Source organism: Falco biarmicus, chromosome 2 (assembly GCF_023638135.1).
Source record: "Falco biarmicus isolate bFalBia1 chromosome 2, bFalBia1.pri, whole genome shotgun sequence".
Classification (NCBI taxonomy): Eukaryota; Metazoa; Chordata; class Aves; order Falconiformes; family Falconidae; genus Falco; species Falco biarmicus.
The window spans coordinates 99,522,635-99,666,813 of record NC_079289.1 but is presented as its reverse complement, the minus strand read 5'-3'; the positions used below and the strand labels follow the sequence as shown (position 1 = coordinate 99,666,813).

The following is a 144,179-nucleotide window of genomic DNA, read 5'->3' as shown; positions in this document are numbered from 1 at the left end:
AACGTGCTTTCCCAAGTCTCTCCATCTGTCTTAAAATGACATTTTTTAGAGGTGTAAGAGGGCCTTGCTATGGTTCCTGTAGGCACATTGTCACCAAATCCCTCTGCTCCTGAATTTGATTTTCACAAAATTTGACAGGCATACAAAGTTACTGCATTTGTATATATCAGAGTTATACATGAGATAAAGATATACATGAGAAAAAGAAAGTGAGAGGAAGAACCCTGTATAACTGCAGTCCTATGACAAGAGGTTGTTCTATGGTGTAATCATAGTGTTAGGAACAGTAAAAACTAAGTTACTGAATTACACTCTTCTCATGGGTTCACTGAAAGCTCTGTGGTTTATCAGAACCATTTGTATAACTCTGATACAAATAGAAAGGGAAACACTACAGGTCATAGCTTGTGGATCAAAAAATCATTTGCCTGAAGCAAACATTCACACCATGTGAAAAAGGTGTTTAGCCTTGGTGTTGGCCAGGGGACATCAAGAGCATGTGAGTAGAAAGAACAGAACTCTGGTGCAAACACATGTTCCTCAGCAATGTAAACAGTGGATGAAAAAACTCAGAACAGACACATGCAACACCTGAAAGGTAGTTGACCCAGGACTTAAATCAGGCAATTACAGTACAGTAGAAAAATTAAATATTTTAATACACAAACTGTATGGGTAGCAGACAGGAGTTGAACCCTGTTCACTGCACACTGTCTATGACTCTCTAGTAACAAAATGTGAGAAAACAAAGTAGTATCTTAGATTTGGGCTCAGTTTGGAATAAAACAGGGAAGAAATTGATAAATGGGTTTTACTGACTGGTATGGTCACTAGAAGGGGAAAAAAATTCTAACTTGCAGCAAGTAAGATAAATGCAGAGCAGAAGTAAAAACATAAATAGTACCCCATCTTGCTTAAAATGCTGTCATTTGGATTATTAACAAACTATTAGAAACAAAAGAGTTAGAGAAACTGCTACATATTTTCTCAGTTCGGGATGGAGTTTTAAGCTATCACTGACTACCACCAACAGAGAGGAGAAAATGTGAGTTCAGGATAATAAACTAAAAAACATTTGCTCTCTTCAGAAGCAAGAAGCCCAGTTCCTAAAGGGAAGTGGTGGTACTGCATGAGGAATAGACATGAAAGCCCATCAAAAATCAAAGGATAGATGGATCAAAAATCAAAGGATAGGATGGATAAAAAATCAAGGAAGGATATCAACTAGCAAAGGGTGCAGCCATGCCAGGAGCTGAACCACTTGCTACAGTAATTACTCAAATTATTGGAAGAACAATCACTTTTCCAACTTGAGACTTAGAAATAAAGCAGATACTACAAAATAAATTATGTCAGATCAAATGTAAGATCATAAAAAATGATACAGAAATGATAAGGGAAATCAAAATTGGCTGCAGTAGAAGCAAAAGCAGGTGTTATTTCATCCAGTCTGTGCACAAACAAGGATTTCAAGGGTGAAAAAGTTTTAAAGGGATTCTGAATTAGAAGAGTGCTGAAAGAAGTTTAGAGATAGATAAAGATCAGATACTCAGAAGAAATTCTTTACTGTGAGGGTGGTGAGGCACTGGCAAGGTTGCCCAGAGAAGCTGTGGGTGCCCCATCCCTGGCAGTGCTCAAGGCCAGGCTGGATGGGGCTTTGAGCAGCCTGGTCTAGTGGCAGGTGTCCCTGCCCATGGCAGGGGGGTTGGGACTAGATGATCTTTAAGGTCTCTTCCAACTCAAACCATTCAGTGATTCTGTGATGTTCTCTCCAGAGTTTAAGATAACCTACGGAAATAGTTTAAGATACCCAACAGAAATGGTTCATAGATTTGTTAAGAGTGATCACAGAGGAGCACAGGCCAGCTAGTTATAACAATCCACTGGGACAACTGAAGGATATGGCAGTTCAGAATACATTTGTTCAGATCTAAATTCCTATTTTACAGGTCCATTAATCAAAGATGTCTGAAATTTTAGGTGTTAAAAAAAATGCTGTATGGTTGGTCAAGTACATAGCTCCAAGGAAGCAGGAAGATTTAATAAAATGTTACATTAAGCTTAGAGAAATAGAGTCAGGAAAAGATCGGGATAAAGAATTCCTAGTCATCCTAATATTTGTTTCTGCAACATGTGGATTTTATACTCATACGGCAAAAACTAGCTGAAAAACTAGAGTCTTAGCAAAGGGGGAGTGGTAGAAAATTGTTAGATAAACAGCAGATGGAAATAGAAATAGATATCCAGCTAAACCCCTAGCTGGATTAAAACAAATGAACAAACAAACAAACAAACCAGAAAGAAAAAAAGACACACAAACACACAGAGGATATTTGGAAACTATGTAAACCATAACACAAAGGAATTAAAGCTATATACAAACATTACAGCGAAACCTTCTGTGGACTTTCTAGGAAATGGCAAGGTACCATTATATCTCTAGAAAAAAAGCCAGTTCTACAGTGTGTCAGATAGAAAAAAAAACAAAAAAACAAAAACAAAAAAAAAACAAAAAAACAAAGAACAAACCAGACTTGAAAGACCCAGTTGCATGTAAGGATCTCGAAAAGTGCATATGGATTTTAGCAGGGCTTTTCACATGGTGTCATAACTGATCTTTATAAGCAACAGGACATTTACAGATTCAGCTAGGCGGATTGGAGCACATGACATAGCAGAGAGCTGGGAGAACTGAATTTATTCAGCCTGAAACATGAGCTGAGGGGAGATATACTTGTTTTCTTTGACTATGTAATGGGTGCTCATAGAGAACACGGAGACAAAATTTTATCGGAGATGCACAGCAGAAGACTTGGAGGCCAAAAATAAAATAAAATAAATGCAGCAAGGTAAGTTCTGTTTGACTATAAAGAAAGGAATCCATCATGATGCTGGCCAAATACTGGAATGGGTTGCCCACATGGGATGTGGAATCTTCACCCTCAGATACTGAAAACTCAGCAGGACAAGGCACTGAGCAACCTTATCTGTCTCTGTAGCTGGACTTAACTTTGAAGTTGTCACTGCCTTGGCTTCCCAAGATCCCTCCCAAATTAAATTTGTCTGTGTTTCTTTGGAATGAATAATAAAAAAAAATAACCAGAAACACAGGGAAAAAATGGTGAAGATTCAAAGAGATTATGAAGAGTAAGAACTCACACACACTGAAACAAATAAGAGTAAGAAATTAGCACAACTGAGAAAAGCTTCCTAGCTGTAAAGAAAATATAAAGTCTTCCATGTCTATGCATTTCAGTGTACCTTTTAAAGGAAGCACTCAACCACTTACATGGTATATTTTTATATTAAGGTAGGCCGTTAAATTTTATTTTAATGGAGCTCAGGCAACATTAGTATTCTATACCCACAGTTCCAAATCTTTAAGGCAAGACTGTTGAGGAGTCAGGAGTACTTTGGAAATATTAATAACTACATCTGTAAGACATCTCTGTAAAGAAAGTGATGTTAACCTTTGTAAGGCAAAGGACCTCCTTCCATGTGCAGTTCTGTAGCCTGTCTCTTCTAACACTGCAGCATGCCTTTCACTTCCATTTGGTAAACTCACACCCTCCCTCTCTTTGCTTATTGTGGCAATGTTTTCCCTCTGTATCTAATGTGCTTATGTCCTCATGTCCCTGAACTTACATAAAGCTTGGCAGATAACAGGAATAATGACTAATAATTTAAATAGCCAATACAATTACATAGCCAATAAGCATTGTTCATATAAAATTTATGTGCAAAGCTTACTAGCCAGTTAGAGTATGCGACATCTGCACCCACTCAAAGCATTTTCCAGTCAGTGCCATTAATGTAAGGAGCAAAAGCAGCCAGTAGGGAGAATGATAAAATTAACAAAAAAAGGGTGCCCAGAAGACGATATTCACCGGTGGGGATCACAGCACGTGTTCCTAGCTGGACACTGCGGAGCATTTTCCTTTTCCTCTTCTATCTCTTTTCTTTGAGTTAGTGTTTTTTTGGTTTGGCTTCCCCCCCGCCCCCCCCAGCTTCTTGTTTTGGGCTTTGGAGGGGGTGGGTATAGGGAAGGAGGTGGGGCTGTGGCAGGGGCACGGAGGTAGTCCCCCAAAATTATCTAGGCTGTTTAGGTTCAATGTCTGCGATCAGCTATAGATATTCTTAGTCCTCTACATGTCTCCATCCTTTCCGTAACAGTAAGAAATAACTCCATGTTGTATTAGCTGGATAATTAGTGAACTATGTTTCAGATTTTATAATTGCTGTATGACAGAGACTAAATAAGATCAGGACAAACAGACGAGTTTAATGTCCTTTCCAAAGATTGCTAGCCTATCTTGAGCAATTATAAACTTTCTAGAAGCTTGTTCCATAGCTTGATTTTCCTTAGAGCTGTGCATGTAATATTTAACAGAAATCTAATATTTTCCTGCTTCTTTTCTGCTCTTTAGCCTGACCTCTTTCCAGCTAAATTTCAGTAGTAAAAAGCAGAATTTTTACTTCAAACAGCTTATGCCCTTAATGAGTACTTTAGAGTTTAAAAGAGTGAAAAGCTCCATTGTCACCTTTACAGTTAAAAAAGAGATTCACTTAACCAGCATGGGGATAATAAAGGTTATATGAGCATAATTAAATACTAGATTGTATCTTGTGAGCATCAGACACCCCAAATGAATTGCAGATGAAAGAAATGTGTGAAAATGTGGTTCTTTTCTTGTATGGAAACCAACAGCCAAGAGTTCCAAAAATCCAAAAGGATTTTTATTTTTTTTAAATGATGAAAGGGACATATTTTTATAGATGGCCTATAAAACTTCAAGGGAAACTGACTCCACAATTTCAGGAAATGTCGTAGTTAAGACTAATTATCCTTATTGACCAGCCAACTATTTATGTTTCATCTTGCATGTTTCATAGAGAAACATTTGCCTCATTTTTTTATGAGGTATTGTTTTCCACTTTCCCTTCGGTAAGCTGGACAATTTTCTTCTGAAAGCCACAAAAATTATTGCTATTGAATCCTTAAGTTAATAACCTAGATGGGTATTGTTTGGGTTTTTTTAAGACTTTAAGATTTATATTAGGAATACCTCATACTCATAACTGAAGCATTCCCAATTCTTTTTGTACAGCAGAAATGAAGGTTACTTGGGAAACATGTTAACTAGGATGGCATGGCTAGTCATAGGCTGTTTCCAGACTCCTGAATTTTTGGAAATGTCAACATCTCAATAACAAGGGGTGGGGGGGGTGGGGGGGGCAGGTTGGGGTGAGGGGGGAAGGGGTTGCAGGGGGGGAGGTCGGGAATCATCAGTACAAAACATATTTCCTTTGGAAAGAGTTTTCCAAATTTTCACATGGAAAAAAAAAAATTCGCTGGACTTTTTAAAACAGATTTGTTGGGACACTTGTAGGTATGGCAAGTGACATCTGCTTCCTAGTACACACCTTATTGCATATCTTGGTAGCTCAGAGAAATCCTGGTGCCCAAGACCTTCAGGTACTCTTCTTAGCTGTAAGAACTTAAAGAAAACTCAGGAATCCTGCAGCAGTCTGAAGCCATTGCAGCTCCTGGGTGTTGGACTGATAAGTGAGAGAAAACTTGAAAAAGTTACATGATTTCTGTGGAAATTTTTGCAAAATAAATATTTCTTCACTGAATGTTTTCATTTGAAAATGGCCAAAAGTTTTTTTACACCAAGATGTAGCTGGTAAATATTTGACAAACACTTTTTTTTTTTTAAATTGTCAAAAATTAGAAAATAAAAATCACTTTTTCCCACAACTATTGCAACTTCAAATACTCAATTTCAAATTCCTTTTCAGGAAATGTATTCCTTCATTTTTGCCCTTGACTTTCAAAATAGGCTCAGTGTCTTATCTGGAAACCTGATTTTCTTGGGTCAAAAATATGCCCAGTGGGAGTAACTGAGAATTCACGTGAGAAAGTGGCATTTTTAGTACAATAAAACTGTGAGAAATATGAAACACCCTTCTAAAACACCTTATAACTTGTCTTTACCATTATGTCTTCTCAAAAATGGATACATATGGTGTTCATCCAGTATAAATATATATGTTTGTACAGCATATTGATTTATATTTAATAAGGAAAAATATTTAATGTCCATATATGACAGTTCTTTTTCTATCAAATGATATCTTTTGCATACAGGTAAACTAAACACAATAGAAAAACAGCTTTTTAAATTTACCCATCTGCTCAACTTCGAGTGATACCACTCTGATAACTCTAACTTCTAAAACATGTCTATTCTTGAAAGGTGCTGTGGGTTTTCTACACCTGTATGAAACAATCTGAAAGAACTGCTGTATGACTTTTACAGGATATTGTTCAGTGATCATACCTCTGCTAAAAATGCTATTCAGGACATCAGGTTAGGAAAGGTTATATGTTCTTAACTTTACTTTTCCTACCATTGGCATAACTCAGCTCAACTTCTCTGCTGTGGTGCTGGATAAGGGCTAAGTGTCCCCTTTCCCTTCATTTGTCCTCACAGATGCTTGTGCATTAGAGTAAGCACCCTCCAGATGAGCCTGGACTCTGTGATTCATTAAAATCTAAAACCTCAGCATGAGCCACACATGAGGGACATCTGCTGAATAATCATGTTTTGAGCTCAACTATGTGAACTTGCCTTGGGCAATTGCAAAGCATGACACTTGATTATGATAAGTGGGAATAGAACAAGTTTTCAAGATGATACCACTGCAGTTGAGGTACACAACTACACTCATAGATTTATTAGTGTAGACAGTCAATAGGACAGCAGAGAAAAGAGTGCCAGAAACAGAACTGTTATTTCAGCCTGGCAATTCAGCCTACATCATTTTGCTTTTAGAAATCTCATTCACACATTCCAACAAACTTGCTCCCAGATTGGATTTATTAACACAGGTCAAAATGTCATAGAGCATGAAACAAAACACTGTGTATTTCCAAGGCAGTTTAGCATATGATCAGCCAAGCTAACCAGCAACAGCTCATATGAGCCCTATTGGCTCATACTCTGGTCACGGATTCAATCCCCTGTTGACTGTTTAAGTGACTTTTCCTCCAAAAGTACACTCCTAAATTGTATAATCCATGAATTCAGGCCACTTTGGAAACTGGCTGTATGGCTGTAAAACCAGTTATCATACAGATGTTGAAATGGCAGAATGAACATTTGAAAAGAAACAGTGCTGGCTAGAACCTGGGAAAATCAATAGAAATGGTACAAAATAGAACATTCTTCAAATATTAATGTCTCCATATGTTTTGTAAAAAATAGCAATGCAGTAATTTAAGTATTTAAATTTACATTTGCTTTAACATTTTATGTGTAAAAAAATGTTATTGAATTTAGAAATGTTTTATTTTTAAATTATGTTACAATATCTGCTGCACTCTGCACTCTTTCTGAGACATCATTTGTATTCTTGTTCTATTGAGAAGAGTTAACAAATCTAATTTAGCCTGATGCAATTGTTTCACTGTTCCAGTTCAGTGAGAAGTTTTAGGTTTGGAGACTAAATTAGATTTTGGGAAATATAAAGTCCAAAACCTAAACATAACAGATGACCAGCTTTCTGTAATGCACAGCTATCTGGAAAGAAGAGCCCTGACAAAGATATTCTAAAAGTTTCTCCATATTAAAAAATAAAAGAAAAATGCCCAGGTCTGATCACCATCACTGACTCTGTCTGTATCAAACCCATCAGCAATATAACTTCTGAATAATTTACCAAAGCCATTTATTAATCATGGTAAGTAAGAGATTACCACTACATGTATACTGTTTGCATAGGTTAGTTGTTTCTTTTCATAGGTTGAATTTTGGCAGAGATCTCAAAAACTTTTGGTAGAACAGTACTTTCTAGAAAGGTTGCAAGGAAACATCTCTATGCAAATTGCACTGTCAGTCTAAACTGCTTTACAAATATCAGCCTGTCTTCATCAGAATGCAGATTAGCTCCTTTCACCTGTCACTATTTATGTATGAAACATATTGGTAAAATTCTACAGACAGATCTTTTTTTATTTTTTTTTAATCACTGGCTCATAGCATAATTTTCTAAGTCAATTGAACCAGAAACTTTCAGATACATTCTGAATTTTTTTTAACTTTGATAACAAAAAGCAATAATTTAAGAATTAATATCGCTTCTTACTACAGTTCCCAATACAGGGTTCTTGCAAGACCTAAGGAAAAGGACTTTTATGTTCATGTGTAAAGGACCTTTATGTTCATGTTCAGAAAAATATCATCTGGTCTAAAAGCTTACGACAAATACCACTTACAATGTGAGGAAAAGAAATCTTTTCCACAGGAAAATTCCTTGGCATGAGTAACTCCAGAATAAAGTATAAGAAGAGGATATATATTAATGACTATAGTTCTAAATAAGTCTTGACTTGAAATAGTGGTTTTTTAATATTGATTCAGATGTTCCATTGATGAAGCAATTTGTTCATTAGTTCTTTGTACTGAAGTTCACTAAAACTTAATCCTACCATTTCAGTTGGTTTAGAATTATTAAACCCAGAGAAGTGCATTCATGTTGAAAGTGGAATTCTAGAAGGTAATAACTTATAAGTGGTTTTAAGATTAAGAACTATATTTGCATAAATCAGTATTTATATGAGTTAGAAAAAATGATATGTAAAAATTTAAGGGACTTCCTCTTTTTTTGCTGTGGAATTGTCAAGTGTGTACAGTAGTATGCCAAAGCATTGAAAATCTCACTGTAATTAATGATTTATTGTAATAATAATTTACTCTAAAAGCTTCAACAACTTTCTCTCTGCTAGAAAGGAGCAGGATACCGGAAGTATTGCATACAGTGATTTCATTAATTCATCATATTTGAAAAGTCATGGCAGTCAGGAAAAGTCCCCAGTAACCAGAGAAAAGGGAATATCACACTTATTTTTAAAAAGGGTAATAAGGATGACTATGGGAACTACTGACCATGGAACAAGAACATGAAACAAATTCTGCTGGAAGATACATCGAAACGTATGGAAGACAGGGAGGTGATTAGAGACAGCCAGTATGGCTTCAGTAAGGGCAAATTGTGCTCCAGTGGCCTTCTATATAGGGTGACTGCATTAGCAGACAATGGAAGGGGGACTGTTGTTATCTACCTGGACTTCTATAAGGCCTTTTACACAGTCCCCTACAATATTTGTGCTGCTAAATTGGCGAGACATGGGTTTGATGAGTGGACTGTTGAATAAGGAAGTGGTTAGACATCAACATCCGAAGTGTTGCAGTCAACATCTTAATGACAAAGTGGATACTAGCAATGAGTAGTGTCCCTCAAAGGTCCATACTAGGAACAATACTACTTAATACCTTAATTAATGACACAGTCAGATTGAGCAAGTTTACAGATGACATTAAGCTGAATGGTGCACTTAGTGCATGAGAAGGGAGGGATGCCATCCAGAGGGACATTTGACAAACTTGAGTGGGCTTGTGCAAACCTCATGAAATTCAACAAGGCCAGGTGCAAGGTTCTGCACCTGGGTTATGGCAATCCCCAATATCAGTACAGACTGGGGAATGAATGAATTGGAAACAGGCATGTGGGGAAGGACTTAGGGGTACTGGTTGATGAAAAATTGGACATGAGATGGCAACATCTCATTTCTTGCAGTCCAGAAGGCCAATGGTATCCTCAGCTGCATTTAAAGAAGTGAGGACAGCAGCTTGAGGGAGCTGGTACTTCCACTTTACTCCACTTTTGTGAAACCTCACATGGCCTGTTGTGTCCAGCTCTGGCATCCACAGTACAAGAAAGACCTGTTAGGGTGGGTCCAGTGGAAGGCCACAGAAATGATCAGAGTGTTGGAACACCTTTTCTATAAAGAAATGCTGAGAGAGTTGGGGTTGTTCAGCATGAAAAAGAGAAGGCTCTGGGGAGACCTGGTTATGGGCTTTCAATAGTTAAAGGGGGTTTATAAGGAAGACAGAGACTTTTTACCAAGGCCCACAATAGTACAAGGAGCAACTGAAAAAAGATAGATTTATCTTGGATATAAGGAAGAAATATTTTACAAAGAGGGTGATGGGACACTGGAACAGGTTGCATAGAGAAGTTGTGGATGCCCCGTTCCTGGAAATGTTCGAGGTCAAGTTGGATGGCGCTTTAAGCAACCTGATCTAGCGAAAGATGTCCCTGTGCATTGCAGTGGGATTGGATTAGATGATCTTCAAAGGGACCTTCCAACCCAAACCATTCTATGAATCTATGAAATAACAGGCATGGAAAAATTTATAGTCTGATTCCCCCTGCTCCCACCATTTCCAATTTTAAGTGTGGAAAACAATGGTTTAATCTTTTAAGAGTCAGGTAATTAATTTTATTTCTTTTTCAAGCCATGACATTTTACTCATCTCATTATCTTTTTTTATATAATATCTGAAAATTTTGAACCAATTTTTGAAGGAATATTGCTTCCAAAAATATCTGTGGGCATGTCTAAACTCAGAGTATTTTCCAGGTTTTGTATGCAAGTACTTATCCTAATTGACTCCTATCTGTTTCAGGATGGACATTTTTTCTAATAAGCAAAAAAACCTTGCATGGAAGAGGACAAAATGATATATCCAATAGGTGCCTTGAACTAGACTGGTAGGGAACCAAAGCTTGGGATACAAAATTATGTACACATGCTGCACAATTAGGACAGTGCCTTAAAAGTTACTGTCAGACTTATGACAGTAATTAGCATCATAGCTTCAAAATTCTTAGCCTTTAATTTTTTTGTTTCAGAGAAATAAAAAAACCCCAAACAAACCAACTTGTTTTTTGTTAAGGATTTTAAAGACAATGTCTGAACTTTTCAGTTGGAACTCAGGAAATAGTATAGTTCCACTGGAAATAAATTTGGCTTATTGTGCTCTTCCCTGGCTTAAAAGCCAGAATACTAAAAGCCAATAGATCTATTTTTGATCAGAATTGGGCTGTGAATCTAATACCTTTCTGTTAACTTCAGTGGGTTTACTGTATTGTTGTACAATGGAGATCAGATTTTGCCTTGTGATCTGAATGTAATTTAAAAGAATTATGTAGGATAAAAAAGGGAAGTAAAGCTGCTGTCAAAAGATTACAAAGTCAATAGGCAGAGTAGAAAATAAAGTAGCAAAAAGGGTAGTAAAAACCCCAAAAGTTAAAATTAATTTTGAAATGAGAGAGAGGAATTCTGCTGAGAAAATGTAGTTTATGGCACAAGCAACCTCATAGCTGCTGTAAGAACATGATGCACAGTCACATAATGTAGACCTATGTCACAGTCTAACCTCAGCTGGTAATTAAGTACTATGCAGCCTCTCGCTCACTCGTCCCCCACCCCAAGGGATGGGGAGGAGTGTTGGAAAGGAATGTAAAACTCAAGTGTTGAGATAAGAACAATTTAATAATTACAATATAATAAAAATGAAAGAAAAATAATAACAATAAGAACAGTTATAATAAAAAAGAGGAGGGAAACAATAATATCAAGAGGGAAAGGAAGACATGGTGCACAATGCAGCTTTTCACTGAGCAATCCCCAGGTAGTCCCCGAGCAACAACTCACCAGCCCCGGCCAACTCCCCGGGTAGATATACCAGGCATGGTGTCCCATGGCATGGAATACCTCTTTGGCTAATTTGGGTCAGCTGTCCTGGCTGTGTCCCCTCCCAACTCCCTGTACCCCTCCAGCGTTCTCACTAACAAGGCCTGAGGAACTGAAAAGTCTCACATCAGAGCTAAAACACAGCTCCGCACCAGCTCCTAAGAAGATAATTGACTCCATCACAGCTGAAACCAGGACAACCTGATTTGCACCCTTGGAGTAAGTCCAACCCTTCTGAGTTAATTAACTCTATTTTGACATGTGAAAGTGCTGAAAAGAGGCTCCCTTTCCACTAAAACACATCTCATGTTTTCTTTGCTGTTTCTTAAACTAACCATGAATTTGGCAGTCAATCCTTTTCCTTAGATGAAGTCATTCTTTATTTATTTTCCTATTTGTTGACATCTGTTGAGGTAAGTAATTTTTCTTTCAGTTAAAAGTGTTTATGTAGTATGTGGGAAGTTCTAGTACAAAATCATTTCCTCAAACTATGTTACAATATGTTACTTTATAAAAAACATTGTTGAATGATTTTCCAAAACAGCTGTTACGATCTTAAAGTTTAGAATTTTTTTACATCTTTTCTTACATACTTTGTGAAAGTGTGTGTTATTTTAGATAAGATCTTCTCTAGTATTTTCACATGCATGGGAAAAAAGTATCAGATCTTAAATGCAATCGATGCATTAAAAATACTATTATAACAGTAATTTCCTTTGGTAAAAAAATGCATGCAATCTTGATTTTTAATTATAATTCCACTTGTCCGGACTGGCCCTGATAAATACTGTTTTTCTTTTATTTCTGTAAGATTATTCACTATAATCACCATATGAATGATTTTTTGTATGAGGTTCAGGTTTTATATGAAGTTTGAACTTTATCTCACTTTTATCTGAGACTGCCTCTTTTAAAGTCTAGTAACTGGCAGCAGATTCTAGTACTTAGGGCAATGTGTTTGATTTGTTATTGCCCTTTTTTATTTGAAAAAGAGCAGAACCCTTCTTAATCTCTGATAGCTCTAGAACTCAACAGGATTAGTTGTGGCTGTTGTAGAATCTGTTATATAGAAGCCCTGAATAATCTTTCCTTCAGATAAATTATACCATCTAATGGAAGGCCTCTACATACAAGGACTCCACATCATCAGAACAGGTCATAAATTCCCATCCTAGAACCTTCAGGAACTCTTGAAATTAAGAAATCTCTATAAAATCCATTGCTAGTGGAAAGGATTATCCTCTGAAATATATAAATTCTTTTTTTTTTTTTTTGATGTCTATTAGAATAATTTTCAAACATCTATTAGAATAATTGTCAAACAGCATAGGACTGTGTGACAAGTACCCTTTAGGGTCAGCAGCCAGCAAATTTGTCTGGAACCACTGAACTAAATATAGTAGTAGAACACCTGGTCTGCAGGTAGAAGGAAGAACTGTATGACATGTCATTAAAATGATGTGAATGCATATGTCAACAGGACAATGAATTCAGCTGTCATCTTAAGTGTTTATCTAACTTTTAGGGCTTTTTTGCTTTTTTTCTTCCCCACCCCACCCACCCTACCCCCTCCCCAAAGTAAAAATTGTGGCTAGTATTTTCCACTAATTAAATTAGAAGTATGTTTATGGTTTACCTCACATAGCTGTCATGTACCTTTACATTTTTGAGTGGCTTGTATTGAACTCGGTCTCCATGAATTTTGTTGAGAAAAAATAGTCTGGCCTAATTGCTGACTGCACATGTTATCAATGTGTTCAAAGATGGCTCTCTTGTTACTTCTAAACATATTCTGAACACAGAGCAGAAGGTCAAATTTCACTTTATCTGAAGTAGTTGGCAGAAATGTCACTTTAGTCTTGTGAAAACATTGTTTGAAATTTCAGAATGAAAAGGTCATAACATGTTATCAGACACTTCGCAGAGGGAACCAAAACAAATTAAATCCTAGTTTTAAAAAAATGCTCAATTGAATAGTAATATTACCATATCCAAGGAAATGCAGATTCATGATACTGACTTTAAGCAGCAATCTTAATTCAAAGTCATTATACAGGCTGTTATGTCTTTTTCACTCCAATCATAAAAATCTTACTGATGTAAAATAAGAAAGAAACCAGAGAATATGAATAATAGAGTCACAGAATACCAGGTTGCAAGGGACCTCAAGGATCACCTGGTCCAACCTTTCCTTGGCAAAAGTATGGTCTAGATGAGATGACGCAGCATCCTGTCCAGCCAAACCTTACAAGTGTCTTATGTTGGGGAAGTGTCCAGTGATGGGGAAGATGAACTAATGTCTGCATCTAAATATATTTTATCTGACAAGAAGAAAACTGCATAGATCCCGCAGCTGTATTCTTAAAGACAACCCCCAAAACCTGACTTGTAACCACTGATTTTAAAGGTGTTCACTCATTGGATTTAATTCAGGGACCTACATGATTACAAAGAGTTGCATGTTTATATATAATACTTCCACATTAAATAAACTCATTCTACTTTTATCACCCCAAAATAAAAGAAAAACTAAGGTATATATGCTATTGTTTTGCCTGCCTTCAACCAGATGCTGAGGTTAAGGTTTAAAAAGAAATGTTTCTTATAGTCATAGGTTGACACTGCTGTGAAGAATGCAAGATATCCACAAAGATAACACATGCTAGTGGCATCACAGTTTCTTTAATGACATTAATAAACGTCTGCTATGCCATCTGGGTATATCTTATGTTCATACACCAGTTTTAACTGGTATATAACAGGCAGGCATATAACTGGCATTTAACTATTGTATATACCAGTTTTAAATACCTGTTCTTTTTCAGTTTTACACTATTTTTATTGGAAATAATAATAATAAAAAAACATCCCATCAACATTGATTGTACAATACAGAGATCTGATGTTGGAGTTCAAACCCACACTGGTCAGCTGAAGTTTTTACTTATATCAGCAGTCCCTGAGGTCAATCAACAGACCTAGTAATAGTTACATCAGCCCAGAGTTGATGAAGATAAATTGAAGTATTTGCTTTTTCTTTTTTTCTTCCTTTGCACACGGTATGGTATTAAACTAAAGTGGAGTAGATGTACTGGTGAACACTAGAGAGTCTTCAAGTACCATAAATACCTTCTGCTCTGACTGCTACAGCTCAGTCCAGTGTCTGCAGTTATAAGAATACAGATCCACACTCTCTTTCCTCTTTTCTTTGCAAATTGCATCAAAGTCCCTTTAACTGGTCTATATCTTACTACACCAATTGCCTTTCTAATACATCTTCAAACACATATACATTAAGAAAAAATAATAAAAATGTTTTCCAGAATTGAAAATCTGACCAGATTTTTCCCTTTAGGTGTAGATAAGGCTCTCTGGTATCAGAGCAGAGCTAGGTCTGAATTCACTCTTGACCCTCTCACACTTTCTTCCTCTTTATCAACATAACATTCTTTATATTTGTGGAGATCAAACGGCATTGATTATATCTGGTTTAGGAAGAGGTCAGGAGCTTGAAAAGTACTCCTGAAAATGCAAAAGAAAAAAAATTAGCTTTGCAGATCCAAGGTTTCTGAAAAATCCTCTCTTCCTTTCATGAGTGATAGCAGAGGGATAGAATCCATTTCAAAACAGTACAGGCAGCGATGTTTAAGTTTAGAGAAACCAGTGACACTTTTCCACTCAAATGCCAGCAAGCAAATAACGAAGCAAATGAAACATAGTAAAAAAATATCCACATAGCAAATGAAAATTTGGAAAGTGCTCAACATTTAGATAAAAAACAAACAAACAAACAAAAAACCCCAAAAAACACCTAAAAAATCTCAACTACATTGCTTTCTCAAAATTTATTTTTACAGTTTTATTGTTTATATGCAGTCTAATTTTTTAAACCTTTTGTTTAAAATTATTCTATAAACTGCAAATCTCAGCACCTATACAAGCATGCATGAAATAACTTACATGGCTTTGTATGTCATCAAAACATTATGATAAAATGATCAATGCCACTTGTTTAATTGAAATGACTCCTTAAGAAGCTGATTAATGTATTCAGATTTATTGAAGGTATAGCATCATATGGTGTAAAAGAGACTGATTTTCCAGATGTTACTGCTATTTGTACATCGGGTCTTGCCAGTGCTTCTTTGAGTCCTGCTTCTGTCTCCAGCATGGAATGCCTTTTAAAATTTACCTGAACAGAAGGACAACAATAATCTCATCACTACATATTACAATTTTTTAATTAGTATTCCTCTAATGAGAGCTAAGACTGTGCTTACCTGCAGAACATAATTCAATTTTATAACTATGGAACTAGTTTCTATTAACTACAGAAATTTCTTGGCCAGAAATGGCCAATCTGAACTGGAAGATGAGCAAGACCTAATATTTTCTGCAGACTTTGTTACAGAGCTACACCTAGAGAACTGATATTTAGTGGGCATTGTGGAGAGCTGTGCTCTGAGAGGCAGAAATTTATGGTCAACTGGTATTCTGTGTAGTCACCCTTCTTTCTTTCTTTCTTTCTAGCTATTACAGGTATTTTAAATATGTTCCCAGTATTCAAAAGCATAAACTGCATAGCTATGGCTTCTGTTTTCCTCCTGTGGTTTTCAAAGACACACTGTTCTGCACTGGGTGAGTGGTTGGGTGGGTGTTGGTGAGGTGAGAGTAAGCCAGTGCAGGACTCTTTCTGGATCTCAGTTAGAAATGCCTGACAAAAAATGGCTTAATTAAATAACTGCTTTAATAAGATGGAATAAGAGGAGAAATACAGGTGGTGAATAAACGACATGTCCCTATGGGTACCTGTGTTCATGCAGCATTGGACAGAGTCCATTTAGATTTTCCCCTGGCACATTGTGCCGAGCAGAGCAGATCCTGACCATGGAAAGAAACTTTCCCTTACAGTCCTTTGAGCTACTATCTAAATCCTCCACTAGAAAACAACTTTAATCACCTGTACTGAGCAGGAGTTGCCTGCAGGCTCCTCTGTTGTGGTGAGCTGGCTGTGCTTACCCTGCAGCAGAGGGATGCAGGTCGCACAGCATGAACCATGTGTGTGCTCAGGTTAATTGCTATGTGGATCACTGACTCTTAAATGTGCAATGGTCTTTATATCAGGATCACTACATTCCACACCCTGACCCACATACAGTTTACCTTTCCCAAAGATATAAGTTACAGACTACATTAATAACATGCAGGCTTTTCAAGCCCTTAAACGCAAGCACCAATAGAGTAGACATGACCTGTTCAAGATCACTGACTCCTCGAATATTGCATCTTCTACAGTGCTCACAGTCCACTACCAAACATCAAGACATTTTTCTGCTTGACTAGAATATGAATATAGCTATTATCAATTATTGAATTTTCACAAAGCATAGTACATAGTAATTACTGATTTTATAAATTAAGCATGTAGTCCTACTCCATAATTAGAAAATGAAGCTTGTAAAATACATCTACTGAGTAAAGGAAGTGTTCATAATAAATTGCATTTTTCTTTCCTTTTGGAGTTCCTCATTCAACTGCTCTCTAAAGCGGTGCTTGTATCCATTGTACTGGGGAAATGTGTTCTGGTTTAAATATGAAGCTAGATAAAGGTTTGCTGGAAAGGAAGGGTGAGGCAGCCTTCAGTATGCCACACAATGCAAGGTTCATCCTTATATACTGTGACAGGGCTGACGTGATTGCACAGACTCTATTCCTCCTTGCCTTCCCATTCAGGCCAGAACTTCTTCCACCTCCCAAAAGGGAGAGGTGTGCTGTTGGGGAAGTTTTCTGAAACTCTCTACAAGGGCAAAGAGGTAATTTAGTCAGCTTGCAAATTACATTCTACTAAAACGTTGTCTCTGCTTTCATCCAGTTAAGATGACCTTCACTTTCTACCCTAAAATGCTGTTAAATTTTCTCTGCTGTGCTGCAATGGAGCAGTAAAAGTAAAAACTTGAAATGTCTGTGTTCTAATAGAGTGGTCAATCACATTAAAAAGGAATTTCAGCACAGTAAACTGATCTGTCCTGAAATTTATGAGATTATGAGAAAAGCTATATAAACTGTGGGCAAAATACAAGAAACATTTGTGTGTTATACATATACTTGTCAAGCATTTTAAGTCCAAGTCTTCTGAGCACAAATACTCACAAAGACATATACAAATGAACACATATATGTATATTTATCATGTAACTTCCTAAATGTTTTCATACAAAAATTTGGATGCATTATTATTTAGATAGTATTAGAAGGCCCACAAAACTGTATACCCATAATAAGATTAGAAGTGTTGAATGAATGAGCAGCTGATCTTGTAACAAAGAATGTGTTACATATCTGGATTGTAAATAAAAGAGCAAGCTCCATTCAGAAATTTTGGAAAATCCCTCGTAAGTAGAAAAGGAAGAGAAATGAGGGTTGACAATCCAAAATGGAACTAATGACACCACCCCACCCCACCCCCACCCCCGCCCCGAGTTAAGAGAAAAATTAGTTTTTCTTATCACTTAGGAAAACAAAGACTTGTCCTAATTTCATCAAGAAATAGCAACAGGACCCAAGGAACACCACCAGAATCCCTACAGAAATATGTAAAATCTGATAAAATTTCCGTCATTCATAGCTTTGCTTATCTGTAGTAGAACAGAATCCTGTATCCTGCAGTTACTGATAATAAAGTCAGACCTTCTATGACATAGTATAATTCACTTGTGTGGACTTTGAAAGTGTGGTGTAGGCCATAACACCTATTTCTTTGCAGTGTAGGGATTCTTGCCTACTTTCTTTATGAATCAATGGGTAAACAGACCAAAAATATGTTTTCAGTTTGTTGGCCCAACTGAGCTAACAGTGGTCTTCATCTAGTGTGCTGGAGAAAATGGAACCCCAAGAAACCATTGGCACCTTTTTATATAATTATTTTCCAGAATGTACTGGGTTAAGCTGCACTTATCAGTTGTCCACTTAAATATGTGGAACATTACATACAATTCTTATACTAGACAGAAAGGCAGTTTTGTTATAAACAAGCAAATAATCACATAAAAATATGTCTGTGCAAAATTTGGCCAGTCTTTTCTGAAGTACTGAAATTTCAGATTTTTATTTTCCTTACATCTTGGCCTTATAAAACTTCATAATTTTATAATATCTGCAACAAGGAGAATCCAGCTGAATGGAAGTATAAGATCTAAGAATTAAAGCTGTGAAGAATCAGTATAGGTGATGCATGGCCATGCACACACATGATAAATTTTTGTTGGAAAAAGATGTAATAAATAATAAATGTGCAGTGTAGATTTCTACAAGTTGTTTTAAAGAACTGATATCATAAGGACAAAGTTATTTACACAGTAGTAATGAATACAGGGCCACACTGCTAACAAAGGTTACTTTACATCGCCTTTCTTTGGTTATATTACAGAAAATAAAATTGTTGTTGTAAAAAACAGATTATACTTCATGTCCTTATTTTACAAATATGAATCAGAATTCCAGAAAGAAACATGACAAAATCCAAGACACTCACATACAAAAATACAGTATGAGTCCTTCATCTGAATACATCTTCAAGGACGACATGGTACAATTACCCAGTGCTCTACCATTATTCAGTATTGTCCTTACTACTTCTACTATTACTATTATCACTATACAAGTAAAGATTCAGTTCTATCCTTAGTTCTTACCATGAATTCCTTTGTGAATCTGGTTGAGGTACCTGTCTTTATTTCTCCTTTTTTTAAGACAAGAAATGAAGATGAATAATGCCTTTGTTTGGAAGGTAGTATAACCTCCGCAGGTGAGACACCTTCATGGTTTCATCTAAAGCCCAGCAAAATCAGTAAGAAGCTTCTTACTGACTTCAGTGCATTCTGTGTCAGACCACTTATGTAAGAATGAATAATACTAAGCAACCAACATTTTTTATGTGAATGCATTATATTTTGGGCAATGTTACCAAATTAATCGTTGAAAGTTAAACCAAAATAGTGTTTTGCCCTGTATCTCTTCGAATTATAACATTCCACGTTTTAAATTCTGAATTAAATGCCAGATATAACTGGCCACAGTAGAGGAAACAGGAAAGTTGATATATGTCTATCCTAAAAGGATATTTGAAATATCAGCTGTATTTAAATGTCCCAAGCTGATACTGTTCCTAAAAATATAATATGAAAAAATTAACTTTTTTAAAAATTATTATTATTATTGGAGCAAAATCAATTTCAAAATGGAAAGAATGGAACATTTTGCAGTGTTGCATTTCAGCACACACCAACAAGCTAACTTTTCTGACGTGCAGAACACATTGGTCTCAAATGAAGAATTCTGTACTAGATCTGGAAGTGGTAAGAGCTGTGGTACTTTCCTGGTTTTCCTGAATCTTTGAGATCTGAATTATCACAATAGCCTTCTCTGAATTATAATATTCTAACTGAAAGCTTGACATGGGAAAATGTAGAAAGAGAGCTGGTTCACTATCCACATTACTACAAAACTTGACACCCAGCTCTGCTGGGCTGACCCTGGCTGGAGGCCAGGTACCCACCAAATACACACTATCACTTCCCCTCCTCAGCTGGAGAGAAATATAATGAAAGGAAATAAGAACAGGGAGAGATCATTCACTAATTATCATCACGGGCAAAACAGACTCAACTTGGGAAATTAGTTTAATTTATTACCAATCAAATCAAAGTAAGGTAATGAGAAATAAAATCTTAAAACACTTTCCCCCCACCCCTCCTTTCTTCCTGAGCTCAACTTCACTACCCATTTTCTCTACATCCTTCCCCCCAGCAGTGCAGGGGGACAGGGATGGGGCTGCAGTCAGTCCATCACATGCTGTCTCTGCCGCTCCTTCCTCAGGGGAGGGCTGCTCACACTCTGCCCTGCTCCAGCCTGGGGTCCCTCCCATGGGAGACAGTTCACAATCTTCTCCAATGTGAATCCTTCCCATGGGCTGCAGTTCTTCACAAACTGCTCCAGTGTGGGTCTTTTCCATGGGGTGCTGATGTATCCCTCAGGAACAGACTGCTCCAGCGTGGGTCCCCTGTGGGACCATAGACCCGGCCAGGAAACCTGCTCCAGCCTGGGCTCCTCTCTCCACACACGCACAGGCCCTTCCAGGAGCCTGCTCCAGCATGGGCTTCCCGTGGGGTCACAGTGTCCTTCAGGTGCATCCACCTGCGCCAGCGTGGGATCATCCACGGGCTGCAGGTCGGTATCTGCTCCACCATTAACCTCCACGGGCTGAGGGCACAGCCTGCCTCACTATGGGCTTCACCACGAGCTGCCGGGGAATCTCTGCTCCAGCACCTGAAGCCCCTCCTGCCCCTTCTGCACTGACCTGGGGGCTGCAGGGCTGTTCCTCTCACATATTCTCACTCCTTTCTCCAGCTGTGGTTGCCGTTGTGCAGTTTTAACTCACCTTGTTAAACACACCATCCCAGAGGCGCTACCACCACCACTGATGGGCTGGGCCTTGGCCAGCAGCGGGTCCATCTTGGAGCCAGTTGGCATTGGCTCCATTGGACATGGGGGAACCTTCCGGCAGCTTCTCACAGAAGCCACCCCTGTAGCCCCCCCTGCCACTAAACCTTGCCACACAAACCCAATGCAAGAAAAAACAAACAAAAAATCAAAATAGAAAGTTGACACTTGTGCTATTTTCTCCTTTAACTGACATCTTCACTGACTGAAAGTTTAAAACAGAGTGTACATAAGCAAATTTCTAAAAAGTGATAGAGCTGCCTTTTAAAGAAACAAGGAAAAGGATATGAAATGGGCTGTATTTAAATGGTGAAAGTTCAGTTTCCAGAGCAATGAAACAGGAAAACCAAACCCAGAACCTAAAAAACCCTAGAAAGATCTGGCACGTCTAAAAAAATCCAGTTAATTTATTTCTTGACCTTGTGAATAATGTCTTTTGATGGGTAATCCAGGCAATGGATTTTAATTCCTAATATTCAGAAATGTTTTAAAACAACAATATTTATATTTTTAGAAACAGATTTACTGAATAAACATGGTATAGAACAATTTTTTGAAAATTTACTTTCTGAAGATAACCTGAATTTGCTTCTGTTTCTCTCCATTAACAAGGGCAACTAGACTTCTGGCACAGGAGATCAAATGGAATATGAATTTACCCTTTCCATCTTCAAAACAGTGATGGAGTTCTAATTCACTTTTATTTTAAATAGCCAGTTATACTTTGTGTGAATTTTCAGTTGATATCAGCAACTGACATAAGCAATCACAGTTTTAGCATCTGTAAAAGAAACTGCATGAGACACTATATAAAATATTTGAACTATATCAATGAAGCATTCTGTTCTGTAAGGGCAAAGTATTATTTAAAATCTGTACCTGTTCCAAGTACATTTTAATAAATTTAAAAGAGGTCACTGATTGTGGAAATTAACATTTGATAGCAATCCCCTTGAATAAAAGCAACAGAAAGAACCTAGGGAAAGGTGTGTGGTGTCTGTGGTTGAGCTCTGCGTTGATTCCAAATTGCAGTTTCCAGACTTCCAAAAGCATTCCTGTGTGTGTTCAAACAGCTAGAGGCATCACTCGCATGTTTAAAAAGCTTATCTGATTATCTGACAACTGAACAAATGCAGAAGAACGCACTGGGCATAATATCACGCTCAATAGAGCTAAGTGGTAAAGGAACAAAACTTTTTACCTCCTGGAGTGTCTTCACATTAAGAGCATGCGATTCTAAGACACAGAGGCATAGGTATGCCAGTGATTTTAAGACAACAATAAAATAAATGAATAATGTACTGGGATAAGTTGAATAAGAATTATGCCATGGCCTAGTGCTGGAGGTATCTCAGACCCATAAGTTAGAATTCCCAAGGGAAAGTAAAGGTAAATTTTCATGCTGGTACAGTTACTAATAGAACCCATGTTTTATAGTAGACATATTTTATAAAGCATATTAGGTTTTTCCACTATATTTATATAACAACAAAACCAGTGAAAATAACAAACATGTTTTATTAGGGTAAGGGAGAAGCTAAAAAAAAACCAACTCCTTAGTATGTCTGGATCATTTCCACAGTACTGTCATATGGCAGATTCAGCTAGTGTGCAACACAGCTGCAGTAATTTGTGATTGTTTTAGGCAGATCTGGAAACCGTTTACTAAAGATAACAGCTACTAACCCTTCAGTGAACCCAGTACTGTACTCTCAGCATGCACCATCTTCAAATGGTGCCAAGTGTCACAAGGGTGGAGAGTAGGTCAAGTGGATTGCAATGATCATAGTTACTTTTTTCCAAATGGTCATGGCCAAAGAATGACTGGAGCTTCCTTTCTGCTTCCTTTTATACCAAGAAAGGGAGGTAAATGCTGTGTAAGTGTAACCCTGCATACACAACAGAGGAAAGAAGAGGTCTCTACATTGCCAAATGTGATGAAATCACCAAAATGGCTGCAGGGTCTATAAATGTGCAATTGTACCTTAAGAAATGCTAGTATAAGCATAAATAAACAGCTATAAGTCATCAATGGTTTTGCATAATGAAGCAACTCTGAAGTACTTAGGACTACTCATATAAAAGATTCATCCTGACACATGCTACCTAATTGTTTTATCAGACTGTAGTTCTGCCACAGGTCAAGCCTAAATCTACACTGTCCTGGTGCTAGAACTAACACTCAGCTGACCCAGCAAGTGAGGTAATTTATAGAAGCAAAATGCTAAGAAAACTGATCCAGGACAAAAAAAGAGTGAAACACTTTCTGAAAATGGTGATAGTGTTAGTGCAAGGAAAGTAAGCAAAATCGTGATATGAACCTATAATTAGGAATTGCTTGTTTTCTGGGGATTATAAATACCAAAATCCTTCTAGTGCATTTCTGCGTCAATCTTCCTAAAATGGTGTAAGACAAACAAGGTTCTAGATGTGAAGGGGTAGCAGGGGCCAGTTGCAAAAAAAATGATATTTTTTCCATATTCAAACTTTCATGTCGGACACAGAAAAAGCAACATTTTAGATAATTTTTATGTTTTGTTTACCCTCATAACCTTCATGTGAATAAAAACTTCTAATTTTCAACGTTATGTTTCATCATCATATAACGCTGTTAAGAAGACTGCTCCTACTATTAGTTTAGTGCCTATCAGCACAATATTAAGGGATAGAGTTAGGATGCCTAGTAAGTGGGCTTCCAGTCTGAAAATGTTATAGTATACATTAGCTACAACTCAGTGTAGTTCAGCATCCCATATGTAAGAAGTCTGATGCATACGGCGTAAAGCTGTCCTGCACACAGTCTGTTCACGCACTGCTTCCCAGTCTTGCAGACTATGAATCAAAGTCATTGAACAGAATACCATTTTGCTAGATCAATGGTTTTCAACCTTTTCCTATTTGCAGACTCATAAAATATTTCCACTAGAGAAGCTGACCTCTGAATAGCAAATTTTAAGTCAGTTAACAATAAGCTTATTTTTCTTAGTTGCCTTTCACATTTCTCTTGGCTTTAGCTGATTAACGCTCAGTCCAGAAAGTAAATACTTAAAACCACTGTGGTTGATGTTGTAAAGAAGCTGAAGAAAAATCTATACCTAAAAAAGATATTGTAAACTCTGCATTACATTGAGCAAGATGATGAAGACATGTGGAGAGCAGAGAATCAGAAAGTCACAAGGCAATAACAGAGCTCTGCCTATGGATCAGTGCATTTAGCTTCAGGACAGTAGCAGTTCTAAAGATCCTGTTTTCTTGTCAAAGAATGACTTTCAAAAGGGATTTCAAGCAGATCAATGGTATGGTTTTGCAGATATTTATGGGAAATCCTCGCAGCCAGAGGAAGTAACGGGAATATGTTACAATTTCTTTACTTTGTGTTTCCAATATAAATGCACTGTATTAAAACGTATTTGCTTCAGCAGTGTATCTTCTAGTAACAGTAATGGTTCTAGCACTTTTTATTGAATGTTTGGCATTTAAACACTAATTCAATTGCCTTTGCAAATATTTGCTTTTAGCTGTTACCGAGAAGCTCAGTACAGTATACCTTTTGAATTGAATCAGGCAATCCCCATCATTTCACTCTGTGCTTTCCACAGGATTACTTAAATTATCTGATAGAAGTCTATAAATTCTATGCACATTTAAGTAGTTTTAACAAACAATAGAGGCCATGAAAAATTTTGTTTTGTGCTCTGGGATTTGTCAAACTAAGAAACTAACAAATATCTTCTCTGGTATGTCTGAAGATTCATATTATCTTCAGTATTTGCTTGTCATCATAGGAAGAAAAGCCTTGGATTTTTATTTTCTTGTGAACTTGCTAGAAAGTATTCAGACAAGTCAGGCAAGCCCATGAATACATTTACAAGAGTTAACTGGCACAGTGGAGAAAATCACCTAGTTTAATTCAGAATTCAGTGCTAATTCATGATGCCTTCATTGCTCTGTGTTTGGGACAATTAATCAAACTCAGCTTAAGTTGTTGGAATGAACTTCCTAAATAGGATTTACACTGATTATAAATTTTACAATAGAACCTCATTACCTGCGTGGATCTTGCCAGAATGTTTATGTATGTGTTTAAATTGCTAATATATAATTAAAGAAAAGAAATAATACAAAGCATTAGAACATTATGTGCTCTGAGTATTATTTATTACTACTTGAGTAGCCTTGCTGATATAGTTAATGTAATGATTATTTTCCATTAATAATGGAAGAAAAATCAGAATCTCAGTATCACATTTACATCATCTCTGTTCATGAATCTACAGCACATATCAAGCTACTTTGAAGAAAATTAGTAATGCATTGGTAAGATGGAAAAGACATGGAAAGAATACAAATAGCAAAGAAATTTCATCCATTATGCTATAAGGCCTACGTTTTTTTGGTAATGCATTTGGAAATAATAATTGCACAAGCATATGTCTGATAAGGGTCTCTCAGAATTATATGACTTTTTAACTACGCACACATACCCCCCAACAGAAACAGACACAGAGAGATTGTGAAAGTTGGGATGGGAATATCACCCTCTTGTGTCATGTGAAGCGGTGGATCTAATCAAATCCAGTTTGGTAAGTGTAGGTTTTTAAGCTGTGACGTGCATAGAGAATGTGGCAGAATCCTGAACTAAAATAGTTTCAGATGAAGCTAATTTGGAAGACTTATCCCATCAGCACAAATAGCTGCCGCTCAGTCCATGGTGCAAGAACAGCAGTTCATGGAGAAAATTCAAAAGAAGGCCCTTCCTGAAACATCTGGATGCCAAGGTCATTAGCTGTCTTGCTTTACAGATGGACAGTCCTTGCCAATATAGACACAACCATTCTTGTTCTGGTCAGCCAACAGACTTCACCCACACACAAACATGCAACTTGCTTTTATGCCAGCAGCCAGGTTTTGCAGTGCATAGAGAGAACAACTGATGGCCATGACTGTATTGGTAAAGCAGAACACAATTTTTTCTATATTAATAAATTGTAAGAAGAATTCCTGGTATAGTTCCCTTTCAGGCCAAAGGATACTTCCCAAGAGTTTGTGGTCATGTTTCAGGATTTAGCTCAGAAACTCCTAATACATAGTTTGGAGATGGCAGGCTGGTTTAGAGGGCAAAGGCAAAGAGACAAGTGCATTCAATAATACAACACATTTACATTTCAAAAACAAAAAACCTCCCCCCTCAAAGGTTAAATAAAGACCAAGTGCTAGGAGAACTAGTGTTCTTTCTCATGTTTTAAAGGCATTAACGTTGTACATTTAAATTATGCACTCCATCAACCAGTTTAAACTAGAGTTCTTCCTTGTGGAAAAAATTTAAATGTTTTATTGCTGTTGGATGCTCTACTAAAAAGACAGCCCATAATATTATCTTGGGAAGCCTGACTCTGATGATAAATTTGATATAAACTCCTAAATAGAAACACAATGATGGCAATATCTGATATAGTCGACCAGTCCCGCACCACAAAAAAATACTATATTTATACATTGAGCTAAATCCACCTTCACTTGGAACTTACTTAATTAAAATAATCCTCTTGCACCCCAAGATTTTAATATCTAAATCACTTATGGTTTATCTATTGAGAGGATGAAGGGATTAACTTATTGGTTAATACTTCTGCTCATTCGCATTTTGCCATGCTGCTTCTTTTTGGTTTTGTTTTCCCCCTCCTCCACAAGTTAAACTATAGAAACATTCAATAAATATCTGTATGTGAACTGGTGTTTACATTTCAGTTTTGCAGAGAAAGACTTCATATAGTTATATTCTTTTGTCTTTGGCAAATAACACCAACAAGATAGAAAACTCTATAGATAATGTACATTCTAAATATACTTGGCCTATGCATATAGAACAGTGCCCTCAAAAAGATTTTTTGTGCCTGAACACTGCTTTTAATTTCAATCTAAAATCTCTATTAGAAAATTTAACCTTATAGAATCATAGATCATTGTGACTGTGATTTTAGAAACTTATTTCCAATTAATAATTATAAGTCAATATGTAAATGCTAATACTAAGGAATGTATTGCCGGCAGATTACATGGAAGCAATAGAAGTCCAAAGGTCTCCAAACAAAAAGGAAAAAGAATTAAAGTCAGTAAGCTTTTTTTGTTTTGTTTGTACTTCTTTTTTAATAATAATCATAATCATAAATTAAAATTATGTTCATTTATTCAAGGGTTCCTGTGTTTCACCCATTCTTAATTTGCTCTGAGATACAATGACGAAGTGATCTGATTATGCAAGAAGCATTTTAGGTCTGTAATAGTACTGGTTTTCTATTTCAAGTAAACTTTTCATTTCTAATGAATTCTTGCTTTTCCTTATCAATTTACATGACACAGAAGGATAATTTGCTGATGTTACATTGACAACAAATAATATATTTGGGCATCATTATTTTCATCAGTACTACAGTAAAACATGAATGACACAGTGATGAAAGCAAGTAAAACTAAGAAATAATGACCAGGGGAAAAAAAAAAAAAAAAGAAAAGAAAACAGATTCTCAAGTACACAGTGTTAAATAACTTTCTTCTAGTATTTAATGAGAACTGTCATTGACCTTATTCAAGTCACTTCTCACATTTAAGCATTTAAGGTACTTTCTCTTTTAACAAGTAAGGTCAATTCACAAGATTTAATATTGACTAAGAAGTCTGTTCTTATTGGCAAATGAAAGAGCTCTTCACTGCTAAAGCTGACAATAGAACTGTTTTTATTCCTCCAATTTCAGCTTTAGGACCCTTCAGTTACCATTTTCCACTACATTTATTAGACTGAATTGTTGTGCCTTCATATGATCAATATATCTTCTTTTTTTTTTCCTAGTGTGACAAAAATCCAAAGCAGGTTAGCACTGAGGCACTATTTCCTGACTTGAATTCTGGAAAGATGAATTAAAAACTTATATAAGAATAAAAATTTATATCCCTTTCCTACATTTTCCAGTCATCTACCACAACCATTGGTCAAACAAGGAGAAATCTATTTGGAGACAAAGGCAAATGCATAGATGTCCACCCTGTCTGTAGTCCCAAAGTCTTGCAGTCCAATGTTTTTAACATTTGCATAGTAGTATCCAGGATGAATAAACTTATCAGTTGAGTAATACAGCATTGTGTGGATTGTTTTCTTTAAAAAAAAAAACAACACAAAAACCAAAAGATTGTTCAAAAGATAGAGTAAGAGATACTCTCAGTGCAATCCAGTATTTTCCAGAAAGCATCACTGAATAATTTTTCTGTGCTTTATGAAAAGTTATAATTGTTGTGAATCTTTCTTAGTGTGGATGTTAATGCCATAGTGAGTGAGAATGGGAAAATGGGTCAAATTTTATGCCTGACTATAAACATAAATGTTAAGCACATCTTGACAGAAAATTCAGGGTGTAAGTTGTTCACCTACTGGCTGCTCTTAGCATCTAACTTAAAAGAAATTCTGAGCTGAAGTTAGAAGCTAATGTTCCTCATGTGGTCAATAGAAAAAAAAAATGTGTCTAGACAATGAACGTAAAAATAAAGGCAGGTGCTTAAACGTAGATGGTAAAGTCTCCCTGCCATTTTGCAACATTTTTTATTTTATTTTTTTCTGTCTAGTCATCTGTATAGCTAGAAAACCAAACTGCTGGCAGTTTAACAAACCATACATAATCTGAAGTATATCTTCAAAATATCTTATTCTTAAGGGAGAAAGGTTATTTCAGAAACCTTTGGCTTAACTCTTCTGTCACTAGTTTTGTTAACCTGTTTTGCACAATTACTGTAATGTTATTTGTTCTAGTACTTCAGAACATATATGTTTTGTGTTAACAATTACATGGTAATATAATCCACCTTCAGCTGCAGTAATAAGAAATGCAAGACCAGATGCATGTTCTGTTTATTTGTTACACCAACTATCGTTACTGCTCCCTTATTTTCATAGGTATTTTGCTGTTTCAGCATAGACACTACGAATATTTTCTATCACACAGAACATGGTGTCATTTCCTTTTAGAACAACTGAGGAAGGAAATATGCCAGAGACTAGAAGGTCTGAAGTAATTAGATCTTTACTTTAGGAATCTGGTATGTTGGACAGTACTATGTAGTAAAATGGCCTGATGCTATTAAATCTGAAGTTCCATTGGGCTGAGATTATAATATTGTATACTTACAAATGAGAAAAAGCTGAAGTATCTTCAATGAACAAAAAAAAAATCTCTGGAAGTTTGTAATATTTGAACCAAAATTTCCTTTACAGATTATTATGAAAATGTATTGAAAAGGAAATTGGTGTGCTGAGCATTTTAGGATCTGCTTTTATTTTAATTCCAGTGTTAAGGGAAACAGACATTTGAGAAAAAATGTGCTATTATTGCATAACTTGTTTAGAAACATAATGAAAACTTTTTTATTAGACTGAAGTTAATACTGATTCACTGCTACTATTTCTGTGGGTATAAATATTTTATATAAATAAGTTTGAAAGACTAATCTGATTCTCGATATAGAGATATATAATGTAAAGTTAGTGTATTACTGTTTTACAACTATCGGATGATAGTTTTTTGTAAGCAGTTTATCCAGCTGGAGCATAAACCAATGGCTGAGATATACCCTTAAACTGCACCTGTATGGTGAAGCACTTCACTGTCCTGCTCAGCCTCCTGGCAGCCTGTCTAAGTTGGGCTTTAGTATTCACCACTCCACCATGTAATCTTGTGGGTGGTTTTTGATTCAAACTACAGGTACAGAGTCTAGGATAGGAAATGGGGGCTCCTCTCTTATTCTAGATGAATGGGAGACAAGGAGTGGAGAGGGCACCTGCCTCATAAAGTTGCTGTAAACCAGCTCTCTTTCAAGAAGATTATTCTGAGCATCATTAAACAAATTACAGTTTACTTTTATGTAGAAACAGGACAGATGTTGTGACTTGGAGGTTGGTTCTCTGCTCTTTTTGTAGCCCAGTGAATACGGTTTTGTCATTACTACTGGAAGGCCACAGGCTTTCCATCAGCCTAACAACGCAGGACTTGGCTCAGAACTTGCCTGAAGAGGTCTTGGCCTGAACTGATTTTAGGTTGTTTTAGCCCTGACACTAATTTGGTCAGGTGACAACAGTCTAAACTTGTTTTAGCTTTAGTTCAGCTTTGCGCTACTTCATGGTTGTACTTCCCTGTTCTAAGTAATAGATCACAAAAAAGACACAATTATTCTGCGCGGAGTTTATGATCTATGACACTTGAATAGAAGTGTGGTGTAAAGAGTACAGACACATGACAATAGCAGAGGACCCAAGCTGTAGACCATGACTCAGAAAGATCAAGTACTGATTTTAAAGATAATAGAACTGAAAACTTATTATAATGTGGAATTTGGAATCAGTGAAGAAAGCACATCCAATCAGGGCATTAGAATAACCCAAGCAACCCTAAGATCAAGGAGGAAGAAACTCCCACCATCAACCTCATATGCCTCCGGGCAAAGAGCACAGGATGCCAGTGACCAGGGGCAAGCTGTCAGCCACCCCATGCACTGCTTGAGGAGAACTGTTCCCACCCAGCTTGCTACCCAGATGGGCACTGGGAGTGTGAGGTTAACACCAGAGAAAAAGGCAGGCACTAGAGAACTTGTAACAATTTTAGTGGTATTACTACTGAGACTTTTCAGTTTCAATTAGGCAAGTTGGAGTATGAGAGTTAGTATCTTTGTAATTTGATAGATAATACTAACAGCCTATTGTGTTTTTGTAGAAACATATTCTTATCTTTTTGCTTAGAACACATTCATATTTTGACCATTGAAAGACTTTGAATGTAACGTTATGTTGCACCCATACAGCCTCATTCTGTGTTTAAAAAAACCTGTACGTGACTGTGCAGGCTCATAAAAGTCAAACCAGCTCTGAGTCTCTCTGGATCTGCCTAGGATCACTCTACCTAGCTCTCTTAAAGATAAACTTACTGTAAAAACAACTTTTCCTAAGCAATGTGGACACGAACTAATCAGTGCAACAGAACTGAAATCAGTGCAACACATACATATAGTATGTGTGCATCTCAAGACATTTGCTACAAGCCTGTTACCTCTGCCTTTCCTATAGACCTTTAAAAGTTAAGTCAGTTTTATCTAGCCATTTTCACTATTTTGAGAAGCCTAAGATAAAGATTTAGATTCTAGCTAGCACCACTAGGTAAGTTAGAATTATATAAACATGCAAACTGGCAGACAAAAAATCCCAACCAAATTAATTTGTGGTGTATTTTGCTTTGGTAACAATAAAAACAATCATGATTGTTGAAGATTTTGTGGGTTTTGCTTTCTGAGAATACTACTGGCTGAAAAAAATCCCTTTTTAATTGCTTTAGCAAACTGGAGATTGCCATATGGTAACAAGCTTGTGAGATCAAATTGTTAATCAAGTACCTTACTTGGAAGTCTGATCTCTGTGCAAGAATGTAGAAATTTAAGTATAACTTTTTCAGAAAATTAAAAATGTATTTGAGCTGTCTTTTGTTCAACCCATTATTGTTTGGACAAAATAATAGGAGGAATTCTACCTAATACCTCATTGAAGATGACAGAAATGGAAAGTTCAGAAGAGTAAACACAAAAACTGTAGCCTTTTCCCCTCATCTCTTTTTTTCAAAAGATAATGCTGAATAGAAGAGGAGAAAAACCAAATGGATAATATAAAATACAAAAACCAAAATGTGGTTTTATTAATTTTGAATAATATAAATAAGCTTTATGGAGTTTTTCCTGTTTAAGAAGCTTATTTAGGTTAATGTCTTACCTTCACCTTCTAGGGAGTAGCAACTTTCGGTAGTGTCAGTTTTCCCTGATGCTAATAGCACATTTCTAAGGAATCACTCTTAGTTTTTACTGAGTTTGTAGCCATGACTTTTTTTCAGTATAATCTTACTTGGTCTGCTACTAGAGAGGAAGGGGAAAAACAAGAAAGGATTCTGTTGTGCTCTGATGACTGGGCTGTACTTTTAGGAGGTTAGAAATAGTAATTGCATACTTGTTTCTTTTTCTTGCAATTATAACTGCTACATTATGGAATAATAATTCCCCCCATCCACCCCCACGTTCCACAAAAACCAAAACCAACACCCAAATAAAAATAAAAAAAAAAGTAAAAATCAAAAACAACAACAACCAAACAAAAAAGGAAAAGAAAAAATAAAGGCTAAAGGTTGTTAATTTCTTTATGCAGAGTAACATTTGCACAGTCATGATATCCAGCTGTCCACATGGAACTTTCAACAGAGACAGCATTTGACAAATCTGCTAGCTCTGATCCACTTCAGACTACTGTATTTATGTCTTTATCTGAAATCTTGATGCAAGGAAAAAGAAGGAAAACAACAGAAGTTGTTCCAGACATCTCTGATTTTGTTATCACTTACTAGATTTTTTCTTTTCTATTTCTGAACTTAAATTTATTTTGCTTTTTAAGAATTCTTCTTAAGACACCAATTAAATTTAAAATTATGAACTTCCAGGGCACTAAGCTTCCATTTAAAACGATCCATATACAGATCTCTTGCAGCATAAGTAGGCTTAAAATCTGAATTCTTTGGAGAAAAGAAGAGTGAATAATAAACAGATTTCCAGTATTGCTCAGTTTGCTTTAGTTCAGTATTGATTTCAGCCTATTAAACTGTTCCTCAGCACTAAGCCTACTTTATTTATAAAGCATGCTGGTAATGATAGACAAGTTTATCCTGCATTAGTGTTTTACCTTACAGATATTAACATCTTCTGAGGTGTTTTTGTTGCCTGCTTCATCAAGCAGAACTAGAACGGATATGGAACTCCAGAAGAACCAGAAGAAATGATGTAGAAGTTGCAACCTGATGCACCACATTTAGAATCTCAGGATATAGTAGCTCATTTCCATCATTAACTAAAATTCCATCTAAAGTCTTGCAAATACTTCAGCTAAACTAAGAGATGGAAGTCTTCGCACCATCTCCTTGGCTAGTGAGTATTTCACAGTGTAGGGATACAAAATGCTATCAAACACATAACATTTTTCTCTTAATCAATGCTTTTTGTGATTTTTGCTTATTATGACAGAAAATTTGCAACATTTTTCCATTGATATTCCCTACTTACAGCATGAATGGATCAAAAAAAAGTCAAAAATGTTTCTCGCAAATAGGAAAAAAGAGTGATCAAGCATCTGAGAAATTTCTGGTAAGATATACTTAGCATACAAACTACAGTTTGGGGGTTTTTTCCTGCTATCAATGATGCGAACTATGCGGGGGTTAGGGGGTGGGAGAGTGTTCTTTTTTTTTCTACCTTCATTTCCTCTAGATGTGAATCACTCAGAAGGAAAAGCAAAAAAGCCTTTGACAGTCTTAGGGAGATACATGCATAAGGAAAAGAGTCATATGCTTCCCGATTCATTTGGTCAAACATCCTTTGGTTAATTCAAAACAACTCTTTAAATAATGTTAAATTTTGTAGTTCAAGTTGTCCATTTTGTATCACATTATTTAAATGTTTTTTTTGTTTCTGTGATGAGTTGACCTTGGCTGGATGCCAGGTGCCCATCATGCCACTCTATCACTCCCCTCCTCAGCAGAACACAGGGGGAGAAAATAAGATGAAAAAAACATTTGCGGATCAAGATAAAAGCAGTTTAATGAAGGGAGAGTCACATGCATGGAAGTGAAGGAAAACAAAAGATGTTATTTTCTACATCCCATCAGCAGTCGATGTCCAGCCACTTCCTGGGAAGCAAGGCTTCATTATGTGTAGTGATGGCTCTGGAAGACAAATATCGTAAATAACGAACGCCTCACACTCCTCCCTCCACCCACCCCCCCACCCCCTTCCTCCTCCTTTCTTTTAGCTTTTTCTATCTGAGCAGGTATCATATGGTATGGAATATCCTGTTGGTCAGTTTGGGTCAGCTGTCCTGGATATGTCCCCTCCCAAGGTCTTGCTCACCCCCAGCCTACTGGTGAGACAGCCTTGATGCTGTGCGAGCGCTGCTCAGCAGTAGTCAAAACACTGGTGTGGTACCACCACCTTTCTAGCTACCAATGCAAAGCACAGCACTGTAAGGGCTGCTATGGGGACTAGCCAGATCCAATACAATTTATTTGAATGAAAATCTTAAATTTTTCTTAAGATTTTCTTCATCAGTAAGAGAGAATTAATACTCAGTTTATTATTTAAAAGTTCAATCTGATTTTTATCTCAGTAATTTTTTTCTGAGTCAGAGATCTAGGCAAGGGGTTCTGACAATGCTAATTCCTTCCTTTGTTAATCATGCCACAGTTCTTTTTTATATAAAATAGGAAAAATACAAAATTACAGCTACCTGTTAGAAATATTCCATTAAGAACTCCATTGGAAGGGGATGGGTGGGTGGGGTTGGGGGGTAAAAGAGGTGTGGTTTGATCCTATGAGTAAAATTTAGACTTACCTGACCTATTTATGTCTCTGTGAAACAGGATTTTGAAGAACCTAGAGGATACTCACATGATTCTTTAGAAACTGAAATACTGATATTCTTCTTCCTGGTATCTTGAAAGTGGAGAGAAGAAGAAAACAATAACCAGAATAGAAAATTAAAATTCAAAATGGTGATTTTGGATAACAGATAATGATTTCAGAAAGAGAGATGTTGTTCAGTTTCCTTTAGAATCATAGTCATGCACTTCAACATAATGAAAGCACAGATACTTGGTGAAGATGTGTTAGTTGTAAATACTGGTAAACGGCTAATTTAAATGTGAAATAAGGATCATATACAAATAAAACTTATTGAATATCATTTTGATAGCAAGACTTTTTCCAGTAAAAAGGGGGTGGTGAAAAAGTTAGAAGAAATTATAAAAAAAAAAAACCACAACGGGGAAGGGAAAATCGAAAAAAAAACAAAGGAGAGAAGGAGGAGATGGGAGAGGGAAAGAGGGGAAAAGACATGAGGGGAGGAAAAAAATATCTTTATAAGTCATGTCAGAAAAAAACAGATACATTCAAATCTGGTGAAGACATAGCTAAACACCATGAATGTTCCTGCACTGAATAATTATTGTGAACTTGATATCTTTTTTGCAGCTTCTATGAATGGTTCCCGTGAACAGATTCAGAAAAAGCAGTATTACATTTTTCCTCCTGCTGCTGTAGACCCTTACAGCCTGGCTGTACAGTGCCAGCTGCCTGAGGAGAGTGGTGGGCAGTGCTCCCTGCTGGGCCAACAAGTGCTCCACAGAAAATAATTGTGTGCCTCCCTGCACTAGTCTTCACTACATGATGAAAAATTATGGCAACAATAATAGAGTTCTGAAAAATATTTTCTTTAAAAAGACATGTATAAGCTCCAGACAGAGGCAAACAACCTTTCCCAACATTAATATCAGGATGACACTATCATTGTCAATTGTCACTGCTTGGTAATGGTAAGCTATTGCAGGTAAATATCAATCTGGTTTATGCAGGAAAAGGAATCAGGGATTTGCTTTGATTACCTAGGCCCCATTTGACAAATTCAAAAGGAAACCAGCAGTTCCCAACTGCATGCCTTCCTGACATAGTCAAATTGATGAATCATTCAAGGGTAGTGCTGAAAAAGTCACTATCTTTACTGACATACATGATTTTGATATAAATTAGGATATTCTCAACAAACTATTCAGCACTTACAGAAGGTGCTCAGGAAGCTGTATGAGATAAAGGCAGTGTACTGTAAATGAAACAATCCCTACAATTGTGTACTCCTAGTAGAGCTTGCCTGTGTCATAAGCACTGTTTCTATCTCATGGCTTGTTACTTGAGTAAATGGGACAATAACCATGGAAAGCTATGGAATTACTATTACATGCTAGTGAAGATCCAGACCAGCACCATGTATTTAATAGTAACATCCAAGGAGTGGCATGAAGCATTAATTATTAACAATAATTTAGAAATATATATTTTTTCAATTACATGTAATAAGTAACTTGTAGAAATCTTGTAGTCTTTTGCTCACTCCTCAGTTAAGATCATTGTGTCTGACAAGGTAGGAACAGCTGATAACACTTGCATGTACTGCTGAGTAAGGCCAATATTGTCAGGATACCATAGAAGAAACAAAACTGCACAGGAATTTAAGTGGCAACTGCATCTTAACCATTAAAATATCATGCTGCTTGAGTAAAAGGGAAGGTAAAATTACCTTTTTTATTGCTTTTAAGAAAGCCTCCACAGTCCAGAGATATAATCGACCTTATTTGAAAGACAGTGTCTGCTTCAGTAGATTTTCCCCTTTTAACTGGCTGTAGTCCTGTTTTGGTCTCCCTTGTTAATACAAATGAAAGACCTGAAAGTCTTAATCATTGAAGGTAACATTGATAATTCCAGATGTACAGAATATTGGTCCATTAAATTACATTCTTTATAGTTAATGAAGCTAGTGGATAAGAGGATGTTAATAAAGACGCCTATCTTATTAGATGTCTATTCCTCAAATCACAGTATTGTTGGATCTAATATTCAAAAAGACAGGAGATCTTGTATCTTGAAGAGAAAAAAAAGCTACAAAAAACCTTGCTGATTTTCAGCCTTCCTTTTTTCCCAGATTACCAAGAAAAACAAAACCATGAGTGTTGTTCAAACTGATGTTCATATTGCCAACTGTTCATAGTAAAGTAGTCACAACTATCAGAAAAAACCAAACAAAAATAATAATAAACCCAAACCAAAAAGGAAATGGCAAAAGAACAAAGATGAGAAGATGAAAGAAACATCAATGTAACTGCTTTGGTGCTGTGTAGAGATCATACTGTAACGCCTGATCCCATAATTTGCTGACAACTTGCTAGGACCCAGGCTGTGACCAGCTGTCATGAAACCGAAGCATATCAATAGATTAACAAGAGGGAAAATCCAGCACTAGTCTAGGCATAGGATCAATGTCTGTGAAACCTGGCAGAAAAATACAACATAGAATTCAGGTTAATTTCATGCTGAATGACTGTGTCGGTGTGCTCCTCCACCCCCTCTACCTTCCCCCGGCCCCATCCCCCCCCGACCCCACCCCCACCCCCACCCCCATCCTGACTTTTGTTTCTATGACAAAGTGATAGCCATCTGTGGTGGTGGTGATGATGGCTGTATCAAGAAGTGATGGCTACTTTATCGATTCAAAGTGAATTCGAAGAGAGATAATGACAGATAATAGCCCTTGGCTATTGTGAACAATTTGCTCACCTAACAGTGCTGGTAAAGTCTGACTCAAGGTAAGTGTGAAAGAAACTAACTTCTGTAGTCGGTATGCAAATATGACTATGAGTCAATTATCTTACTCCATAAATAGTGGACAGCCCAGGGCCCATTGAGCTCTCTTCCACAACAGTGGGCTGCATGCCAGCATCTCCCCTTGAGTAGGGACATCTCTCACAAGTTTCTCCTCCAGGCTGAGAGATTCCTTGCCACAAGAGTTTCTTGTAAGTGATTAATAGCATGCTAAACTGAAGTCTTAACTAAGTGGTATAAAGGATTGCTTGTGCATATATAACCTTTAGATATAAGCTGTTAACCAAGTCTGAGACTAAGTCTGCATCCAGCTGCACCCAAACTCCCCTCTGAAAAGGAGTTTAGAAGGCAAGGGTGTCCTTTCTGAATCTCATGACTCAATGGGAGAGTGTCCCTGACAGTTTTGCCTGACCCAGTCCTCTGTGCCATAAACAATCAAATGTACCTTGCCATCTAATCTTGTTAAATGCATTTATTATCAAACTTTTCTAATTCCCTCTTTTGTACCAACAAGCATACTGTTATGTCTCTCACGACTGAAGTGTGTCACTCCATCTATAACAATGATTTGGTCTGAGGTTGTGATATGGAGAAATAGTGTGAAACGGGGACAATGGACATCGGTTGTGATTGTATATGTCTGCTCAAGGAATGTGGGTATGGTGACTGGTCATGGGTGTGGTGTCTGGTCACATAGGCACACAGCTTTGAGGAGAGGCCTACCCTTCTTCCTCTAACAAAGGGGCTATTTATAAAAAGGATTGGAAAAGGATGAGAGACATTCCAATGTTATCTAGAGGGAGGGAGTGCTAAGTCTTCTTGCTGGAGAAGATCAGATGGTCACAAGGACATGAATCACCTACAAACCTGCAAGACCACCACATTCCAGGCAAAGGACTGATAAGCTAATTAACATACGAAGCTGGTTTAGGTAACGAATATATATAGGCATTAATTGAATATTCATTTGTTTTATTGTATAAATGTGAGATGGATCATCACTTCGGGTATGCACGTTAGGCGGAAGGATCCCCCGTGCATCCAGAGCTGCCAATAAAGGATACTTAGTCACTAAGAAAGTTTGACTTTGTTCTTTAAATCAGGTTGTAGTAACAGAAAAGACAATATACATCTTACAATTCGGTAGAACAAGGTATTTTTTTAAAACGCCTTTGAATTACACAAACATCACACCACTTCTTAGAATTTCTGGGCCAGCAAGAGGATTCTGAATTCACCTCTTCGGTTCTAACAGCAAATTTATACTTTTGGTGAAAATTGGCAACAGCTAAAAAGTTTTCTTGCCCTTCAATGCACCTGTTATAGGTGAATTTAAAGAAATAGAGTCCAAAATGGATTCACTAAATATTTATTAAGGTAGGAATGCAAAAGCAGCGCTGGGCGGCCAGGGAGTCGCAACTCCACCAAGGGCTCACCAATTCAAGCAAGCTGAGCAGCTCTTTTTTATCTTCACTGCAGTCGCTTCTGACATCTTCGGTACACCCCTCTGCTTCTTCCATTATCGTGGTTTCTTGTCAAGCAGGACGTTCCCATGTTTGGTGTAGCAAGATAACATTTTGGACATGTCTCAGTAAGTTCTCAAGACCTCCACAATGGGTTCGTTCCTCTTGCTTAACTTGTTTGATCAGCAAATTACCCTTAGTTACTTATTACACCCTCCAAACCCCTTCTGAAATCCTCTGGATTGTAATGTACTGCTCAGCCTTGTCAAAACAATTGCATATTAATTTTACTTTATAGAATCTGATTTGAAGAATCAGTCACCAATATTCGAGTGAGCGGAGGTTATCTTTATTCGGCAGTGCTGGGTGCATGGGGGATCACTCCACCAAAGTCATGCACACCTTTCAGGGAACCTTTCAGCCCCCTCTTTATACAAGTCACTCATGTCTATTCATTAACTTTCTGGGAACTCATTAAAATATCTTACACCTGGACAATTACCACATTCCATTCAAGGACCTAGTATATCTTCAAGTTAACAACATTAACATATCTTGTGCCTGGACAATGTCCTTGAGGAGTTGTCTCTATGCAGACTTTATTCCTTAGTGGTCATGTTTAAAGCCTCCATCTTCGCCACATTGCGTGTACAACAGGAATCTAAGACAAAATGTCCCTTTTAAAGATAACCAACCCAAGGACTTAGCAGTCTGTGCATCCCTCACGTTGCAATACAGGTCCTTGGACATCTCCTGACTTTAAACATAGGTGCGTCATCCTTTAGATAAGTGGTACAGCATTCACTATTCAAATCATAGAAATGTTTGAGGTAGAAAAAGACCTTTAAGATCATCAAGTCCCACTGCTAACCTAATATTGCCACCATGAAACTATGTCCTTAAGCACCACATCTACATGTCTTTTTAAAACACCCTGAGGGATGGTGATTCCCCGACATGCCTGGGCAGCCTGTTCCAATGCTTGTGAAGACTCCCAATTTCAGTGAAGCAATTTTTTCCTAATATCCAATCTAAACCTCCCCCAGTACAACTTGAGGCCCTTTCCTCTTGCCCTACTGCTGGTTAGTTGGGAGAAGAGACCAACACCCACCTCAATGCAGTCTCCTTTCAGGTAGTTGCAGAGAGCAATAAGGTCTCCCCTGAGCCTCCTTTTCTCCAGGCTAAACAACCCCAATTCCCTCAGCTGCTCCTCATAACACTCGTGCTTTAAAGCCTACACCAGCTTTGTTGCCCTTCTCTGGACACACTCTAGCACCTCAATGTCTTTCTTGCAGTGAGGGGCCCAACACTGAACACAGCATTTGAGGTGCAGCCTCACCAGTGCCGAGTACATGGGAACAATCACTTCCCTAGTCCTGCTGGCCACATTGTTTTGGGTACAAGCCAGGATGCTATTGGCATTCTTGGCCACCTGGGCATACTGCTGGCTCATGTTCAGCTAGCTGTCAACCAACACCTCCAGGTCCTTTTCTGCCAGGCAGCTTTCCAGCTGCTCTACCCCGACCCTGCAGTGATGCATGGGGTTGTGACAAGATGCAGGACCCAGCACTTCTCCTTGTTGAACCTCGTACAATTGGCCTTGGCCCATCAGTTCAGCCTGTCCAGATCCCTCTGCAAAGCCTCCCTACCCCCAAGCAGATCAACACTCCCACCCAAGTTGGTGTCATCTGCAAACTTACTGAGGGTGCACTTGATCCCCTCATCCAGATCATTGATAAAGATATTAAACAGAGCTGGCCCCAGTACTGAGCCCTGGGCAACACCACTTGTGACTAGCTGCCAGCTGGGTGTAAGTCACCACTCTTTGGGCTTGGACATCCAGCCAGCTTTTTATCCAGTGAAGAGTATGCTCTTCCAAGCCCTGAGCATCCAGCTTCTCTAGGGGAATGCTGTGGGAAATAGTGTCAAAGGCTTTACTAAAGTGCAGGCAGACAACATCTATGCATTTCCATCATCCACTAAGCAGGTCACCTTGTCATAGAAAGGGATCAGGTTCATCAAGCAAGACCTGCATTTCATAAACTCACGCTGACCGTGTCTGATCCCCTGGTTGTCCTCCATGTCCCACATGATGGCACTCAGGATGATCTGCTCCATAACCTTTCTTGACACTGAAGTCAGGCTGACAGGCCTGTGGTTCCCCAAATCCTCCTTCTGGCCCTTATTGTAGATGAGTGCAATGTTTGCTAACCTGCAGTCAACTGGCCATTCCCAGTGAGCCAGGACCCCTGATAAATGATTGAAAGTGGCTTACTGAGCACTTCCACCATCTCCCTCAGTATCCTCGGGTGAATCCTATCCAGCCCCATAGACTTGTGTGGTCTAAGTGGTGCAGCAGGTCACTGACCATTTCCCCTTGGATTATGGAGGCTTCATTCTCCTCCCCATCCCTGTCTTCCAGCTCAGGGGGCTGGGCACCCAGAGAACAACTGGTCTTACAATTAAAGACTGAGGCAAAGAAGGCATGAAATACCTCAGCCTTTTCCTCAGTCTTTGTCACTATTTTTCTCTGATATGGAGAAATAATGTGAAATGGGGATAATGGACATGGATTGTGATTGTATGTGTCTGCTTAAGGAATGTGGGTATGGTGACTAGTCATGGGTGCAACCACAGTTTCGAGGAGACGCCTGCCCCTCTTCCTCTAACAAAGGGGAGACGGGGAGACGCCTGCCCCTCTTCCTCTAACAAAGGGGAGACGCCTGCCCTTCTTCCTCTAACAAAGGGGCTATTTAAAAGAGAATAAGAAAAGATGAGAGACATTCAAATGCTATCTAGAGGGAGGGAGTGCTAAGTCTCCTTGCTGGAAAAGATTGGGTGGTCACAATCACCTGAAGAAGATCGGATGGTCACAAGAACATGAATCACCTGAAGAAGATCGGATGGTCACAAGAACATGAATCACCTACAAACCTGCAGGACCACCACATTCCAGGAAATGGACTGATAAGCTAATTAACATACGAAGCGGGGTTTAGGTAACAAATATGTATAGGCGTTAATTGAATATTCATTTGTTCATTGTATAAATGTGAGATGGTTCGTCACTTCGGGTATGCACGCTTGTGGAGGAGCGATCCCCCGTGCATCTGCGCGCAATAAACATACCTACTTTATAACTTTCGAGTTATAGAGTCTAATTCCGCACGTCAGTTTGGCGAGCCAGGCAGGAGGATTTCTGCTCGGCTGAGGGACCAGCTGCGGAGCGGACGCTCCTAGGCGCGCCCCGGGAGATTTCCTCGGAGGAGCCTCCTCTTCTCAGCTGTTCACCCGGGAGCAGAAGAGAAACCCCTGGATCCACGGATAAAACGGTATGTTTAGTAACGGGGCGGCTGGTGAGACGCACGGAGACGTCCGGCGCGCAGCGTAGTCCCCAGGAGGAAAGGTACCTTGGGAGGGGGTTTGCTGACCAAGGGGTGGCCGCTAGCGATCTTGAGGGCAGATCGAGCAAACCCGAGGTTACTGCCATTCCTAAAAGCCCGGAGGCCTCGTGACGGAAAGCGGGGGGCGGGACGGAATAAGGCGGAATCTCACAGGAACAAGAGGGACCTCACAGCAAAAGTAAAAGGGAAACTTTTGCGTAGGAAAAAGAGGAAGCTAAAAACTTCCTTTAGGTTGTCTTAAGAATTGGGGAATTCCTGGAATGTAACAACTGAAATAGCGCTCTGTGTCTCGTTTGTTCTATGTGTTGTCTTGTTATATGTTCAAAACTCGGAGTTATGAAATGTATGTTGAAAAAATATTAACATTCTGGTAAATTGTGGCAAATAGCGGAAAACTTAACACTCTGCTTAAGACCAGGAAAAATTGGTTTTTGTTTGTTGTTTGTTTTTTGGCAATTGTTCATTGAAATGCATACTTTGTGAACTGTTAGTGCTCCTAAAAGTTGTACATAAGTGCACGATACCGTATAACATACTGCTTGTGTGACTGCGGGCTGCCCGGAGAGTGTGAATGGTGTGATTGAGATGCGCATTTTGATTTTTCGTGTATAGCTTAATTATTTTGACTAAGTGTGAGTGCAAGAGTGCTTGAGACAGGCGTTTGAGTGCAAAACGAGTAAAAAGCTATCCGCATTTCCAACCTTGGGTGGCTAAGGCGGCCGGAGAAAAACAAAGTAATTAAAATTGCAGAATGGGAAATGGAAGGAGTAAGCCCTGTGAAAAATCGCCTTTGGGTTGTATATTAAAACATTGGAGTGATATTGTAGGACAGGGTGGTACCGAAAATAGAAGGAAATTGGTTAAATATTGTAATCAGTGGTGGCCTTTGTATAAATTGGAGAGCGATGCGAAATGGCCTCAGGAGGGAGGAACGTTAGATTATAACACTCTCCTGCAATTAATGTTGTTTCTGAGGAGAGAGGGAAAATGGGATGAAGTATCATATGCAGACATGTTCTTTGTCCTCCGGGACAAACCTGAGTGGCAAAAGGACTGCGGCTTAGTACCCCCTCGGGATCCTATGGTACTAGCACTAGAAAGAGAGGACAGGACGGAGCGTAAAGGAAAGTTAAAAAGATGTTGCTCAGCATGTAGTATTGGACAAAGGTGTATCAAATTAAACGGAGAACAAGAGCCCGAATTAAATGATTTATTTAATCCACCTTATAGAGTGGAGAGACAAGGTTCGGCCGGGGCTCCCAGTCCACCCCCAGGCGAACAAGAGGAAGAAATTCCACAAGTTATTTATAAAGAAAACCAAACACCCGGTGCCACACAAGGAAACACAAAAACTGCCATTACGACTCCAAATAGTCCGGTGTCTTCACGCACCAGACAGAAGTCTATTTTACAGGCACCCCTCCGAGAAGCTGTAAATCCGGACGGAGGAACAATGAAAATAAAAGTTCCGTTCACGGGCGCTGATCTGAGAGAATGGAAAGAGGCTGCCCGTGAATACCGTAATGATCCGATAAAGACGGCACAGAATTTTAAATTTCTAATAAAACAGCACAATCCTGACTGGAGTGATATACAATTATTATTAGATTGTTTGACTGAAACTGAAAAACAATTAGTCATAAAAACAGCGGGGGATCTCGCAAAGGAACATTATAATATAAAGGGAGATAATTATAGAGAATGGTTTCCTTTGTTGGACCCGGAATGGGACCCAAACCGAGCCGCTGAAATGGGAAGATTACAAGCATACCAGGAATGGATATTCAGAGGAATGGAGAAAGCAATTCCTAGAACAATAAATTGGGCAGCGTTATATGAGGTCAGACAGGGTCCTTCTGAAACACCTTCAGAATTCTTAGACAGAATAAGAGATGCAATGCGCCGGCACACGTCTCTGGACCCAAATTCGGAGGTAGGCGCACAGCAACTAATATCCCTCTTTTTAGGACAATCACAGGGGGATATTAGGCGCAAGTTGCAAAAATTGAGACCTCCTGAAAATAGAGACTTGGAAAAATTAGTAGAGGAAGCATGGAGAATATTTAGTAATCGAGAAGAAGGATACAAGCAGGACCAAAAGAAAATATTAGCAGTAGTAAGAGAAAATGAGAATCAAAAATCTAAAGTTAAATCAAGGCGTGGGCTGACACCCCTGGGTAGGAATCAGTGTGCAATATGCAAAAGGACAGGACACTGGAAAAATGAATGCCCTGAACGCAGACATCAAGAAAACACTAAATGGCGCAATAATCAAGGGAAAACAATAGCTCACATGGAAGAAGAAAATTGACTAGCCGACCCATTAATAAAATTAAAATTAGGAGAAGAACAGGAGGAGGTGGAATTTTTAATAGACACAGGAGCCACCTATTCGGTTTTGAACCAGGCTTTAATGCCTTTGGGAAATGATTATGTTTCAGTAAAAGGTGCAACTGGCCAAACTGAAAAGGCTTATTTTTGTAAACCTTTAAAATATAAGTTGGGAAAACAGATGGGGATCCATAAATTCCTATTTATGCCAAATTCCCCAAAGGCCCTTCTTGGTAGAGACTTATTAGAACAATTGGAGGCAACAATCAAATTTAAAAAAGGGGAAGTTACTCTGGAGGTAAATAATCATCAATACATACAGGTTATGAGCCTATCTCTGGCCAATACTCCTATAAAAAGGGAAATTGATACCAGGATTATTGATCAGGTATATCCCGGAGTATGGGCAATTGACATACCGGGACGTGCCAAGAATGCATCACCTGTAATAGTAAAATTGAAGGACGGACAGAGTGCGGTAAGAATTAAACAATACCCACTGAAAAGGGAAGATAGGGAAGGAATTCGTCCAAACATAGAGCGATTCATAGAACTAAAACTACTAAAAGAATGTGAGTCAGAATTTAACACACCTATCCTCCCAGTTAAAAAACCTGATGGGTCTTATAGGATAGTTCAAGATTTAAGGGCCATTAACAAAATAACAGAGGATCTGTATCCTGTAGTAGCTAACCCCTATACCTTACTTACCACCCTGACACCTGACCTAGCTTGGTTCACAGTTTTAGACTTAAAAGATGCCTTCTTTTGCCTCCCTCTCCATGAAGCCAGCCAAAGAATTTTTGCTTTTGAATGGGAAAATCCCAGAAGCGGTCGAAAGACCCAGCTCACATGGACGGTGTTGCCACAGGGGTTTAAAAATAGCCCCACAATTTTTGGAAACCAATTAGCAAAGGATTTGGAGTTATGGGAACCACCGTCAGAAGAAGGGAAAGTGTTACAATATGTAGACGATCTCCTTATTGCAACCAGAACCAAAGAATCTTGTATTATTTGGACTGTGAGTCTGCTGAACTTTCTGGGACTACAGGGATATCGAGTTTCTAAGAAGAAGGCACAGGTGGTGTTACAACAGGTCACATACCTGGGGTACGAGATCAGTGCCGGACAACGGGTCCTGGGGAAGGCCCGAAAAGAAGCCATATGCCAAGCCCCCCGACCACGAACTGTAAAGGAACTGCAGACATTTCTGGGAATGACAGGATGGTGCCGGCTTTGGATATGCAATTATGGCTTGCTTGTTAAACCATTATATTCCCTGATAGCAGCTAACCAGAAGGATCTTCAGTGGGATGCTGAATCAGACAGAGCTTTCCATGAACTGAAGAAAGCCTTGATGTCGGCACCAGCACTAGGACTTCCTGATGTGAGTAAGCCATTTTTCCTATTTTCCCATGAGAAACAGGGAATGGCATTAGGAATACTGGCACAAGATTTGGGACCATACAGACGGGCAGTGGCATACTTCTCTAAACAGCTGGATGCCACTGCAAAAGGGTGGCCTGGTTGCCTGAGAGCAGTAGCAGCCGTCATCCTAAACATCCAAGAGGCCCGGAAGTTTACCCTGGGCCAGAAAATGACTGTCTTAGTATCCCACACAGTGTCTGCAGTCCTTGAAACAAAAGGGGGGCATTGGCTCTCCCCACAGAGATTCCTAAAATACCAGGCCATAATGGTGGAACAAGATGATGTTGAGATCGTGACTACAAACATCGTCAATCCAGCCTCATTTCTTAATGGGAATATTGGAGAATCAGTCGATCATGACTGTCTAGAAACAATCGAAGCCACTTATTCTAGTCGGACAGATCTCAAGGATGTTCCTATTAATGGAGCTGAACATTGGTTCACGGATGGAAGCAGCTATATGCTGAATGGAAAGCGACATTCCGGATATGCTGTTACAACCTCTGAAGAAGTGATAGAATCGGGGCCGCTACCAGCTGACACTTCGGCACAGAAGGCTGAAATCATAGCCCTTACTCGAGCTCTGGAAAGAGCTCGGGGAAAACCTATAAATATTTGGACTGATTCTAAATATGCCTTTGGAGTGGTACATGCTCATGGAGCAATATGGAAAGAAAGGGGACTGTTAAACTCCCAAGGAAAAATCATCAAACATGCGGAAGAAATTTTGAAACTCCTAAATGCGGTCCAGCTTCCTGAAAGGGTGGCAATTATGCACATTAAGGCACACCAGAAAGTGAGCACAGAATTGGAAAGAGGAAATGAACTGGCAGACAGGGAAGCAAAACAGGCAGCCAGAAAAGCAATCAAGGTAGAGGGTGCGCTAATACCCGATGGACAAATATCTCTAGAAGGTAAACCAGACTATACGAAAGAAGATCGCAAACTAATTTCTGACCTAAAGGGATCATATAATGAGGAAGGGTGGGCTATAATCTCACATGGGAGAATAGTGATTCCTTCCTACATGGTATGGTCAGTAGTCAGGGAAGAACATAGAAAAAGGCACTGGGGGGCAGAAGCTCTATATAAGGATCTCACTAAAAACATAATAGCACGAAATTTGTATACTACTATTAGACAAGTAACCCAACAATGTGATCTTTGCCTCCAGACTAATCCTAAGATTACCAAGGGGCCAAAGTTGGGAAAAATTGGGAGAGGAAATGTTCCTGGGCAACACTGGCAGATCGATTTCTCGGAACTTCCTAGAAAAGGGGGGTATCGATATTTATTGGTACTAACAGATACCTTTTCAGGTTGGCCAGAAGCCTTCCCGTGCAGAACTGCTAAAGCCCGGGAAGTGACCAAAATACTACTCCAAGAGATAATACCTAGATTTGGAGTCCCAGCGGTAATGTCCTCGGATAGAGGACCACATTTTGTGTCCAGAATAGTGCAACAGATTAGCCACCATCTAGGAATAGATTGGCAATTACATACCCCATACCGACCACAATCGAGTGGCCAGGTGGAAAAGATGAATCATCTAATCAAACAACAGATTGTCAAGTTAGGCCAAGAAACAAATCTAACTTGGCCCCAGTCTTTGCCATTAGCTCTTACACGAATTCGAACTAGACCGAGAGCAAAAGAGGGGCTTAGCCCATTCGAAATTTTATATGGACGACCCTATGGGGTACAAAAGGGGATGTCTTCACAGATTGGTGAAGAAACAATGACTTCCTATATGGTGGCACTAAACAAACAATTAATAAGAATTGAGAAGCATGTGATGGGAACACGCAGTAGGGGTCTGGATGGACCTGTTCACGATATACAACCAGGAGACTATGTATACGTTAAGTGTTTTGCAGATAAAACCCTGGAACCACAGTGGACCGGACCTTTTCAAGTCCTACTCACCACCTACACTGCAATCAAGGTTGAGGGACAGAATTCTTGGATTCACCATACCCGGATTAAGAAAGCCCCTGCAACTTCTTGGAAAGTAACCCCAGACAAAAAAGAACTGAAACTCAAATTTACTCGGACAAATGGGAACAATGTGGGTGGCAAGTAAGTGAACCTGAGCGGTTGCGGATCCACCATATGGGAAGGGCACTACAACAAACAATATAGAACAAGAGTCGGGGACTGAGCCAGTGGCCAGGCTCGCCCAACTTGTTATTAGTAAGCCCCAACTCAAACAAAGATATTTTTGATCAAAACAGATTTTAACGTTTAGATTCTTAAAATGATCAATAGTGGGTTTAAACCATTTGTGTTTTTTTGTACCCTCTCTCTTGCCTACAACCAAGAGCCTGATAATTGGCCTTGGAATCATGCTCAGAAAAAACACACTGGAATAATGGGAAAGGTGGACTCAAAGACGAAACTAGCTATGGTGGTTTTTTCTGAAAATGAGGTGTACCAAAGGAATCAATGGGATCGAGAGGATGTACACAAAGTCGACCGATTATGGGGAAAATTAGGAGATAAGATAAAAGTAGGATGTCAAACATATAATGAAAAGGATAACACCAAGATTTCGGGAGACACCCAGATTAATGTCAGAAAGGTAGATAAGGAATTTACCCTTCTAAATACAACCGTGTGCTTTAATTCACGGGAATGTTGGCACAATTTTACCTTAACCGAGCCCATCTTTATAATATGCCTAGGAAAGGAATCCCCAAGAACAGCTCTGACTTATAAGATCAAAATAACAATCATGCTAACCACTGTTCCTACCACCACCACAGTTACAACAACCCCATTAACACTTGATCTTAAATTAACTAAACCAGATCCAAAGATTTATACAATTGGACCATATGTAATCAGAAATACAGGTCAGCAACAAATGTTGTTTAACCCAGAATGGTCTCTCAAAAGAATAGAGTTAAAAATACAAGTCAATGTTTCTGATGTTAAGCCATCCTGTTCCCCCTTCTTACGAACCTCTTATGAGGGATGGACAACTTGGTTAAGAAAAAGGGGAAGTATTTATCGAAACAGAATAGTGAGAGATGTAACTGGAATGTTGGGAACAGGACTCGGAGTATTAAATTCCATAGACTCAGAGGTGATAATGAATAAACTAGCCGCCACCACGGCCGATCTATCAAAACTACAACAACCACTAAAATCTTCATTATTGGCATTAGGGGCACATCAATGGTTGATATCGAAGGTACTCCCCAGGTGGGAACAAATAAACATGGAAGATCATCAACTCATCACTAAGGCATTAGGTGGTTTACAGGATGACGTCGCCCTGGCTCTAAGTTGCATCCAAGCCCAAATGTGGATGCAATCAATAGCTGCATCCATAATAAGAGAAGGAGAGGAAGGCATATTTCCTACAGAAATTCGAAAGATGGTTTGGGACAGTGCTACGGAGGTAGAAAAAAAACTCCAGTCATGGTGGAATATGGTGAACTTTACCTATGACCCCAACACACACACCATCACAGCTTTTGTGTTGACCATACATAATGCAGTAATAATTACCATACACCCCATTGTAGCCCTTGGAATTAACCATAATGGGGTGCTCCTATACCCTTTTGAACATAGAACATGGGCCAGAAAGATAGGCGACAAGTGGCAAACAGTAGATTTAGAATCTTGTATTATGCGAGAACAGCAGGGCTTCCTCTGTGAAAGCAATACTATAATGGCTCAGGATACTTGTTTAGATACAGATCAGAAAATATGTCATTTCGAGGCCCGACCAAATGCAAACTTGAAAACAGTAATTATATATGCAGGGAAGGGATGTGCGTGTTTGAGAACTAAGTGTAACACAATAACCATAGATGGGGAGGTAAAAGAGACTGCACAGTATTCAAATTATTGTATTTGTAATTTTACTACTATCACAGGATGCGATTTTAGTTACTCAGCCCCAGTAGTGTCTCATCAATTCTTAAAATCCAATTTTACCCTATCACAGATAATAATTCCTACCCCCATAGGACTAAATATAAGCAGTATAAAAGAACTATTAAAACATGCAGATTTACAACGTATACTGGAAGAAACCAAAGAAAAGGGACATCAAACTCTTCTTATGATCCATCATGATGTAGAGGGGATCAAGAAAGTTTTAAAAAAGGTAGAACAGGATGGAAACCATAATTGGTGGGATACTCTCTTTGGCTGGTCACCCTCTGCAACAGGAATTCTTAACACTATGGTACACCCCATTGTGATCTTATTGATCAGTTTAGGAATTTCCTTAATACTAACCATTATGTTATATTTGTGGGTTTGGAGAATGTTTAAAAGAGTAACACTTATGTATGATGCTTTATATCATTCGGGAAGGCTGCTTAAGTAAAAGAATTTACTTAATTTAATAGAAAAGGGGGGATTGATATGGAGAAATAATGTGAAATGGGGATAATGGACATGGATTGTGATTGTATGTGTCTGCTTAAGGAATGTGGGTATGGTGACTAGTCATGGGTGCAACCACAGTTTCGAGGAGACGCCTGCCCCTCTTCCTCTAACAAAGGGGAGACGGGGAGACGCCTGCCCCTCTTCCTCTAACAAAGGGGAGACGCCTGCCCTTCTTCCTCTAACAAAGGGGCTATTTAAAAGAGAATAAGAAAAGATGAGAGACATTCAAATGCTATCTAGAGGGAGGGAGTGCTAAGTCTCCTTGCTGGAAAAGATTGGGTGGTCACAATCACCTGAAGAAGATCGGATGGTCACAAGAACATGAATCACCTGAAGAAGATCGGATGGTCACAAGAACATGAATCACCTACAAACCTGCAGGACCACCACATTCCAGGAAATGGACTGATAAGCTAATTAACATACGAAGCGGGGTTTAGGTAACAAATATGTATAGGCGTTAATTGAATATTCATTTGTTCATTGTATAAATGTGAGATGGTTCGTCACTTCGGGTATGCACGCTTGTGGAGGAGCGATCCCCCGTGCATCTGCGCGCAATAAACATACCTACTTTATAACTTTCGAGTTATAGAGTCTAATTCCGCACGTCATCTCCCCCCACCATCCAATAAAGGAAGAGTCTCCCTAGCCCTCCTTATTTTTGCTAATGTATTTATAGAAACATTTTTTGTTCTTTTACGGCAGTAGCCAGATTAAGTTCCAGTTGGGCTTTCACCCTTCTAATGTTCTCCCTGCATAACCTGACGATATCTTTGTAGTCCTCCTGAATGGTCTGCCTCTTCTTCCTAAGGTATTAAACTTTTTTTCCCTGAATCACAGCCAAAGCTCTCTGTTCAGTCAGGTTGGTCTTATTCCCTGCCAGCTCATCTCTCAGCACATGGGGACAGCCTGCTCCTGTGCCTTTAATATTTCCTTCCTGAAGAATGTCCAGTCTTCCTGGACCTCTTTGCCCTTCAGGACTGCCTCCCAAGGGACTCTGTCAACCAGGCTCCTAAACAGGCTAAAGTCAGCCCTCCAGAAGTCCAAGGTGGCAGCTCTGCTGACCCCCCTCCTTACTTCTCTGAGAATCAAAAACTATCATTTTGTGATCACTATGCCCAAGACAGAGTCCAACCATCACATCAATCACGAGTCCTTTTCTGTTCACAAGCAACAGGTCCAGCGGGCACCTTCCCTAGTTTGCTCACTGACCAGCTGTGTCAGGGAATTATCTGCCACACACTCCAGGAACCTCTGAGGCTGTTCCCTCTCTGCTGTGTTGTATTTCCAGCAGGCATCTGTTAAGTTGAAGTCCCCCACAAGAACAAGAACTAGTCATTCTGAGACTTTTCCCAGCTGCTTATAGAATATTTTATCTGCCTCATCATCCTGGTTGGGTGGTCTATAACAGACTCCCACCATGATATCTGCTTTGTTGGCCTTCCCCTGATTCTTACCCATAAACAACCAACCCTATCATCACAATCATTAAGTTCTAGACAATCAAAACACTCCCCAACATACAGGGCTACCCCACCACCACTTCCTTGTCTATTTCTTCTGAAGTGTTTATAGTCACCCATTGCAGCAATTCAGCTGTGCAAGTCATCCACTGTGTTTCCATGATGGCAACTATGTCATAGTTTTCCTGCTGCACAACAGCTTCCAGCTCCTCCTGTTTGTTGCCTCTGCTGCCTGCATTGTCGTAGACACATTTCAGTTGGGCTGTTGATCTTGCCACCTTTTTGTGGGGAGAAGCCCAAAGTTCTATGTGACCATTCTCAGGTGCTTCTGTGGTTTCTGAAACATCAATAACTCTTGCATCTTTGCTGCCACATAGATCTCCATCCCCTACTTCCACCGAGACAGCAGACCAAAGGACCTCACTAGCACAAAATGGATGAACAACCAAGAAGTGGGAGATCCCCATGTAGTAACACCTTGAACCACAATGTTGGTTTTATTTTTTTTTCTTTGTTTGCATGGTATTTTAGAGCGGTAGACGAGTGGAAATCATGTTCATTGTTTAAGCATGCTTGAATTCCTTTGAATGTTTCTTTTAAATTCTCCTGGTTTGACTGATTTGCCAATTATGCAGTAGTTCTGTTGGCCATAAATACCTGCTAGTGAAAAGGCCAAGTTTTACACCCCACCCGACGTCCTTATTTTTATTTACCCAGAAATTTAGCTGAAAAAGATCTGCACACAAGTTCAGTTAAACATACTCTGGTGTGAAAAGTCCTCTATTTTCATAAACAAAACACCTAGTAAACCAAATAAGGAAAAAAGCTTTTTTATTTTTTTTTTTCCATTTCAGAGGGTGATTTTAGATTATATCCTTTTTCTTTTGTTTACTGAAAGTACAACTGAAAACAAAAGCTTCAAGCAAGCACAGTAACAGTTTGCTTTTTTATGGAATATCTTGTATGTGTTAGATTTGCTAACAGATATTTTTTTTCTCCCTCTTTAGTTCAGTGCTCGCACAAGAGAGAAAATAAAGTTAGGGAAGTGCCATGTTGAAATGCCGTGATCCACAGTCTCTAAGTTACTAATATGTGTAGCTTTATTAAGTAGCAGCACAAGTACCTCAAAAACCAGCAAACTGAAATGCTTACTGACACTATCAAAATTTTTGTACATTAATCTTTGGATGGAACACAAAACTTTTCCTTAATGGCAAAGATAACAACAGAGAAATAAGAGAGAGACTGAAGAAATCAACACACACACACATTTACATATATATATATATGTTCATCCAGTGGAATAGTTTTCTGCTGTGTAGTGAATACTATTTCTGATTGCCAATGGATTAAGTCAGTCTGGGTGCGTTCATGTGTAAACTAGTTTCTCATTTGGTTTTCAGTGTTTAAAAATCACTTTTCCCAGCCAATGAAGTATTCCTAACAACATACACATGTCAACAAGTTGTTATGATTGGTCTAATGATTTCATTTAGAATTGATCTTTATTTGATACACTCAATGGTTCAAGTCACTGATATTTACATACAGCACTGACTTTCTTCAATGGATCATACAAGTATATATAAACATAAATTTAATTTACTTCACTTCTTTTATTGCTTTAAATCTAAAACTATAAAAGAAAATAAACTTTGTCTTTTATAGAAATGACTGGATTTATAAATAACTCGCTACTTTCTTTAGAGTTATAACAGACCAAATTACCTGTGAGTGGGAGTAGGCATTTTAACTTAGTATTTGCTCTAAGTTTTTAGGAAGTCGAATAGAAACTTTTCTGAAAAACACAATGTTATTAACCCACATGTGAAATCCACTTGTGTCTTTCAGTACATCACAGTCTGGTTGTGTTGCAACACATGGGTAGATGGAAAAATATTGTTTGAAAGAGAGAAGCTCACTAGGTACTATTTAAATACCTAGAGTACATGAGTACAGGTGGAGAATTAATTTCAACAGACTCTTTTCCACAGCAGACAATTAAAACATTGATATTAATTGGTTTTTTCTTTATTAAAACTACCCTCAGTTATGAATTTCTGTTCTTCATGGCCTGCCTTTTTTCATTTCATTTACTTCCAGTTCAGGCTTTGAGGTATCAATGGGGAGTAATTTGGAAACTACAAGAACTGGACAAAGCAAACATGGACATGTTGTGGGGATGAATAGACATGTAATGTGACTATATCTACTACAGCCGACACAGCTTCTTCCATAGTTCCCTCCTGCTCCACCTATGAACAGCTCTTTTGTAGTACTTGAGTGCTTATGAAAGCTAAGAATTAAGTGTTGTGTCTCAGGAAGTGAAACGGCAAGATAACAACAGTTCAGTAGCCTGCCATCCAAACTATCTCCCAATATTATTTCTGTGATTTCATTCTTTATTTTTGCCAATGAAAGTTCTATAAGCACAATGAAACTGAAGGCATTACAGGTGTTAATTAAATTAATACTCATATCACTGCTGGCTGAATCTTACCACATATTCTTCAAATTCAGAGGGGCCCAGATGTTCACCTGTATTAAAACAATCATCAGTAAATGCTAAACTCATGGTTAAAGAAATTTTCTCTTTGGCTACTAACATAAGAATGCTACATTTTTTTCCTTTTATTTGTCATGAGGGGTAGAGTGAGCTGACTTTCCCTGTCAAGGAAAATAAAAAGGAATTTAAAAAAATGAAAGAAAAAAATGCTCCTCTTAGCTTCCTTTAGGGGGTACCCCAGCCTTATTTTTACTAACATCTGAAGGCCTTCAGCAATTTTTCCCCAAAGGCTTTTTTTTTAAAAAATAGTAAAAGGTAGTCTTGGCTGGTTCTGTCACATTTATGACTTCACTTGTTATTTGATTTCTTCTTTAACCTTTTGAATTATGGCTTTTGTTTCAACTTGTGACAAGGGAGAAAGAAAGGAGATAAGAGTAAGAGGTTGGTTTGCAAGCCTTCTGAGTACTGGAAAGCTTGAATTCATTGCATGAGGGTGTATTTAAGAGTATAACTGGGTTGATTAATGTTTTTCTGTCTGTCATATACTGAAAGAACTCAGCACGAAATTAATTAAAAGTGGTAGTTTTTCACTCAGAGTTTTCAGGTGGGAGCTAAAACACAAGATAAAATTAGAAATGTTAATTCACCTGACCCTAACAAAACCCACAGAAATCTAAATATGGATTACAAATGGAAACCAGAAATTTTCACTACATACATACATACATACACATATATATACATATATATATATAATTAGGTGATAACATGAAAGAATACTGAAATGTGATTTCAGTTTCTCTTTTCTAGCACTTTGATAGCAAAATTATTAGTTACGTTCTTCATACAGATATTAATTTACCAAATAATTTATATACATTAAAATTTACTTTCTTATGGAGAAGACTGAGGCTTACATTTGACCTCCCTCCCACCTCCCTTTTCAATCCGGAACACAAAGGTAAATTTAAATTCTGATGAAAATACTTGCAGATATTCTTGGAAGTAATAAAAACTTTATACTATAATTTTTTCCAACATGCTGCTACTATATGTTTATGTAGGATGTCAAGAGTTTTTTATGATAAAATTAATTGTCCCTAAGTTTATCAACTTAAAAATTAAGTTATTCAACTCTAGTCATTGCAGAGGTGGTCAGTCCATCCTAAAATATGAGTTTGACTCCTGTGCCCATATGTGGACATATAGAAACACCTAAGATGCTGCTGAGTGTGAGATGTCAGTGAGCGGCTGGCTGTCACACAGAACCTCTGGGCACCTTCTCAAATAAAATCTGGAGGTCAGGCCAGATACTTGAAGGCATAATTGTGAACCAGATGCCTATTTGTAGACAGCTGAACTACAGCTTACCTACCTCAAAGAGTTTGCAATAACTGCCTTCAGGGAGTCTGTATATCTTTGTATTGTCTGTAGCAGAATGATAGATTATTCAGTTACCGTGAATATCGTACGATGTTACTAAAATTAGGTGAAATAAATCCTTGTGAGTTCTAAATCTAATTATTGAACTGGATTTTCAAGTACTGTTTATGTCTAATGTGAATAAACTAATTGTATTCAACAAGGTAGAATGAGACTTAGTTCTCTTTCTATCTAGATTCTGAATCAGACTAAAGAGAACAATACCTTATATCAAAGATTTGAACCTTCAGATAGTCTTCAAAGCACAGTTTCAACACATTTTAAGTGAATGACTTTAAACAATCACAGACACTGAAAGAGTTGTTTTGACTAGTCTCCAAATCCAGCTAAATATCAAGCACATATAAAACTACTGTTTACCTCCTCACAATGTAGCAAACAACAGACGTCAAATGCAATTCTAACATTATATGCTATATCTGTTATTTCTTTCCAAAATAAAGGAAATTAATTATATTGTTCTAAATTGTAAAGCTCTAGGCAAACAGAAATTCTCACAAACCTTTCTTTCATCATTGTGTTCAATGGAATTTTTTGATAACATCAGCTTTTTCCTCAGAGTATAAAATATGGGACTTCCCAACAGACAGGTTTAGAATACACTTTAAAGGGCAAAACTATCAAGATATAGACATAGAATCACACATGCATAAATTTCATTCCGAACAGAAACTTTCCTTAAATGTTCCCCATATGTAAGAAATGAAATAAAAATATTTTTTATATATATATAGCGTACAACAAAAAGATAAAATTCAGGAGACTTAAAACTGTTATACAATAGAAAATATTTAATTTTACAACCCAAGAATTGTAAGTATTGGAAATAATTACTTTTTGTAAATCAAATACAAATCCTCAAATCCCTATGGTGCTATTCAGTCATAAAAAGTAAAAATTATTGTAGTGAAATAGGAGGTAATTGTACAATTATGTACAAAAATGTACAATTGTACAATGCAAATTAATTACAGCATAATGCTAAGTGTAGAACAGCTGCATAAAAACTGCAAGCAGTAGAACTATAGAAAAATTAAATCTAGAATCACACATTTTTAGCAGTTAACAGGATACTCTTGCAAAAAGCAGCATTTGCTTACAGTGTAAAAACTAGGTGAGTAATATAAAATTATCAATGGAAATTATTCTATTTTACTTGTCATTAAATATAATATACAGTTTAATGCAGAACATAAAAGACAGGAAAAATCATAAATATGCACATGCATATACATAAGTACAGGGAGAGTTGAGCAGAAAGATAAAAATGATATTAGAAAACACAACCTATCAGGAAATATTAAAGGAATTGCATTTGGGTCATTAAAGAAAGGGAAGAGTGGGAAAGTTATGAAGAAAAAACAAACTAATTGTTCTCTTCACCCCTGAAAGACAGATAAAGAAATGCCAGAGGTAAGTGTCCCATAGCACAGACCTGCGTTTCTGATAGTGGGAAACTTGCAGTCATATCTATAGTCAGGAAGATGATAACTAGAAAGCCAAATTGCAAAAATGACTACAGATGAAGAAAAACTAGATCTTGTGATAAAAAGTTGTCTTCAGATGCTGTACATTAATCAATATGAATTTAGGAATATTGTGTATTAGACAATTATTTCAATTCAGTGATAAAAGCAGGACATGAGGAGGGGGACGTGAAAATTTTAGGAGTAATCAGACATTTTCAAGGCCCTGAAGTCTTTGCTAGAGGTGCTGAAATCCCTGTGAATGTATTTCTTTCACATGCTGTGCACAGAGTTGGGCCAGAGCAAAGGGCTGGGATTCGGTGCTGTAATTCCAGGCATCATACTCTTCCAGATACTCGAGATGATATGGAAGAAGCAAAGAAAGTTGAATATTTCTGTAGAATCTCTTGTACCTTGGAGGCACACTTACGATATTTGAAGGGATGGTCTCTTACATTCCCCATTAGTCAATCATCTTGTGAGAAATTTTCTCTCTTTTCACCTTAGAAACTAGGCAGTTAATGATGCTTGGAGGGTTTCATCAACTGTGATGTAGAATCATAGAATTGTTTAGGTTTGGAAAGACCTTTTAGATCATCAAGACCTTATGTCAGCCCTAGAGCTTACACTAGCTTTGTTACCCTCTTTGGACACACTCCAGCACCTCAATATCTTTCTTGCAGTGAGGGGCCCAACACTGAACACATATTCAAGGTGTAGCCTCACCAGTGCAAGTACAGGGGGGGCGATCACTTCCCTAGTCCTGCTGGCCACGCTATTTCTAAAATAAGCCAGGATGTTGTTGGCCTTCTTGGCCACCTGGGCACACTGCTGGGTTACATGTACTCTTCCTCCCAAAAGTTGTTCTTGTGGTCTCTTTCAGGACTGAATCTGTTAACCAAGGGTTGAAATTACTACCCATGTTCAGAGTCTGCCCTACCTTAGTAGACTATGAGGACATAAATCTGGCTAGTTTCTGTGAGAAAGAATTTCAAGAATGAAAAAGCCAGAAGGAAGGATTGAAGAAGGACTGTTAATAAAACAATCTACTAGTTAATGTTCTAAGATAGCCATAATGTGTACCATAACCTAGCCTTTTTTTCTAGGACTGGTACACACTATCTTACATAGTCTTCAGCATGTCAAAGAAACAAATGAAAAACAAAATAGACCAATTAAATAAAAAAAGAAAATAAACAAACAGAAAGTAGCTTAGGAAGCAGGAATTGCATTTCAGAAGTCCTTGTTTGTAGGTGAGTACATTACTCAAAAACCAAAAAACCTCAACAACTTACAAATATGCATTCTCCTTCTGGATCCATGATGTTTCTATAGCTTCAGCAGAGCAACCCATAAGTTGCCTTAATTTCTCTCTATACAAATTAAAGCATGATATATTCTGATTGCCAACTGATATAGAGAGCACAAACAGCCTTTTGCTTTCTGCTAGATTTACAATTATTATAATACCCTATGAAAAGTAAAAGCTTAGTTAAAACACATTCATAGCAAGGCTTTGAGTCTATTTCCAATCCTTAGTAAAGTCCTTCTGCTACTCACTTTTAGAAGTACCTGTATTTTCAGTCTTCTTTCTTGGTAATGCTATGCTATGGGTCTCCTCTGCTCAACATGCAGAAATGATGGTTCGTTGTATTCTGTCAAAGCTTCAGCAACCTGTTCACCTGAGACAAGTCTTGAGGGATCAATAGCTAAGAAAAGTTGGAGCAATGTATTTTATTTACAGGACCTTGTTCTGAAACACTGATGTAGCAAACAAAATGAGTAATGACATGCAGATTGAACCTTTGGGGTTTAGATTTTGTAATTTTTTAGAAGCTTTTCTCAGAATGAAATTCCTCATTTTCACACATTGCAAATTACTGGCACGTGCCATGGCATGTTGAGCAAATAAAAACAGAGAAATCTCTTTCACCAGTGATGAGGAAAACAGCTGCAATATGCTACTTTGGGTTTGAATTTGGGGTTTGGTTTGTTTTTGTTGTGTGTTGTTTCCCTCTCCCTGCGCCCCCCCCCCCCCCCCCCCCCCCCCCCAGCATTATCTTAAACTTCATGTTAGTAGGTAGCAAAAAGAGTAAAGACTCTGAGTTATACAGGTGAGTTAATTAGGAGTTGTTAGCCAGTAGGCTGAAACAGATGTTGCTTATGCAATTTGCTCTGGTAGGTACAGCCATGAAAAGAGTAGTTGCAAAGTTCAGGTATTCATTTGCTGTAACTACATGAGGTATACACTGTGTTCTACTTCTGCCTTACCCTGTCATTTTACTTCGGTAATTCACATTCCTGACTCCATTCTGTGCTAAAAATAACAAGTCCCAGGACAGACAAAGCCTTTAGAGAGACTTGACAATTGGTTAGATCTGATTATTATATTAAAATGTTAAAATTCACCTCATTACCCAGCGCACTTGCCTCAATTATTTATCCCATTAACCTGGGGCTAAAGATGCTGCATATGATACCAGTTCCTCTAGAGGTTAATCTCAATGGATCTTTGTCAAGGTTAAAGGCTTGTTACAGGATAGACTGCAGAAATACCACTTTTAGTAACAGCCTGTCACATTTTTTCCCTTTTTTTTTTTTGTTTTGTTTTGTTTTTATTTAAGATTCAGAATATACTATTAAACAACAATATCTCCATAATGTGTTCTGTTATAATTTTAAGTATTGTCAAATGGTAAATAGTACGAAGTCACAGAAAGGAAAATTTAATCAGCGAAGCTGAAAAACTAGTGAGAATGTTTTGAGGCTTTGTTGTGATGTGCTGATGTTACCCTATTGCTATTTTGTCAAGATTTTGTTTGCCTGCTCACATAAGAACTTTGGCTTATCAAAATTCCAATGTTTTCTTTCCAAGCATTCCCAGCATTAGCTAGCATAACTTATCTTTCATAAATTAGACATTGTTACTAAAAGAAGTACTCGTTGCTATTTGATACATGCTACTTGAAGTGCTAATGTAGCAGCCAACCCTAATGTTAGAAAAAAAAATGGAGGAGCTGACCTAGAAGAAAAATAAAGTAGGTCTGTAGTCAAAAGTCTGTACATTTAAGAAATGTGAGCTATGTTAGAAGCTCTGGGTGTTTGCAGAGTTCCATCTAGTCAGGAGTGAACACCTGAACAGTGATAACAGGATGCTCAATCTGTCTGTCCAGGGGCATTTTGTGTCTGGGGAAAGCAACGTCCCCCACTATACTCCAGACCACAAAAGTATTACAGTTAAAACAAGTTTTGCTGTCCTGATTTAGGGTGCGCTGGCCAAGTGCAGGGTCGCTCAACAGGTGCTCCCTGATAACACCAAGCACATGATTCACATATCTCCTTATGCCTTTTTTCCATTTCTCAACCCTACTTTCACCATCCTAGTGCCTTCCTTTCCTTGCACCTGGCTTCTCCCAGATCAACATCCCACCCCGATGACTTTCTCCTCACTGGTCCCAGTTTTGCTACATTTGCACCCAGATTTGGTATTTCTGATATTGTTACATTGTGAATGTCAGCCTTATATTTTATTACTGACAAGGTTACCATGGAATCTTGGCCTTGCAAGGCTCTGCTCCCCAGATCTCCTCTCCAGTTATCTGTGAATTTTGACTATTTGTGACCTAAATCCTCCCCTCTACCCACCTCTGCAATCTATTCTTAAAGGTGCTGTCTGTGATTTTTGTCAGCTTCTCACACCATGCTTGTCGCTTCCAGTAGTTTTCCATGCCTTATTTACTTAACCTTAACCCCAAGCCAGGACCTAGTTGATTGATTAGTCATTTGCCTGCAGCACTAGTAAATGCTAAATTAAAATTCCATTGAATAAAAGAAGCATAGAGAGTATCTTTTGTGACAAAAAGTCACTTCAGTCTTTAGACAGCAATATAAAATCAATAAATACTTTTACCTATTGGTTTAGATGGGAGGAGACATTGGACAATTTTTCTACAGACAGTTAGAATCATATAGTTTCATTTCAAAATAGCAGAGAAATCACAGAAATTGAAGAGGAAGAAGTAGAAGAAAGCAGAAAGACAAAGAGAAGATGTAAGAAAGCTAAGAAGACTTAGAAAGGACAGGAATGAGAATGTTTCTGCTCAGGAGTCAGGGAAGACACTGCCTGGTTTGTCTCTGGTTGTATAATAAATCATATTATTCCACTTTTCTGCCTATTTGCTGTGCCTGCAAGTAATAAATCAAGGCTCTTATAACTAGCTGTGCAGTTACGAATTTCTATCATGGCTCTCTTGTCTTGCTAAATAATTCAAGTCCCTTTATTTAACAAGGCTTTTCTTGTAGTAAAGTATAGGAATTGTTCCAACAAGTAATGGCCTGATTAAATTATCCTCTGCTAATGTGTTTATAAGAGGGACAAAAAGAGTGGTTGTTAGGTTGTGGTGACAAAAGGCTGATGGCCCTATACCCTGACAAGGGCAGGGGAGCCCCAGCAGCCCCGTGAGGGCAGTGGCAGCCCCTGGCCCAGCCACTCTTGTGCCACCGGTGCCCCTGGGGCAGGGCCAGACGCACCAGCGGGAGAGGGCCCATGGGTCGGGGTGCCCCCTGGGAATGGGGACAGAAGGGGCTGGTGGGGTGTGAGCAGGGGCCTGTCCGTCCACGTGGCTGGCTGTGCCTGCACCACCCAGCACAGCCTGTTCTGTCTCCTCTAACTGAACTGTGGTTTTGATGGTTTTCCTGGGTGAGGGGTAAGGAAGCCAACATGCACAAGGAGAGGGGAACTATTTTTCTCTCCAGCTGGAAATACCTAGTCTGTTCAGACCTTCCAAACTAATGGACTTACTTTCCTTCTAAAGATTAAGGACATTTTTAACTGAAAAAAAAAATTGCTTTATACAAAAATCACATATAGAATATTGCTCTTGCATCATAATAACCATAATACTACCTTATATGCTGCCTTTGTTGATTTTCTAACAGCTTAGAGGTATGATAAAAATGGATTTTGAGCGCCATTGTGAAATAAAATTCAGTATTATAGAATTACAAATAAACAATATGCATCCCTTAAAATAATGCTGAAGTTTTATGTGAGAGTTAATGCAGAACTGTTTTAAGAACTTAAAATAATATTTACTTGCCCAACTCCATTTTAATTATTGAATAATAGAATCCATTGATCTTGTATTTTCCAACCAGCATGAAGTGGTTGCTAATTAATCAAATGAAAGCTATAGGTTTCATTTTGAAAGCAAAAGATAATTTCTTAATTTTTAATATAAAATGAAATGATTTATAGTATTTATTCAAAGGCAGTGAGAGCCCTATCCAAAAGCTGACGAAGGCAAATGACTGTATCAGTTGATTTCAGCAGGTTTTCAATCAAACCTCCAAGAAAAAGAAATGATTATAACTGTCTGACTGAAATATGAGCCAGGCACCCCTGGAAGATTTATTATACAGTCTGAATAGGACTTGCAAAACTTACAATATTTTAAGTAGGGCCTTTTTCTATAAAAAGTAAATTTGGGACTGAATTCAGAGGCATTGCAAAGTGTCTGAATCAAAGAAGTAATTGTTATATCCAAGAAACAGAGTATCTACAAGATAAATGTTGGAAATTACAGGGTGAGATTCAGCTCTGCATTTAGACAGGTAAATGTGAACTTGTGCCTATATGAGGAGTGTGACCCTATTATAGTGAGCAGAGAAATTGTTACCGCTGTCAGTAGGGTGGGATCCTCTTTCCTAAATGTAATCACGTGCCTGACCTCCTGCTGCTACTACAGAAAAACATGGGTGTCGTGTGGGTCATGTATTACCTCTGCCAATGTTCACTTCATTTACCACTCTTCTGGCATGTCCCCTGTATTTATGCAGCAGCAGCACACACTGATTCAGGCATAGGAGTCTTGCAAGATACCCAAATGTTGTAGATGCCAGCTACACTGGACTCCATAGACTGCATCAACTATGTCATCATTTGAGATCTACATGGGAGCTTAGACAAGTTTTTACAAGCTATCTCCAGTCCTGAAAGAAGAGTTAATACTAGGCAGTGTGTCCTGTGTTACGTGGTTATATGGTTGTCTTATTAATGAGGGCCACACTGCAGAGTGATATTCCTGCCTGTTATTTCCCTTTGGCAACACGGATCCAACACTCCTGTCTGTGCAATGGCTAAGCATCAAACAGGAGGAACTGACACGAAGCTCATGATAAGGTAAATATAACATATTTCTACATTGCAGAAGTTTCACTTACATTACTGTTATAATGAGCAAAAATTCTGGCTATCAATCAGGGCTTAACTTAAGCAATCAAAACAGCAAAAATACATTGTTTTTTACAGATGCCTATGATTCACTGCACCAAAGATAAATGGTGCAATGATGAAAATGTGATAATCAAGATACTTGTCCAGACAATTATACATAAAGTAGATGTTAAAGAATTTAGTTAAATGTCTAAAGATTTCTGGGAAAGATACTCAGGAATACAATCCATTTTTATATTCCTAAAAAGGAAACTATGACACATGGGGAAATTCCCACGTATTAAAACTTCAGAATTCTCTTTTACAGATCTGTATTTATTATTCCAGACAGACACTCTACTAAAACTGGAAATATGCTGAAGCTGGAAGCTCATTAATATGTGATCCGAATCCAAACTGCTATTCTTAAATAAGGGATTGAGCCTTTCTGCTTACTAATACTCCCTGAGAATAGATACACCTGATTAATCTAGCTTGCAATGCACCGTTACTGTGCCATTGCACTTAATGAAGTTGGCTGAAAAAGTACTATTTTTCATCCTGGGAAACCTAATACTTACAAAACAGAGAAGTTCAGGCTCCAGCAGGTTTCTATAGTACACCACACTTCAGCTAAAAATCTGGCAAAAGAAATGAGGTGTCTCTAAAATTTAGAGTCTTCCATTGATTTGTAAATTGTAATCTACATAGACCATCTAACTGGAAGAAAATGATAAAATTACAAAACTACCTTCTTTTATACTTCTAAAAATTGTAAGTTAGATACTGTACTTTAAAAATTAAAATGGTTCAGAGGGTTACTAAAAATCTCGAGCCAATTCTTTTCTTTTATATTATTTTAGTGGCTGTCAGGTAATATATTCTAGCAGGAGACTGCAGCAAAAAATTATTCACATTTTGACTACCAAAATCTTTAATATTACTGTGGTCATGAGGATTAGGAAACATGATTAAGTACAGCATGTCTAAGCATGGAGTGAAAACTGAGACACTGTTGGAATTACCATATGCAAAAGATCTGTTTTTATGTATTATATTCTAGCTGTATTTAAAAATTTGCCTTTGTTAGTAATATTTTAATTATTTGTTTTTAATAGGGAAAAATAGGGGGGAAATTCATACTGAAAATTGTTATCTAATACAGTGATGATGGCTTGCCCTTTTAAACATGTCCAAATGATTCTAGAGTTATGGTGATCATGCTTGAATCAGTTTCATAGTAAGTCTTAACATCTCATACAAAAAGGTGGACTGTGTTCTAAATAGATTTTATCAAGCTTCTGCAGAACTAGAAATGCCCAAGTTTCATCTTTATGGAGGTGCTAGATACAGTATCCATACCCACATGTTCAATTGGCAATTCTTGATTAAATTTGAATAATTTTTTTTTTCAGAAGATTCTCTTGCCCCTTTCTAAACCTTACCACCTTTCCCTGTATTTTTGAGTTTTGCATCCATAATGTCTCAATTGAATACAAAATTTTCATCAAAAAAGTTATTAAATTAAATTAAAGAATATTTGTGAAGTTTCAATCTTGTCAGTTCCAAACCTCTCATAAAATATTATAGTCCTATAGAACTTATTTTTCTTTCTATTTTAATATTATCAAATCTTTCTTTTTGTTATTTTCAGTCATAGACAGTTCTTGTTTATTTAGTTAAATACTTTTCCTTTAGCCAAGGTTTTATTTTTACCAAGAAGTTCTACGCTTAAAGTGTTTATCTATTTTCATGCCCTAGGCTTTAGTATGATTTGATTTGACAGTAACACAACTTCCAAACACATTTATAGGTATATTCCCCCTGTATATTTGAACTAAACTCATCTGCTGGTATACTAAAAGCAGGAGGAAAGCTGAAATTATTTAGCCTGTCACTTCTGAAGTGCCACAGTCTCCATTGCATGGCTATTTTCTGAATGAATTCTTTTAGGATATTATGATTAAGGTCTTCCTGTTCTTCCAGCTTCTGTCCAACTACTGTTAGTTTGACACACTTCTTTACTGCTGGAAATAACCTGTCCTTTGGCCCTTTTCTGAAATACCTTTCATGTTTTGGCACCAGTAAACACATCTTTTCGGTTCACAATGAAGTAGAAAGATAAACCCACTTAAGCCCTCTTAGTGTTTTGACCAGAACAGCTATTTACAGTTGCACCTTTCACTTGAAATGGTGCTGATACTATTAAACCCCGACCCCCCCCCCCAAAAAAAAAAAAACAAACAAAAACAAAAGCAAAAAAACCCCCAACACAAAAGAAAACAAACCACCAAACCCCAAAGAAATAATTCCATATAATTTCAAAGCAAAGAAAATGTGGTAGATAACACAGGAGCAGGAGTACGAGAAAGGAAAAAAAAATCTTGACTCTTATTCTAATGTTAACATAAGAAATCGAAGAATATTAGGGATAAAATTATCTGTGACTTCAGTCAAGCTCTTCTATTGCATACATATCCTGTGTAACAAAACTCTTCTGAGGTCCACAGGCCAGTTTGTATAGCTGGGATTTACATAATAAAAATATACAATACAGACTGAGTGGAGTATAGATTAGAAGCATTCCTGAGGAGAAGGATTTGGGGTTTGGTGGGCAAGAAGCTCAGCATGCCCTGGCAACATGTGTGTACAGCCCAGAAAGCCCGCCCTGTCCTGGGCTGCATCAAAAGACACATGATCAGCAAGTCAAGGGAGATGATTCTCCCCCTCTGCTCTGCTCTCATGAAACCCCACCTGGAGTGCTGCATTCAGGTCTGAGACCCCCAACATAGGAAGGACATGGATCTGTTGGAGCGAGTTCAGAGCAGGGCCACAAAGATGATCAGAGAGCTGGAGCACCTCTCCTACAAAGACAGGCTGAGGGAGTTAGGGTTGTTCAGGCTTCCAGGAGATCTTATGGCAGCCTTCTAGTACTTAAAAGGGGCCTACAAGAAAGACGGAGAGGGACTTTTTGTAAGAACATGTAGTGATAAGACAAGAAGGAATGGCTTTAAACTGAAGGAAGGTAGGTGTAAGTTAAATATTAGAAAGGGGATTCTTTACTGTGGGGGTGGTGAGACACAGGAACAGGTTGCCCAGAGAAGCTGTGGGTGCCCCATCCCTGGAAATGTTCAAGGCCAGGCTGGATGGGGCTTTGAGCAGCCTGGTCTAGTGGAAGATGTCCCTGCCCATGGCAGGGGGGTTGGAACTAGATGATCTTTAAGTTCTCTTCTGTCCAAACCATTCTATGATGCTGTGATTTAGGCAACAACAACATTGTGATCATTGTTGCTGTTCTGTCAATATTTGCTATTACTTTTTTCTCCTCTATGCAGTTAACCAATAAATTAAATTAAGGCTACATACAGGCATTTATTTTGTTTTCAGAAGAACATTTAAATTTCTCTCTATTAATACCTTTTTTCTTAATTTTCTAGCTTTCTAATGCTTGCTTTAGGGATTGGTTCGACATTCCTCTTTAGCTATCACTAACCCTTCCACAATTCTTAAACTTACCAATGCAGGTATACTAGGTTTACATATAAGAACAAGTTTGATACAGAATATGTACTCACATTTGTCTGACAATATTTTCCAGCAATTTTAGTGGCATCAGAAAAGCAGGAAAACAGTGTTAGCAAATTGGCTGGATACTATCTATAATAAGAAACTTGATAAAAATGCTAACCATTTTGACCATTAAGTCTGAAATGGACATAACTGTTGTTTAACTTATGCTTAAAATATGTTACAGAGATAACAAAAAAGTGATTTTTAACACTGGGTTTTCAAAAGCCTCTTACTGCACTTATCAAATTTCCTTCCAGCAAAAGATGATGCTTGGAGAAGACTGTAAGAACAAGGCAACCATACTCCTCTAAGTAGTCTCACATCTCTAGCTTTTTATAGAAAATTTGCTGTGGATTTAGTAGAAGTGAACACTGGCACTCCATATTCATTTTTATTTCAGTTTCAAAATTTGGGCTATTTTATCATTGACACATTCATATCTCTATAAGCTTCAGGAAGCAGATAAGTACAAGTAGTGGAAGACAAATGTAATTTTTCAAAGACAATCATATACATTCTCAAAGCCCTTTTCAATAAATCATGTTTTTAGGTATATCATTATGATATGTAATGTTTAAAAAATTCTTATAGAAAACCTTAAATAGACCTATAGAAAAAAAAAGAAGTAAACTAGAAATTAATCAAATATATATATGTGACAATCATGGTAAACTCCTAACGTGTAATGATTAATTGTTAGGGCTATAGGTATTTTTTTTTCCTCTCCTTTTTTTCTTGTGTGGCTTTAGCAACTGAAATCAATGCATTCTACTAGAATCTCACATTCTGTAATAATGCTTAAAACATTAGTGGAAACCTTGGCTGTGAAATATGAGCATGACTAAGACTATCCAAATAAAATATATTTTTTTTAAAAAAAATCGTACTATAAGTACATTTTGTTTTAGGTTTTTATTTAGCTTCACAAAGTTTGGAGCCTCCATCCTGACTGTTGTGTGTATCTGAACTTAGTCCATTATGCAATGTGTACTAATGAAGTCTTTGTTAAAAAGAGATTTAATCCTCTTTGCTTCACTGGTGCCTAAGACACAGTCTTTTCTCTTTGTTAAAATTTTCGCGCTCAGAGTTGTCATCTGTTCAGAAATTCCCAGTATAGCTTAGAGTTTCTCTGTCACCCTGAAATCTGTGGTCATTCACTCAGATGTCAGACCCTGAATGATTTATATTAGAAATATTTCACGTTCTATAACATTAGTTCTGTCACAAAAAGAGAACTTTCTTTACTGAAGAGACAGAACAAAATTATCCATCAAAAGAGCAGTTATGATGTCATCCTCACATAGAAAAGGCCGTATAAACACTTCTAACTATCTAGCTTTTGAGATTTTAAATATAGTGACTGCTATGATATTTTTAAGCTCACCCATCTTCCACTCCAGCATAGATTCACCAATAACTGACTAATTTGCATTGATTTTTCTTTATTATTCTGTTAAAAAGTTTTACTGATAAAATATTTGATTTCCTTATTACTTGAATTCTGTTATGTTGTGAAAATTATTTTAATCTAAAAGTGTTAGGGTTTTGACATGAGATACTTAAAGAATCAAAAGCAGCACATGGTTTCCATCTAAATTACTGTTGGTGCTGTTCATAACCATTTGTCACTTAGTTCCAAGACATGGTGCGGCAGCAGTTACTAAGGGACTAGCTTTAAAAATTAACTATTTGAAGAGTTCTTGTTTAGTTGCACTTGCAACTTCTTCATAGATTGAGGCAGACTTAGACAAGTCTCTCTGATGTTTTTCCTGTTTCTTCAAGTCATCTGAAGATTTCAATAATTAGGAAATTATCTTGCACTAATGAGTGAAATGAATATCCATCAACATATTCTCATTATTTTAAAATCAGTTTTAGACAAACAATAAAATGGTTTAAAAAGAAAGAAAAAAGCCCAACAGTCAAAAGTTTTGATCAGGCTGTTTTACATCTTGGTGTTATTCTAATTGCTAGGCCTTGTGAACAGAAATGAATATGATGGCCATTTCAGGTGTGGTATTATGATTTTATTCACTTGTTCATTTGTTGTCAAATATGCTAGCACTGCCGAATACAAAAGTAATGTTTTTCACAACGTTTTTCTTTAAATGTTTGAACGTAGATTTCTGCATCTGGAATTAAACATATCTCACAATTAATTACAGATAAATTTATTGATATAACATTATTTTCTTTTATCTTCAATAAATAAGTGCACTAAGTCCGCTAAGGACATTTTGAGTTTAACTCGTTTATTTTGAGAATTTGTACCATTACTGCATACTATGTGACAGATTTTACATCAGGGATCCTTATTTCACAGCTCTGTTGAGATAAAACCTCAAATGACAGTCAATCTCATGTTAAGTGATGTGGTAACCCACTTAGAAGATGCCCTCTGCTATAAACTGTAATATATAAACATTTAAATAGTGCTATAAATATATAGGCTGAGCATTCTGACATTCCCCTTACACTTTCTGAGAGCTCTAGGTAGAGAACTATAAAAGGTGCTAATAAATCAGAAAACAAACATTGGGAAGGTCACAAAAGTACATTTTACAATTGTGTTTGCTAAAATATATGAGGCATTAAAATTTGAATTCTACATTCTTATGACTGCCTGTAAGGAGAACAGAAAATACAATAAACCTAATCTATTCTCCTGACAATTTAAATATAACTGTAACCCAGTTGTTATCTCATACTTCTTCTCCAATTCCATAAATAGGGAAGGTCATAAAGATAGTCAAAATACATTACAGAATTTAAACTACTGACATTTTCCTAAACTGGCAGACTGAGAGAATATGTGGATAACATGATACGACTTTCTTTGGAGGAAGGAATTTGGAGTAACATCAGTTATTTTTGTGAGATTTGTCTTTTTCTGTTAATTTCAGATCATGTTAAAAACCATGTAGTTAATTTAACATTTTTAAATTAAAACATAAAAATAAATGTAACTTTCCTGCAATGGTTCTCTTTACATCCTAAGGCCAGAACTCTGAGTTAGTTATGTTTCTGTTTTAATAAAGGACACATCCTGGTTACCCAGGCTTTAAAATATTTTAAAAGTAGAGGTTAAATCTGAGCTTCTAAATCTTAAATGAACTGGCATAAGTTCCCAAAATTAATACTTTGCAAATTGATCCTTTCTACTAATAAGTTGCTTTACTTCTAAGGCAACTTTATTAATTCAGTCTATAAGCGTTGAGGAATTTTTTTCAGTGACATATCAACATCGTGGATCCATCCATTCACACAATGACACTAAGGGCTCTACATTACAGTCTCTACAGATCAAGCACTACAGACCTATTTTTTCCAATTATACAAGTTCAGCAAAACTAAGTGATTTCTCCAAGGTCTGATCTTGTCTATCACACAACTACTGTCAGGTTTACCTCTCAATAAGTACAGGCTGTTTCTGCACAGGGCTGTTACTATGTGTTTGTGAATAATGAAAAGTGTATGCAGAGAGCAGTTGTTGCTATCCCGCTATTTGCAGAAGTTGCTGGGCTCTGATCACTGTTATTCTGGAGCTAGGTAATTTTAAGATAAATATAAATGACTTATAAAGCTCTCTATAGCCAAGAAGAATTGTTGATCCTCTCTAAGCCAAGTTCTTTATACTTCACTGACAAGTTCAACACACTATCAAGACCTTCTTTTAATGACATTTTAATTACAGCTGTGGTCTCTGAAGGAATTGTATGGCTGAGTTATCTTTTGTGATCAAAGTTCTTGGCTGTTCTGAACTGGGATTGTTCTGTATATTTTTTTTTTTATTTTTCTCTCATTTTTACTGAATAATTGTGTTGTGGTGACTCTTTTGGATGTGTTTATCAATTTTATTTATAAACTCATCAGAGGTGAAGGTATAGCTAACTTGTAACAAGAGCTACTTTGAAGCAGAAGGATCAATTTCCTCACTAATACTCTGATGGCATTATTTGTCTGCATGTCCTTATTGTTCAAATCCAGCTTTCTGAGGAAGTGGGAGAGAACAGGGATCATCTTAAACTGTAACATTAGTACCAATTAATTTATTGCCAGAATACCTAAAACCAAATCTGCAATAGACTTATTTAGCCATGAGTTTTTTCATTATATGACATACTAGTTAGAGCTGGAATTACTTCTAAATTATAACTGTGTTTTATTTTCTTTAAACTTGGATCCCAGTCCCACAAAGACTTACACAATGGAAAAAGGAAAAATAACTTCGTTACACAGCTTCTCTTATACTATTTAGTTTTCAGGGTTAGAACCATAAAATATATCTTCATATAGAACTACCACTTAAAAAACAAACAGATAAAAACCCCTATGTTTTCACAGTTTCTTCAGCATTTGCTACCTTCAGTAATTTTTTCATACTCATTACAGAAAGAGAAGTTTATTCTTTAGAAATATCAAAGTTTAGGACTTTGCTGCAAATTTTATTTTGAAAATATAGATTGGTGCAGATAAATGTCTTTGCACTTTAAAGATAGCTGGCCTTATCTTCACATGTCTGAAAACTATGATTTTGTTCTTAAAACTCCCTTTGGGATACAACCAACAAAAGCAGTATCGATGATGGAATTTTAAGTGCACAATAAAATTGCTTAGCATAAATGTATTCTAAACGATTATCTGAAGACAGCTCAAAGTCCATGTTTCATTGCCCAGGGGTCATGGATAGAGAAGGAAAAGCCAATCAAAGGCCTGGGAAAATCTATTCTTCAGAAGATCTGAGTGATAGAGGTTGGATTCACAGTAAACTCATCTTTGTTATAAATATCCAGGTTTAGATTCCAATTACAGTGGCTTTGAAATCCCATTCACAAAAGGTTACCTTCGATTTCAGTTTTGCTGCTTTGCATGTGGGACTGTAGGCAGAACAGTTTCATATGACTGAAGACTATTAAATTGCCCTTGCTAATAATACAAAGTTCTTGCCTAAGGCTTTACAAAATTTTAGATGTTGGACCATCCTGTCAAGGTACTATAATGTTTTGGAATATTATGCTCATATTATCATTTTCTTTTCTTTTAAAAGTTTAACTTTTTCCTGTCTCCCCTGTAAATCATGGTTTCAAAATAATTGCTTCGAAAATCTGAAAGGTAAACACAAAATGCCAGTATATTTTTAGAAAACTTCCTCAAATATTCATGTTTCATTTTCCTATGAAATCTGCATCACATACAGGCACCACAATAAGTTATTGGGATCAAAGGGTTTATGCGTAGTCATTTGGGCTAACCTCAGCAGTTTGACTGAACAGTATTACTTGTGAATAATATAATTATTTAATATTCATTTCAATGAAATCCCCTATTCAATGAATAAGACACATGTAGGAAACTTAGAGAGCAGAACTTCGATATGAATGTTGTAATTTCTGATATCTCAGTGTAAGGTATTTGTTCACTGAGATTAGTCATCTGAGGTATTCATCACTTTTCATTCTGTGTGGCCATTAGGAATTTCATGCCATTATATGAAATGTTGGTACATCTGTTAGGGAATTGCCTGTTGAAAGTTTAGGCTGATACATTAAAAATTCAGTTTGTTGGCAGTTAATAAGATATTCATCAAACAGCATATTTATTTATAATGCTTTTTTTACTAGTGCTTCAATGGCCAGCAAGCAGAACAAGAAACAAAACAAAAGATGATGTAACAGTGACACTTGCTTTTGTGAAAATATGCTTTTATTTAATTACTGTAACAAATAATGTTATTTATCTATTGTAACAAAAATTAAGAAGTTACAGAAATCTTCAATGCATTTAATTTTCCTTCAACATTCTCTCAAACTCTTCTGTTTTCCTATAAGACCCAACAGAGGTTAATCAGCCTAACTCTTAAGTACAGTTTTCATATCCCGAAATAAATTAAACAGGTACAAAGTAATAAGATAACTGCAGAAGTTCAGAAGTGCCTATGAGAGATTCACATAGAACTGTTTCCTAGTAAGCTACCCCATCTAGCTGCCTGTCATTATAATTTGTGCCTTGTTTCACATTCAGATCATAAGATCTCTGGGAGAAAATCTATTTTAAAAATTGTGTGCCTATAATATGAAGCAAAACAGTCTGCAGGCATGATGAAAAACTAGAGCTCATTAAATATTTCCACAGATGGTTAACTTTCTTTGAAATTATATTTCTTTCACACAATATCAAGTGACACAGGTGAACCAAGCAGTAAACAAAACTGTTAATTGAAATAGGTATTTTTTTTCTATTACATTCAAGAATACTGTTGTTTTGGAAGCAAACAGGCATGTGTATTTAGAGTCTTATTATGCTACTTCATGTATATTGCTCATGTTCATAATAAAGTATTTATTTTAACACTTTTCTGCCAGGCAATTTATTGAGTTTCGCTATGGCCCGCAAATAGTGATGTTCATAGTTTTATCACTGTCAGAGTGTATGCAGGATCAGAAAATCCCTTCCCTGTGGTGCAAATTACAGGACAAAAATATAGGAAAAAATGCATGTAAACATCTATGTTTTGTTGTCCTTATCAGTATGCTTCTTTTTGTTTTAGCTGCTTTCTACACATAGACGTTTACATTTCTCTCTCTTGCCTTTTATTTTACATTTTTTATACAATCATTTGCTTTTCTGAGCACAAAGATCACTAAAAAATAATGAGGTGGTACCTCAAAGGATGACATTTTGATGTTTTGTGAGGAGGACATTTTTTTCATTAGCTTCATATTTAATAATATTCTTTCTTCTCTTTCAAATTGTACCCATGCTGCTCATAGCAATCAGTGCTAGAATGAGCTTCACTCTACTGGTCCCAATTGAGACAGCATCTGCATAGAAAGATGTATACTTCCCTTTTTTTCTCATTTTAGATCTACTGAATTATTTAAATTATTTGAAAGAATAGTTGATGCTCATTATACAATGTGATAATAGCATTAGTTGCAGTATTAACAGATAAATAAACAAATTCGTACTAAATAACATTATTGCATAAAATGAAGATGTAGGGCAGAAAGCAAAAGCTATTTATAGTCATCCCGAACCTAATTTTCAAATACATTTTTATACCTTTGGTCAGATTCAAATGCCTCTGCAATTAATGAGACCTTCGTTATCTTCACTGAATTCCTGGTTCAGTCCTAATCAAGTTTTTGTTAATGAGATACTTATTTGACCATTTTTCCTTCAATCTGATGATTATAATTTCTTACATTAGTCATTCCTACTGAATGTATGAGCTAGTCATCATCTGGCGATTATAATAGTGGTTCCTCATGACTGCAACCTTTTCCAGAGGAGATACTATATACTCTTGGTTCCTAACAGCTCCCAGATTCCTCTGCTCCACTGCAGCCCACAAGGTGCACAGAATTTGGAGTTCTGGATAGACACAATGAAAACCAGTTTCAAAATACTGATAAGAAAAAAAGATCCCTTCACTGTGAAATTTCCAAAGTTAGATTTTTAGGGTAGTAGTAACATTGTGACTGTCAAGGTATTATTCTCTGAAGCTTTACTTTTGTTTTCTGAATGAAATCTGTTAAGTGTTTGTAGATTTGACTGAGTATAAAAAGAGATATTTTGAACACTTGAAAATTAATATTAAAAATTCACTTTCTTTAAGTTTAAACAGAAAAAAAATTACACATTTCTAGTAGGCAGTTAGCCAACAGATCTCACTTCATCTGTCTCTAACAGTTCTTGTGCAATGCTACCAGTAGTGAGATGTTTAAGGAAAAAAAAAAGAACAAAATCTACACACACACACGCCACCTCCATGCCCCCCCACCCCCACCCCCCCAGAATAAAACACCAACAATCATGTGAAATTTATTCAGTGGCAAGTTTGCTGCAGTTTGCTAGATATTCACTAAATAACCAAAAGTTTTCACTGGTTTATCACCTTAGAAAGACTGAGTGACCAGCTGTTATCCCTGAAAAATTTACAAAGTCCTAAGAAGGCGAGAGAAGCCTCAGTAGTGGTAATGTCAAATACCTGCTTTCAGAGTTGTAGGGAAAAAAGATGCACTGTATTGAATTAGTTCTTTACTGCATCTTGTATTTCTCTGTATTAAGATCACCTCTACCAGAGTCTTGCTGCTGATTACAGTAACCTGGGAGTGAGGAACAGTGGAACAGGGAAGCTGGATGCTTATTATTTGGGGTAGGAAATTCATCTGATCGAATATGCTATGCATACATATACCAGAGCTGCATACATTAGGGTTTTTTTTTTCTGAAAAAAATGATGAATGAAGAAAATTTAATGAAGAAAAGAAAGTACTTTAAAAGCTCTATTCATCCTATGCTGAAGTATGTGTCTAAAATAGATCAGATTAATACCTGGCAGGTGCCTCTTAAGCACAAAAGCAAAGGGAATATCTCCAATGTAGGCTTCTGTATTTAGACACAGAGGATGTTCTTCAAACAAACAAACAAAAATGACCATGAAACAGCTTAAGCTATCAGTATACTTTTACTCTCATTTTGTTAACGTGAGTACTGTTTTAATATACCCTAATTTTATCCCTAAACATACTTTTTTTCCAACGGGTATGGTCCTCATATTTTGAGCTAGCTTTCCCTAGAAGCCTCAGCTTTGGTTTGGTTCTGTTATGCCTGTTTGGATTCTACTCTCAAATCATTTTACATTTGCTGGTTCTCCATTCCCCATTCACTCTCCCTCTTTTGTTAGAGAGTGAATTGGAGCTGCACTAAACATTACTAGCTGTCTATTTCCCTTTTCTTTCTTTCCCTAGGTGTGTTCTGTGAACAAATGTAACACATTTTGCCAGTGGCATTGGAGAGGACAGGAGCTGAACAAGATCCTGTGAAATATTCTCTTTGGAACAAATTGCAGCTCTGAGGTCAATATATTTTACAAAGCAGTAATACTGAAAAGAACTCCCTCCACAACAAAGCTCAGGCTTTCTTTAAGTCTGAAAAAGTGGCCTTTTTTTCCCCATATGAAATGTTAGATTTCTGCAGCCTTCTGTATAAAAACATACTCTTGAGAACAGGACATGTGCAGAGTAACAAGGATCTATGAAGCAATATGAGACTTTCACTACAAAATAAAAGTTCATTTTCATTTCTTGTGGAAACAGAGTGAAAGGAACATCAGCCATTTGTCACCATTGTGCTTTCGGAAAAACAGTTTACAAGAAATTCATAAAAGGTTAATTGGCTAGAGTGGGAGTGATTTTGGTGCTTACCTGATATAAATCAGCAACACTATATGATCGTGTGCAATTCATCCTTGATCAAGAAATCTTAACCAGTGGCGAGCCAGGTTTCGACCAGTTTTAAGTCATAAAATATTCATGATGCTCAAACTATAACATTTCATGATAACATACATGTTAATTTTGACAAAGTCATTTATGTCTAAAAAACAAAGGTCTTTCCACCTGCCTAAAATACTCAAGACCCAGGATTAGAAAGATCTTTCACTAGCTGTTAAAGGTCAAACCCACTGAACATGCTTTTATTCATTTATAGGAAAAAGAAGGACTGAGAGTAGGCATAATGGTCTGATCTGAATTATTAAACTGTTTCTTTGAATTTCAGTTTCTTGTGCTGTAGCTGAGTTCTTTAGCTAACAAATTGCAACACACTGGGTAAGAGGGGTGGGGGTGGGTTTTATGGGGGGTTTTGTGTGTCTTTTGGGGAGTGGTGTATTTTTTTACCACTTTGAAACTTCCTCTCTCATGTAAGACAGGCAATGCTACAGCACACACAATTTGTTTCTGAGGACAGGGCAGTCTTTCTGCTATGTAGTCCTACCTCTTTTTATGAACCCCAAGCCTACAAGAAGGGCAAATATAACTATGGTTGCATTAGAATTTTGAAATACCTCTAATTTTCCAACTAAAACAGAATCTTTATTGGTTATGTTTATAAAAATGCAGAAAACATATTGAACTGTGATTGATTGCTTCTGAAGACTCAAATAATAAAAAATAATTTAATTCAAATAATTCTGTATTTTTATTATCTTAATAGAGTTATAATAATATGTGTGAGAACTGTTAAAAGGAATTTTCCATAATAAAGATTAATACTTTTTAAAGAACACAGAAACTGAAATTACTTGTTCTAACATGAAAATTAGATTAATACAAATAGGCAGGAATTATATAAATATATCTAAAATACTTCTTTGCTCCTAAGACTATAGAAAAGTGATTTTTCCATTAGCAGCACAGCAAACAGAAGCAGTTGACTTATGGTTTTGTCTGGTTTGCTGTCCCCCTTGCCTTGTAAGAAAGGTAACACTAATTCTCCTTTCTGCTCTCTTGTCACCAGTGATTCTTTCCACCAAAGCAAAGACAACAGATGATACAACTTGGCCAGATTTATGTACATTTGGCTGGCCAGGAAAAAAAGCTGTCCTTTAGGCACTGCCAGAAAAAAAAAAACCAAACATATAAATTTCATTCCCTTTGATTTTTCCTTCAGTGAAGACACTAATCTGGGTCTTTCCTTCAGGCTGCCACAAATTTTCATTAAGATTATAGGGACCTAATTACTTTTGAAATGTCATTACATCTTATGAATATTTTTTGATCTGCCTGCAGTCTATCACAAGGTACAAAGGGGGATCTACAGATAAAATGGATAGACACTCAATGGTGTTGGATATGCCCACTATTCCTACAAACCTTTTCACTTATGTCTTTTTCACTTATGGAGCTTCATTACTCTGCCAGGAAATAATTATTTATTTTGCAGGTCAGTTCTGATTGAAGTCAGATCATTCAACAATTTTGCCAGTGATGTAATAAAGCCCTTGGCAAAGCTTCTTAAAACTTATGTCAGGCAGGTTTCCAAACCTGTGTGGGTTTTGGCCTGCTTCCTGACTTTGCTTTTTTGGCATGAGAGGCTCGTGGGATTGCCCTCACGTCTACAGACTAGAGTCTGTTATTGCTGAAGCCGCACATTTACACAACAGCCATGAAACTATTTCCATTCCTTTTCTTGGATTAGTTCTTCACACACACACCCCCCTTCTTTTTTTTTTTTTTCTTTCAAATTGCAAAGCATCAGCATTCTCTATACAAATTGTTATTATATCTTCTCTGAAACATTTCCTGTTCCATATTAATTCAGAGATTGACCTTGGATCTGGCCCATTTCCTATGTTCCATTTTTTTTCCTTGATGAACCAACAGGACTGAATAGTTCATTCTCATAGGAAAGAAAAAGTAGAAAAAAGTCCTCATAGAACAATTGGTCTTTGACATGGGTGAAAAGCCAAAAAACAGAGATTACACTGATACATCCCAAAGGATTACTCTAGAGAAAAGAACCTTATTAATGTAACAACCGAAGAGGTCACACTCATTCTGGCAGACCAAATTCTGTGATTGAGACCAACTTGTACTGGGTTTTAGCTTAAAAGTAGTGCAGTTTTCTTAAGACAATAGGTTAGTGTTGGCATTCTAATTTAGAGGAAAGCCAAAGCAAACATTTGAACTTCTGGGCAAGCAATGGCACACAGACACACAAATTGTGTCTATTTATAAGAATAAATATTTATATATGAGAACAGTTGAAATCACAGAGTGTAGTTTAACAAACTGAGTCTTTTATGGAACACTAGCAAAATTAAACAAAGGTTCATTGACTGAATTATCTGGAAAAATCTGAGCACTCACATTCATCTTTCTATTTCTTTGAGCAGACCATGTTCCTAACAGCATTGATACCAACGAACAATCACCTCCACCCGCCCTGAAAAAAAGGTGGTTGGACTAGGAGTCCTAAAATAAAATAGAAATAAATAAAAGCCAAGTCCTTCATGCCAGGGACTCATTTCTAGATCCAAGAGCTATAGCATTAGCTTGGCCAATGTCAACACTAACATCATAACATAGTTGCCTTAGAGTTAGTGCAAGTAGTTCAGCAACAAACCAAGGATAGAGCTAGTGCGAAAGCAGTGTGGATGATCGCTGCGATGCTTGACTGTTCATTCTCCCGCCTTCTATTTACCTTGTAAGGACTCATGCAAGTAAAAAGTGAAACAATTTCTTCTGGATAAAAATTGTGGAAAAGTGTAATACATATAAACTATTGAGGATGGAGAAACCAGGCAAGTATGCTGCCAAAAATATTCTGAATTTATAAGAATCACAGCATGGCTGGAGTCACAGAAACTTAGGTTTGCATAACAAACCGTCTTGGTATTATCAGGCTAGTTCTCTTTCCCTGGCATAACTTGGGTGGAAACCATAACGGAGTATGATTAGAATTGAATGTAAAGTAACTTCTTGTTTTACATCCTACACGTCTATGATTTCAAAATTATTCATCTTGAGGCAGAAACCATAAAAGAACTATATATAAACACTCAAGATAATTTTGGCTCTAATGAATGGAAATATTTCAGTTTAGACAGTACTGAAACATTTTTATTTCATTTTGGCCTTTTCAGTTAATAGGTTTTCTTCTGACCATTTTGTCATTTTATTTATTGTATGTCAATAAAACATAATAACATTTTACCAGTTTTACAACAGGCCACGTAAAAAGATGGTCATTTTTATCCTTCACATCCTACCCTCTGCCTATTTGCTTTTTTTTTTTTAATAAAGTTAACCTCAAAATATGTTTGCTAGATTGGAATATCTGTGGTAGTCAAATTATGGAACCAAATTATAATTATGGCAATATTTACCAGTTAAATTATGTCTCTAATTCTCATAATTATTATTCAGTCTGCATTACATCAAATATACAGAAGAAATATGGAATATTTCCTGGTGAAACTCTGAGCAATAATTAAATAGGAATGGTCTGAGCAACACTGCCTGAAAAAGTTCGTAAATGTGCAGAACAGGGATTTATGATTCCTACACACATTGTAGATCATGGAAATAAGATAGATGAATATGCAAAATGTTGTACTGTCAACACCTGACACGTCAAGCCAGAAGAATATGCAACTATGAAACCTGTAATGCACTTCAGGGGCTAAATTACGGTTCATAAAACTGGGAAAAAAATCCATAAATACTATCACTTTCAGCATGCAAGCATCGTTAAAGGAGACACACTCCATCTTAATGCTAGGAAAAGTGTTGTGCCTCACCTCTTGTTATACTCACATGCTTGATTTGGGCAAATCTGAGTAGTTCCAGTGTGCTCCTAAGAAGACAAAACCTATGTCATTGATACTCATATGAATAACTGCTCATTGATACAAATACGGATAAATAACTTCTACAAAACAAAAAACTCCATTCACTTGTGACTTGTTAAAGTTCTTATTTATGGTGTGAGTTACAAAAAAATTCTTTTTCCTGTTTTCTTCTCTTTTTCTAAAAGATTTAACTGATCACACAATTTCATAATTTATTCTGATTTTTCTTTTTCAGTCATGAATGCTTTATTTGTCTTTGGACACACAGAAGATTTTGACCTGTTCCACCCACTCATAACAGGAATTTGTGAAGGTGTGTGCAAAAGGTGAGGATGCTTTTTGTCTCTGCCCAGTTCCCACCAGTACTGAAGCTGAAGATGTATCCCAGTAGATGCACACACACTCAGAGCATACATATACATCACATAGGTACACAACCAGCCATGCAAACAACAAACACATAGAGACAGCACTCACATGAACCAACAGCCTCAACCTGCTCCCCTCTCTGGCTGATGAGGATGGAGATCCACCTGTGGGAATACATATATGCACTTGTACGGTGTGGATCCCTCCAGCAGACTTGCACACCCAAAGCTGTCCAGGACTCCCGTGGTGTCCAATACCCAGCTTCCCTGTGGTTTTCCCCTTGGAGCCATGCCTCGCTCCTAGGTCACCTCACCAACTAGTACAGCTTCAACTTCGCTAGCGATCATACCCTCACTCCCTCCAGCTGTTGGCACCACAGACACATGGGCACTCTGCTGCATGGTTTGACTCCAGTTGGCACCACCTAGATGCCCCTACACACATACACACAGAATTCATGTCTCTCAACCAGGAAAAGAGTTATAAAGGAATTTAATAAGGAGATAGGACAGACTGTGCTCTTAGGTGCAGGGCATGGCCAAAGAAGCTTATCAACCAGGGAACTATTTACGTGTGACCAGTCACTTTATCCCTTTATTCCTCTATTTCTCCATACTTGTGTCTACCCAAATGATCAAAATCCAGCTCCTCACTTTTGGTTCCTCTTTTAAATATTCCATAATAAAACTTGTGCAACTGCAAAATGTTCTTCCCTTGCACCCTGTCTCTCATACCCTTAGACAACAGCACCCCTCAGTCCAAAAGGTGGGTCTAGTATACACTCATCTTGATGGGTTTTAGACACAGACACTGGGGCTGAGAGTGTCCTAGGACAGCCCAGGAAGGGTCTGGATAGGGGCTCCCTTTTGAGTTCCTGTCTGTCTTTAGGAATCTGAGTTCCCAACTGCCTTTGGGCCCCTGTACTCCTCTGGTCTTGTGGAGAAGCACCTTGAATGAGCTGATGGGGTTTTGATGGACCTGGGAGCAGCCAGGACAGGGTACTATTTGGCATCTCCCACCTGCTACATTCTGTGCTACTTTACAGACATGCAGATGAGCTTTTATCACATAACCTAACACTAAAATATTTTCTACAGAGCTTGGCTGAAGTAATGCCTGTAAAGACACTGGCAACAACATTTTGCTTATTTCACCTGGCAGTAGAACATGACAGCTGAAAAAATATCACTCTTACCATTTGCAGTACTGTACCATTTCCTTGATTTTGGCCTATTATTCCTAGAAAGACATGTTGTCTACAAGTAGCTTTTTGATTTGAACATATGTAAACATTCACATGTAAGCACACATATACTTGCATATGCACACACATATATGCTCATTGATACATATGTAACAGTGTAATCAGGCCCTGGAAAAATAATATCTATTTTCACCAGTCAGTGTCATTTTTACATCTTTTACTTATTTAAAAGCTATTTGGCTTAGTATTTCAGCTTTGCCGGTGAGTTGGAGTAGTGGGTGGCTTGCGCCTTAGCATTATGATGATTATGACACCATGTATGAGATCCAAGTGACAGTGTAGACTTCTATGTCCTAGATATCTGTGTTCAAGATAGTTGCACTGATTATCTGTGTAAACAATAATCAAATAGTGTCAAATATGCATTTCTGGAAATAAGTGCATCTCTTCCTAAAGTAGACAATTGAACTAGCTGAAATGAATCTTACTCAATGCCAATATGCATCACATGGGAGAAAATTCTGACTTTCTAAAAAGGTTGTTTTCCCTTTTTTTCCCCAACAAACTACAAAACACAAACCAATTATTTTCCGCATTTTAATATATATTTTTAAATTTATATAACACCTTTTTGAAATGTGGTATCTGATTTCCATACTCATCCTTACTATATTACTGCATTTTCAGTAGTTTCCATGATCTTTACTGGTTACTTCTTCAATGTATTACTGAAAGATCAGTTGAATGAACTTTCTAAGACTTGTTTCGAAGTTTGGAAGGCAGGCATTCTTTACTATGGTGCCAGGAGCACAGGGGATAGCTTCACCTAACGTGCTCACCTTGTCCTCAAATACATGTCCCTTATATTCTGTATAATCACACATATGCATTATATTTCCCCCAAATCCCATAAATATTTGATTATTTCCCAGAATTTATTTACATTAGTCCTTTCTTTTGCACATGCTTAGTTGTCTTCTCTTTTGAGTAGGAGGACTGCTTTTGTGACCACCGAGACATTGTCTTCTAAACACTTCATGTCCCAGTCATCTTGCTCCTTTTACAATGTTTCTTCACAAAACCTGATAGGTTTCCATGAGATTCAATCAGTTCTTTTCTTTCATCCTAGATACTCTTTTCAAGTTGGATCATAAATCTTGTCCATACAATACCAGGTCTTCTCCATCACAATCTAATAATTATAGTAATACAGGGACTTCTCAATTACAATCTAATAATTATACTAAGGTTATGCATTTACTAAGGTTATACATTAATCTTTTGGTATCACTGGTATCAAATGAGTCTTTACTATCAACATTTTGATTTTACCAGTCAGCACTGCAACATATATTAAAATATTTGCCACTTCAAAACCTCTGTTATTCTGGTACTGACTGTAACATTGACAGACAAGCTGTACTACAAAAGTAATAACCGTGATAAGCATTTCACATCATCTTAGAATACCGTAAAAACATCCGTCTGACTAATTCTACTGGAAAATATCTTAGTATTACCTTCATAGTTGCTTTTTTCCATTTATGTCTCTTTGTACTTTTTTCTTTTATTCTAGTCATATTCAGTGTTCTAGATTTGTCAATTAGTTACATTATATTTAAAAAATAGTTAAATCATATTTATATTTTGTAAAATGGTAGCTTGATTTCCAGTAGATTGTTTGTGATTCCAAGAGCTCTAATCTTATTTATTAACAATAATAACTATAAACAATATAAACAAAAAACTTAAAAGAAGACTATGTATATTTTTTGTCAGCTTTAAACATGGATGTATAAGTCTCCATACTTCAGTAAGCTAGCAGGCAGTGAAATTCACCTTGTCTTGAATTAGAAATAGAAAAAAATCCCACCCTATACTACGTCTTTAGGGACAATATTTTTCAAGCACAAAAATAATTCATTCTCATTCACAGGAAAATGAACAGACATATAAGGAGATTATCTTGGTTAAACAGGGAACTCTTGATTGACCCTCAAAGCATAAAAGAACACACAGAGGATATAGAAGTAAGGCCCATCTACAAACGTGAATTGCAGCAATGTTTCCAGGCCATGAAGGGCTGCTGTTAGGAAAGCCAAAGTACAACTGGGAATGAAACCAGAGGGACAATAAGGGCTAATATAACTTCTACTGTTATAGTATGAATAAAAAAATAAAGAAGGAAAAATTTGGCCTGAAGCTGAACATGCTGGATGATTTAGTGAAAGTGCGTACAGGTAAGGCAGAGATACACAATGCTTTCTTTGCCTTCAGCTTTACTGACAATATTTTCCAGACCCTTCTGCCTAGTGTCCTGGTTTCAGCTGGGATAGAGTTAGTTTTCTTCTTAGTAGCTGGTGCAGTGCTGTGTTTGGGATTTGGCATAAGAACAATGTTGATAGCACAATGATGTTGTTAGTTGCTGCTGAGAAACGTTTATACTAAGTCAAGGACTTTTCAGTTCCTTGGGCCCTGCCAGTGAGGGGGCTGGAGGGGCACGGGAAACTGGGAGGGGACACAGCCAGGACAGGTGACTCGAACTAGCCAGAGGGATATTCCATACCATATGATGTCATGCTGGGTATATAAACCAGGGGAAGAAGAAGGAAAAGGGGGACATGCAGCATTGTGGCGTGTGTCTTCCAGTGTAACCATTAATAGGTAAAGCAAAAGCCGCGCACACAAGCAAGGCAATTCATTCACCACTTCCCATGGCCAGGCAGGTGTTCAGCCATCCGCAGGAAAGCCGGGCTCCATCACACTTAGTCACTTGGGAAGACAAACACCATAATGCTGAATGTCCCCACCTTCCTTCTTCTTCCCCCAGTTTATATACTCAGCATGATGTCATATGGTATCGAATAACTCTTTGGCTAGCTTGGGTCACCTGTCCTGGCTGTGTCCCTTCCCAATTTCCTGTGACCCTCCAGCCCTCTTGCTGGCAGGGCCCAAGAAATCAAAAAGTTCTTGATCTAACATAAACATCACTCAGCAATAATTGAAAACATCAGCGTCCTATCAACATTGTACTCACATCATGACCAAAACACAGCACTGTACTAACTACTAAGAAAAGAATTAACTCTGTCCCAGCTGAAACCAGGACAGCTATGAACAGTATGATTTCTGAGTGCATTATTTTTGGTAAAACTTGAGCTTGAACTATAAATTCCACAGAGGTAGAAGAGCATCTGCATGCTTTTGCATCTCACACATGTGCATTAGTTTATTTGTTCTTCCACCATTTCCAATAAGGTACAAATGTTTTCTTTTAATTTATACTGGTTGTAGAGCCTAACACTTGGGCATCAGTGGCATTGGTTTAATATACAAGGGAAGCAGAGGCTAAGGTCCAGTCAGTCTTTAATTCTGCTTGCTTCTCTGTAGAGGTGATGTGTAGGTATCCAGGTACTAGCAGAGGAAGGGCTGTAGGGTGACGTCTGTTAAGAGGCCAGGGGCTGCCCATGATGGAGACAGCTGGTTCCAGCCATCTCCAATGTACCCACCACGGGGCACAGGTGAGCTTGTCAGCCACGGGTGGGACACCATTGGGAAAACATAGTTAAGAAGCAGCAAACGCGCAGGTGGTGTGGAGTGAGGAAAAAAAGTGTGGGAAACAGCCCTGCAGACATCAGGGTCAGAGAGGGAGTGGGAGGAGATGCTCCAGATCTTGGAGCAGAGGTTCCACTGCAGCTAGTGGAGCAAAGGTCAGTTTCCCTGCAGCCCTTGAGGAGGACCATGCCAGAGCAGATATCCACACTGCAGCCTGTGGAGGACCTCACTTCACAGTAGCTGTGTATTTCTTGAGGGAACTGTGGCTTCTGGAAAGCCCATGCTGCTGCCGGGGAAAAGTGTGAGAAGGCAGGAGCAGCAGAGAGGAGCTATCATGGACTGACTGTAACAGCCCCCATTCCTCATCCCTCCCTGTGCTGCTTGGGGTGGGAGAGAGGCAGAGGAGTTGAGAATGAAGGAGTGAAGTCTGGGAATGTGTGAGAAAGGTATTGTTTTAAATTTACTTTTTCTTTTTCTCCTTACTATCCAAAAATGAATTAATTGGCAACAAATTAAATTTCTTCAAGATTATTCTGTTTTACCTGTGATGGTAAATTGGTAAGTGATCTCATCATCTTTACCTTGACCTGCAAGATTCTCCTGTTTGAGGTGGGGGAGTGAGAGAGCAGCTGTGTGCATATCTGGCCGCCAGCCAAGGTCAACCCACCACAGATGAGATGATCATGTGCTTGCATGCCAAATCCATTTTGCTTATTTAAAGGTTATAAAGGGACTTCCTTCCGTCCCTTTCAGCACAGTCATAATTGTGTATGACGATGTTGTGGTTTAACCCCAGCCAGCAACTAAGTACCATGCAGCTGCTCACTCACCCCTGCCCCCAGCAGGATGGGGAGGAGAATCAAGAAAAAGGTAACACTTGAGGGTTGAGATAAGAACAATTTAATAACTGAAATAAAATAAAATAATAACAGTTATACTGAAGAGAGGGAGGGGGACAGAGGAATAAAATTAAAAAGGAAAAAAGAAGAAGTGATGCACAATACAATTGCTTACCACCTGCTGACTGATGCCCACCCAGTCTCTGAGCAGCTATTGGCCAGACCTAACCAACCCTTCCACCAGTCTGCATACTCAGTATGACATTCTATGGTATGGAATATGCCTTTGGCTATTCCAGGTCAGCTGCCTTAGCTGTGTCCCCTCCCAATTTTTTGTGCCTCTCCAGCCTTCTCACTGGCAATGCCTAAGAAACTGAAAAGGAACACATTGAGCATTCACAGCAATAGGATCATGCCGGTTTCAACATCCTGAGGACTTTCAAAGTTTTCAACATTCTCAAATGCTACTGTAGTTAACCTGGCTGGGAAGGACAAGATGTAGAATGATGTCTCCTCCATAGACTGGCTTTCTGAGAGGAAAAGGCAAGAGGTGTAATTATTAATAATTCCCATCAAATGACACCCAAAGTACAGGGTGATGGCAATGCTGAGTACACAGACCAGATTAATTTCATGACCTGCAAATCTGTTATATCAGAAGCCAGCATTATATAGTACAACACAATGATAATTTTAGCCCAGGCCCCAAGGACGATAAACAGCATCACCGGGAACACATACAGAAAGTAAAATACGTAATGCAACCCTGAGGTCGTTGGCAGCAATTTTGAGAGCAAAGAAATCAGCATTGTGGCCAGTGATTATAAACCAATATAATGGATACTTATAAAAAATTTGTTTTAACACACCCTAGTCAGATCTGTCATTGTCTCAACCCTTCATACCCGAGGATGGGCACCAAAAAGGACTGTCATAGTTCAACCCCAGCTAGCAACTAAGTACCACACAGCTGCTTGCTCATGCTCCCTGCCCACCCCAGCCCCCAAGATGGGGAGGAGAGTCAGGGAAAAGGTAAAACCTTTGGGTTGAGATAAGAGCAATTTGATAACTAAATTAAAATAAAAGATAATAACATTAAAAACAACAGTAACAACAATTGCAATGAAAAGGAAAAGGAGGGAAAAAATACCAAGACATGATGTACAACTGCTCAACACCCACTGACCCATGCCCACCCAGTCCCCAGGAATTGGCCAGCCCCAGCCAACCCACCCAGTTTATATACCCAGCATGACATTCTATGGTATGGAATATCCCTTTGGCTAGTTTGGATCAGCTGCCCTGGCTGTGTCCCCTCCCAGTTTCTTCCTGCCCCTCTAGCTTTCTTGCGGGCAAAGCCTAAAAAAATGGGAAGTCCTTGACTTAGTATAAACTTTATGTAGCAAAACCTAAAAACATCAGTTTATTATCAACATTATTTTTATACTAAATCCAAACCACAGCATTGTACCAGCTACTGAAAAGAAAATTAACTCTATCTTAGCAGAAACCTGAACTTCTTTCAGTCCTTTTCAGCGCAGCCATAAATTTATGAGTACCTAATCTGTAAGCTTTTAATGAGAAAAAAAAAAATCACCTGTTTTGCATTTACACAGTGCTTTATGAAATGGAGCCCTTGATATGACTGATTTTTAGCACAGTTTCAGTTATCATGAATAGTACTTTATCTGTTAATCTAAATGTAATTTTACCATTTCATCTAGTCAGGTAAAAATTACACACACACACATACATATATATATATATATATATATATGTATATGCAGTCTTCAGGTACATGAATGTGTGCCAGTATGTTACTTTTACTCAAAATGGAGAATGGAGGCAACATTAAAAATAAAGCCAACATTACTGTTAGGGCCCTTTTTACGGAGTTCTTGATCAAGTTCCAGGTTAGGTTACTGGGATTTTTGTTACCGATTTGAAAGTTTTGGTAAGAATAGGTAAAATTGACTGCACTTAACACAAAAATACAGACTTCCTTTGGAAATACCTGATAGCCAATAGGTTAAACTAATAATATCTTAAACGAAACACAGATTTGTTCACACAATCCCAGACTTCAAAAACAGGGAGAAGAAAAAGAATCAAAAAATGAAATGTAACTATTTTATTCTTACATTTTTCACTATTTTCAAAATTATTCAAAAAATTTAATTTTAGAATCACAAAATAATGTAGGTTGAAGGGTGTCTCTGGAGGTCATCTTACTCAGTCTGCTACTCAGAGTCAACTTCAATGTTTGCAGTCCCAGAATACAGAACAGCTGAGGCTGGAAGGCATCTCTGGAGATCATGTATTCCAACCTCCTCTGCTCAGGGCAGGGTCAACTAGAGCAGGTTGTCCAGGACTGTGCCCAGTTGAGTTTTTAATATCTTCAAGGACAGAGACTCTACAGCCTCTTTGGGCAATCTGTTAAATTGTTTAATCTAACCCATGTATCGGTGGTGAAAAATACTTATGTTCAGGTGGAATTTCAATTTGTGCCCATGGCTTCTTGTCCTGTCAAAGAGAAGCCTAGCTCACTCTTCTTTACTACACTCCATTAGCTATTTATATGCAGAGATAAAATCTCCCTGAGTCTTCTCCTCTTGAAGCTGAACCGGCCCAGGACTATCAGCTTTTCCTTGTATGAATAATGCTCCAAGCCCTTTATCACCTTTTGTGGCCCTTTGCTGGCCTCATTCCAATATGTTCATGCCTCTCTTGTACTGGGGAGTCCAGAATCTGATCCAGCAAGCTAGATGTGGCCTTGGTAAAGCTGAGTAGAGGAGAATAGTCTTCCTTTACCTGCTAGCAACATTCTTACTAATGCTGGGGGCCACCTTTGACACAAGGACACATGTGTTTCTGGCTCATATTCAATTTATTCACCAGGACCCTCTGGCCCTTCTGTGAAAAGGTACTTTCCAGCCTATTGGTCCCTAGCATGCACTGATGCATGGGGTTGCTCCTCTCCAGGTGCCAGGTTCGAAATTTCCTTTTGTTGAAGTTCATGAGTTTCTTCTCTTCATCTGCCCAGCCTGTCAAGACCCTCCTGAATAGCAGTACAACCATCTGATGTATCAGTCAGTTCTCCTAGTTTTGTGGGGACCATCATCCAGATAATTAAAGACAAGCTTAAACAATATTGGGCACAATATCAATACTCTGGGGTGTAACCCCAGTGACTGTTCTCCAGCTGGATGTTGTGTTCTGATCACAAACCTCATGAACGCAGATGTTCAGCCAGTTTTCAATCCATCTCATTGTCCACTTATCTAACCGATGTCAGCTTTTCTATGAGGATGTTATGGGAGACAGTGTTAAAAACGTTGTGAAAGTCAAGATAAAACAGGATCTACTGCTCTCCCCTCATCCACCAAGCTAGTCACCTCATGGCAGAGAGATTTCAGGTTGGCTAAGCACAACTTCAGCATCATAAATCCATTTTGACTATTCCTGATCAGTTTGTTGTCCTTCATGTGCCTGGAAAGGGTTTTCAGGATTAATTGCTGCAACACCTTTGCACGGACTGAGCTAAAGCTGACTTGTCTGTAGTTCCTAGATCCTTCCCCTTGAAGATGGGAGTGATGATTGCTTTTTTCCTGCAATGAACTGCCATGACCTTTCAAAGGTAATTGAGAGTGACTTCACAATGAAATCAGCCAACATTCTCAGCCCCTGTGGGTGAGTCCAGGCAGGTCCCTTGGACTTGTTTTTGTCCAATTTGTTCTAGTGTTCCCTAACCTAAGCCTTCTCTACAAAATGTGAGTCTTCCTTGCTCTAGACCAGGGGTCCTCAAACTGTGGTCCTCGGGCTTGATATGGCCCCCCAGGGTCCTCAATCCGGCCCCCGGTATTTACAGAACCCCTCCGCCCCCCCCCCCCCCCCCCCCCCCCCCCCACTGGGGGTTGCGGGGGGGGAAACCAAGGGACTGCAGATGACGGCCTGCCACTGCATCCATGTACCGGCCCCCTGGTTAAAAAGATTGAGGACCCCTGCTCTAGACCTTCTCTCTTATCTCCAGGGCTTAAGATTTTTGAAGGCTGGTGTTACCAAGAAAGACTGAGGCAAAGTCATCACTGAGTACCTCAACCTTTTCTGTGTCCTCTGTCACCAGAGCTCTGCTGCATTCAGCAGTAGGCCCACATTTTCCTAATTTGTTTTGTTTTGGTTTTTGGGTTTGTTTTTTTTACAGCTGATGTACCTCTTGATACCTTTCTTGTTGCCTTTCACATCCCTTGCTAGATTCAAGTCCAGCTGGGCTTTGGCTTTCCTGACTCCATTACTGTACTCTCAGACGGTGTTTGTATATTCCCCCCCAGGTTACCTGACCCTTCTTCCACTTCTTGTATACTTCTTTTCATGTCTGAGTTTAGTCAGGAACTCTTTGTTCATACTTGTAGGCCTCCTGCCACCTTGGCTTGACTTCCTGCTCTTTGAGGTGATCCTTGAACATAATTCATCTCCCTTGGACCCTATTCCCTCCATGGTTGTATCCCACAGGATTCTTCCAAGGAGACTGCTGAAGAGACCTCTGAAGAGACCAGTCGTCTCTCCTGAAGTCCAGGCATGTGATTCTATTTTTATCCCTGCTCTCTGGTCACAGGATCCTGAACTCCAGTAGAACCTATGTTTTATTTTAGTGCACAGAGATATATTTGATAAAATTTTACTGACTAAGGAAATGTACAGACATCTTAAAACATATTTTCTACAATGTGACTGTAGGAAGAGTATTTGATACAGATCTTTAGTGCTGACTAAATGTTTTGCAATGTTCTTCCACAGATATTTAAAAGCAAATTGTTACCTCTAGTTTTTACTTAATGTATTTAAATAGTTTCATTATGCAAATCCACTTGACATATCAGCTGTAATATTACTTTACATTTACAAAGAACCTTTTATTTTATAGCTTTTCAGCAACAGCAGGGTAAACAGAGTCTGCTTCACTGCACTGGTGAATTCCAACATCATCTTCCTCCCTTTGGATTAAAAATGCATTAGCTAATTCACAGCAGTAATACTATCGAAAAAAGTTTAAATGAGAGGTTGTAAAGGAGAGTAGATTTTAGCCACGTGTTTGGTCTTGTTTGGCACTTAGACTTGATAAGCAGGATCCTAAAATTCTTATCAGCTCTTGAAAACTCTGAAATACTCAAAGGTCTCCGAGAACAGAGGAAGAGATTTGTGTCTCCAGAAGACTTACTTTTTTTTCTATTAAACATTTGGTTAAATGTTGTTCTGTTAGGAGCACTTACTCTTTTACAGAATGTTATTCCTTTTCATGGAAAATATATTTAAAATATTGTGTTTATTATTAAAAAAATGAAACAATATGACATATTTTTTGAGAATTATGCCATTGTTACACAAAGCTTCCCCCCTCAAAGTTATCACCCCCAATACCAGGGATTTTCCAGGAGTACAAAAAAGGGGTTTTTGTTCTTTTGCTTTTACCACAACTGAAATTGTCAAGTCTTGGTCTACAGCTGCAGTTTCTGAGCCTAATATGCAATAACAGTAATATGTGATAAGTATTAAGAAAACTAATGTATAGTTAGATTAACTTCTGATATTTTTGCTGACATATAAAATACACAGCTTTGGATCAGTACAAGTGTAAACAGAACTTCTTCAGTCATACTTGGATGCTAATCTTTCCAGATATTTTAGCTCTAATATAAAGAAGCATGTGTTCCAAATACTTTAACTAGAAAGTGTTTTGAAAAATTAGAAGAATCTGAAGTTTTTGATACATCTGTGTAACATCCCATTGTTCTTCATCCTCATGAAAAGAAAAAGCCATGAAGGTTCATGAGGTATTATTCTTAGAAGGGAAGTTCTTTAAGGGAAACTGGAATAATAATTCAGTCAAACAAAAAAAAACTAGTAAGGGAGGAAAGACACTACATTCCAGCTGCACCACCACAAGCTGTACTGGCCTCTATGTGGATTTCATACATGTGTTAATTCTATGAACTGGTTGTCCATTCAACAGGTACTAAGGAGAAGCAGATAGTATATACACACTGTTAACAAATATTCAAGAAAACTTAATGAGATGGTGATGTTTTCAAATCTAGTTATTTATTACAGAATAGATTGAAAACACATATACGACAGAAGAACTTTATAAAGGGGCCAGGCAGAACTTTTGAATATTACATTACAAACAAAAACATCTTCTTAATTTCTTTTTGTTGTCACACAAAATGTATTCCACATTTGAAACTGGTTTATGCTGTGAAAAAATGAATCATTAATAGCAATTACTTTGAAGAATCTTTAGTCATATTGACTTGTATAGACTGTTCAAATCCTCTAAGTTAAGAGCATGTTGAAATTGAGCACCTTGGAATCACACTGGAGAGGCCTTAGTGAAATTATATATCTATATATTAATGGCAATTTTAGACTCTAAGCAAGTATGAGAAAAAAATAATCCAAAACTGTATTAGTTTCCTGTTGTTTCCTATAGACATTGATGCATTATTCTTGGTAATATTAACAAAGACTCAAACTGAATTTCTTTCTTTCCTTTTATCTCACCCGGTAATACCATTTAACTGGACATTCTTAACGCCTGAATACATTGTTTTGCTGTCTCAGACTCCAATGCATTTTCTATAGACTTGCAATAAAATCCTTTCAAAATTGTAATCTCAAATTAAAAAGATAAAGTGAAGAAATTTGGGACCTTTTTAGTAATATTGCTAAGGAATATTTTGGGGGTAACTGGAAAGTTACCATGGAAAATTTTTTTTACATTACAATGGTAAAACCAAACCCAATACCAAAATAATTCTAATTTTTATTTAGTAATTTGTATGTCTGAATTAATAGCTAAGTAATCTTAAAGCTCTAATTCAGCTTTTGCAGCTATGCATACTTTTCTTGAAATCAATTGGAGTTTAAACTGCATAGTGACTTCAACAAGAAATCTGGCTTTCAGAACATGCTTGGAGTCCTCTCTAGCAGCCTATCTAGACAGAGAAAATATTTTTTTCCTCTCATTTTTAGATTTGGTGTAAACAGTGCTGTGTATCATGCCTTTCAATGTTTTTTTCCTCCTCTGTTTTTTTTTTAAACATCTTTTCTGCTCAGCTTCTGCTCACTCATCTTCTCTTTTCTAGTCTACTTAGTCTATTTCTGCCAAATACCTTTTTTAAAAAAACATCATTCAGGTGTCTGAGAACAATTGTGTTTATCAGTGGATACTTTCACTACATTCACTAATATGTAGATTATCATCTGAAAAAGTCACACAGCTTTTCAGTTTTTTATTTTTGTTCCAAACAGCACAGCAATCTATGCTCAATAAATTTATCAGGTTAGGAAAGATGAATAATTAAAGAGCTTCAGAGTTTGTCCTAATACAGATCTAGAAGTTACATGCTGAAGGGTTAATATTCTGCCTATTCTTTTTTGTAAAGACTATTTTGTTTATGTGGTGAACACAGATTTATTATACAGTTAAGTGATTGTAGCTAAAAAAAACCCAGCCACCTAAATTGTTATATGCTGAGCAAATATGTACAACACAGGTTGACCTGGTTGAATAAGAACCTTCAAGGTTGCGCTTCCAATAAATTGACAGTTATTCCTTTCAAAAATGACCCTTCACTTAGAAAGATTTCAATGTTTTTTGGAAGTGTCCTAGCCTACATCTCTTTTTGAGTAAATGAACTCTTGGATAGCATTATGAAGCAGTAACATAGTCTTATTTTATCTCTATTATTTTTGTTTAGTGCAATTTCATATTTTATGTTTCACTGTTTAAATACCGCTGTCTCTTGGCCAAAAATCTTGCATATAAAATCAGTGATGACTCTTTCTAAACAAGTGATTGAAACTTCTTTTATACTCAGCTGTTCTCTTCAGATAGTATGTGTTTGTGGGAAAGTAGGAACTATTTTATCAATAAGAACATTCTTCAAGTGGAAGTGAGTTCATTCTGTACTTTGAGCGATATAATAGTTTGCTTAAGTCTGAGATGTCATGGACACACCTAGCAGAGGAAGGAAAAACAGGGCTTACTGTATCAAAAGTTGGGTTACTAAAAACCACAACAGTTATTTTGTAACTTCCCTTTCTTATAGGTTCTAATATCACACTGATTAAAGATACACAAAAAGCACTTTTTCTGCAGCTACAATATGTTCTTACTAGTACAGATATAAATCTCCAGGATTGCCTGGACAATGTACACATTTTACATATTAAAATAAAATTGATCTCAGACATTTAGTCTTAAACAGGCAAAGTTCAGGTAAATCAAATCCATGAAATAACTAATGCTTCTTGACCTTAAATCTCTCAGACTGTCAGAAAGCTAAGGTTGCTAATTAAGTTAGTGAAACACTAGCTTTATTTAATGCATCACTCTGTGCTGAGAATTGGGTGCATAGCTGAAATGTGTAATTTCTGTCAATTAGTGTAACATGCTATTCCTTAAAAAGTACAACACAAAGCGTGCCAAAGATGATGAGTCCATCAACATTCCCAACACCTGAGAACTAAACACTACACCATCTGCTTGCTGAAGTAAAATGGCATATGACAATATTTAGGTGAAATACAAATAAAATGTCATTTCTGATTGATACTCCTAGGAGCTGGATTAAAATGAATTTTAAATAGTTTTGTCCTGAAACTACAGATCATCTTTGTAATAACAAAAATACACCTTTGTAAGAGAAATAGATCCTTTGAAACCATCACCTTTTACCATATCTGAGAGAGCAGAACAGAGATAAATTGAACATTTTTATGTATTTGATTTCCCTTTCCTGTCACACAATCACAAACAAGAATGTAGTATATAAATGCAAGTGAAAATAAAATCAGTTGGAACAGATTAATGTTTTAAAAGTAACAAAAAGTAAGAATTAAGACTCTTAAAAGAATGTCAATTCACTTCTGTTGCAAATTCTGAAATGTTTTTGGGTTTGATCAGTTTTCTGAGAAAACAAATAGTTAACAGCAGATAAAGTGAGAACATGTTACTGTCAGAACTGCCTTTTCTACATATATGCATTATACATTACATGCATATTTAAAAAATATGTTAAAAGAATGTCAGAGTTCAAAAGTTAGGGGTTTTAGAAATAAGGATGACAGCATTCTCGATCTGCCTGCCTGTGAAATACAGTTAGATACAGTCTTTGCATACACAATCAGATAATATTTTTGCCCATAACTCCTCTCTTTCAGTGAATATTAATCTTGATACAGCCATTGCAGAGCTTCCTTTTCTGTTGGTATATACACCTAGCCTGTTACCATTTCACAGTCATAGGACAAAGCAACTCCTGCTTTTAATCTTCCAAATACTGTTGACATCCCAAATCTCTAGCAACCTATGCATGGCCTTTTCTATGAACAATTTATGAATTGCCATCAGAAACTTGTCTTTGTAGCTGGTACCACCATTTTTCAAAACAACCTTTGCAGCAGTTTTTTGCCTTTAGAAAACTGAATTCATGCTAGAGGACTCAGTTTCTCCAAAGATGGTACTCCGTTTTTTCTGTAGATAACTTGTCCCCAAAAGAGAGTGAATTATCTATACAGACATCATGTTTATTAATAGACAAATTCATACAATAAACAGAAAACGTAAGTTAAAACATTAAAACAAGCTTCACAACCTTTTGTCACATGTTTAAAAAATGAAACTAATTTGAACATAGTTTTACATATCCAATGTATAAGCAAAATTAATTGACTTCTAAGAGATTTTTCTCAGATAACAAATGGGAAAAAAACATCAAATACTCTGTGGGAGGAAAGCTTATATTAAGGTACTGAAAAACCAGATGGTTAAGGACCACATTCTCAAACAATTGCCTCATTCTCTAACTGTGTAACATAGAACAGGGGACACAACTGTGTACATCACTTTCTGGATTATCTGGCTTTTCTTTCAGTGCAAGTGAGCTACAACAGGACTAGAGAAATCCTTATATTATTTATATTGCTAGAATTCACATAGGTTAACCATTTTATACACACATATAATAGAAAAAATTATAGATAAGATGTAAAAACATGTTAATTTCTTAATGTAAATATATATTTATATTTTTGTTTATAATTCTATGCTTAAATTTTTAATTTTCAATAATTTACATATGTATATGTTTTTATATATATACATACACATATATACACACTCATATTCATAATTCAGCCCTGCTAATGGGATTGTGCTATCCACTATCAATTTCAGGATTTTATGATCTATTATAGTAATTCCTTTACTTAGTAAATCAGTTTAGGAGCCCGCAGATAACAGTTGCATTTCTAAATAGTCATGATTTTCTTAAAAACAGCTATATTATTCACTAAATTACACTGGGATAATGACATAAAAAAGTAACTGGGAAAAAAAAACAAAAAACAAACCAAAAACACCCAAAAACCCCCCCGCTAAATAAATAAATATAAAAATAGCTTATTGAATAAAACTTTCTCTAATTTGTGCAAACTTCCACTAGCCCAGAAGAAGATTTTTTTAATGCCTTTAGCAGCTGTTGAGTTCCTGTTGCAAAACAGAACTTCACTGAAGGTATTGGAAGATTTTTTAATTTTAATTTTTGTTTATATATGGACACATTATACATTTTATCTTAATTTTGTCTCAGATATCATAGAATTGTTTAGGTTTGAAAAGAGCTTGAAGATCATAGAGTCCAACCTTTAACGTACCCCTACCAGATCCACCACTAAACAAGCCCCTAATCACCACATCTACACATCTTTTAAACAAGGGAAGGTGACTCAGCCACTTCCCTGGGCAGCCTTTTCCAATGCTTGACAACCCTTTTGGTGAAATTTTTTTTCCCAATATCCAATCAAACCTCCCCTGGTGCAACTTGAGGCCATTTCCTCAAGGTCATTGGAGGCAACACCAAGTCAGGCAGGAGCGTTAATCTGCTTGGGGGTAGGAAGGCTCTGCAGAGTGGGCTGAGGCCAATTGTATGAGGTTCAACAAGGAGAAATTAAGAGTCTTACACTTGGGACTCAACAACCCCACGCAGTGCTACAGGGTTGGGGAAGATGGCTTGAAAAAGACCTGGTGGTGCTGGTTGACAGGTGGCTGAACATGAGCCAGCAGTGTGCCCAGGTGGCCAAAAAGGCCAACAGCATCTTGGCTTGTATCCAAAATAATGATTTTCCCCCTGCACTAGACACTGGTGAGGCTGCACCTCGAATGCAGTGTTCAGTGTTGGGCCCCTCACTGCAAGAAAAACATTGAGGTGCTGGAGCACATCCAGAGAAGGGCAGCAAAGCTGGTGCAGGCTCTAGAGCACAAGTGTTATGAGGAACAGCTGAGGGAATTGGGGTTGTTTAGCCTGGAGAAGAGGAGGCTCGGGGGAGACCTTATTGCTCTCTACAGCTACCTGAAAGGAGACTGCATTGAGGTGAGTGTTGTCTCTTCTCCCAACTAACCAGCAATAGGACAAGAGGAAATGGCCTCAGGTTTTACCAGGTGAGGTTTAGATTGGATATTAGGAAAAAATTTTTTTTCACTGAAAGGGTGATCAAGTGTTGTAACAGGCTGCCCAGGAACATGGTAGAATGACCACCCCTGGAGCTATTTAAAAGATGTTTAGATGTGGCAATTAGGGACATTTTCATGGTGGACTTGGCAGTATCAAGGTAATTGTTGGACTCTGATCTTAAAGGTCTTTTCTGATTTAAACAATTCAATAAGCCCATGAAAATGGGGTTTTTTTTTTTTTTTTCATTCCAGCCCACTCTGAAATGTGAATCCATATCACCTGCCTCAAATTAAAACTGAGCAATAAAAAATGGCCCAGCAAACAAGCAAAACAATGTTCTTTTATCTTATTACCAATATTTTTTCTTGGAAAGAAAACCAAGATAAAAATAGCTTTCAATTATTTAGTTTGGAAATATTGTACAGGAGCATTTTTAAAATTGCTTGGAAAATATCCATGCTTGCAAGAGGTCTCTTTCCTTCCACACCCACCATGCATGCACACTTTTGAATACCCTGTGTGCAATGTATACACCACGAAAACTGAAAGCTGTTATCTGTAGACCCTGGGGAATATTTTAGTGCAGTTGCTCCCAAGACTTGGTACCTTGTATGGAAGAGAAAGTTATGGCATTATAGTTTCTCTGGCTACCTTGTTTTCTTAGGCATAATCCTATCATCTGAAATATCAAAGGCTGACTGTAGCTCCTTGTTACAGCTCTGAAGTTCCAGTGGGAACACTGTCACATACCATTTTGTCTAAAATTCAGAGATCTTTCTTCAATGCCTAAAATCAGATGTAGATAAAATTTATGTACAGAACTCCGAGAAAGCATAACAGTGCTGATCAATAATAAAAAATCCCTAGCATAAACAAAGATAAGCCTGATGGCATAGATATGCTCAGAACCTACCTGAACTATACCAAAAGATTTGACAGTGGCATCAACAATTAGAATGGTATTCTTAAAAGGCATGAGGGTTGGCTCTCTGACACAGGCTCCCTTTAGCCCAAGGGGATTAAAAGAGTATTATAGCCATGCTATACTGTACAGATGTAGGAAGAGATGAACATTTAAAAAACCTATTTTTCATTGCCTATTGGGATAAACTAGTCAGTTCTATATATGGTGAAGGATGTATTTGGATTAGTTTTTAGTACAGTCTGCAAATAATTTAACTGCAAATCTTCAGAAAAAAACAAGCTACCAAAACCCAGGAAACAAAAATATTTCTGGACAAGATATACTCCATATTTCAGTATATTTATTGTATTTACCTTGGAGATACCTCAGTATTCAGTCTGCATCTCCTGTATATCTAATTCTCATGGATACAGTAGTATCTGTAGTATCTAGCTAGGAACTTTAATACTCAAATAATGCCATATCCAATAAAGAGGTACCAATTGTGATCCTTCATTTACTGTAATTATCACCACAGTTGATAATATAAAGATTATCAGAATATCTTTCTCAACATATTTAATATAAGGAATACTCATGTCATATATGCATTCATCGATACCTCTCTTACATAGTAACACACATCTGTTATAAGAAAAATGAATTACCTAAATAATTGTAATGGTGTAATGTTTATCTTAATAGCAATAAAGCAAAGAAACAAACAAACCAAAAGAAACTTACCTACTGTATTTTTTACTATCATTCAAATAATAAATAGGGCTACATTTAAAAATTAATTATGATTTCAAATTACTTAAAATACACAACACAGATTTTAAGTACCTTTCCTTCTATAAACAGGCACAACAAACTGAACATTGCTGCACAACAAACTAGTAGGCTGCAACAAGGTTTTTAGCATCAGTCAGATTCTACTGTCCATGTTGTATAGCCATCCTCCAGAAGTCAGACCACACTACTCCTGTTCCATCCAACTCCCTCTCCCACCAGCCTCAGGGCTATTTAACCACTTCCCAGGAACAAGCTACAGCTGCACATCATCCATGTCAATCAACCCACTGCCTTCAAGGCAAGGCCACAGCTGCATACCATCAATGCCAATCAACCCACTGCCTTCATTCCTCTACAGAACATCAGTTTAAACTCTTGTTATTAAAGTGTTTTATATAAAAGGATTAATTTAATGTTGTGGGAAGTATATGCATTTAACATACAATTTTTAATCAGGTGAGTATTTTGAAATGCTAACATGTTATCAAGCTGTCATTATATGAGCTTTATTAAAATGTTTCAGGAAAGTAAATAATAAATTCAATAAAATATTAAATGTAGTACCATTAATGACTATATCACATTATAAAAGATTTTTTTCGTTATGCTGATCAATAAAGGGTGTTATCCAACAACTTACCATAGCTTACCAAAGATATAAAAAATATATTTCTGTTGTTTCAAAAATTAACAAATTTAATCTAAGGAAAGTTATTCTGAATTTTATTATGCTGTTCTGTTCTTCAAAGAACTAAGAGATTAAATACAATTTTAAAGCTGCATATGCAGTCAGCAAAATTCAGTACATCTCTGAAAGAAAGTTCTTTAGTCATTACTATATCAGCACATTGCACTGAAGTCAATGGCTCTGGTATTTGGGTGAAAAATTTCTGATTTAGGATATTTTGTCTCTCCTGGTTTTTTTTTTTTTTGAAAAATATAGAAGTTTAACTACTAAATTTCAAATATTCATCTGGATTATTTGCTGATAATTAAAAAAGCTACCTTCCATCCAAATTAAAGATAGACTTCTTTTTTAAAAAATATATTTTAAATATAGTAGCTTTATTTGCAATCTTTTTTCATTCAGTCACCTTTCAGAAGACAGTTGCGGTCAGCAGGTAGTTTGTTATTTGACAGTGTACCTTATTGCATACCATGCATCTATTTGCATAGAGGTATGGTAGATATTAGCACTACCATTTATTAATTATAATTTTACTGGTATATGAAAATACAGTAGTAAATAATGTTGTCAAAATAATTTATATTTTGAAATTTTGTAAATAAATTGAGAAAAGAAAATTTTCCATAGAGTACCTCATCAGAAATAATAGAATGACCCAGTCTCAAATACAAGCCCTAATAATCTCAAGTAAGTTCATTATCATTTGTCTCACCACACGACTTCATAATTACCCTGTAGTAATCTATGACTTTTAAATTATAATTCCAATATAAGGATAAAATTCAAGTTTGCCCTATAGTTACAGCTTTGGTCTACCTTTTAAATTATAATTCCAATATAAGGATAAAATTCAAGTTTGCCCTATAGTTACAGCTTTGGTCTAACTGGTGACCAGGGCTGCACCTGTGTGCATAACCAGCACGTTTGGTGGTGGTTTTCCTGGGTGTCTGAGGAGCTGTACGGCAAGTCATTGTGCAGGTAAGATAATGTGTTGATTTGTGATAGTGATTGATGAAAGTAGTAACCATCTTTAGACCAAAGTGTTTTCCTCACTGTTACAGAATCTCCAGGTGGGAATTTCAGGCAGTTCTGGAGATCATAACTGAAAATGGCTGGGGCGGGGGAGGGGGGGGGGAGGGGAGTGTGAAAATAAAAAATATCAGAGACTTGGTTTAAATATTTTCAAAGTGACCTTTTAAAATTATATTTATCTGAAACATATTTACATTGGTAAACTGCTGGTGGTGGAAAATTTCTAAGCAGTAATGTGGGAACTCCTTATTTGTCTCCCTGAGGACTGTTACCCAAAGTAGAGCTAATGTATTTTGGGTAGACATGAGAAAACACAATCTTTTTTAAAAAACTTGTTAGTTCTGTTTATGGTATCAGATGAAAATTAGTTGACAAGGTGCAACCAGATGGATAATTTGGTTTGCACATTTATAAATTGCTCTGGGCAAAACTGTTCTTGAATTTGTGTAGCTTTCCTTTAAACTAAAGATCTGGCTCTACTTCCACATAATATCACATGTTGAAGAAAAGCTCAGAGACTTGAAAGTTGCATTTAGAAAACCGTAAAATTTATATTTATGTAAACATTAAAACATTTGTATGTTTAAAAGCAGGGTTGTATTTTTGAAAGTATTTTTAAGCTATTTGCTGAGGTTGTAAGGAATACCTGTTTTTTCTGCTTTTTTGTATGGGATATATGGGCTTGTAATAAAATTGAAGTGTCTATTTTGATTTAAAATTTGCTCCTATTTATGTAATTCTAAACCAATTTAGACTAGACTAGACTATTTCTGTTGGAAGGGACGTACAATGACCAGTAGGCCAACTGTCTGACCACTTCAGAGCTGACCAAAAGTCAAAGAGTGTTGTTAAAGGCATTGTCCAAATGACTCTTAAATGCTGACAGGCCTGGGGCATCAGCCACCTGTCTAGGAAGCCCGTTCCACTGTTTGACCACCCTCTCAGTAAAGAAATGCTTCTTAATGTCAAGTCTGAACCTCCTCTGATGCAGGTTTGAGCCATTCCCATGCATCCTATCACTGGATCCCAGGGAGAAGAGATAAGCACCTTTGTCTCCACATCACCTCCACAAGAAGCTGTAGGGAGCAACAAGGTCAACCCTCAGCCTCCTTTTCTCCAAACTAGACAAGCAGAAAAGTCCCTAGCCACTCCTCATAGGACATGCCTTCAAGCCCTTTCACCAGCTTTGTTGCCCTCCTCTGGATGCATTCAAGGACCTGAACACTCATCTTAATTTGTGGTGCCAGAACTGCACCCCAGTACTAAAGGTGAGGCCAAACCAACACTGAATACAGCAGGATAATTGCCTCTTCTGACCAGCTGGTTATACTGTGTTTGATGCCCCCCAGGATGCAGGTTGCCCTCTTGGCTGCTGGGGCCACTGCTGACCCCTATTGATCCTGCTGTCCACCAGCACCCCCAGATCCCTTTCTGCAGGGCAGCTCTCCAGCCACTCCTCCCCCAGTTTATGTCTGTGCCCAGCATTACTCTGTCACAGGTGCGGAATTGGCATTTGGACTTGTTAATCATTGTCCAATGGCCCAATCAATCTGGATCCCTCTGCAAGGCATCTTGTCCCTCAAGAGAGTGAACAGCACCTCCCAGTTTGGTATCATTATCAAACTTGCTAATGGTGAATTCAACTCCTGTGTCCACATCATTGATAGAAATATTGAAGAGAACTGGCCCTAGAACTGACACTGCTAGTGACTGGTCACCAGCCAGGTGTAGCCCCATTCACAACAACTCTTTGAGCTTTGACCTTCAGCCAGTTCTTCACCCATAAGTCACCTAATCTCCAGAATTAGAAAAAAATAAAATATAAATTGTATTTAATGTCAAATAACTAACTGATCATTTTTACTGTAAAAAGTAACAATAAACTTTTGTGCCTTTGTATTAATCTAAATTGTAGATTATCCTTCTGTATGACCATTACAAGAATTATAATGTTTAATTTTTTAAATTACTGTCTTTACCCATAAATATATGGGACAAGGGTAAAGGCAGAGATAAAGATTGAGCCAGAGGTAGACAGACACAGACAGATAAATGAGTTCCACAAATTAATTGCACAGGATTATGGAAAAATACTTTTTTTAAAAAAAAGAAAAACAAAACAACAAAATAAACTCTTTTTCTTTGCTGTTCTTTGTTACTTAAGAAATACATATAGGGGATCTTTCCTGTTATTCTCTTTATTCATTATTTCTCCCATCACGATCCTAATCTTTTTTTCTGTAAATAAAGCATACCTACTACCGTCTCGTAAATTCCTATCTTTGCAAATTTCTACAGATCTAGACCTACTAAACATATTGCAGGAAAACTCATAAGTCTGAATACTGTTTTGAAATATTTGGTATATTGGAACATGTGTTCCTTTTCCTCCTTGAAAAAAATTTAAAAACACTTTTCTACCAGCTTTTGAGGGAGGGAGGGAAGTCTGATAAAAAGTGGATTATTGTACATTAAATTATATAATTTTATTATATGACAAAGAATAATAACACATTTGAGTTCCTTTAAACTATCAAGGTACAAGTATAAAGAGCTTTTCTAGGCTGCAATTTCTCCATGCATTGTGCTAGCTTTATTACAGGGAAGCTTGTGCCTTTAACCATTATAAAGTTAGCACATGCACAACATTTTCAATGGAAAGAAAAGCTTTCATGTCTGGGTTTTCTGTCTGGCAAGTCTGATGCAATGTATTAAGGAAATTCTAATTTACAACAGTTTTGGACTCAGAATTATAACTGCTTTCAAAGATGCCAACAATAGATAAATGATGTATTCTGTTTGTGTGACTCTGATGGATGCTGTTCAGGTTGAAAACGTAGACTGTGCAGGAAAGCAGTAACAAAGATATCTGGTTATTCTACGCAGTTTGGGAAGATCTCACTATGAAATCTCATAAAGCAGTTACATAACTGCTATGTTCTTTCATGCTGGATAAAGGAGGCCAAACTGTGGCTTTTGAGCCACATGCAGCTCACAAGATTTTTAATTTCATCCTTTTAGCTGGTATGGTGACTTCTGGGCCACCCAAATCTCCTGCTGTGGGAGGAAGGGAAGCAGCAGTGCCTAATATCATTTATTACTCCAGGATCTATAGATGCGACAAGTCCAAGCAGCTGGGTACCATGCAACGTGAAAGCATTCGTGTTCGGGGGCTACTGTTACAGTGAAGCTAGAAATCTCTTCACACCCTCAGCTTTCCAAGTTATGTGATGTATTTTTGTGCATTGGAGATACATTAGGTCTTTTTGTAAAAACATTTTTTATAAAAGCAGTTAATGCGTTCATTTGCCTTGGGAAAGGCTGGTGTGCACTGATGAAAAAAATCATTCCACATCTATATCAATACATACTATTTTCTCAGTCAGGTTCCAGAAACCAGTCCTTTCTCAGTCTGGTTTATGGCAGTATTATGCAGAGAACTAAAGACAGAAAAATCTACATCAGCTTAAGAAAGAGATTGCATTTGAAAATTATAGTTTTAGAACAAAAATAATAACATTTATTTGGAATAGGAAATAGATGGACAGTACCATGTCAAATTTTGGGATCTAGCCTGGCCTGAGTTAAGATTGTGCCTTCAGTTGTATTTACTAATCACTAAAGCCGACTATGAAAATCTACAAAGAAAACAAGCTAAAAAATCATATATATATGCACATTTATAAGTACATCTACTAAATTTTTCTTTTATAAAAAGGAAAATATATACATTTTCTAATCTGGACATGCCATAAAATTCTAAAAACCCCATAAAATTTCTTACATCAAATTGAGAAATGTTTCCTTTAGAAAGAAAATATTTTTATTAGCAATGATTTGTCTCCTTCCACATGGGCATTTATGTTCAGATCAATTGGCTGACTAAGCAAAAATGGATGCAGGCTTACTGCAGACTTGTACAGGAAAAATGGCAACACATAGGTGTGCCAGCTGCTGGTTATGGATTACTGTAAATTGAAGTTGTTAAGAGGCCAAGACAGATACAACCACTGCTAGCACTGTCCAGAACTAGAAATACAGCTGTATGAAAAATCTCACAGTGCTGAAGAAAATCACAAAATTAAACTCAAAGCATAAACAAGTAACCCAAACAAGCTAGATCCATTAAAGTTATGTGCCATCTTCCAAATGTTTGCAATAAACCTGGAAAAAATGCAGACTATAGTAATGAATCTATAACTAAATGTAGAACTGAAGAATACAAAATATAAACCAAGCAATACTAGACATTTAGGACAAAAATCTGCAAAGTAAGACTGGATTAGTCTCATATTTAAGAAAATTATGATTAATAATGGTAAGGAAGAATGCATTTTTTTAGTTTGATGGTGTTGGGGTTTTTTTTGTTTTATAGACCCAGGTGGGTTTTCTTCATTTAACAATTAGAAATTCTGAAGTTATTTTCAGTCATCCAGTGACTTTTTTTCACCCTTAACTTGGTCAGCAAATAGTCACACTGAACCAGTTCAACTACATGTGGAATACAGTAATTGAGAGCTTACTAATAGTTTTTCATTTTATAATGCTACCAGAGCAGCGCACACACATGCAGGTGCACAGTGGTCCATCTAGTAGCACACTCATGTCATTTGAGATGTCCAAACAAATCCTGTCCTGTTTCCTTTAGCCACTCCTGAAAAGCACTCCTATACACCCCATGGCTTACCTATCAACTGCTGTCCTAAGCCACCCCAAGTGACACTGCTTGCCTGTGCTTTAGAAATTGAATAGAGCCTCTGCTGTGGGAGACATCCATAGATACTAGTATCTAAATTTAAGCTTCTACAGTCATATGTTTACATTTGTAAGTAAATGCTAGTTAAATAAAATAAATTCTCATTATTACCACAAGGATCTAGGACAGAATTTCTTTTTCCACATTCTTGCCCACAATACTGTTTAATATGCCTTTCCCATACACCCACATGAAGCTGTCACAGGATCTTGGAGAGATGTGTACCTTTCTGCGCTCACCCTTCAGAACTTTCCAGAGGGGCAGCATATGGTAGAGTGTCTCACATGACACGAAACTTCCATCTTGCAGCAACTAAACCCATCAGTCTCATTTTAAACTATGTTTCTTCTGCTTTCCTGATTTTTGCATTTCAATCATAAATTTTGAATTTTAATTGAAAATAAATCCTCATCCTCTGCTTTAATTCCATCATGGGTAAGCTCCACCAAAAAGAAAAATCTTACCAAATTTATTTATAAAATATTTAAGAAGAAATTATATGCCGTATACAGAAGGAAAAAAATAATCATCTTATTTAGTATGGTAAGTTTTAAACGTTTAAACCTGCAATATTTCTTTATGGATTTGTTCTTACAATGATGCAGTAAAAATTAAAGGTTTTTACTTAAGAAGGGTTTTAAGACAGAATTTATTAGGCATACATTAATTTTATGCACATAAGTTGCTTCCTTTTCATTAAAATATTAATTTTATTTATTTATTCATATCTTTTTTATAATTACAAAAGAGATTTTATAGCCTGCACTTCAGAGAAAACATCAGTGAATTTCTTAGGTTGAAAATTTCTATTGTACCATTAGGAGATTGTTGTGAGCTGTATGTTCCAAACTTTTACAATTATTTCCATTTTCTTTTGGTTAGACAACTTGATCACACAACCATTATGCAATTTAAAAATAATACCAGTAGTAACTTCCTTGAAAGACTTTTTAGGAAAGGTTTTACATGAGTAATCAAATCTCAATTTTCTTGAAAGTGCTAAGGAGTGTGAGTGATTGGCTTTGAGACAAGAAGTGCACATTCTGTTATTTGACCTTTTTCTGAAACCTTTTAACTAGTTCAAGGTTGGAGGTTTTCCCTCCCCTTATTCCCTGACCAGTAGCAGCTAGAAGATGTAATATGTGAATTCCTTGCTTATAAAAAGCACAAAAAACTTTGCTTTGTAACCATATTTAAGAATATAACTGAGCTTTTGCCTTAAAATCTGCATGTTGTTACCTCTTTGCAATATAAATACTTTGATGTCTAAGAACAATCTTAAATGTGTGTAGTTTGACATTGCTTTACATTTGCATTCCCTCCCCTCTTTTTTTTGTGGAGGAAAATGTAAGATACTTTCCTGAACAATTTCAGAACAGATGAGTATTTTTTTCACCCTTCACCTTTCATTCACAGAAAAAAACCAATAACTGTTTTGTTATCATGATGACAGTTGCTGAAAAAAACTCAGGGTTTATTATTTTATGTTATACCAGTGTTTTTCAGTAAAGAAGTTTATAACTTTTTTGCAATGACAACATACCATACTTATGTCTTTCTTTGTACTAGCAACATTTCTTACACAGCTGTGAATATCTCTGACAGCGCCAACTCATCTGTAGTAGTTTCCACATAGACAGCACATGTTGGCTAAGACATTGTGATTCACTCCTCTTGCTCCTATGTGAGAACTTAAATGTTCTGAAGATTTACTAAACGAATTAATTTGGGACTGAGGCTACCAGATGTTTTGATTTAGTAGGACACACTTCCTAATAAATGAACTTTCCTAGTGTGTTGACTGAAAATTTAAATTCTTGCTTTTGATTGCTGCTCAAATTGTCCCTCTTCAGCTTGCCAATTTGGAGACTTTGCCTGTTCTGTCCTGTGTGTCAGAGAAAGAATATGTGACAGGAAGGACTTTGGGGACCACTAGCTTCTGACATCTAGAAACAAAAATGATCTAGATAAAGACTGAGAATAAATATGTTTTCAGGACACTGGTTTTAAAAAAATCTAGTTTCCTTTAAAAAAATCAGAAGAAAACAGTATCTTACATTTTTCTTTTTCCTTTTCTATTTAACAGAAGAGTATATACTCACTGCACAAATTGCTGTAGTTAAATATGAGCTCCTCACATTTTACATTTTATCCTCAGTAAAAATTTGTTAGGTGACAGTACCAGGGTTTGTGCATGTTTCTGTCTCTATTCAGACTGTAAGTGTTACAGAGCAGTGGTTGCTAAATTTAGCTGTGCCAAATTCTGTGGTAATGAAATACCTTCTAGATGATTGCAAAACCTCCCTGGGAAGGTTTGTAGAGCAGTATCACAAGGACTGTACACGATAAGAACATTCTCTTATGCTTGTTTTGGGCTGTTGTTGAAAGAGTGATATTTTTTCCTCTGACACTCTTTCCCATTTCCTGAACTCTACTTCCCTAGTTCCACCATGGCCCAGACACATTTACATCTGCTGAACTGAGTCTTGCAGCTGTTGCAGGAATGTTTCAATGAGTAGCCAACTGTGTTCTTCCCATCTAATTTTCTACTTTTCAATGGGCAGGTAACTGGTTCACAATGCATTTTTACCCCACAGTCCATTCATACAGCTAGTGTGAGGAGGAACCTGTAGGATATACCTGGCTCCTTTGTGCCCCAGGTAAATGTATTGATACTTTCTAGAAAGCAAGCTGTTGTATCTTTTCCTAGCACTTAAAGAGCCAGAGCAGATGTGTGGGAAGGACAATACATCGAGTGTATTGTCATGATCTTGTGACTATAACCCTTTTCATATATCTTTGTTAGTATAGTGAGTTGTATTGCCTTGGCAGGACCTTGAACAAATTTCCAGGGCAATCTGTTTAGGAGACTGTCAGGCAATGTTAGCCAGACTTTGGAGAAAGGCCTAAATGAAGATGAGCTTTCTGTGTGTGTGTCTGTGCACACATTTGTTTGTCCATCCACATGTACCCTTGTATGTATATAAAGTAGTTAAGACATGGGAAGATGAAATATGAAATAAATTAATTAAAAGCACCTACAGGAAAGACAGGGAGGGACTCTATCAGGGAGTGTAGTGATAGGATGAGAGATAATGTTCTTAAAGTGAAATATGGTAGACTTAGATTACATATTGGGAAAAAATTCTTTACGGTGAGGGTGGTAAGAACCTGGAACTGGTTGCCAAGAGAAGTTGTGGTTGCTCCATCCTTGAAAGAGTTCAGTGCCAGGCTGGATGGAGGTTTGAGCAACCCAATCTAGTGGAAGGTGTCCCTGCCCATGGCAGGAGCTTTGAAACCAGATGAGCTTTAAGTTCCTTTCATACCCAAACCATTCTGTGGTTCTATGATCCTATGAATTCATGGCAAAAAGACAAAATTAATTCAGCAATTTTCCATGCCAGAGCACTGTTACAGGTATGAATATCCAATAAAGAATACAATCTGGATGAAAAGCCAATACAGTAATGGAGCCTGTTCCTGTTGCAATTAATATGAATATAGCAGGAGTTGGACACTAACGAGGTGACATGATTGCTATTAGAACATGACACTCTTGAAAACCTGGGGAGAGGGTATGGAGAGAATGAATGGCAGTCAGGCAAAAGTCAGAAGACATCATAGGCAAATATTAGATGCCTGCTTTGGGATTAATGTAGATGAGGGTATGTAGCTATTACTCAGGCTACCTCTGAAAAGATGTTAGGTATTTCTGTAGAAGAGAGAATGTAGAGAGGCATGCTACTGAAAATGTATAAACAGTTTAGTTGTTTGGGCTTTTTTTTTTTTTTTTTTTTTTTTTTTTTTACTTCTAGCATGACAAATATAGATGCAAATGTGACATTTGCCATGTAGCCATATAAAAACCTTAAAATCAAGAGATTAATTATCTAATTGTGTAGGTAGGCTTCCACTCATTCATCTACTGTGAACAAATGTTTTCTATACAACTTGGCTTCAATGTTTCACAGTTCCATAGAGAGAAAAATACAGAGTATCCTTCTTTTCAGTCTTTCACTACTATACTGTCTGTAAATTACTCTAATAAATACAAGGAAATGTTCTGTCTTTTGGTGTTCTGAATACCATCACAGTTTCAAGACCTTTATATGTAAGCTTAGATAAAATTTGGTTTTAAAATTTTAATACATTTAAAAATACTTTCTTCCCTCTAGGGAGTAATTTTTACTTCTCGTATATCCTATGCTTAGTTCAATAATATTTCTAGGGAAAGCACGGCGAGTTACTTGAATCTCCCTGCTTCCCTAAATTGTCACTAAGTTACCATATATTCTTCTTCTATTGAAGAAGCAGGACAGTGATGAGACTTACTTTTAAACTGCACTGTGCTGTTTTTAGGTAATGACATTATCATAAACTAGCATAGGGAGGGGTTTGCTTTGACCTTACTGTGAAAGGTGAAAAGCTTCTTGCTACAAAAGAGAGCTCTTTCTGCATCACGTATCAGAAAAGGCCTAGTAGATGAATGTAGAGAGTGTCTAAGGAGGAATGCATGTAGAGCAACCTTGGACAGAAATTTCATAGGCTACTCGGGATTTCTAAGAAATGAAAACTCAATCTTATTACTTGTGAAAAATGGAAGAATAAAAAGATCTCTGACCAAGTAGTCATTTTTCTGTGGAGAGGGAACATGTTAGTTTCATGCAATACCTATTGGACATTTTTCTGGTAAAACTTCTTAGGGTTATTGCAGAAATCCTCATAACCCTTTAGAATGGCGGAATATTTATTTTCTATGTAAATTTGTAGTATCATCATATCTATTCTTTGTGCCTATTAAGTGTGCAGAAAATCACCAGAGAAATACTGTGATGTGAGCCATTCTTTCTAGAATAAACTTATTTCTTAGAATAAATTAAATGATAGATTTGAATCCTCAGACAGTTTTGTATTGAATTAAGTGTTCTGGAAATAATGGTAACAATGCATTTCATATGGGTATTTGCATTCATTGAGCTGTCCAGGGTAAGCTGTCCAGCCCTTCGTAAAACAGAGGTGTGTATATTCCTAATTTTATCCCTTTCCATACATCCACTAAGTCTTGTTCCTAGAGAAATGTCCAGTCAGGCTGATCTTGGAATTATTCATAAATTTCTCTGGCATATGACATTATATGTCATATTCTTCTATATTGCCTTTGTGGATCCCCAAATCATGATTCTTTCTTGCTTCAGGGCAAAATTTAGCCCATGCAGTCAAACAGCTTTCTGGTTGTACTGCTGCTAAGTTATGGGCTTTTGTAGGCACTAATTTTACAGCATTATAGAACAGCAAAAGCAAGCTATTATTCTAGAAGCTTTGGATTTAGATCATTGAGCAAAATTCCTGTTCAGTCTGGAGTTGGACAGAGGTATAAAAATGGGACACGGGATCTTCTAGCACAGAACTGGGAGCAAGGAGGCATTATTGTTTAAGTGTGCAGCATGTCAGAAGGAAAACTCAACATTCTTCATGAAGTAAATCCTTGGGGAAAATAGACCATTAATATTGTTCAATATTTATTCCTTTGAGGTATTGTCATGTCCTGCCAAGAAGGAAAGAGGAGTGACTCAGATTTGCTGATTCTCTTGGTTGCTATAGGGTATATGCAATACCATAGGTCTGTAGGTAAACAAAGACTTTTATTCCATAGTTAGGCTCATTGGTAAATAGCTGGGTAACAGAAATGCTTATCACTTGCCATGTCTATAAAGTTTTATGCCTTGCATTACTTACTAGAAAAAAGTAAAAGAATAAGAGAAAAAAAAGAGGGGACAGGCATGGGGATGGGGGCATGGGACGGTGGGGTAACATGCCAGAGAGATCACCAGTCCTGGATACAGCATCGGGCCTGCCAACAGAGGGTGTTTCTTGTAGGAGCACTCATCCACAAGTCCCTTCTCTTAGTCTTATTCCTTCCTAAAATGGCACTTCCCTTCCTCTTTTATTCTTATCCCTCAATGTGGATCACCTCTTATTAATGTAATTCTCCTCCCAATTGCCGGCTGGGGTTAAACCATGACAAATCCATGAGAAACACCATGTGGAAAATGTGATACTTTAAAAAAGAACTTATTATTCAACTATAGAAGGAAACTGCTTGTACATACTTTCACCGAAACAATTTTAATTAAGGTCAAAATACTACAATAAGAAGCACAGAAGTACCAAATATTTTTCTTCCCTTCTATAAATTATATTGGGTTCCACACCCATAAATAAAAAATAGATCTTAATACAGAAGCATTTACTGTGTTCCCCCAATTTGAGTGGGTGAATGCAAATTAAAAATTGTGATTATGAGATTCTTGTCTTGTTTTGTATGGATTAAAATGAAAAAAAAAAATTGTAGAGTGATATTCTCAAAAATACAGTAATTAGGATTGTACATAAACTCACTCTATAGAACACTTATTTATTTTAGACAATGAAAATGCATTCTGCTTTTTAAATAATATAGTGTGATTTTGTCTATCCAAACAAATTAAAAGATGCTGGAATTATTCTCTAGCACTCAAATGAACAAACATAGAAAAATGTCTTTCATACTGTTACATTCTCTCATCTCCTAAAAGAAAATGGTCTTATGCAAAATGATTATTCATAAGCCAAAGACTCCCTGCAACTTGGTACACTGCTGACTGTGCCCAGAAATTGTTTAGAAGCATGCTGACTGGCACAGAGAAAAACCGGTGTGAGACCCTACCATAAAAATTTAACAATATGTGCAATCAAGTTCCAGCTCCTAGGAATATTGCCTGACTCAATTTAATAGTAGAGATGTAGCTTTTGAAGTTAAAGTAGCCTGAGACTAAAATACTACATGCATAATTTATTCACTAAAAAGGTAAAAGAACTTGTCAGCACTGGTTTTCGAAGTCAAAAGCCTAATATTTTTTTCCCCATTTTTCTTTCCTTTGTTCCTTCCCTCTTTCTCTATGTTTTCCTCATCTTTCCATACTCCCTTGTTTCTTTCCCATCTTTCCTTGAAGTGAACAATTTAAATGGGGTAAGATTTTTTTCTCCCTGCTGAGGCCAGCTTCCATCCTGAAATGCCAGGAGCTTGTAAAGCATTTTAATTTTCAGCTTGTCAATCTGTAAAGGCCAAATGCCTAGAGTTAGCAAAAAACAGTATTACTCAGAGGGGTTGAGTGATGCCAGGATGTGGGGCTGGAATCTGGAATCTGCTGAGGATTCTGTTATATACTATGTGAACTTGAATGACTGCAGACATATCTCTTTACGTGATTCCTGAACTATAAGGACCTGAACTGCACATGAACACTTCAGGTTACTTTTCAGTGTATAATTAATTAGGTGTCTCTATTTGCACATCAACCTCACCTTTTTTTTTTTTTTTTTTTTTTTGTCCTATTTTTAACACATGTAAACATGTGACTTTCACAAATGAGCAATCTGCAATACTACAGTTCTGGTGATTTTTCATCATAAGGCTATATAAAACAAGGACATCTTTACACTGTAGTTCTTTTGGTCCTGAAATTTATGCCTTAACTCAAGAAAATTTTGTCACTGAATGATTATTTATATTTTTTTAAATTATGTTAGATTTTTGAAAATGTGAGAGATAAGGAAGCAAAGTATAAGAACAGAAGAACAAATTATTGCCAGTTAGAATTTAAATGTTAGAATTCTATAATCAGCTCCAGCCAGCTGGTTTTCTGGAGCCTGCTTTCTCTCTGGCTGTCATGTCTGTTTCATAGAGCCTGTTTTATGTTTGCTCCTGTTGCTGCTCTGTTGGTTGACCAAATCGAAAGATAAATGAAGTATTAGAGGAAGCAAGAGCAGCTGAGCCACTGTCTTCATCAGACTGCTCAGGGACCATTGTCAGCTTTTGATAAGACTGCCACAGTCTGTGATTGCATCTTATAACTGTTTCTTAGTTACCACTCACAATCAAAGTCAGAATAGAGGGATTGTGGGAAAGCCAGATAATGACCTTGGAAAGTGTCTAGGAACAGAACTGGGAAATTATTTACAGCACTTGCCTTCAAGGGATAATTTGGCAATAGAACTACAAAGCAGGTTTGTGCAGGCAATGCTGAAATTAGTAATAGACATTTAAATATTAAAGCCCCCTAAAAATAACTGCAGATGGAATAAGGGAGAACAACCTCTGGGACCTATTTTCCACCTCGTCTGGCAACATACAGTTCTTCGTTTAATAACAAAAGACATCTTATTAAATTACATTAGGGTGAGTCTGTTGCTTAGTGCAGGTGTCAGGCTGGTAGTGTTGCTAATACCTACTATAGCCACACATGCTGCTATGAAAAGCAGCCAAAATTTCAGGACAAATGACATGCATGTACTATCTCCCAGTGTTCTGGGAGCATTTAATTAAAATTTCATATTTGTTAAAAATGCCTTCATATATCTCATAAAATTAATGTATGCATAGGCAGATGGACAAACATTCAGGGATCACCCCTCCCAATCTGTATTCAGGAATGAAAGGCAGCAAAGAATTGTGATGACAATTTGTCTCCTCAGACGCAAGGACTACTGTGCATGCAACAGATATGTCACTTTCTCATAATTTCAGACCATGCTTCTTTAGTTTATAATAAATTGATGTTTCAAGTGATAACAAGTATCTTTTAACATTGAAATGAAAAAAAAATCACCAATATAACTTATAAATAACACTAATAAATTGAATGTTCAGCACAAAGCTTTCCAATGTTCTATCTCGTACCACACTAAATGTCCTCATCCATAGTTTGTACATAAAAAATGTGAAAAAGTTTAATATACAAATAACCTGTTGGCTTTAACTTTTTCAAATATGCTACACTTCTCAAAAAGGAAAAAAAGAAAAACAACAACAAAAAACCCACACCCAACACTGGCCACCTAGTGTTTTAGTACAATTATACTGAGTTTACCAATACTTGCACCCTGTGTCATATCAGGTGATAGAGAAATTGCAACACAAGGCACTGAATCATAGAATCCTAGAATCATTTAGATTGGAAAAGAACTTTAAGATCATCAGATCTGATTGTTAATGCAGGAATGCCAAATCCATCACTAAACTATGTCCCTAAGCACTGTATCTACATGTTTTTTAATAATTTCCAGGGATGGGGATACCACCAGCTCCCTTGGCAGCCTGTTCCAATGCTTGATCACCCCTTCAGCAAAGTAATTGTTCCAAATATCCAATCTAAACCTCCTCTAGAATAACTTGAAGCCATTTCCTCTTGTCCTGTCACTTGTTAATCTGGAAGACCTACCCTGCTTTACCTATAATCTCCTTTCAGGTAGTTGTAGAGACTGGTAAAATACCCCCTGAGCCTCCTTTTCTCCAGACTAAACAACCCCAGTTCCCTCAGCTGTTCCTCATAACGCTTGGCTTGCGAGCCTATACCAGCTGATGTCCTTCTCTGGACACACTCCAGCACCTCAGTGTCTTGTAGTGAAGGGCCCAAAACTGAACAGAGTATTCAAGGTGCAGCCTCACCAGTGCCAAGTACAGGGGGACAATGACTTCCCTAGTCCTGCTGTTCACACTATTTTGGATACAGGTCAGGAAGCTATTGGCCTTTTTGGCCCCCTGGGCACACTGCTGGCTCATGTTCAGCTGGGCATCAACAAGCATGCCCACGTCTTTTCCACCAGGCATCTTTCCAGCCACTCTTCCCCAACCCTGCAGAGTTGCATGGGGTTGTTGTGATCCAAGTGTAGGACCCAGCACTTCTCCTTGTCGAACGTCATACAATTGGCCTCAGCCCATCGATCCAGCCTGTCCAGATCCCTTTTCAGAGCCTTCCTACCCTTAAACAGATCAACACTCCTGCCCGACTTGGTGTCATCTGCAAACTTAATTTGGGTGCACTCAATCCTGTCATCCAGATCATTGATAAATATATTAAACAGAACTGGCCCCAATACTGAGCCCTGGGCAACACCACTTGTGACTGGCCACCAACTGGATTTAACTGCATTTACCACCACTCTTTGGGCTCAGCCATCCAGCCAGCGTAGAGTACACCCATCCAAGCCATGAGTGGCCAGTTTCTTCAGGAGAATGCTGTGGGAAATGCTGTCAAAGGCTTTACTAAGTTCCAGGCAGACAACATCCACAACATTTCTATCATCTACTAAGCAGGTCATTTTGCCATAGAAGGGGATCAGGTTAATAAAGGAGGACCTGCCTTTCATAAAATCATGCTGGCTGGGCCTGGACCCCCAGTTGTCCTGCATGTGCTGCATTATGGCACTCAGGTTGATCTGCTCCATAACTTTCCCCAGCACTAAGGTCTGGCTGGCCAGCCTGTAGTTCCCTGGATCTTCCTTCCTGCAGTTATTGTAGATGGATATCACATAGGCTAATTCTCAGTCTTCTGTGACCTTTGTGGTTTTCTAGGACTGTTGATAAATACTGGAGAGTGGCTTCACAAGCTCCTCCACCAGCTCCCTCAGTACCTTTGGGTGGAGCCCATCTGGCCCCATAGACTTGTGCTTATCTAAGTGGAGCAGCAGGTCACTGACCACATCCACCTGGACTGTTGGGACTTCATTCTGCTACTCATCCCTGTCTTCCAGCTCAGGGGTCTAGCTGAGTACCCAGAGGGTAGCTGTTCTTACTATTAAAAACTGAGGCAAAGAAAACATTGAGTACTGGTGCCAAAACGGCACAGAGTAACTGCTCAGAGACGAATTTTGTCTTTAAGCAGCAAAGGTATTTATTTCGTGCAACATTGGGGAGCTAGCTGATTCCCACTGGACAAACTAGCTCCAAAGTTTTTAGTAAAAAGTTAGGTAATTTATACAGTTTTCCTGAGAGGTTACAACATCTTTACATACATACTCATTTGATTTTGACACCTAATCGTTCCATTCACAATAGGTGGGATCTAGGTGGAGTAGACCTTTCAATTTTCTTTGTTCAGTGATTTCTGGACTTGATGGTCTCCTTATCTCCTTCAGGTGCCCACTTTCTCTTTTCTAATTATTCCGAGTACATTCCTTTCTCAACACAAACAGAGCATCACCCAGAGCATTGTACCAAACTCATCCTGACTAATCTTTTTATTTTAAGACCTTATTCTGTTTCAGTACCTCAGCTTTTTCCTCAGCCTTTGTAGCAGTGTTCCCCACCACATCCAATAAAGGATGCAGATTATCCTTGACCCCTTTTATTTCTAATGTATTTGTAAAAACATTTTTGTTATCTTATATGGCAGCAGCCAGACTGAGTTCTAGCTGGGCTTTTGCCTCTCTAATCTTCACCCTGCATAACCTCACAACATCCCTGTAGTTCTCCAGAGTTGCCTGCCCCTTCTTCCAAAGATGGTAAACTTTACTTTATTCCCTGAGTCACAGCCAGAGCTCTCTGTTCAGTCAGGCTGGCCTTATTCCCTTCCAGCTCAGCTTTTGGCACATGGGGACAGCCTGCTCCTGTGCCTTTAAGACTTCCTTCTTGAAGAATGTCCAGGCTTTCTGGACTCCTTGGCCCTTCAGAGCTATCTCCCAAGAGACTCTGTCAACCAGGCTCTTAAACTGGCCAAAGTCAGCCCTCCAGAGGTCCAACGTAGCAGTTCTGCTGACCCAGTCCTTACTTCTCCAAGGATCGAAACCTCTATCATCTCATGATCACTATGCCCAAGACATCCTGTGACCACCACATCACCCATCAGTCCTTCCCTGTTTGTAAACAGCAGGTCCAGCAGGGCATCTCCCCTGGTTGGCTCACTGACCGGCTGTGTCAGGCAGTTATCTTCCACACACTCCAGGAACCTCCTGGACTGTTTCCTCTCTGCTGTGTTGTTTTTCCAAAAGACATCTGGTAGATTGAAGTCCCCCACAAGTACAATCCTGAGACTTCTCCCAGCTGCTTGTAGATTGTCTCATCTGCCTCCTCATCCTGGTTGGGTGGTCTATAACAGACTCCTACCAGGGTATCCACCTTGTTGGCCCTCCCCCTGATTCTTACCCATAAACTCTCAACCGTATTGTCACCATCTTTAAGCTCTAGGCAATTGAAATTCTCCCTGGCACACAAAGCTGCCCCACCACCTCGTCTTGGTCTCTCCATTCTGAAGAGTTTGTAGCCAACCATTGCAGCACTCCAGTCATGCAAGTTATCTCACCATGTTTCCATGATGGTGATTATGTCATAGTCTTCCTGTTGCATGATGGCTTCCAGCTCCTCCTGTTTGTCGTCCATGCTTCTGGCATTGGCATAGATGCACTTCAGCTGTACTATTGATCTTGCATCCAACAGTGGCATGCCACCCCCAGGCTCATCTCAGATGATCTTGGTTTTATTCTGTCCCCCCTTAAAATCTAGTTTAAAGCTTTGTCAATAAGCCCTGCTAACTCCTGACCTAGAATCCTTTCCTTCTTAGAGACAGGTGAACATCAGTTGCCAGCAAGACTGGTGCTGTGTAAATTAACTCATTGTCAAAAAACCCCCAAAATTTAGCTATTCATACCAGGCCTGGAACCAGGTATTTATCTGTGTGATCTGATTACACAGTCCATCATTCCCTGAAACTGGCAGGATAGAAAAAAAGCATTACTTGTGCTGATCCCTCAACCAGTCACCCCAAGGCCCTGAGGTCTTTCTTGATTGCCCTCAGACTGGTTGTCCTTTGGACATCATCACTGCCCACTTGAAAGAACAGTAATGGGTAGTAATCAGAGGGATGTACAAGAATCTGAAACTGAGACAAATAAAAGGTGCCATGATGTGCACATACTGTAAAAGTACGTTCTGTTCATATTTAAACTTTGTCACAGACTGTGAAGATACTAGAAGAAGATCATCAAATTCCTGTAAGAAAATGCTCTTTTTAGTATGGCTATAAGAATCATATGCTTCTGTCAGGATTCATAGCAGCTTTACTAACCTTGCTGCGAAATGCTTTGCAGTTTGTGGCTGGGGGACTCTGGCTCGAATGAGGTAAAAATTCTCTGAAAGAAACTTAAGTACCTTTTTCATTAATCTTCATACTTTAACCTAATCTCTGTTCAGGCAAATAAACCAAAAGGGTATAAAGAGTAAGCTACATCTGAAACAGTAAAAAATTGCTATTTCTGTCTACTGAAACCTATCTTTACCAGGATTTTCAAGTGAAAGTGCTTTTCTCTTAGGTTCTTTTTTTGTTCATCATCATGAAGAACTTCTGATTTTAACCAGGACAGGTCATTCAACAAGCACACCATCTCTGAGGTCATCAAAGACTACACTTACTATAGGTGTTCCTTTTTTCTCCTTGTTCATCTTCCTATGGACCAGTTGCGATCTGTAATAATTTTCTCATTAGCTGTAATTGCTCAAAGATTTTCTAATATACCTAAGACAGAGTGAGAGGATTTATTATCATACTGGGTCACCTCATGCGTGCTGCTGTTTATTCACATGGTGAGACTATCTTCCTGGATGTAATCCAGTATCTCATCATATTCCCTGTCTACAAAGCAGACTGCATAGAATAGTTGTATGTAATGGATGTTGGAGAACACAAAGAGGAAAGGCTGTGCTATTACACAGGCTTCTTATCCCTGTGTTTTCATGTGTCATTAACACAACACACTTTTCTCTTCCTTCTCCCAAATATTTCCATTGGTAGTGTCACTGAGTTAGACTCCAGTGCTTCTTGAAGGAAGTTATTTCTGCTCTTCTCTGCACAGCTTCTGACTAGGACCCAGGAGGATACTCAGCTGGTGTGGTGAACATCACAAAGTGCTTCAGTGCCAGTCCATGGCTTTCAAACATATAACTGCTACTGAGAATTGCTGAAAATCAGGATTGGGTTCCCTGAAAATCATAATACTGTCCTAAAATAAGATATTTCTTCAACAACCATAGCTATTCATTATTTCTTTCTGTATTTTGTAGTCGTCAGGTTAATCTGTTCAAATATCTTTCTTCTCCCCAGCCTGAAGGGGAAAATACTAAACTACTGTAAACTAACACCATTTTACTGATTTCAGTAATATTTCCACAATTAATACTGGGTACTTTTAAAAACAAAACCATGACACTCTGCTGTACATAGGACATAAAGATTCTCATCTAGATAAAAAACCTCCAAAACAAAATGAAACAAAATACAGCAAAAAATGGGACCTTAGGGAACCCCAAGGCTCACATTAATCATAAGGTTTGTCTACCCTGCACAACCTTCATTCAACTTTGCCATGTCAAACTCGGCTAGTAATTTCATGTTTATATGGTGGGATTATGAATATGGTCATTCATGTGTGAATATCAGGGATTCAGATGAATTAAAAGCTCTTCTACAAACATTCATACAACACAACAGCCGTACAAATGTCCATGATGAAATTCAGATTGAAAAGAGTACAAGGGTAGAGCTTAATTTCACAGCTCATTGAAGTCTTTGAGAGCTTTTAAAGTGAAACCAATGGGTTTGTTCAGAGAATGAAGTATTATACAAGAGTACCTAAATATGTCCCAAAGGCTGTAGAACTTTACTCACATTAGAATGATAAGTAGATAGACGTGACTTAGATTTGTAGAACAGCTAAGTGAGGTTATGGTCATGAGCAAGTTATCCTGAGATAACAAATTATGATAGATTAGCTACCCCACAGTAATCGCCTTTTTGAACATACTTGTCCTGAAGTAAACAAAGGGCTATATGATGTGGTATGTGCTTTAAGTAAAATCAGGGTAAACTTGTTCTAGAATGGTCAGAACGAAAATATGCTACTCACATGTACCTATTTCAGCTGTCCCAAATGACAGCTTCTTGAATCTTGAAGTCATGTTTTGAGATTTTTGGATTCTTGATATTTACAGTTCAGTAACATCGTATACCTAGATCAAATTTACCATTATTGAGATCGAGGATGAAGAAAGCACCTGGAGAAATTATGCAACTGTGATTCAAGCTTTTATAAACCACTGAAGAATTTAAAAATCTACCCAGCATTTGGCTAACAAAGTGGAAGAAAGAAATAGAACAAAGGCAGCATGCACATTCATTTAGCTATATATAGGTACTGTGTTATAAATCAAGAGCAGCAGAACTCACCAGTCCCGTGTGTTATTATCACCTTTTTATTTTTTCTCGAAGTTCAGACTCGACAACTGCAGAAGTCAGTTTTTTTCAGAAAGCAATAATTAGAAAAGTGTTTTATATTATAGCAACCTTAATATAGGACTTTTAAAATCAGTGTGTTATTTGCATGGTTTTACAGTGTTAATGTCAATTTTTATTATACCTGTCCTGTTTCTGTTCTAGAAATCTACTGAATAGGTGCCTATGGGGTGTCACTGATCTTTCAAATATACATTAGAATATCGGGGGGGGGGGCGGGGGGGGGGCGGGCGGGGAATAAATTTCAATAGCAAGTTATGTTTACCCTCCCTTGTTGAAATTACTTCTTTCTATTAAAGAATCCTTGAATAAGAACATGGCTGGTAAATTATTCTCTTGTACAGGTTTCAGTACCAGTTCATAATCTCATTGTCAGACTCGACAATGTGTTTTATACCAAAAAAGCCTTACATAGGAAATATTTCTACACACACGTATATATACATGTACAGTATACATGCTGAAGAGGTACAATCCTGCTCATATTTAAATCTATTTTTATATACAGCATTTGTCAAAAATGGTATGTGCTTATTATATGACATTTATACCACCAGATTTGATTGTATCCATCTTCTTTTAACAGTAAGGCATCATTTTGAGATTAGTTATGTGTTCATACTAGTGGAAGCCACTCACATGTAATTTGCAAAAAGCATGCCTCTAACAGTCCTACTTTATTAAAAAATCCTGCTTTGTTGTATTAATAGCTTGTGCAGACAGGTGTTTTTAAAGTCCTTGTTAAGTTGCAAATAGAATACTACTTGTGAGTAAATTCCTTCAGCGTTAATTTATCCTCTGTGAAGAAGTGGAATAATTGACAAAAATGTGACCTATTACATTATGTTCTGTGATCTGGCTAAAGAAAAGAGATTTATTAATTTCTTTAGTGTTCCAGCAGATCATGGTTGTATAATCAGATTACACAATTGGTACTGTCTTTGTGAACCATTTTTTCTAATTAAGTGTAGCTATATGTAAGCAAAAAGGTATTTTTGATTTATTTTATTTTCAAATATACTTTTATCAAACCTAAGGAAACTTAAAATGAAAATTGAGATTAAAAAATGAGTATTAGAGAAGACAGTAAGACAGGCTGGTCACCATTTCAATTCCACATTTTTCAGTGGAGTTGCAATATTCCACTAAGACCCACTATGTCTATAACAATAACAAAATGGGATAAGGACAATCCTTTTAGAATTACAGGGAGAAAAAAAAAAAACACAAAAAAAAAACCACAAGAAGGAAACATACCCACACCCCCTTTCCCAAATGCAATTAGTATTGGTTGCAAATTATTAGTCAAAAGTAATTAAACCTTACTTGGCAGGTGCATCTTGGTATTCAGGAAACAGCTCAAACTAGAAGGAATTTTAGTGAATAAAGGAACAGCTGTTGGTATGTTGACATATATGAACACTTTAGATCCAGCTTTACACAAAACAATACTTGTTATGCTAAGCTATTCTTGGTAAGATATAAGAAACTTTTTTTCTGAGATTTCATCTGTAAACTGAAAGCTAAGTCAAGAACTTAGATTAAGTGCTTGAGGAACATAAAAGCTTAGCTGTAAGCTAAGTCAAAAAACTGGAAATGTCAATAGTGTAAAAATGTTGGAAGTGTTAATTGCTAATAAGTAAACAGCCAATGTGGTATCTCTGTGAAAAGGATAAATACAGTACTAGTATATTTCAAGTCAAGTTTTTCCAGGAAAATCTAAGAATTGATGCCCCAGCAGTGAGAAGAGGATGTGGCAAACTGACTTTGTTAAGTAGGTAAGTGCACAGTGTACAGGAACCTAAAAGCCATAAAGGTTGGTCATTGTACACTGACCACTTTTCTCCAGCCATATTTCATGCCAGAAAGGTTATTTGATCAATGAAAAACAAACAAACAAAAAAAAACAAAAAAAAAAAAAGAGGAAAATATCTCAGATATTTTCTCCCATGGCAAAGGTAAAGAAAATATGCTAACCTATACATGCTCATGGGACAGATAGATTCTGTAAGCAGTCAAATGTCAATCAACATAGGAAAGTATGAAACAGATGGAGGGTCTTGAACAAAATTTAAGTGCTACATCAAATTGCTGTGAACCTGACACTTTGCTGTGGGGACATTAAAGAGTAAGTCCTTCTTTTTAAGCGTATTCCCTGGATATACTGATAGAAATGTAAGAGAATTGATGTGTACTGTCACGTGTGCATCAAAAGAAAACCTGATCAAAATACCTTTCCTAAGTCAAAATCTTTTATGTGCATTTCCTCTGTGAATTTGTGTTGTTATACTCCTTTTTTTTTTTTTGTAGGCAGAGAGGGAGAACACCTTATATGCACATGTATGTGTGTGTATACAGAATATGCGTTAGTATATATATATGCACATATATATACAAAGCCAAACTTTTAGGACAACTGAAATCTCAACAGTCTAGTTCAAGAATCTAGTTTAGACCTTATTTCTACAGAAAACCAAAGAAAGAATAATCTAACACAGAATACTTCTACACAGAAGTCTCAGTAATACTAATAGTATAATTAAATATGTATCAAACACAACTCTTTAATTTCTATCCCTTTTCCTAGTTTTATGCTGATCCTTTCCATGTTCCTCTGGCTCCTTGTGTTTCAATCTGGTGGTGGGGTAGGAGCAATGAGCATTTTACAAAGCATTATTGGTATCTGGAGTCCTTCACTGGGAGGAATATGATATTTATGTCAATGGTTTTTTCTTCCTCATTATAGGAGACACTTTCAGAGTCTTTTTCTGTGTTTGTTTTGTTGGTTTTTTTAACACACATTTGCATACATTTTCCACTTATCTGCATCTCCTTGTTACATCTAAATGTATGTTAGATACTATTCTTTCATTTCATTTGCTACCCAAAACAGGGTTTGGCACACCTCCAGGTCTGCATTTCTTTGGCTGATGATCATCAGTGATTTGCTCACAGTCTGTGGTCCCCAAGTCCAAGCCTGTGCCTCATCTTTAATCCTCCAATGCAGGTACCTCTCTATGCTCTGCGCTGTGCCTCTGCTATCATACTAGGCATGATTTTTTCTGCACTGCATCAGTGCATTAGAGTTGTAAGTCTTACTCTACATAGAAAAGCTGCTTATTACAGCTATCTATGTAACACTATAGTTGTACCACATAAAGAAAACTAAAGTAAAACAAATGAGCCATAGACACCTGGTCAAATAGAGAAAGTGCTGTTACAGTTAAATCAAGGCTGCAGGCAGGTCAAGAAAAGTTCAGACAGGGAAAGTGACAAATCTCAGTCCTGAGGTTTTGCAAATTCAGTACAACACATGTTGCTTGCAATGATAGTACTGTATTACTGGGCCACATGGTGACAGTGTCTTGCATTTTTATCACTAAAGAAGGCGGCTGATTACAGTGATGGGTAAATATTGAACTGTAGTACAGATAATGAGAAAACAGTATGTTCTCAATTTAGAAGTAATCTGATACCAGATAACTCATATAGACTGACAATTGCCATGTGTCATGCCTCTGAAAGGCCAAGATTTTGTTAGAAGCATTATCTGTACAAAGCAGCTATCTGTGAAGTTCTCCTTGCGTTATCCATGGAAGGAGCAAAGAGGAGCTAGGGAGAATTCCTGAGCAGCATCAGCACCTCTGTGTGAAGGGTGATTCACATGGATTATTTCACAGGGCTGGAGAGGGAGAAGAGAGGTATCTTCTTGGCTTTTAAGAAAATATTGCCCAGGGCTAAGGAGTTTAAATACAGAATTTGACAGTGTCAGGCCCTAGACTAGTGATGCCTCAGGCTTAGTTATATATGGGAATTATACACAGACAGTAATGCCAACACAACCCCCATTTGTTGCTGTTGTGATGCTGGAAAACAAAGTTGTTTGTTCAAGGTCAATATCCTGTGTTCACATGAATATAAGAAAAGGGAAAACACTTGATGGTAAAATCATATTTATCCAGTAAGATATTAATGTATAATTTGTAATGTATTCCAAAAGAAATACATCCCTTAAAGCTTACATACCACTAAAGATCTGTAGTGACAGTAAGTAAAATATATATAAGCCTGTTTAAACAACACTAAATACTTGGGGGTTTGTATTTATAGAGATTATTTTCTCCCTTCAAACTATTTGTTACATTTGACAACTTGTGCAGTTGTTCATCAGATTTCTCTGAACTCTGGAACAAGTGGAGAGCTCTATGTGAACAAGTGAACAAGCTATAATAGGATGGCAGTAAGTGCTCTGTCCCTGGAGCTGGCTATGAATCACACACGCAACTTTAGAATATGTTGGCAAATATTTGTAAGACAACACACAACAACATTCTTAAAGAAGAGGAACATGAAACAATTTTCCCAGAACTTGAGAGACATAATAAATAGAACAGAGTGTGTTGTTATAAACCTACCACTAACAGTTAATATAGCCACGGTTTGGTCCTATCACATGACTAAGCATGAAGAGCCTGTAATTTCAGATGAATTTATAAACTGACAAACTACCATCCTTAGGTTAACACAGCACTGAAAGCTAACTAGGTATAGAGAGAGGAGATGAGAGGGAGAATAACTGTCAGAAAACAGAGACTATTATGGACTAAAGTAGAAATAGCAATGGAAAAGGAGAAATTTAGACACGATAACATCTATAGGGTAATGATAAGGCAAGCTGAGGCTTAGAGGAAGGAAATAGGAAAATATTCACAAATACCCATAGGTTTTTGGACTATCACAGTATTGTCTTTGTTGTCAGGGGGGGAAATATTGCAGAAGCATTCTGGTTTTAAGAATTAAAGGATTGTTGTACTCTGTGTGCCTACCCCTAACATCTGTTTTCTTTTTTCGAGAGTAGAGATGTTTATAAATATGCATTGCAGAAAACTATTTACTCATTCTTTGGAAATAAGAGATTTTGGGTAACCCCCCTCATATGTATAAAGTAATAAATGTATATCATGCATAGGTAGATAAATAGATGCACTGGTAGGTAGAAGTAAGTACAACTTTAAAATTATCATCATACAAAATATCAAACATTCATGCATCGCAAGTATGCAGAATTTTTTCCCTATTAATTAGAGATATCTGTCCACACACAAATGCCATACACATATAAGCCAGAGGGAGGCAAAAGATGTTCTAATTACAGTCATACCTGAAATTACTGTTTCAGATCACTCTAGAGAGAACTGGCACATCTTGGTATGTTGCTGTTAAAAGGGCTTTTCCCAGCCAGTCTCTAAGGTCTGTGAAATAAACTCGGCTCTGTGTTCATAACCTATCATGCTTATTATGACATATAAAGTACAAAAATGCACTACCCTCAGAAGTAGATTTTCACTGCTAAAAAGAGTAATTTTGGGGAGGGGGTATGTGGAGGCGGGTGGTGTGAGGAGCTGTTAGCCAGCACCGTGGGCACAGATTAATGCAGAAATATTGGAATTTTGTTTCTAGTGAATATATTTAAGTCCCTGAGGTCATGAATAGCGCAGTGAGCTTGAAGGTGGTATGAACAAAGCTGTAAACAAAATGTCACACTGCTTTTTATTAGAGGTTTCCTGCTTATTTCCACTAGCTCCTATTAAATTTAGAGAGAAAACACTGATTTTGCTGGAAGTGATTAAATCTAAGACTGAATGCAAATATTTTGCAACCATATTATTTACGTATTAAAATGAACTTTAAAAAGCCAAGCCAGGTACTTAACATTCTATCAAGAGCATCTGCCACACATTTCGCCTCAGTAAGGCATGCTGAATGCCTATAGTGCAAGACCAAAACTGGATTTACACATATACTTGCCAGAGGGAAAACACCTCTTTGGAAACAGGAACAGTCTCCAGTTCCAGGATTTCAGCTTTTCTTGTAAGACATGTCCAGAGAGCAAATCTGAAAAACTCATTTGCAAGTGAATTTTAAGTCACATTTAAAAGTTGACTATAAAATGTACAAGAAATTACTTCTCTTGTATTTACTTCGGGTATGGACACATTTATATTATGTGATATAAGTACTGTGCAGTAATTCTGTACTTTGTCCAAAAGGTAAACACTCAGAAAATGAAAGGAAAAAAAGAAGACAAAGGAAAGAAGTTTTGTTATGTAATTAACAGACAAAAATAAAAATTAAAATATTTTTTTAAAGATCCCATTTGGGTAGCTTTATAATATAAGAAGGATTGAAAGGTAAGGGTCAAGAATCTTTATTTATGTTTTTTATGCTTGTTCTGAACTGACCAAGAAAATCTGTAGTTAAATACCTACTAGATAAAATAAATTTAAGGTTTGGTTAAAGCAAAATTATATCTGAGTTTATTAACAGTTGAAAATGTAAGTGCTGGTCTCCTAAATCAGACATATACATGAAAAAATATATTTATCAGAGAATTTATAAGTGCATACTACTTAGGAAATTTTGTATTAGGAACTACGCAAAGTTCACAGTTAACACAGTAAGGATCTGAAATGTAATTGTGTCTTCTGAGAATTGAATCACTGATTAAATATATTTGAATGAAGGTCTAAGAAAGCTTCCTACTCTGAACATTCTTATTTTAGATGATTTTTCTTCTTTTGGTTTAATTCAATAACAAGTGGTGATGCTGCTGTTATTCTTTTGATCTCAAGATAAAAATAACTTTTCATCATTGCTTGTTTGCTTTTAAAGAAAAAATCAAATAATAGAGTGATAGGGAGCAATGCTGAATTGCAGCACATTGATAACATTTAAAATATTTTTGTTGCTATTCTTCATATTTTACATACTATTACAGAAGGAACAGAAGCAACATCATTAAAAAGACAAAATCAGAGGTCCACTGAAGTTGAACGAAATCTGAACAGACTTCAGTGTATGAAATAGGAATGTTTCAGAGAAGGCTGACAGCGGATTTTGCTTGTGCATTTTCAATGATTTAGACAGAACAGGGCTGAGGGGAATCTGAGAACAGAACAAAGAAATAGACATGTAGGAATAAAGCCCACAAGAACTGTGAACTTTGATTTTATGTGGGTTATGACAGGGAGGGGTGGTTTCAGGGTGATAAGGCATTTAGGTTTTCTAGGTTTTTTTATGGTTGATTTTTGCTTACTTGTTTGTTTTTTGCTTTGGGATCAGTTTTCCTAGGTTCAAAATGCTTTCAAGAATATAACAGGTGTGTGTTCCACTGATTAACAATATTATTACTGATAGAATTCGGAATTTTAATGATAAGCTACACAGTAGAAAATAGCATAAGCTGTAGTAATCAGAATTCTCTGTTGCACAATATTACCTTATTGTATTGCATGAGCTAAACTGTCAGTATACCTACTCATAAGGTAGACAGCTACTATAGAGTTCTAGCACCTTCCCAGCATACAAACATTACAACGTTTAGTATGCACAGTGGCAGGTAAGTAAAAGCATGGGTAGAAAACCTTTACAGCCTTCTGGCTGGCTGAATATTTCATATTTCCTGCAATCATAGACCCTGAATGTAAGTTTTAGGCAGTTTATTTCTGTACTATGCTCTTAATTGTTGATTATGTGTTTATATTCTGTTGTTTGTTACCAAAAGTTTGTATTCAGAAAACTGTTTTGTCAAAAGAGGTTTTCTAGAAATAGGCAGTTACTTAAGTTTAATTATTGAACAGGACCGGTGCTAATGCCTCAATTTCATATTTAAACAGAGATATAATAAAAAAATTCAGTTAATAAAAATAGTGTAAAAGGTATTCTCAATATTTAGCAATTTCTATTACTTTATCTTGCATCTCATGAGTTCACGTCAAACTTTGAATCAAAATCAGTAGAAAATCTCCCAGCAAGATTCAGTTCAAACTGAAATGCATCAGCTACATGGGAGATGGAGATTTATAGAAACCTGCTTCGATTTCACTGAAAACTTAACAATCTCTTAGCATATATGAATTGAGTTGAAGTTCATAACACACACACATATCTGTGGTGGATTGACATAGAGTGGATGGCAAGTGCCCACCAAGGCACTGCAACACTCCCCTTCTCAGCAGGATGGAGAGGGGAGAGAAATAAGATAGGAAAAAACCTCATGAGTCAAAATAAAGAAAGTTTAACAAAGCAAAAGCAAAGGCCACATTCAGAAGCACAGGAAAATAAAAGCTGCTATACTCTACTTCCCAGCGGCAGGCGATGTCCAGCCACTTCCCAGGAAGTAGGCTTTCAGTTTTCCAGTTGCTCCAGAATAAAAAATGTCATAATGAATGCCCCCCTCCTCCTTTCTCTTAGCTTTATGGCTGAGCAGATGTCATGTGGGATAGAATATCTCTCTGGCCAGTTTGGGTCAACTATTCTGGCTATGTTGCCTCCCAAGCATGCTGGTAGTGGGAATGTTGGAGAGACAGCCTTGACACTGTGCAAGCGCTGCTCAGCAGAAGCCAAAACACTGGTGTGTTATCAACACCCTTCTAGCTACTGATACAGAGCACAGCACCATGAGGGCTGCTATGGGGAACATTAACTCCATCTCAACCAGACCAAATATAAGATCATAGCAACTATTTGAATCCTATGGGCAGATCAAACAAAATCAGTTTTGGTACACTTTGACTTACAATGGAGGACCAGAACATGCTGATTGATACAGAATGCAAAGAAGGAATAAAGGAACTTAAATGTCTTTCAAATATGTTTCAGTGTTTCTCACTATCAGATTATTTTTATATAGATATATACATATAATATGTACATACATACTTGTATACTACACATGCTTATCCTTTTTTTCCAGAAATAAAAAAAAATTGGAAATTTGCTAATTCCTAAGTATTTGGAGTCTACCCTTGACTTTGTCTCATTTTGAAATGCATATTACATCTGTGGGATGACCAGAAGAGTTTACTAATATTAATGATATGTTTTAGTCTCTGACCTCTTACAATAAAGATACCAAGTTACTCCCCTGTAGGATTCAGAATATAGGTAACACAGAGAACTCATAAGTAAAAAGAGGTGCCTGATGAAGAAGTTGAATGTGCAGCACATTTTCCTCTAGTGCTCAGGCTGCCATACAAGAAGCTTTGTCACAGTCCTTTGCAGCAAACCTTACGAGATCAGGAAGGAATGAATCTGCTTCATGCTTATTCACTATCTTTTCCAGCAGTGCCTTAGAGCTGTTAGATCACTGTATGAGCAAAGAATACTGTCTGTATGGACCTAGATTACAGAACTGAGCACAGAAAGCATCTCGTGCAGAACTACCTAAGTTACTTGGTGAAAGCCTAAAGAAAGCAGTAAAAGTTTACTGTAAGAATGAAATACAGGGAGTAGGGAAAAATAAAGTTTCTTGTGGTGGGTATTTAATGTCATAATTTCTATGTAAATGTATCTTACAAAACAAAAATACTTATATTCTGTTAGGAAAGAAGAGGGGAATAAGTTTGGTCTCAATTCATTGCATCATGGAGGACAAAATGTTAAAAACTTTTCATATCCATTAATATCATATGAGTGAGAATAAGGCTGTAGCCTTTTTTTTTTTCTCTTTGATGATGAATCCTGGCATTAGAAGAAAGCTGATTTGTATATCAATGTCTCCTGAAATATAGACATTGTTTTCGAACTCCTGATTACTCAACAAAGATTGCATCTCAAGATGTGCAGATATTTGGTAATGGGAAACCAGCAGAAGCAATCTTTTCATTTGTAGACCTATTACGTGACTGCCATCTCAGAGTGACAAAATTGGTGAGATCCAACTGTATATAAATATAGAAAGAAGCATTTAACTTCCAGTTACCTCAAGTAAATACCAGGTTAAGGTACCAAATGACACCAGTCAGCTGTTAATGTCCAAAAGCTGAAAAGAAAAGCAAGAAAAGGGAGGGGAAGAGAAGAGAGGGGAGGGGAGGAGAACTAACATCAGAAAATCTGTGGACATAAAAACCTACATGGAAGATAAGCATGCAGCCTTGATACAGTGCTGATTCGTAAGCATTATCAAATCTCTTAACAGTTAAAGTTCATATATCTGCTCAAATCTGTTAACAGTTGAAGTTCAGATATCTGCTCTAAAGTCTGAATGTGGTTTGCCAGCTAGAATATTTAACAGCTGTTATCTTCATTATGATTACTTACAACCTTTTTTATTTTGAAAGCCATATTTATATGGCTTCATTTAAGTCTGTCAATAACAAGAAATTGATCTAAGTAGTTAATTTATGAATACATATCAATGCATTGAATTTTCCAGAAATTAGAAATTTGAATGATCTGGTTTAAATTTTCAGAAATTTTAATTCTGTAATGTTTATTATCATGATTGTTCTTCTACTGTCATAGCAACTCATAGATTGTGATAGTAATGCTCTGTGGTACTAGCATTATTAACAATAGCTCTGTAGCATTCAAGACCCACAAGAACCATGGCTGATCTATGTAGTTCTGTGACATATTACCTTTGGTTTGGTTTAGTGCTAGCAGTAAACACTCTGTATCAATGTATTGGGTCTGGCTGAGCACCATAGCAGCCCTCATAGTGGCGTGCTTTATTGGTAACTAAAAAGGTGGTGATAACACACCAGTGTTTTGACTACTGCTGAGCAGCACTTGCACAGAATCAAGGCTGTCTCTCCAAACTCACCACCAACAACACCAACACACTGGGGGGTGGGCAAGGTCTTAGGAGGGGGCATGGCCAGAACAGCTGACCCAAAGTGACCAGCAGGATATTCCATAGCATATGATGCCTTCTCAGATAGAAAAGCTAAGGAAAAGGGGGGGTGGGGGGGGTGGGGGTGGCATTCGTTATTTGCAATGTTTGTCTTCCAGAGAAACCACTACGTATAATGAAGCCCTGCTTCCCAGGAAATGACCAAACATTGCCTGCTGATGGGATATAGAGAATAACATATTTTGTTTTCCTGTGTTTCCTTACATGTGACTTTTGCTATTGCTTCATTAAACTACCTTTATCTTGTCTCATGTTTTGGTTGGTTTTTTTTTTTCTCCATCTTATTTCTCTCCCCTCTCCATACTGCTGAGGTGGGGAGTGATAGAGTGGCTTGGTGGGCACCTGTTGTTCAGCCAGGGTTAAGCCACCACAGAAAGCATACAACAGACTGCTTTCACAGTCAATCAGCACTACAGTTCTGACAAATTCTGAAACATTATAGATACAGTATTTAAGGATAATGTAAAAAAAAAAAAGGTATAAAGTCAAATATGAATGAGGTAATTCAAGATTGTGATCTGCAATGGCTATGTGATATTACATTCCCTTCACTGCATCTTCAAATTTTGAAAAACCTGAGACCATGCCATTCCTGAGTGAGGAATGAACCAAACCCTCCACTTTAGAACACATAAAAACTCACCAGTGATTTTGCGTGGTGAAAACAAACTACCTTACGTTTGTCTGAATTCAGCACTGAAAATTACTCTGTGGTTAGGGTGGCCAGTTCTCCTTCAGAGAACAACTTTGTGGGGGTTATTTTTATTTAATTTAATTTATTTTTTTTATTATTTTTTTTTTTGTCCTAACATCTCAACACTTCATTCTCTTTCTCCAAATGTATGTTCTCAGGGAATAGTAGGCTTGTCTGAGTGAATAATTCAGAACAAGCCATCTGATATACTCCACGTATAGTTGGCAAGCAGCTAACAAAGGAGCCAGTTTGCAGCCTCACACTAACAAGAGTTTCCCCTGTGGTAGGACAGTAGTTTCTAAGTCATTAAGAGCTTGATTCTACCGTTTTCTGAGCTATATAAAGTGGGCAGAATAAAATACGACATGGATCACAACCTTTGTAATGAATGTGGACAGAGTAAGACAGAATTGGATGCTCAGATAAGGCATGAGTGGAAGTTCCGTTTGGGACTCACAATAAAATAACAATTTTAACTAGGAAAATTAAAGACATTTGTTTGTTTATTTGTGGTGGGTTGACCTTGGTTGGACACCAGGTGCTCACCAAAGCCAGTCTATCACTGCCCTCCTTGGCTGGACAGGGGAGAAAAAATATAATGAAAAGTTCACGGATCGAGATAAGGCCAGGAAGAGATTTCTCAGCAGCTACCATCACAGGCAAAACAGACTCGACTGGGAGAAAAAATAATTTATTACAAATAAAATCAGAGTTGGATAACTGGAAATAAACCCAAATCTTAAAAACGCCTTTCCCCCACGCCTTCCTTCTTCCAAGCTTAACTTTACCTCTGAATTCTCTTCCTCCTCCCCACCAGCAGAGCAGGAGGACAGGCAATGGGGGCTGCCACCAGTCCATCACATGCTGTCTTTGCTGCTCCTTCCTCCTCATGGGGAGGGCTGCTCACACTCTGCCCTGCTCCAGCCTGGGGTCCCTCCCACAGGAGATAGTTCTCCATTAACTTCTCCAAGGGGAGTCCTTCACCATAGCGAAGAAAGAGGTAGGAATCGATTAAGGACTTCCCATCTTTGTTTCCTCTGACTCTACCATTTATTGCTTTATATGACAGCATTATTGGCTCAATTATTGTAGAGCTTACTCTTTGAGATGTCTCTATTTGTGTGTCTAACAAGTTATTTAAAAAAACAACAATATGTGAAAAATACATAGGGGAGATCCCTAGTAAACTGTTCTGTCTTTCATTATTCCCTGCTCATCTTGTCAGACCTCATAATATACTGTATGAGGTGAAATATCAGAATATATCTCTTGCTACAAATTCTCAGGGGAAAAAAAGTATTTTGCTTGAAAGATTTTTTTAAATTATTACTTATTACATACATTTATAATTTGGGTGAGAATTTGTCTATCTTAAATATTATAAAATACCTTTTTTTGCCCTGTTGCATCAAAATCAGTGCAAAAAAATATCTGTATATCACTGAAGTACCACTTATTTATAGATGTTCTCCGGAATTTTCTGTTACATACTTTAGTGACAATATATTAACTATAAAGAGGTTATTGTTTGCTTACTGGTGTGAGCCTAAATATGTCGAACTGTCAAACCCCTTCATTTTTAAATTCTATACCTGTTTCTTTTAATCAGATAGTCAATTTTGATTTTTTTTATTGCAATATAAAATGTGAACTTCAATTTTCCTTTAAATAACTTCTTTCTTCCATCTCTGTGAATTGCATGTCATATAAAAGATTACTTGTACTATTCTCATGACAAATCTGAAGTCAAGTAATTAGTAGTTTTGTGGTTTGTGATTTGAATGAGAAGCCATCTACAATCTCTCAAATCTTTGGATGTCATAGTGAGAGTACCTGAGTTTCTAAAATTAAGTTTCTCTGGTACTGTCTTTGTTGAATAACTAACTACTGTAGCCAAATACAGACAGGGTTGGTTAATCAGCTTTTTCTATTTACATCTCTACAAACTGTATCACCACTACGTCCTTAATGTTTTGGCAGATACTAAAGTATTATGTACTTCTCAGAAATCTATTAGCACTCGCATTCTGTAACAAATTATGACTCCCCTTGGGTGTCAGACTCATAAGGTTCTTTCATATAATATGGAGACCTACAAAATATAAAGGTCAAGAAATCTGACTCTACCTATGTAGCTGTTATAATGAATTCTGAACAATTAATTCAAGTTAGATTCCTTTATGTAGCCAGTAAGATCTGAACTGATGCAGCTAAAACTATTCTGTTTCTTTCTGTCCCTTTTTTATTTATTTATTTTTGGGTTTTTTTCCCCTCATCCTCCCCCCAATTCAATTATACTAAGAATTATAATTCATACTAGTCCTCAGGCAGTTGTCTTAGTTTAATATTGGTTCCAAAATCTCAGTGCTCACAAGGTAGCTTTCTATTAAGATTTAAATAAATGATTCAACAAGGAATGACTATCTTTCCAATTATATCAAAATTACAAGTAACATAGCAGGGCCATAAGAAAGTGTTTAAGCTTATGGATTTTGATAAATAAACACAATTTTCCAGGGCAGCAGCCAAAAGCCATATCATTGAATCAATGCAATTACTATCTTAGCTGATGAGAGTTTTATTATCAGGAAAGCTGTGTATCAGATGAAATTGTGCTTGTTGGAAATATATTTCTTTAAGGGGTACATATATATAAATATATTTTTGAAGCACTCTGAGGAATAGGAGTAATATTCCTTAAATAAAAGTAAAAAAAGCCCAATGGTTTGTGTTCTAAGACTGAGGTTTATTAAGTTGAAAAGAAAGATTAATTCTTGCAAACCCTTGATGAAATATGGAAGCACCCTACTGTACCCAGTTTGGGGAATTGTGAAGGTAAAATCGTTGTCCTTTACTTTCTTACAGTATTGCAACTCTTAACATAACAAAAATTAGTTCAGTTGTAATTGATTGAGTATTGATATATACACGTAGTATGTGTATATTGTTATATAACACATTATCTCATATATATCATATGCATTATGGACAATGTGTTATGTATAATATATAATATATGATAGTATGTCTTTTTCAGAGAAATATCAGGGAGAGATATATACTGGTTTCTCTGGCACTGTAAATATATACACATATACACACATACTTAAATAGACAATATGTTTTCCTTTGCAATCAAAGGTCATATCCTTCTTGTCAAGATTATATTGTTCTACTCAAACTACAGCATGTATATCTAAGAAGTCTCTTTCACTTAAGTTTTATGACACATCTGGGAAGCCTGCAACAGGTTTCACGATGGAGTTGTTGCAGGCTTACAGTCGAAGCTGGTTGGGGTTACCTTCAGCAGTCATGCAGCTACTCCAGCATTTGTTGACACAGAGTTAGAAAAAATTAGACAAAAACATTGCTACCATTTTCCGGTGCAGTTCAAGAATACTCAAATATGTTTCAAGACTAGCTGGAAGACTCAGAGCTCCAAGTTCAGAGCTGTCTCCTGCAGTTACATGTGTATATCTACTCTTGTTCTCTTGGCACTGCAGGAGGAGGAAATGTTCCTGTTATATAGTAATTAAAACCCTGGCTTGAGGTATGAAGGCATCTGTAAAAACAAAACAAAACCCCCACCCTGGAATGAGTACATTGCAATCTTTTTAGTGGATGAGTTTGACATTCGCAACATATCCCATCAATGTTTTAACATTTGTGTAAATAATTAAAATGTCAATACTCAAAAAATAAACACCAGAAGAATGGGACTATAGCCTAGTAATGAGAGCACTTGTGTTGAAGAAAGGACTCCTGGATCCCATTTCCTTCTCCAACACCTTTTTTTGAAGGTGTTAACACATATAAAATGTATGAAAGCTCTAAGCAACATGGTATACCAAGCTCAGCTCATCTGATCTGAAGAAATGAGAAAATTACTAACCTAGAGGACCATGGTGAAGCTTGTGTTTGCTTGCTTTCTTACTTAGTCTTTCACCCACAAGGACATTTTTTTGCCAAGAGAAACAGGTTTCAACAAGAGGGGGAGAGCGTCCCTCTACACTCAGTACAGCCTACATGTATAGACTGAAGGGTATAAAGCATTCCTTCAGGGAAGGGAGAAGGATAATTTTAAATGCCATTAAGCAGACAACAGGGCTGCAGACAAAACTTCACAAATGTTCTTATTGCTACTCTATTGTATTATACTACAGTTTTACTATATACATTTTTGGATAACATGTTCACTACTTTCTTCTCCATCTCTCTTTTATTTAGAAAATATTAGGAGGTGTATCAGCATTTTGGGGTGTGACTGTTTAGGCTGTTGTTTGGAAAAAAAAAAACAAAAAAACAAAAAAAGATGTGTCCTGAAGAAGGGAAACTGCCATTGAAACCATGGGAGAAGAGCAGGACTGGGCATAGGCTGGGTAGTTTTTCCTTTCCGAGGCCCTTGATCCTTGATGTGCGTGTGTGTGTGACTACACAGCCTTGCTCACACCCTCTGTCTCAAAGGGAAAAAAACCCAAAAGATAAAAAAACCTGTCTACTGGCTCAGGAGGAGCACATATCCAGTGTTGTAACACTGTCTAAATTGATAAAAAAGGCTTGCTTATCAAAATTATCCTTACAAAAAGCCTATGTGACTGCAAAGGTATAAAATCTCAACTCAGAAAGCGCTCAGTGGAGCTCCCTCCCAGCTGGCCTGAGATTCTCTACAATCATCATGCTACACTTTCCCTCTGAGCAGGTCATATGTCTATTTACTTTATTTTGCTTATAGTTTATTATAATGTTTAAATCAACACTGTAATCTATTTTCCTTACATTTATGTGTGTTGTTTATTATAATGCTATCCAGGGTGATCAACATATGATCACTGCCTCCATTATATTAATAGGGATAGTGGTTCGCTTGTGGGCATTCATTGATTGATGGTGTTAATCATATTAATCACACTGTGAGTCCTAGTGTGTGTTTGCACTGCCTGGGCCCATAACTGGTGAAGCAGATTCCCCGCTCTGCATAGCAGGTGGGGTCACGCCCCGACTGATGACATGGTGAGAAACGCAAGCCAGTAGGTGTACTGTGAAAATACCAACTGAGGAAACATATAGTTTCTAGACCATTTTTGTGTTTAGGAATATCTGATAAGTTCTCAGCCCTGCAAAGTCTGAGACAAATCTGCATATTTCCAGGGACAGAAAGCAAGAAACATTAACAAAGACATAATTAAGCCCAAGACCCTTGCAAAAAAGACAGTTAGCTGGACATATTTGGAGAAGCAGAACTATAGATTTTTCTGAATTTTGTTAAATCCCACTCATTTTTTGTCTGGAACACTGTTCTTTCCCTGTGTAAAGGCAATGGTTTTATAGCCCTTCACAATGGTCGTAAAGATGAACAGATTAAAGACAGAATCACAGGCACTTTGACAAAATGAGCAACCTATGGCAGATAGGCATCATTTTGGTTCTTGGAACAGCCTAAAAGTAACAGGAGAGGCTGCTGGTTTGCATGAATCCACCTGCAGTAAGTCCAGGAGTATACTGTGCACAGTACTGTGGCCCCTGTTATTGTCCTGGACAAAGCTGTAGCACCCGCTGCCTGGCCTTGATGTCCAATGCAAATCTGATCATGGAATGAGGGAGCAGATGGTCAGTGTGCGGAGAGTATTTTCTGGATAGCTGAGAGCCACTGAACAGGAGGTACACTTGTCTACTGGCTGTTCGCCTGGGTCTTCTGGACAGCAGGCAGACAGCTGGAGCTCCTGTCCCAACAAAAGTAGGCTGAATCCCAAAATCCTTGATAACTGGTCCCCATTCTCACATCATCTGTGAAGGTAAAAAAAATCAAAGTGGACCAGAAAGACAGAAGGCCAGCGGTAAGAGGAAGACTACTGAAGTCTCTTCACTTCTCTGGTAAACCCATGTATTTAAAGCAATGTCATTGATTTGTCTACTGGGAAATCAAATCCTTCAAAAGATTAAAGACTAAACTTCACTACATGAGGAACTAAAGCTGTATTAACTCCTGCACAGTTTCACTGGAGGATAAAAGAGAACAAAGCAAAAAAGAAGGAATAATGCCATGTGTAATAGTGGGGGTCTGGGAAAGCTGTGGAATGGGTAAGAGAAAGCAGACCTACAAAAGCCAAAGTCAATCACTGAGCATCACTGATACTTTTGTACATTTGTGGTTGGATATATTTGGTCTTTGTGAGAAGAAGCAAGGCTTTGAACACACAAAAAAGTTAGGCAAACAGTTCCTGGAATTAAATTTGTGGTTAACTTGGCTCAGTTTATGCACCTTTTCTAATGACATTCCAGTGGATATTATATTGAATGAGTTGAAAGGAAATTATGTTTTCACAAAGACAAATGTTAATGGAACTGAATTTTAACTCATTGCAGCATTTAAAAAGGAAATCTGGGCCAAAGAAAAATCATTTATGCAGTTATAAAGCAGAAGAAATTACCTACTTATTCAAGCAAATATAAAGAACACAGTTTTAGTTCAGATGATCCAAGATTCACAAAGCCTATGATATAATCCAAAACCAAATTATTATTGCTGGAGTTTGCTAGGAGCATAAATGTCAACATAGAATGTATGTAGTAAACACTGTAAGCTATCCATGCACAGGCTATTGACATAAAAGCTTAAGCCTTTCATTAAACTCCTACATAGTGTTTAGATCCAAATGCAGCCCAGATCCAACAGCCATTTCATTCCTCCCAGAAAGAAACATGGCAGCGATTGCAGGTTAAATGCAGAAGAGAAGCCTTTAGGTTCTCAAAGCATAACAACCATGAAAGAAATTAATGTAGTCTTTTTGCCAACAAATGAAAGAAATAAAAAATGAATTTATGAAAGAAAATAATGCAGTTTAAGGAACATAGCTGCAAAAAGAGTGGGCCAATTTACTGTTGAGACTCCAAAAAGATTTTAGGCTTATCTTTTAAAACCAGCAGAGTAGAAACGAGTAGTGTTTGTCTACCAATTTTTCCAAGGCATTTGTTTTGGTTGTTTTCCAGTAGTCACACAAAAAGGACCTACAGCTTTGAAGCGAAACAATGGAGAATTGTATACACCTTCAAGGAATCTGTAAAAGGCCAGAGGCTCGAATGTAGGAAGTCAGATTTTACTGTGATTGCATTAGTCACCTGTGATATGTTTTGTAGATCTATCTCCCCAAACTCATTTTCTGATATAGGAAATGGCATTAGTCATGAAGTTTTAAACACCTGCTTCACTTCTGGGAAAGTTATAACTGAAGGAAAGTAACTTGTAAGATGAACTTTTCATCTTCCATATTACTAAGAAAAATAATCTGCTCACTGATGACTCAAATAAATTAGATTTTTTATTTTTGTAAAAAGGAAAGGGGATTCTAGACCTTATTTGGGCTCCAAAATTTAGTGCAGTGAGTATGAGTGAAATTCCTTGTTTCATTTTTAGATGTGTTCTTTGTTTCAGAGTTGTAATTAAAAATCAAACTTTTTTTAAAAGTAGTGAAAGTATTTTACAATAATCTTTGTGAAAATAGCTCTATGATTATTAATGACAGAAAGGTAACTGTTGCCTTTACACACAGAGAGCCTGGAACAGTGGATATTATCTTAGAAGTGCTAATTTTTTACCTCAAACCAGTGTCTAAAATTCTTTTTTCTGTGTCTCTGCCATCCTGGGACCAGGTGCCTTTTGCTCCACAGGTTTCCTCAAAGGTGGGATTTCTCTGGGGTGAATCAAACCACCAGACCGATCCCAGAGCCCTACTTTAGCTGTGAAAACGACCAAGAAACCTAACTATTACTGTCGTATGAACACTATAGCTATTATTGTAAAATGCGCATAAATCCATTGCATCCCCAAATTCTTTCACTAAGAAATCTTAAAAGTTTGCAATTTAAAGACATTACACCAATTAGGCTTGGACGTTGTAATATTGACATAAAAGTATATGTCTGTATGTAAAAGTACTTATTCTGGTATGTGTATGACTATGAAATGGATTCTATAGCTACATATTTAATCTTAATTTATTAGTGTGGCTTTAAATGTAAGCACTCTTCTGGAGTTTTTTCCACAGTAATTTCTGTTTCTCAGTTAGACATTAGTGAGGTAGTAGCAAGTCTCAAAAGTTTTGTTTATCAAAATCATGTTCGTACTCACAAGCTTCTGTAGGTATCACATGGGACATTTAAACTTTTATGCTGGTAGTTTTATTTACACTGAGATTTCTATTCTGTCCGTTATACTATTGAAATTTATAAGACTAAAAGAAAATAGTTGATTACTCAAGACGTAAGGTCTAAGGATCTAGCCTATCATTGGTGTTATTTTGTTAGGACATACTGTCAAAGCATCGTACATTTGCATGAAATCCCTACCTATATTATCTGAATTATTTATGACATTTAACATCAAGAAATATTTTATCATTAAATATTCAACACAATGTGTTCTATGAATTCAGTCTTACTAGAATTCATAGCACGCTACGAAACATTGCAATAGAATCATAGAAGCATAGAATCATAGGATCATTTAAGTTGGAAAAGACCTTTAAGATCATCAGGTCCAACCATTAACCCATGACTGCCAAGTCCAGCCCTAAACCATGTCACCAAGCACCACATCTATGCATTTTTTAAACACCTCCAGGGATGATGATTCCACCAGCTCCCTGGGAAGCCTGTTCCAATGCTTGACAACCCTCTCAGTGAAGAACTTTTTCCTCATACCTAATCAAAATTTTCACTGGAATAACTTGAGGCTGTTTCCTCTTATCCTTGTTAATTGGGAGAAGAGACCTACCCCCATATGCTTACAACTTCCTTTCAGGTAGAGAGCAATAAGATCCTCCCTGATTTTCCTTGTAAAAACCTCAGTTCCCTCAGCCGCTTCTTGTAAGACTAGCTCTCTAGACCCTTCACCAGCTCCGTTGCCCTTCTCTGGACACACTCCAGAACCTCTAAGTCCTTCTTGAAGTGAGGGGCCCAGAATTGAACACAGGATTTGAGGTGCAGCCTCACCATAGTTATACTTTGGATATTGTAGTGATTTGCTCCTGACCTCAGAAGTTTGTTCAAGTCCTTGTCCAAATTATCAGACATCTGTGAACTCAGAATGATACATAAAAAGGACTGCACCTCTAAACAGATTGCTAGACAATACAAAGTAATAATTGTTGACAGTACAAATAAAAAATATTGTTGACCGTAAAAAGGTACTAAATATATTGATGTATGTCTCTGTCAGATATTCTTTGGGATTATCCTCCTCAAGTCTCTAAATGTCAAGCTATAGCTATATGCTTATGTTTATTCTAAAGAAAATAGTTTAACAAGCTTTAGAGTAACAAGAATTAGAAAGAAGTCTCCCTAGGCTTAAGAAACATAGATATGTATAAATTCAGTGCTGAATAGTTTATGTCTTTTACTCAGGGATTGGTATCCAAACAGGATATATTTAATGTAATATGTGTACAACTAGTGATTTTATATCTCTTGGAGGTTACACCAAAATAATAAAACAAATCAGTTCTGTGGAGTGTCAGCTCATTGGCCTGTATTTCCATCTCAAAAAAGGAGATGGTCTTCACAAAAAATCTCTTCTCCTCAAATGACTTCTGGGACAACCAGCATTCACAGTTAGACTGAGGTGATAGGAAACACTCCCGAGTCCCATGTCATATATGAAGCAAAGGAAAAGAGACCTAGTGTAATAATACACATCTAGTCTGGAGATGAGCTGCTAGGCTTCAGCAGAATCAAGTGGAACCAAATTAATGTCAACTATGATATGCTTAGGTTACACAAAGTCAGCATAGAATTATAATCACTTAACAATGTTACCCCACTGACAGGTTTCCCATAACTCATTTAAAAGGTCACATAGTTTTGATGAACACACTCTGAGTTTAGGTGTCTTAAGTCTGTTATCTGTAGTTTCTATTCTTTCCTGAATGGTACAAACATACGAGATGTGACCTCTACTTTGAAGAGGGACTTGACAATGCTTAGCACTTCGCAAAATCTTTATTCTGGCTGAAGTTTCTCCCTCCTGATGATTTGTTTTGTGTTGGTTTTTTGCTTTGTGTTTTTTCACTCACACAATCTGAAACCAATCTGTTCATTTAAGAAGTTCGCCTCCCCAGTTCTCTACTTTTAACATTTTATTTATGGCTGTTAGTTTTTTCAGTCCTTGTCACAGATAATTTGACAGCACTTCTACCTACTGACTTCAGTACATAAGACAGAAGTAAAATCCTTTAAAAAATTGCCACTGAGACAACCCTACAAGCAAGAGGGGTTTTGTGGAGTTTGCTGGTTTTGGTTTGGTGGGTTGTTCTTTTTTTTTTTTTTTTTTTTTTTTTTTTTTTTTTTTTTTCGTTGTTACCTCTTCACTCTACATGCATGGCCTGGAATGGGAAGGTCACCTATCTTCCAAGTGTTTTCTACCTCTTCACAGCTGTCCAGAGGTGAAGGCTCCAATGTACACATCCCTGGCTGGAAGTCTGTGATGGGTGCTGCATAAGAGGTCAGATTGCTTCCTTACAGCATGAAAGCATTGACTCTAAAATACTGTCTGAAAGGGCAAGTCGGCACACATATGACTCCAATGCATTGAAATACAGAACATATTTATCCCATATGAATCTTTCTCCATGCCACCTTCCTTGCTTCCTCCTCCTCCTCCATTTAATAGGAAACAGTTGACTACATAGGGAAAAAAAAAAAAAAAAATTACCTACGTAGAAGTGACCAGCATAATAAATCAATGTGGAAGTCTTGCCTACAGTTATTTTGTCTTTCCTAGAAGAATGGAAGTTTCTACTTGAAATCAGAAGCTTTAAGATGAAAAGTTTGCTTGAGTATGTTCACAAGCCAGAAAAGCATTGCATTTCCTCTAAAACTTCCTTCTTCAGATTGGTGTGGTACTTTCTTCAACAAACTTTCTTTGCTGTTTCAGTCATTTAGGCCATTTCTCACTGGTTTAGATCCAAAGAAGGTACCACCTAGCACAGTAACAGGAAGAACTAGTCTCTATTCCTCTTCTCTCAACTACTCTCAGAGGGTTGCCTTGTTCCAGGTTTTGTGGATTATGTGCCAGATATATCTTATGGCTTTTAGTTACACCAAAATTATGATATGGGACAAAGAATCAGTAAAGCTAGACATTTCTGAGAAAAGCAAACAGACAAACAAACAAAACACTATATGATCTATTGAAAAAACGAAGTTACTGACAGTAAATATATATGTATATATATATAATATCCATATCTATAGTTCTCCTGCATCTTAAATTCATGAAGGGTGTTTTGTCAATGATGAAGTGAAAACTTAAATGTACAGTACTGAAGATTTTCGAAACCTCATCACTGAGAAACACTGATTAAAATACTATTATACAGTTTTAATGCTGAAAGAATATAATTGCTGAACTGAAAAAGTATCCTGTGCAAATGAAATGACTTTGAGTCCTTTGATCTTGCCAGATTGTCCTGCTGCTTGTCACCTTTATTTTTTATCAGATGCAGTGGGAAAATACATTTAAATTTCTGAAATAATGTTCACAGAAAATGTTTTACAACAGTCAGTCTTTACAGGTATTCTGTAAGCTTAAAAAATTCAGATAAACTCATAATTCTTTGCCAAGATAGATTCCTTTTCAAATATAGGGGGATTATAAATAACATTATCCAAATAGAAGTTAAATGTTTTCTTTCACATGTCATCTACCATCTAAATAGCAATTCTGATGTTATTAAAAGGACATTAAGAATTTGGCTATTTATTTTAAAGCAAAAATTTAGGACAATGCAGAGTTGTTATTAATGTAGCCATCTAATCTATGCAAACCATCT

General features: G+C 37.3%; 1 protein-coding gene across 1 annotated transcript; it reads left to right on the top strand.

The window, feature by feature from the left end:
• Nucleotides 1–43,638: 43,638 nt before the first annotated feature.
• Nucleotides 43,639–90,805, top strand: LOC130144875 (uncharacterized). The gene is made up of 4 exons (XM_056329103.1): nucleotides 43,639–44,413; nucleotides 44,552–47,996; nucleotides 83,945–84,021; nucleotides 90,585–90,805. Exons 1-4 carry the CDS (start codon nucleotides 43,690–43,692, stop codon nucleotides 90,803–90,805), a joined length of 4,467 nt encoding a protein of 1,488 aa, XP_056185078.1. The 5' UTR covers nucleotides 43,639–43,689.
• The last annotated feature ends 53,374 nt before the right edge of the window (nucleotides 90,806–144,179 follow it).

What these genes read in the sequence shown, in the direction of transcription:
- LOC130144875 (XM_056329103.1), top strand. Translation starts at nt 43,690, where the DNA reads ATGAAAATAAAAGTTCCGTTCACGGGCGCTGATCTGAGAGAATGGAAA. An exon ending in GCGTGGGCTGACACCCCTGG is followed by an intron (nt 44,414 to 44,551) that starts GTAGGAATCAGT and finishes AAAATTGACTAG; the next exon opens with CCGACCCATTAATAAAATTA. An exon ending in ATTAAGAAAGCCCCTGCAAC is followed by an intron (nt 47,997 to 83,944) that starts TTCTTGGAAAGT and finishes CTACTGTTATAG; the next exon opens with TATGAATAAAAAAATAAAGA.